At 35.8% G+C, this 144,179-nt stretch overlaps 10 protein-coding genes, 7 non-coding genes and 1 pseudogene across 23 annotated transcripts; 8 read left to right on the top strand and 10 right to left on the bottom strand.

Annotated features, from left to right (window-relative positions):
- The first annotated feature begins 3,798 nt into the window (after positions 1–3,798).
- On the top strand, positions 3,799–3,871 carry TRNAF-GAA (transfer RNA phenylalanine (anticodon GAA)). Its single transcript has one exon. It is a non-coding gene; the product is annotated as a tRNA-Phe (tRNA).
- A 904-nt stretch (positions 3,872–4,775) lies between these two features.
- Positions 4,776–4,848, top strand: TRNAF-GAA (transfer RNA phenylalanine (anticodon GAA)). Its single transcript has one exon. It is a non-coding gene; the product is annotated as a tRNA-Phe (tRNA).
- Positions 4,849–6,136: 1,288 nt separating this feature from the next.
- On the top strand, positions 6,137–6,209 carry TRNAF-GAA (transfer RNA phenylalanine (anticodon GAA)). The gene has a single exon. It is a non-coding gene; the product is annotated as a tRNA-Phe (tRNA).
- A 4,233-nt stretch (positions 6,210–10,442) lies between these two features.
- Positions 10,443–10,515, top strand: TRNAF-GAA (transfer RNA phenylalanine (anticodon GAA)). The gene has a single exon. It is a non-coding gene; the product is annotated as a tRNA-Phe (tRNA).
- Positions 10,516–11,413: 898 nt separating this feature from the next.
- On the top strand, positions 11,414–11,486 carry TRNAF-GAA (transfer RNA phenylalanine (anticodon GAA)). The gene has a single exon. It is a non-coding gene; the product is annotated as a tRNA-Phe (tRNA).
- A 23,240-nt stretch (positions 11,487–34,726) lies between these two features.
- On the top strand, positions 34,727–35,953 carry LOC103992955 (uncharacterized). Its single transcript, XM_009412885.3, has one exon. It carries the CDS (start codon positions 34,727–34,729, stop codon positions 35,951–35,953), a length of 1,227 nt encoding a protein of 408 aa, XP_009411160.2.
- A 4,620-nt stretch (positions 35,954–40,573) lies between these two features.
- On the bottom strand, positions 40,574–40,954 carry LOC103992954 (disease resistance RPP8-like protein 3). The gene has a single exon (XM_009412884.2). The coding sequence runs from the start codon at positions 40,952–40,954 to the stop codon at positions 40,574–40,576; it is 381 nt and encodes a 126-aa protein (XP_009411159.2).
- Positions 40,955–41,973: 1,019 nt separating this feature from the next.
- On the bottom strand, positions 41,974–46,173 carry LOC135617637 (disease resistance protein RPP13-like). Its single transcript, XM_065118067.1, has 2 exons — positions 45,689–46,173; positions 41,974–44,442 (listed from the first exon to the last, which is right to left on the bottom strand). Exons 1-2 carry the CDS (start codon positions 46,141–46,143, stop codon positions 42,249–42,251), a joined length of 2,649 nt encoding a protein of 882 aa, XP_064974139.1. The 5' UTR covers positions 46,144–46,173; the 3' UTR covers positions 41,974–42,248.
- Positions 46,174–49,004: 2,831 nt separating this feature from the next.
- LOC135616403 (protein RECOGNITION OF PERONOSPORA PARASITICA 7-like) lies at positions 49,005–52,755 on the bottom strand. Its single transcript, XM_065115596.1, has 2 exons — positions 52,300–52,755; positions 49,005–51,284 (listed from the first exon to the last, which is right to left on the bottom strand). The coding sequence occupies exons 1-2, from the start codon at positions 52,752–52,754 to the stop codon at positions 49,091–49,093; spliced, it is 2,649 nt and encodes an 882-aa protein (XP_064971668.1). The 5' UTR covers position 52,755; the 3' UTR covers positions 49,005–49,090.
- Positions 52,756–81,608: 28,853 nt separating this feature from the next.
- On the bottom strand, positions 81,609–85,818 carry LOC103992950 (probable disease resistance protein RF45). 2 transcript variants are annotated; one of them, XM_065118066.1, is made up of 3 exons: positions 85,294–85,818; positions 82,747–84,060; positions 81,609–82,650 (listed from the first exon to the last, which is right to left on the bottom strand). In XM_065118066.1, exons 1-3 carry the CDS (start codon positions 85,746–85,748, stop codon positions 81,855–81,857), a joined length of 2,565 nt encoding a protein of 854 aa, XP_064974138.1. In that variant the 5' UTR covers positions 85,749–85,818; the 3' UTR covers positions 81,609–81,854. The 2 variants fall into 2 exon arrangements, with proteins under 2 accessions (XP_064974138.1, XP_064974137.1); XM_065118065.1 differs by having other exon boundaries at positions 81,609–84,060.
- A 6,819-nt stretch (positions 85,819–92,637) lies between these two features.
- On the bottom strand, positions 92,638–92,710 carry TRNAF-GAA (transfer RNA phenylalanine (anticodon GAA)). Its single transcript has one exon. It is a non-coding gene; the product is annotated as a tRNA-Phe (tRNA).
- An 11,442-nt stretch (positions 92,711–104,152) lies between these two features.
- Positions 104,153–104,857, bottom strand: LOC135616402 (disease resistance RPP8-like protein 3). The gene has a single exon (XM_065115595.1). The coding sequence runs from the start codon at positions 104,855–104,857 to the stop codon at positions 104,153–104,155; it is 705 nt and encodes a 234-aa protein (XP_064971667.1).
- A 54-nt stretch (positions 104,858–104,911) lies between these two features.
- Positions 104,912–117,299, bottom strand: LOC103992949 (putative disease resistance RPP13-like protein 3). Its single transcript, XM_065115593.1, has 6 exons — positions 117,262–117,299; positions 110,687–110,977; positions 110,453–110,528; positions 110,230–110,346; positions 107,568–107,695; positions 104,912–106,343 (listed from the first exon to the last, which is right to left on the bottom strand). Exons 1-6 carry the CDS (start codon positions 117,297–117,299, stop codon positions 104,912–104,914), a joined length of 2,082 nt encoding a protein of 693 aa, XP_064971665.1.
- On the bottom strand, positions 112,441–112,513 carry TRNAF-GAA (transfer RNA phenylalanine (anticodon GAA)). The gene has a single exon. It is a non-coding gene; the product is annotated as a tRNA-Phe (tRNA).
- Positions 117,300–117,326: 27 nt separating the features above from the next.
- LOC135617635 (ADP-ribosylation factor GTPase-activating protein AGD12-like) lies at positions 117,327–124,539 on the bottom strand. Of its 2 annotated transcripts, none has more exons than XM_065118063.1 (9): positions 124,411–124,539; positions 123,634–123,758; positions 122,596–122,680; positions 120,326–120,401; positions 118,894–119,057; positions 118,686–118,815; positions 118,397–118,513; positions 118,173–118,268; positions 117,327–117,858 (listed from the first exon to the last, which is right to left on the bottom strand). In XM_065118063.1, the coding sequence occupies exons 2-9, from the start codon at positions 123,671–123,673 to the stop codon at positions 117,577–117,579; spliced, it is 990 nt and encodes a 329-aa protein (XP_064974135.1). In that variant the 5' UTR covers positions 123,674–123,758; positions 124,411–124,539; the 3' UTR covers positions 117,327–117,576. The 2 variants fall into 2 exon arrangements, with proteins under 2 accessions (XP_064974135.1, XP_064974136.1); XM_065118064.1 differs by lacking the exon at positions 124,411–124,539 and adding an exon at positions 124,223–124,335.
- A 5,311-nt stretch (positions 124,540–129,850) lies between these two features.
- Positions 129,851–134,592, top strand: LOC135617634 (KH domain-containing protein At5g56140-like). 4 transcript variants are annotated; one of them, XM_065118061.1, is made up of 7 exons: positions 129,851–130,047; positions 130,590–130,675; positions 132,252–132,403; positions 133,125–133,244; positions 133,328–133,444; positions 133,897–134,040; positions 134,117–134,592. In XM_065118061.1, exons 1-7 carry the CDS (start codon positions 130,034–130,036, stop codon positions 134,264–134,266), a joined length of 783 nt encoding a protein of 260 aa, XP_064974133.1. In that variant the 5' UTR covers positions 129,851–130,033; the 3' UTR covers positions 134,267–134,592. The 4 variants fall into 4 exon arrangements, with proteins under 4 accessions (XP_064974133.1, XP_064974131.1, XP_064974134.1 ...); XM_065118059.1 differs by having other exon boundaries at positions 129,856–130,116; XM_065118062.1 differs by having other exon boundaries at positions 129,857–130,047; positions 132,255–132,403.
- A 351-nt stretch (positions 134,593–134,943) lies between these two features.
- On the bottom strand, positions 134,944–136,895 carry LOC103992364 (BTB/POZ domain-containing protein At1g55760). Of its 2 annotated transcripts, none has more exons than XM_065118058.1 (4): positions 136,443–136,895; positions 135,980–136,164; positions 135,785–135,903; positions 134,944–135,709 (listed from the first exon to the last, which is right to left on the bottom strand). In XM_065118058.1, exons 2-4 carry the CDS (start codon positions 136,074–136,076, stop codon positions 135,104–135,106), a joined length of 822 nt encoding a protein of 273 aa, XP_064974130.1. In that variant the 5' UTR covers positions 136,077–136,164; positions 136,443–136,895; the 3' UTR covers positions 134,944–135,103. The 2 variants fall into 2 exon arrangements, with proteins under 2 accessions (XP_064974130.1, XP_009410307.2); XM_009412032.3 differs by having other exon boundaries at positions 135,980–136,128; positions 136,443–136,892.
- Positions 136,896–141,296: 4,401 nt separating this feature from the next.
- Positions 141,297–143,483, top strand: LOC103992948 (E3 ubiquitin-protein ligase RGLG2-like; annotated as a pseudogene).
- The last annotated feature ends 696 nt before the right edge of the window (positions 143,484–144,179 follow it).

The following is a 144,179-nucleotide window of genomic DNA, read 5'->3' as shown; positions in this document are numbered from 1 at the left end:
AAAATGATTGCCTTGCGGGGATAGCTCAGTTGGGAGAGCGTAAGATCTGAAGGTCGCGTGTTCGATCCATGCTCATCGCATTTTAGTTTGAAAAATATGATACCGTTCTCTCATTGATCTTCATATTAATCTGGTCGCATCATACTCGATTATCAGGTCATTAATCTTATGTATCGACTAACTTTTGACACAAATATTATTCAAGAAAATCTTTTTTTATTATATTTATCTTTATTAGTTGTATAACCTACCTCAAAAGAGAGTATTAGTAATATTGTTATGTACTTGAAATAAAATGGATAATCTAGCTTGGATAGCATAGTTGGGAAATTATCAGATTGAAAAAATCTAAAGGTCGTGTGTTTGATCTACGCTTATTGCATTATTGCTATTGATGTCACGAATACATGCCTTTTACATAAATTGTATTATAGCACAATTCTATCTTTATGTGTTGCCCCTTTTCATCAAAGGTTTTACCTCTGAATTTTTTATTTATCTTTATTAGTTATATCGGTTCATCTAATACCCACCAGCCATGGAATAATTGAGAGAGTAAGAAAGGGATCAAAAATCTTCACATTGTTTTCTCTCTTGTCACTTATTTGATCTCTGCAAAATCATTTCAAAACTTATACCGTCTTATTGAAAAAAAGAATCGAGTTAGAAAAATATGATACTGTTCTCTCTTATAGGTACTTGAAGAGTACCTTAGAGGTACATCGATCGTTCGTGATTTTCGTTTTGAAGTTTTATCTCCACATTGACATCTTCTTTCGTGTCTTACTCCTACATACATTAATCTAGTTGCATGATACTCAATTATCAAGTTATTAGTCTCTTGTATCGACTGACTTTAGACACTATCATTATTGAGTAAAAATATTTGTTTATTTTATTTATCTATATTTGTTGTATAACTTATCTTAAAAGAGTGTATTAGTTATATTGTTCTGTACTTTAATTAAAAATAATTCCCTCACATTAATCTGGTCGCATCATACTCGATTATCAGGTCATTAATCTCATGTATCGACTAACTTTTGACACAAATATTATTCAAGAAAATCTTTTTTTTATTATATTTATCTTTATTAGTTGTATAACCTACCTCAAAAGAGAGTATTAGTAATATTGTTATGTACTTGAAATAAAATGGATAATCTAGCTTGGATAGCATAGTTGGGAAATTATCAGATTGAAAATCTAAAGGTCGTGTGTTTGATCTACGCTTATTGCATTTGTGCTATTGATGTCACGAATACATGCCGTTTACATGAATTGTATTATAGCACAATTCTATCTTTATGTGTTGCCCCTTATCATCAAAGGCTTTACCTCAGAATTTTTCATTTATCTTTATTACTTATATCGGTTCATCTAATACCCACCGGCCATGGAATAATTGAGAGAGTAAGAAAGGGATCAAAAATCTTCACATTGTTTTCTCTCGTCACTTATTTGATCTTTGCAAAATCATTTCAAAACTTATACCGTCTTATGCAAAAAAAGAATCGAGTTAGAAAAATATGATACTGTTCTTTCTTATAGGTACTTCAAGAGTACCTCAGAGGTACATCGATCGCTCGTGATTTTCGTTTTGAAGTTTTATCTCCACATTGACATCTTCTTTCGTGTCTGACTCTTACATATATTAATCTAGTCACATGATACTCGATTATCAAGTTATTAATCTCTTGTATCGACTGACTTTAGACACTATCATTATTGAGTAAAAATATTTTTTTATTTTATTTATCTATATTTGTTGTGTAACTTATCTTAAAAGAGCTTATTAGTTATATTATTCTGTACTTTAATTAAAAATAATAACCTTGCTGGGATAGCTCAGTTGGGAGAGCGTCAGACTGAAGATCTGAAGGTCGCATGTTTGATCCACGCTCACCGCATTTTAGTTTGAAAAATATTATACTATTCTCTCATACATTGATCTTCACATTAATCTGGTCACATCATACTCGATTATCCGGTCATTAATCTCATGTATCGACTAACTTTTGACACAAATATTATTCAAGAAAATCTTTTTTTATTATATTTTTCTTTATTAGTTGTATAACCTACCTCAAAAGAGAGTATTAGTAATATTGTTATGTACTTGAAATAAAATGGATAATCTAGCTTGGATAGCATAGTTGGGAAATTATCAGATTGAAAATCTAAAGGTCGTGTGTTTGATCTACGCTTATTGCATTTTTGCTATTGATGTCACGAATACATGCCTTTTACATGAATTGTATTATAGCACAATTCTATCTTTATGTGTTGCCCCTTTTCATCAAAGGCTTTACCTCTGAATTTTTCATTTATCTTTATTAGTTATATCGGTTTATCTAATACCCACTGGCCATGGAATAATTGAGAGAGTAAGAAAGGGATCAAAAATCTTCACATTGTTTTCTCTCGTCACTTATTTGATCTCTGCAAAATCATTTCAAAACTTATACCGTCTTATGCAAAAAAAGAATCGATTTAGAAAAATATGATACTATTCTCTCTTATATGTACTTCAAGAGTACCTTAGAGGTACATCGATCACTCGTGATTTTCGTTTTGAAGTTTTATCTCCACATTGACATCTTCTTTCGTGTCTGACTCCTACATACATTAATCTAGTCGCATGATACTCGATTATCAAGTTATTAATCTCTTGTATCGACTGACTTTAGACACTATCATTATTGAGTAAAAATATTTTTTAATTTTATTTATCTATATTTGTTGTATAACTTATCTTAAAAGAGTGTATTATTTATATTATTTTGTACTTTAATTAAAAATAATTTCCTTGCGGGGATAGCTCAGTTGGGAGAGCGTCAGACTGAAGATTTGAAGGTCGCGTGTTCGATCCATGCTCACTGCATTTTAGTTGCATTTTAGTTTGAAAAATATGATACTGTTCTCTCATACATTGATCTTCACATTAATCTGGTCGCATCATACTCGATTATCAGGTCATTATTCTCATGTATCGACTACTTTTTGACACAAATATTATTCAAAAAAATCTTTTTTTATTATATTTATCTTTATTAGTTGTATAACCTACCTCAAAAGAGAGTATTAGTAATATTGTTATGTACTTGAAATAAAATGGATAATCTAGCTTGGATAGCATAGTTGGGAAATTATCAGATTGAAAATATAAAGGTCGTGTGTTTGATCTACGATTATTGCATTTTTGCTATTAATGTCACGAATACATGCCTTTTACATGAATTGTATTATAGCACAATTCTATCTTTATGTGTTGCCCTTTTCATCAAAGGCTTTACCTCTGAATTTTTCATTTATCTTTATTAGTTATATCGGTTCATCTAATACCCACCGGCCATGGAATAATTGAGAGAGTAAGAAAGGGATCAAAAATCTTCACATTGTTTTCTCTCTTGTCACTTATTTGATCTCTGCAAAATCATTTCAAAACTTATACCGTCTTATGCAAAAAAAGGAATCGAGTTAGAAAAATATGATACTGGTCTCTCTTATAGGTACTTCAAGAGTACCTTAGAGGTACATCGATCGCTCGTGATTTTCGTTTTGAAGTTTTATCTCCACATTGACATCTTCTTTCGTGTCTTACTCCTACATACATTAATCTAGTTGCATGATATTCAATTATCAAGTCATTAATCTCTTGTATCGACTGACTTTAGACACTATCATTATTGAGTAAAAATATTTTTTTATTTTATTTATCTATATTTGTTGTATAACTTATCTTAAAAGAGTGTATTATTTATATTATTCTATACTTTAATTAAAAATGATTACCTTGCGGGGATAGCTCAGTTGGGAGAGCGTCAGACTGAAGATCTGAAGGTCGCGTGTTCGATCCACGCTCACCGCATTTTAGTTTGAAAAATATGATACTGTTCTCTCATACATTGATCTTCACATTAATCTGGTCGCATCATACTCGATTATCAGGTCATTAATCTCATGTATCGACTAACTTTTGACACAAATATTATTCAAGAAAATCTTTTTTTTATTATATTTATCTTTATTAGTTGTATAACCTACCTCAAAAGAGAGTATTAGTAATATTGTTATGTACTTGAAATAAAATGGATAATCTAGCTTGGATAGCATAGTTGGGAAATTATCAGATTGAAAATCTAAAGGTCGTGTGTTTGATCTACGATTATTGCATTTTTGCTATTAATGTCACGAATACATGCCTTTTACATGAATTGTATTATAGCACAATTCTATCTTTATGTGTTGCCCCTTTTCATGAAAGGCTTTACCTCTGAATTTTTCATTTATCTTTATTAGTTATATCGGTTCATCTAATACCCACCGGCCATGGAATAATTGAGAGAGTAAGAAAGGGATCAAAAATCTTCACATTGTTTTCTCTCTTGTCACTTATTTGATCTCTGCAAAATCATTTCAAAACTTATACCGTCTTATGCAAAAAAAGAATCGAGTTAGAAAAATATGATACTGTTCTCTCTTATAGGTACTTCAAGAGTACCTTAGAGGTACATCGATCGCTCGTGATTTTCGTTTTGAAGTTTTATCTCCACATTGACATCTTCTTTCGTGTCTGACTCTTACATATATTAATCTAGTCGCATGATACTCGATTATCAAGTTATTAATCTCTTGTATCGACTGACTTTAGACACTATCATTATTGAGTAAAAATATTTTTTTATTTTATTTATCTATATTTGTTGTATAACTTATCTTAAAAAAGTGTATTAGTTATATTGTTCTGTACTTTAATTAAAAATGATTCCCTTGCGGGGATAGCTCAGTTGGGAGAGCGTCAGACTGAAGATCTGAAGGTCGCGTGTTCGATCCACGCTCACCGCATCTTCACATTAATCTAGTCGTATGATACTCGATTATCAAGTCATTAATCTCTTGTATAGACTAACTTTAGACTCTAATATTATTGAGTAAAAATATTTTTTTATTTTATTTATCTATATTTGTTGTATAGCTTATCTTAAAAGAGTGTATTAGTTATATTGTTCTGTATTTAAAAAAAAAATAATTCCCTTGCAGGGATAGCTCAGTTGGGAAAGCGTTAGACTGAAGATCTGAAGGTTGCGTGTTCGATCCATGTTTATCGTATTTTTGCTATCGATGTCAAAAATACATGCCCTTATATCGTCTTAAGCAACAAAAGAACCGAGTTTGAAAAATGTGATACTGTTCTCTCGTACATCGATCGCTCGTGATATTCATTTCGATGTTTTATCTCTACATTTACATCTTTCTTCTTGTTTGACTCCTTCACACATAAAACTGGTCACATCATACTCGATTATCATGTCATTAATCTCATGTATGGACTAACTTTCGACAAAAATATTATTCAGGAAAATCTTTTTTTTATTATATTTATCTTTATTAGTTGTATAACCTACCTCAAAAGAGAGTATTATTAATATTCTTATGTACTTGAAATAAAATGGATAATCTAGCTTGGATAGCATAGTTGGGAAATTATCAGACTGAATATCTAAAGGTCGTGTGTTTGATCTACGCTTATTGCATTTTTGCTATTGATGTAACGAATACATGCCTTTTACATGAATTGTATTATAGCACAATTCTATCTTTATGTGTTGCCCCTTTTCATCAAAGGCTTTACCTCTGAATTTTTCATTTATCTTTATTACTTATATCGGTTCATCTAATACCCACCAGCCATGGAATAATTGAGAGAGTAAGAAAGGGATCAAAAATCTTCACATTGTTTTCTCTCTTGTCACTTATTTGATCTCTACAAAATCATTTCAAAACTTATACCGTCTTATGCAAAAAAAGAATCGAGTTAGAAAAATCTGATACTGTTCTCTCTTATAGGTACTTCAAGAGTACCTTAAAGGTACATCGATCGCTCGTGATTTTCGTTTTGAAGTTTTATCTCCACATTGACATCTTCTTTCGTGTCTGACTCCTACATACATTAATCTAGTCGCATGATACTCGATTATCAAGTTATTAATCTCTTGTATCGACTGACTTTAGACACTATCATTATTGAGTAAAAATATTTTTTTATTTTATTTATCTATATTTGTTGTATAACTTATCTTAAAAGAGTGTATTAGCTATATTGTTCAATACTTTAATTAAAATGGAATCCTTTGCGGGGATAGCTCAGTTGGGAGAGCGTCAGACTGAAGATCTGAAGGTCGCGTGTTCGATCCACGCTCACCGCATTTTAGTTTGAAAAATATGATACTGTTCTCTCATACATTGATCTTCACATTAATCTGGTCGCATCATACTCGATTATCAGGTCATTAATCTCATGTATCGACTAACTTTTGACAAAAATATTATTCAAGAAAATCTTTTTTTATTATATTTTTCTTTATTAGTTGTATAACCTACCTCAAAAGATAGTATTACTAATATTGTTATGTACTTGAAATAAAATGGATAATCTAGCTTCGATAGCATAGTTGGGAAATTATCAGATTGAAAATCTAAAGGTCGTGTGTTTGATCTACGCTTATTGCATATTTGCTATTGATGTCACGAATACATGCCTTTTACATGAATTGTATTATAGCACAATTCTATCTTTATGTGTTGCCCCTTTTCATCAAAGGCTTTACCTCTGAATTTTTCATTTATCTTTATTAGTTATATCGGTTCATCTAATACCCACTGGCCATGGAATAATTGAGAGAGTAAGAAAAGGATCAAAAATCTTCACATTGTTTTCTCTCGTCACTTATTTGATCTCTGCAAAATCATTTCAAAACTTATACCGTCTTATGCAAAAAAAGAATCGAGTTAGAAAAATATGATACTGTTCTCTCTTATATGTACTTCAAGAGTACCTTAGAGGTACATCGATCACTCGTGATTTTCGTTTTGAAGTTTTATCTCCACATTGACATCTTCTTTCGTGTCTGACTCCTACATACATTAATCTAGTCGCAAGATACTCGATTATCAAGTTATTAATCTCTTGTATCGACTGACTTTAGACACTATCATTATTGAGTAAAAATATTTTTTAATTTTATTTATCTATATTTGTTGTATAACTTATCTTAAAAGAGTGTATTAGTTATATTGTTTTGCACTTTAATTAAAAATAATTTTCTTGCGAAGATAGCTCAGTTGGGAGAGCGTCAGACTGAAGATTTGAAGGTCGCGTGTTCGATCCATGCTCACTGCATTTTAGTTGTATTTTAGTTTGAAAAATATGATACTGTTCTCTCATACATTGATCTTCACATTAATCTGGTCGCATCATACTCGATTATCAGGTCATTAATCTCATGTATCGACTAATTTTTGACACAAATATTATTCAAGAAAATCTTTTTTTATTATATTTATCTTTATTAGTTGTATAACCTACCTCAAAAGAGAGTATTAGTAATATTGTTATGTACTTGAAATAAAATGGATAATCTAGCTTGGATATCATAGTTGGGAAATTATCAGATTGAAAATCTAAAGGTCGTGTGTTTGATCTACGATTATTGCATTTTTGCTATTAATGTCACGAATACATGCCGTTTACATGAATTGTATTATAGCACAATTCTATCTTTATGTGTTGCCCTTTTCATCAAAGGCTTTACCTCTGAATTTTTCATTTATCTTTATTAGTTATATCGGTTCATCTAATACCCACCGGCCATGGAATAATTGAGAGAGTAAGAAAGGGATCAAAAATCTTCACATTGTTTTCTCTCTTGTCACTTATTTGATCTCTGCAAAATCATTTCAAAACTTATACCGTCTTATGCAAAAAAAGAATCGAGTTAGAAAAATATGATACTGTTCTCTCTTATAGGTACTTCAAGAGTACCTTAGAGGTACATCGATCGCTCGTGATTTTCGTTTTGAAGTTTTATCTCCACATTGACATCTTCTTTCGTGTCTGACTCTTACATATATTAATCTAGTCGCATGATACTCGATTATCAAGTTATTAATCTCTTGTATCGACTGACTTTAGACACTATCATTATTGAGTAAAAATATTTTTTTATTTTATTTATCTATATTTGTTGTATAACTTATCTTAAAAAAGTGTATTAGTTATATTGTTCTGTGCTTTAATTAAAAATGATTCCCTTGCGGGGATAGCTCAGTTGGGAAAGCGTCAGACTGAAGATCTGAAGGTCGCGTGTTCGATCCATGCTCACCGCATCTTCACATTAATCTAGTCGTATGATACTCGATTATCAAGTCATTAATCTCTTGTATAGACTAACTTTAGACTCTAATATTATTGAGTAAAAATATTTTTTTATTTTATTTATCTATATTTGTTGTATAGCTTATCTTAAAAGAGTGTATTAGTTATATTGTTCTGTATTTAAAAAAAAAATAATTCCCTTGCAGGGATAGCTCAGTTGGGAAAGCGTTAGACTGAAGATCTGAAGGTTGCGTGTTCGATCCATGTTTATCGTATTTTTGCTATCGATGTCAAAAATACATGCCCTTATATCGTCTTAAGCAACAAAAGAACCGAGTTTGAAAAATGTGATACTGTTCTCTCGTACATCGATCGCTCGTGATATTCATTTCGATGTTTTATCTCCACATTGACATCTTTCTTCTTGTTTGACTCCTTCACACATAAAACTGGTCACATCATACTCGATTATCATGTCATTAATCTCATGTATGGACTAACTTTCGACAAAAATATTATTCAGGAAAATCTTTTTTTTATTATATTTATCTTTATTAGTTGTATAACCTACCTCAAAAGAGAGTATTATTAATATTCTTATGTACTTGAAATAAAATGGATAATCTAGCTTGGATAGCATAGTTGGGAAATTATCAGACTGAATATCTAAAGGTCGTGTGTTTGATCTACGCTTATTGCATTTTTGCTATTGATGTAACGAATACATGCCTTTTACATGAATTGTATTATAGCACAATTCTATCTTTATGTGTTGCCCCTTTTCATCAAAGGCTTTACCTCTGAATTTTTCATTTATCTTTATTACTTATATCGGTTCATCTAATACCCACTAGCCATGGAATAATTGAGAGAGTAAGAAAGGGATCAAAAATCTTCACATTGTTTTCTCTCTTGTCACTTATTTGATCTCTACAAAATCATTTCAAAACTTATACCGTCTTATGCAAAAAAAGAATCGAGTTAGAAAAATCTGATACTGTTCTCTCTTATAGGTACTTCAAGAGTACCTTAAAGGTACATCGATCGCTCGTGATTTTCGTTTTGAAGTTTTATCTCCACATTGACATCTTCTTTCATGTCTGACTCCTACATACATTAATCTAGTCGCATGATACTCGATTATCAAGTTATTAATCTCTTGTATCGACTGACTTTAGACACTATCATTATTGAGTAAAAATATTTTTTAATTTTATTTATCTATATTTGTTGTATAACTTATCTTAAAAGAGTGTATTAGTTATATTGTTTTGCACTTTAATTAAAAATAATTTTCTTACGGAGATAGCTCAGTTGGGAGAGCGACAGACTGAAGATTTGAAGGTCGCGTGTTCGATCCATGCTCACTGCATTTTAGTTGCATTTTAGTTTGAAAAATATGATACTGTTCTCTCATACATTGATCTTCACATTAATCTGGTCGCATCATACTCGATTATCAGGTCATTAATCTCATGTATCGACTAATTTTTGACACAAATATTATTCAAGAAAATCTTTTTTTATTATATTTATCTTTATTAGTTGTATAACCTACCTCAAAAGAGAGTATTAGTAATATTGTTATGTACTTGAAATAAAATGGATAATCTAGCTTGGATATCATAGTTGGGAAATTATCAGATTGAAAATCTAAAGGTCGTGTGTTTGATCTACGATTATTGCATTTTTGCTATTAATGTCACGAATACATGCCTTTTACATGAATTGTATTATAGCACAATTCTATCTTTATGTGTTGCCCTTTTCATCAAAGGCTTTACCTCTGAATTTTTCATTTATCTTTATTAGTTATATCGGTTCATCTAATACCCACCGGCCATGGAATAATTGAGAGAGTAAGAAAGGGATCAAAAATCTTCACATTGTTTTCTCTCTTGTCACTTATTTGATCTCTGCAAAATCATTTCAAAACTTATACCGTCTTATGCAAAAAAAGGAATCGAGTTAGAAAAATATGATACTGTTCTCTCTTATAGGTACTTCAAGAGTACCTTAGAGGTACATCGATCGCTCGTGATTTTCGTTTTGAAGTTATCTCCACATTGACATCTTCTTTCGTGTCTTACTCCTACATACATTAATCTAGTTGCATGATATTCAATTATCAAGTCATTAATCTCTTGTATCGACTGACTTTAGACACTATCATTATTGAGTAAAAATATTTTTTTATTTTATTTATCTATATTTGTTGTATAACTTATCTTAAAAAAGTGTATTAGTTATATTGTTCTATACTTTAATTAAAAATGATTACCTTGCGGGGATAGCTCAGTTGGGAGAGCGTCAGACTGAAGATCTGAAGGTCGCGTGTTCGATCCACGCTCACCGCATTTTAGTTTGAAAAATATGATACTGTTCTCTCATACATTGATCTTCACATTAATTTGGTCGCATCATACTCGATTATCAGGTCATTAATCTCATGTATCGACTAACTTTTGACACAAATATTATTCAAGAAAATCTTTTTTAATTATATTTATCTTTATTAGTTGTATAACCAACCTCAAAAGAGAATATTAGTAATATTGTTATGTACTTGAAATAAAATGGATAATCTAGCTTGGATAGCATAGTTGGGAAATTATCAGATTGAAAATCTAATGGTCTTTGATCTACGCTTATTGCATTTTTGCTATTGATGTCACGAATACATGCCGTTTACATGAATTATATTATAGCACAATTCTATCTTTATGTGTTGCCCCTTTTCATCAAAGGCTTTACCTCTGAATTTTTCATTTATCTTTATTAGTTATATCGGTTCATCTAATACCCACCGGCCATGGAATAATTGAGAGAGTAAGAAAGGGATCAAAAATCTTCACATTGTTTTCTCTCTTGTCACTTATTTGATCTCTGCAAAATCATTTCAAAACTTATACCGTCTTATGCAAAAGAAGAATCGAGTTAGAAAAATATGATACTGTTCTCTCTTATAGGTACTTCAAGAGTACCTTAGAGGTACATCGATCGCTCGTGATTTTTGTTTTGAAGTTTTATCTCCACATTGACATCTTCTTTCGTGTCTGACTCTTACATACATTAGTATAGTCGCATGATACTCGATTATCAAGTTATTAATCTCTTGTATCGACTGACTTTAGACACTATCATTATTGAGTAAAAATATTTTTTTATTTTATTTATCTATATTTGTTGTATAACTTATCTTAAAAGAGTGTATTAGTTATATTGTTCTGTAATTTAATTAAAAATTATTACCTTGCGGGGATAGCTCAGTTGGGAGAGCGTCAGACTGAAGATCTGAAGGTCGCGTGTTCGATCCACGCTCACCGCATTTTAGTTTGAAAAATATGATACTGTTCTCTCATACATTGATCTTCACATTAATCTGGTCGCATCATACTCGATTACCAGGTCATTAATCTCATGTATCGACTAACTTTTGACACAAATATTATTCAAGAAAATCTTTTTTTATTATATTTATCTTTATTAGTTGTATAACCTACCTCAAAAGAGAGTATTAGTAATATTGTTATGTACTTGAAATAAAATGGATAATCTAGCTTGGATAGCATAGTTGGGAAATTATCAGATTGAAAATCTAAAGGTCGTGTGTTTGATCTACGCTTATTGCATTTTTGCTATTGATGTCACGAATACATGCCTTTTCCATGAATTGTATTATAGCACAATTCTATGTTTATGTGTTGCCCCTTTTCATCAAAGGCTTTACCTCTGTATTTTTCATTTATCTTTATTACTTATATCGGTTCATCTAATACCCACCGGCCATGGAATAATTGAGAGAGTAAGAAAGGGATCAAAAATCTTCACATTGTTTTCTCTCTTGTCACTTATTTGATCTCTGCAAAATCATTTCAAAACTTATACCGTCTTATGCAAAAAAAGAATCGAGTTAGAAAAATCTGATACTGTTCTCTCTTATAGGTACTTCAAGAGTACCTTAGAGGTACATCGATCGCTCGTGATTTTCGTTTTGAAGTTTTATCTCAACATTGACATCTTCTTTCGTGTCTGACTCCTAAATACATTAATCTAGTCGCATGATACTCGATTATCAAGTTATTAATCTCTTGTATCGACTGACTTTAGACACTATCATTATTGAGTAAAAATATTTTTTTATTTTATTTATCTATATTTGTTGTATAACTTATCTTAAAAGAGTGTATTAGTTATATTGTTCTGTACTATAATTAAAACTGATTCCCTTGCGGGGATAGCTCAGTTGGGAGAGCGTTAGACTGAAGATCTGAAGGTCGTGTGTTCGATCCATGCTCACCGTATTTTAGTTTGAAAAATATGATACTGTTCTCTCATACATTGATCTTCACATTAATTTAGTCGTATGATACTCGATTATCAAGTCATTAATCTCTTGTATAGACTAAATTTAGACTCTAATATTATTGAGTAAAAATATTTTTTTATTTTATTTATCTATATTTGTTGTATAACTTATCTTAAAAGAGTGTATTAGTTATATTGTTCTGTACTTTAATTAAAAATAATTCTTTTGCGGGGATAGCTCAGTTGGGAGAGCGTCAGACTGAAGATTTAAAGGTCGCATGTTCGATCCACGCTCACCGCATTTTAGTTTGAAAAATATGATATTGTTCTCTCATACATTGATCTTCACATTAATCTAGTCGCATCATACTCGATTATCAGGTCATTAATCTCATGTATCGACTAACTTTTGACACAAATATTATTCAAGAAAATCTTTTTTTATTATATTTATCTTTATTAGTTGTATAACCTACCTCAAAAGAGAGTATTAGTAATATTGTTATGTACTTGAAATAAAATGGATAATCTAGCTTGGATAGCATAGTTGGGAATTTATCAGATTGAAAATCTAAAGGTCGTGTGTTTGATCTATGGTTATTGCATTTTTGCTATTGATGTCACGAATACATGCCTTTTACATGAATTGTATTATAGCACAATTCTATCTTTATGTGTTGCCCCTTTTCATCAAAGGCTTTCTCTCTCTATTTTTCATTTATCTTTATTACTTATATCGGTTCATCTAATACCCACCAGCTATGGAATAATTGAGAGAGTAAGAAAGGGATCAAAAATCTTCACATTGTTTTCTTTCTTGTCACTTATTTGATCTCTGCAAAATCATTTCAAAACTTATACCGTCTTATGCAAAAAAAGAATCGAGTTAGAAAAATCTGATACTGTTCTCTCTTATAGGTACTTCAAGAGTACCTTAGAAGTACATCGATCGCTCGTGATTTTCGTTTTGAAGTTTTATCTCCACTTTTACATCTTCTTTCGTGTCTGACTCCTTCACACATTAATCTAGTCGTATGATACTCGATTATCAAGTCATTAATCTCTTGTATCGACTAACTTTAGACACTATCATTATTGAGTAAAAATATTTTTTTATTTTATTTATCTATATTTGTTGTATAACTTATCTTAAAAGAGTGTATTAGTTATATTGTTCTGTCCTTTAACTAAAAATAATTCCCTTTAGAGGTTAGCTCAGTTGGGAGAGTGTCAGACTAAAGATCTGAAGGTCGGGTGTTCGATCCATGCTCATTGTATTTTAGTTTAAAAAATGTTATTCAGGAAAGTCTTTTTTTTTATTATATTTATCTTTATTAGTTGTATAACCTATCTCAAAATAGAGTATTAGTAATATTGTTATGTACTTTAAATAAAATGGATAATCTAGCTTGGATAGCTTAGTTAGGAAATTATCAGACTGAAAATCTAAAGGTCGTGTGTTTAATCTACGCTTTTTGCATTTTTGCTATTGATGTCACGAATACATGCCTTTTACATGAATTGTATTATAGCACAATTCTATCTTTATGTGTTGCCCCATTTCATCAAAGGTTTTCCCTCTTAATTTTTCTTTTATCTTTATTAGTTATATCGGTTCATCTAATACCCACCAGCCATGGAATAATTGAGAGAGTAAGAAAGGGATCAAAAATCTTCACATTGTTTTCTCTCTTGTCACTTATTTGATCTCTGCAAAATCATTTCAAAACTTATGCCGTCTTATGCAAAAAAAGAATCGAGTTAAAAAAATCTGATATTGTTCTCTCTTATAGGTACTTCAAGAGTACCGTAGAAGTATATCGATCGCTCGTGATTTTCATTTTGAAGTTTTATCTCCACATTGACATCTTCTTTCGTGTCTGACTCCTTCACACATTAAATTAGTCGCATGATACTCGATTATCAAGTCATTAGTCTCTTGTATCGACTAACTTTAGACACTATCATTATTGAGTAAAAATATTTTTTTATTTTATTTATCTATATTTGTTGTATAACTTATCTTAAAAGAATGTATTAGTTATATTGTTCTGTACTTTAAATAAAAAAGATTCCCTTGCGGGGATAGCTCAGTTGGGAGAGTGTCATACTAAAGATCTGAAGGTCGGGTGTTCGATCCATGTTCACCGTATTTTAGTTTAAAAAATATTATTCAAGAAAATTTTTTTTATTATATTTATCTTTATTAGTTGTATAACCTATCTCAAAAGAGAGTATTAGTAATATTATTATGTACTTTAAATAAAATGGATAATCTAGCTTCGATAGCTTAGTTGGGAAATTATCAGACTGAAAATCTAAAGGTCGTGTGTTTAATCTACGCTTTTTGCATTTTTGCTATTGATGTCACGAATACATGCCTTTTATATGAATTGTATTATAGCACAATTCTATCTTTATGTGTTGCCCCATTTCATCCAAGGTTTTCACTCTTAATTTTTCTTTTATCTTTATTAGTTATATCAGTTCATCTAATACCCACCAGCCATGGAATAATTGAGAGAGTAAGAAAGGGATCAAATATCTTCACATTGTTTTCTCTCTTGTCACTTATTTGATCTCTGCAAAGTCATTTCAAAACTTATACCGTCTTATGCAAAAAAAGAATCGAGTTAAAAAAATATGATACTGTTCTCTCTTATATGTACTTCAAGAGTATCTTAGAAGTACATCGATCGCTCGTGATTTTCGTTTTGAAGTTTTATCTCCACATTGACATCTTCTTTCGTGTCTGACTCCTTCACACATTAATCTAGTCGTATGATACTCGATTATCAAGTCATTAATCTCTTGTATCGACTAACTTTAGACACTATCATTATTGAGTAAAAATCTTTTTTTATTTTATTTATCTATATTTGTTGTATAGCTTATCTTAAAAGAGTGTATTAGTTATATTGTTCTGTACTTTAAATAAAAATGATTCCCTTGTGGGGATAGCTCAATTGGGAGAGCGTTAGACTGAAGATCTGAAGGTCGTGTTCGATCCACGCTCACCGCATTTTTGTTTGAAAAATCTGATACTGTTCTTTCGTACATCGATCCTCACATTAATCTTGTCGCATCATGCTCGATATCAGGTCATTAATATCATGTATCGAATAACTTTCGACACCAATATTATTCAAGAAAATCTTTTTTTTACTATATTTATCTTTATTAGTTGTATAACCTACCTCAAAAGAGTGTATTAGTAATATTGTTATGTACTTTAAATAAAATGGATAATCTAGCTTGGATAGCTTAGTTGGGAAATTATCAGACTGAAAATCTAAAGGTCGTGTATTTGATCTACGCTTATTACATTTTTGCTATTGATGTCACGAATACATGCCTTTTACATGAATTGTATTATAGCACAATTCTATCTTTATGTGTTTCCCCTTTTCATTAAAGGCTTTCCTTCTTAATTTTTCTTTTATCTTTATTAGTTATATCGGTTCATCTAATACCCACCAGCCATGGAATAATTGAGAGAGTAAGAAAGGGATCAAAAATCTTCACATTGTTTTCTCTCTTGTCACTTATTTGATCTCTGCAAAATCATTTCAAAACTTATACTGTCTTATGGAAAAAAAGAATCGAGTTAGAAAAATATGATACTGTTCTCTCTTATAGGTACTTCAAGAGTACCTTAGTAGTACATCGATCACCTGTGATTTTCGTTTTGAAGTTTTATCTCCACATTGACATCTTCTTTCGTGTTTGACTCCTTCACACATTAATCTAGTCGCATGATACTCGATTATCAAGTCATTAATCTCTTGTATCAACTAACTTTATACTCTAACATTATTGAGTAAAAATCTTTTTTTATTTTATTTATCTATATTCGTTGTATAACTTATCTTAAAAGAATGCATTATTTATATTGTTCTATATTTTAAATAATATTATTTACTTTGCGGGGATAGCTTAGTTGGGAGAGCGTTAGACTGAAGATCTAAAGGTTGCGTGTTGGATCTACGCTCACCGCATTTTAGCTATCGATGTCCAAATAGATGCCCTTATACCGTCTTATCCAACAAAAGAAATGAGTTTGAAAAATGTGATACTCTTCTCTTCTTGTTTGACTCCTTCACACATTAATCTGGTCGAATCATACTCGATTATCAGGTCATTAATCTCATCTATCGATTAACTTTCGACACAAATAAAATCTTCACATTGTTTTCTCTCTTGTCACTCATTTGATCTCTGCAAAATTATTTCAAAACTTATACCATCTTATGCAACAAAAGAATCGAGTTAGAAAATCTGATACTATTCTCTCTTATAGGTACTTCAAGAGTACCTTAGTAGCACATCGATCGCTCTTGATTTTCATTTCGAAGTTTTATCTCCACATTGACATCTTCTTTCGTGTTTGACTCCTTCACACATTAATCTAGTCGCATGATACTCGATTATCAAGTCATTAATCTCTTGTATCGACTTACATTAGACACTAACATTATTTGAGTAAATTTTTTTTTATTTTATTTATCTATATTCGTTGTATAACTTATCTTAAAAGAGTGTATTAGTTATATTGTTCTATACCTTAAATAAAAATAATTTTTTTGCTGGGATAGCTCAGTTGGGAGAGCGTCAGACTGAAGATTGGAAGGTCGCATGTTCGATCCAAGCTCACCGCATTTTTGCTATCGATGTCACAAATACATGCCCTTTACGTGAAATGTATTATAGAAAAAATCATTTCAAAACTGATACCGTCTTATGCAACAAAAGAACTGAGTTTGAAAAATATGATACCGTTTTCTCTTATATATAATTCAGGAGTACCTTAGTAGCAAATCGATCGCTCATAATTTTCATTTCGATGTTTTATCTCCACATTGACATCTTTTTGTTGTTTGACTCTTTCACACATTAATCAGGTCGCATCATACTCGATTATCAGGTCATTAATCTCATGTATCGACTAACTTTCGACAAAAATATTATTCAGGAAAATCTTTTATTTATTATATTTATCTTTATTAGTTGTATAACCTACCTCAAAAGAGAGTATTAGTAATATTGTTATGTACTTTAAATAAAATGGATAATCAAGCTTGCATAGCTTTGTTGGGAAATTACAAGACTGACGATCTAAAGGTCGTGTGTTTGATCTACGCTTATTGCATTTTTGCTATTGATGTCATGAATAAATGCCTTTTACATGAATTGTATTATAGCACAATTCTATCTTAATGTTTTGCCCCTTTTGATCAAAGGCTTTCCCTCTTAATTTTTCTTTTATCTTTATTAGTTATATCGGTTCATCTAATACACACCAGCCCATAGAATAATTGAGAGAGTAAGAAAGGGATAAAAAATCTTCACATTGTTTTCTCTCTTGTCACTCATTTGATCTCTGCAAAATCATTTCAAAACTTATATTGTCTTATGCAACAGAAGAATCGAGTTAGAAAAATCTGATACTGTTATCTCTTATAGGTACTTTAATAGTACCTTAGTAGTACATCGATCGCTAGTAATTTTCATTTCGAAGTTTTATCTCCACATTGACATCTTCTTTCGTGTTTGACTCCTTCACACATTAATCTAGTTGCATGATACTCGATTATCAAGTCATTAATCTCTTGTATCGACTAACTTTAGCAGTAACATTATTGAGTAAATATCTTTTTTTTATTTTATTTATCTATATTCGTTGTATAACTTATCTTAAAAGAGTGTATTAGTTATATTGTTCTAAACTTTAAATAAAAATAATTCTCTTGTGGGGATAGCTTAGTTGGGAGAGCGTCAGATTGAAGATCTGAAGGTCGCGTGTTCGATCTAAGCTCATCACATTTTTGCTATTGATGTCACAAATACATGCCCTTATACGTCTTATGCCACAAAAGAACTGAGTTTGAAAAATGTGATATTGTTCTCTCGTACATCGATCGCTCGTGATTTTCTTTTCGATGTTTTGTCTCCACATTGACATCCATGTACAGTCGCTCGTTATTTTCATTTCGAATTTTTATCTCCACATTGACATCTTTTTTCTTGTTTGACTCCTTCACACATTAATCTGGTCTCATAATACTCAATTATTAGGTCATAAATCTCATGTATCGACTAACTTTCGACACAAATATTATTCAGGAAAATCTTTTTTTATTATATTAACCTTTATTAGTTGTATTACATACCTCAAAAGAGAGTATTAGTAATATTGTTATGTACTTTAAATAAAATGGATAATCTAGCTTGGATAGCTTAGTTGGGAAATTATCAGACTGAAGATCAATCGATCGTGTGTTTGATCTATGCTTATTACATTTTTGCTATTTATGTCACGAATACATGCCTTTTACATGAATTGTATTATAGCACAATTCTATCTTTATGTTTTGCCCCTTTTCATCAAAGGCTTTCCCTCTTAATTTTTCTTTTATCTTTATTAGTTATATCGGTTCATCTAATACCCACCATGGAATAATTGAGAGAGTAAGAAAGGGATCAAAAATCTTCACATTGTTTTCTCTCTTGTCACTTATTTGATCTCTGTAAAATCATTTCAAAATTTAAACCGTCTTATGCAACAAAAGAATCGAGTTAGATAAATCTAATACTGTTCTCTCTTATAGGTACTTCAAGAGTACCTTAGTAGTACATCGATCACTCGTGATTTTCGTTTTGAAGTTTTATCTCCACATTGACATCTTCTTTCGTGTCTGACTCCTTAACACATTTATCTAGTCGCAAGATACTCGATTATTAAGTCATTAATCTCTTGTATCGACTAACTTTAAGCACTATCATTATTGAGTAAAAATATTTTTTTATTTTATTTATCTATATTCGTTGTATAATTTATCTTAAAAGAGTGTATTAGTTATATTGTTTAATATTTTAAATAAAAATGATTACCTTGCGGTGATAGCTCAGTTGAGAGAGCGTCAGATTGAAGATCTGAAGGTTGTGTGTTCAATTCATACTTATCGCATTTTTGCTATCGATGTCACAAATATATGCCCTTATACCGTCTTAAAAATGTGATACTGTTCTCTCGTACATCGATCGCTCGTGATTTTCATTTCGATCTCCACAGTGACATCTTTCTTCTTGTTTGACTCCTTCACACATTAATCCGGTCGCATCATACTCGATTATCAGGTCATTAATCTCATGTATCGACAAACTTTCGACAGAAATATTTTTCGAAAAAATCTTTTTTTTATTATATTTATTTTTATTAGTCGTATAACCAGCCTCAAAAGAGAGTATTAGTAATATTGTTATGTACTTTAAATAAAATGCATAATCTAGCTTGGATAGCTTAGTTGGGAAATTATCAGACTGAAGATCTAAAGGTCGTATATTTGATCTACGCTTATTGCATTTTTGCTATTGATGTCACGAATACATGCCTTTTACATGAAATGTATTATAGCACAATTCTATCTTTATGTTTTGCCCCTTTTCATCAAAGGCTTTCCCTCTTAATTTTTCTTTTATCTTTATTAGTTATATATGTTCATCTAATACCCACCAGCCATGGAATAATTGAGAGAGTAAGAAAGGGATCAAAAATCTTCACATTGTTTTCTCTCTTGTCACTTATTTGATCTCTGCCAAATCATTTCAAAACTTATACCGTCTTATGCAACAAAAGAATCGAGTTAGAAAAATTTGATACTGTTCTCTCTTATAGGTACTTCAAGAGTACCTTAGAAGTACATCGATCGCTCGTGATTTTCGTTTTGAAGTTTTATCTCCACATTGACATCTTCTTTCGTGTCTGACTCCTTCATACATTAATCTAGTCGCATGATACTCGATTATCAAGTCATTAATCTCTTGTATCAACTAACTTTAGACACTATCATTATTGAGTAAAAATCTTTTTTTTTTAATTTATCTATATTCGTTGTATAACTTATCTTAAAAGAGTGTATTATTTATATTGTTTTGTACTTTAAATAAAAATGATTCTCTTGCGGGGATAGCTTTGTTGGGAGCTCGTCAGACTGAAGATCTGAAGGTCGCGTGTTCGATCCACGCTCATCGCATTTTTGCTATCGATGTCACAAATACATGCCCTTATACCGACTTATGCAACAAAAGAACTGAGTTTGAAAAATGTGATACTGTTCTCTTATACATCGATCACTCATGATTTTCATTTCGATGTTTTATCTCCATAGTGACATCTTTCTTCTTGTTTGACTCTTTCACACATTAATCTGGTCGCATCATATACTCGATTACCAGGTCATTAATCTCATGTATCGACTAACTTTCGACACAAATATTATTCAGGAAAATCTTTTTTTTTATATATTTATCTTTATTTGTTGTATAACCTACCTCAAAAGAGAGTATTAGTAATATTGTTATGTACTTTAAATAAAATGGATAATCTAGCTTGGATAGCTTAGTTAGGAAATTATCAGACTGAAGATCTAAAGGTCGTGTGTTTGATCTACGCTTATTGCATTTTTGCTATTGATGTCACGAATACATGCCTTTTACATGAATTTTTTTATAGCACAATTCTATCTTTATGTTTTGCCCCTTTTGATCAAAGGCTTTCCCTCTTAATTTTTCTTTTATCTTTATTAGTTATATTGGATCATCTAATACCCACCAGCCATGGAATAATTGAGAGAGTAAGAAAGGGATAAAAAATCTTCACATTGTTTTCTCTCTTGTCACTTATTTGATCTCTGCAAAATCATTTCACAACTTGTACCGTCTTATTCAACAAAAGAATCGAGTAATATAAATCTGATACTATTCTCTCTTATAGGTACTTCAAGAGTATCTTAGTAGTACATCGATCGCTCTTGATTTTCGTTTCGAAGTTTTATCTCCACATTAACATCTTCTTTCGTGTTTGACTCCTTCACATATAAATCTAGTCGCATGATACTCGATTATCAAGTCATTAATCTCTTGTATCGACTAACTTTAGACACTAACATTATTGAGTAAAAATCATTTTTTATTTTATTTATCTATATTCTTTGTATAACTTATCTTAAAAGAGTGTATTAGTTATATTGTTTTGTACTTTAAATAAAAATGATTCCCTTGTGGGGATAGCTTAATTTGGAGAGCGTCAGATTGAAGATTTGCAAGTCGTGTACGATCCACGCTCACCGCATTTTTCCTCTGCCCTTATACCGTCTTATGAAATGTGATACTGTTCTCTCGTACATCGATGGCTCGTGATTTTCAATTTTCTTCTTATTTGACTCCTTCACACATTAATCTAGTCTCATGATACTAACATTATTGAGTAAAAATCTTTTTTTATTTTATTTATCTATATTCGTTGTATAACTTATCTTAAAAGAGTGTATTAGTTATATTGTTCTGTATTTTAAATAAATATGATTTCCTTGCCGGGACAGCTCAGTTGAGAGAGCAGTAGACTGAAGATCTGAATGTCGCGTGTTCGATTCAAACTCACCGCATTTTTGCTATCGATGTCACAAATACGTGCCCTTATATCGTCTTATGCAACAAAAGCACTGAGTTTGAAAAATGTGATACTCTTCTCTCGTACATGACATCTTTCTTCTTTTTTGACTCCTTCACACATTAATCTGGTCACATCATACTCAATTATCAGGTCATTAATCTCATGTATCGATAAACTTTCTAAAGAAATATTATTCAGGATAATCTTTTTTTATTATATTTATCTTTATTAGTTGTATAACCTACCTCAAAAGAGAGTATTAGTAATATTGTTATGTACTTTAAATAAAATGCATAATCTAGCTTGGATAGCTTAGTTGGGAAATTATTAGACTGAAGATCTAAAGGTCGTGTGTTTGATGTACGATTATTGCATTTTTGCTATTGATGTCACGAATACATGCCTTTTACATGAATTATATTATAGCACAATTCTATCTTTATGTTTTGCCCCTTTTCATCAAATGCTTTCCCTCTTAATTTTTCTTTTATCTTTATTAGTTATATCGGTTCATCTAATACCCACCAGCCATGGAATAATTGAGAGAGTAAGAAAGGGATCAAAAATCTTTACATTGTTTTCTGTCTTGTCACTTATTTGATCTCTGCAAAATCATTTCAAAACTTATACTGTCTTATGCAACAAAAGAATCGAGTTAGAAAAATCTAATACTATTCTCTCTTATAGGTACTTCAAGAGTACCTTAGTAGTACATCGATCGCTCTTGATTTTCGTTTCGAAGTTTTCTCTCCACATTGACATCTTCTTTCGTGTTTGACTCCTTCACACATTAATCTAGTCGCATGATACTCGATTATCAAGTCATTAATCTCTTGTATCGACTAACTTTAGACACTAACATTATTGAGTAAAAATCTTTTTTTATTTTATTTATCTATATTCTTTGTATAACTTATTTAAAAGACTGTATTAGTTATATTGTTCTGTATTTTAAATAAATATGATTCCCTTGCGGGGACAGCTCAGTTGAGAGAGCGGTAGATTGAAGATCTGAATGTCGCGTGTTCAATCCAAACTAATCGCATTTTTGGTATCGATGTCACAAATACATGCCCTTATATCGTCTTATGCAACAAAATTACTGAGTTTGAAAAATGTGATACTCTTCTCTCGTACATGACATCTTTCTTCTTGTTTGACTCCTTCACACATTAATCTGGTCACATCATACTCGATTATCAGGTCATTATTCTCATGTATCGACAAACTTTCTACAGAAATATTATTCAGGAAAATACTTTTTTTATTATATTTATCTTTATTAGTTGTATAACCTACCTCAAAAGAGAGTATTAGTAATATTGTTATGTACTTTAAATAAAATGCATAATCTATTTTGGATAGCTTAGTTGGGAAATTATTAGACTGAAGATCGAAAGGTCGTGTGTTTGATTTACGCTTATTGCATTTTTGCTATTGATGTCACGAATACATGCCTTTTACATGAATTGTATTATAGCACAATTCTATCTTTATGTTTTGCCCCTTTTCATCAAATGCTTTCCCTCTTAATTTTTCTTTTATCTTTATTAGTTATATCGGTTCATCTAATACCCACCAACCATGGAATAATTGAGAGAGTAAGAAAGGGATCAAAAATCTTCACATTGTTTTCTCTCTTGTCACTTATTTGATCTCTGCAAAATCCTTTCAAAACTTATACCGTCTTATGCAACAAAAGAATCGAGTTAGAAAAATCTGATACTGTTCTCTCTTATAGGTACTTCAAGAGTACTTTAGTAGTACATCGATCGCTCGTGATTTTTGTTTTGAAGTTTTATCTCCACATTGACATCTTCTTTCGTGTTTGACTCCTTCACACATTAATCTAGTCGCATGATACTCGATTATCTAGTTATTAATCTCTTGTATCGACTAACTTTAGACACTAACATTATTGAGTAAAAATCTTTTTTTTATTTTATTTATCTATATTCGTTGTATAACTTATCTTAAAAGAGTGTGTTAGTTATATTGTTCTGTACTTTAAATAAAAATGATTCCCTTGTGGGGATAGCTCAGTTGGGAGAGCGTCAGACTGAAGATCTGAATGTCGCGTGTTTGATCCACGCTCACCGCATTTTTTCTCTCGTTGTCACAAATACATGCCCTTATACCATCTTATGCAACAAAAGAACTGAGTTTGAAAAATGTGATACTGTTCTCAGGTCATTAATCTCATGTATCGACTAACTTTCGACGCAAATATTATTCAGGAAAATCTTTTTTTATTATATTTATCTTTATTAGTTGTATAACCTACCTCAAAAGAGAGTATTAGTAATATTGTTATGTACTTTAAATAAAATGCATAATCTAGCTTGGATAGCTTAGTTAGGAAATTATCAGACTGAAAATCTAAAGGTCATGTGTTTGATCTACGCTTATTGCATTTTTGCTATTGATGTCACGAATACATGCCTTTTACATGAATTGTATTATAGCACAATTCTATCTTAATGGTTTGCCCCTTTTCATCAAAGGCTTTCCCTCTTAATTTTTCTTTTATCTTTATTAGTTATATCGGATCATCTAATACCCACCAGCCATGGAATAATTGAGAGAGCAAGAAAGGGATAAAAAATCTTCACATTGTTTTCTCTCTTGTCACTTATTTGATCTCTGTAAAATCCTTTCACAACTTATACCATCTTATGCAACAAAAGAATCGAGTTAGAAAAATCTGATACTATTCTCTCTTATAGGTACTTCAAGAGTACCTTAGTTGTAAATCAATCGCTCGTTATTTTCATTTCGAATTTTTATCTCCACATTGACATCTTTTTTCTTGTTTGACTCCTTCACACATTAATTTGGTCGTATCATACTATATTATCATGTCATTAATCTTATTTATCGACTAAGTTTAAACACTAACATTATTTATATTAGTTTGGGGAGATAGTTTAGTTGGGAGAGTGTTAGACTAAAGATCTGAAGGTTACGTGTTCGATCCATGCTCATTGCATTTTTGCTATCGATGTCACAAATACATGCCTTTTACGTGAAATGTATTATAGCACAATTCTATGAATAGGTTGAATGAAGTATGTTTAGTCATCCCCTTTTCATCAAAGGCTTTCCCTCTTAATTTTTATTTTATCTTTATTAGTTATATCGGTTCATCTAATACCCACCTGCCATGTAATAATTGAGAGAGTAAGAAAATGATCGAAAATCTTCATATTGTTTTCTCTCTTCGCACTTATTTGATCTATACAAAATCATTTCAAAACTAATACCATATTATGTAATAAAAGAATTGAGTTAGAAAAATCTGATATTATTCTCTCTTATAGGTACCTCAAGAGTACCTTAATAGTATGTCGATCGCTCGTGATTTTCGTTTCGATGTTTTATCTCCACATTGACATCTTTTTTCTTGTTTGACTCATTTACACATTAATCTGGTCACATCATACTCAATCATCAAGTCATTAATCTCATGTATCGACTAACTTTAGACACTAACATTATTCAGTAAAAATATTTTTTTATTTTATTTATCTTTATTCGTTGTATAACTTATCCCAAAAGAGTGTATTAGTTATATTGTTATGTATTTTAAATAAAATGCATTCCCTTGCGGGGATAGTTCAATTAGGAGAACATTAGACTGAAGATCTAAAGGTTGTGTGTTCGATCCACACTCATTGCATTTTTGCTATTGATGTCACAAATACATGTCTTTTACGTGAAATGTATTATAGCACAATTCTATCAATAGGTTGAAGGAAGTATGTTAAGTTTTGCCCCTTTTCATCAAAGGCTTTCCCTCTTAATTTTTCTTTTATCTTTATTTGTTATATCGGTTCATCGTATAACCACCATCCATGGAATAATTGAGAGAGTAAGAAAGGGATTGAAAATCTTCACATTGTTTTCTCTCTTCTCACTTATTTGATCTTTGGAAAATTATTTCAAAAAATATACCATCTTATTCAACGAAATAATCGAGTTAGAAAAATCTGATATTATTCTCTCTTATAGGTACTTTAAGAGTACCTTAGTAGTATATCGATCGCTCGTGATTTTCGTTTTGATGTTTTATCTCCACATTGACATCTTTCTTGTTTGATTTCTTCATACATTAATTTGGTCGGATCATACTCGATTATCAAGTCATTAATCTCATGTATCGACTGACTTTAGACCTTAACATTATTCAGTAAAAAGCTTTTTTTATCTTTATTTTATCTTTATTCATTGTATGACTTATCTCAAAAGGGTGTCTTAGATATATTGTTATACTATATATATAGGGTTTCTATCTTTGTGGTGATAGGTCAATTGGGTTAGTGTCAAACTGAAGATCTGAAGGTGTTCTATCTACGTTCACTACATTATTCTATCAATGGGGTGAAGGTAAGTATATTAAGTTATTCCGCTTTCATTAAAGGCTTTCCCTCTAAATTTTTCTTTTATCTTTCTTAGTTATATTTGTACCATCCCCATTTTTTTAAAAAAATTATAGATGCTTGTTTATAAATATGAGAATTATTAAAAAAATTTATATAGCAATGGGGGATGTTACAATATCAGTTCATCTAATACCCACCAGCCATGGAAGAATTCAGAGAGTAAGAAAGGGTGCGAAAATCTTCACATTGTTTTCTCTCTTCTCACTTATTTGAACTATGCAAAATCATTTCAAAACTTATACCATATTATGCAACAAAAGAATCGAGTCAAAAAAATATGTTATTATTCTCTCTTATAGGTACTTCAAGAGTACAGTATTGCTCGTGATTTTCATTTTGATGTTTTATCTCCACATTGACATCTTTCTTCTTTTTTTACTCCAAAAGAATCTGGTCGCATTATACTCGATTATCAAGTCATTAATCTCATGTATTGGCAAACTTTAGACACTAACATTATTCAGTAAAAAAAAAATTTATTTTATTTTATTTATTCATTGTATAACTTATCTCAAAAGAGTGTCTTAGATATATTGTTATACTATATATATAAACTTTGCATTCTTGCAGGGATAGTTCAGTTGGGAGCGTCAGAATGAAGATCTAAGGTCTCGTATTCGATCCACGCTCATCGAATTTTTGCTTTTGATGTCACAAATACTTGTGTTTTATGTGAAACGTATTATAGCACAATTCTATCAATGGGTTGATGGTAAGTATATTGATTTATGCCCCTTTCATTAAAGACTTTCCCCTTTAATTTTTCTTAGTTATATCAGTTCATCTAATACCCACAGGCCATGGAGGAATTGAGAGAGTAAGTAAAGGAGCAAAAATCTTCACATTGTTTTCTCTCTTCTCACTTATTTGAACTCTGCAAAATCATTTCAAAACTTATACCGCATAATACAATAAAAGAATCAAGTCAGAAAATTTTGATATTGTTCTCTCTTATAGGTACTTCAAGAGTACCTTAGTAGTACATCGATCGCTCATGATTTTTATTTTGATGTTTTATCTTCATATTGACATCTTTCTTCTTGTTTGACTCCTTCACTCATTAATCTGGTCGTATCATACTCGATTATCAAATCATTAATCTCATGTATCAACTAACTGTAGACACTAACATTATTTAGTAAAAAGCTTTTTTTTATCTTTATTCTTTCTATAACTTATCTCAAAAGAGTGTTTTAGATATATTGTTATACTATATATATAGGCTTTATATTTTTGTGGGGATAGATCAGTTGGGAGAGCTTGAGACTGAAGATCTGAAGGACACATTTTCGATCCACGCTCACCGCATTTTTGCTTTTGATATCACAAATACATGCGATTTATGTGAAACGTATTATAGGACAATTCTATCAATAAGTTGAAGGCAAGTATATTAAGTTATACCCCTTTCATCAAAGGCTTTCCCCCTTAATTTTTCTTTTATCTTTATTAGTTATATCAGTTCATCTAATACCCATCAGCCATGGAGGAATTGAGAAAGTAAGAAAGAGAGCGAAAATCTTTATATTGTTTTCTCTCCCCACTTATTTTAACTCTGCAAAATCATTTCAAAACTTATACCGTCTTATGCAACAAAAGAATCGAGTCAGAAAAATCTGATATTATTCTCTTTTATAGGTATTTCAAGAGTACTTTAGTAGTACATCGATGGCTCATGATTTTCGTTTTGATGTTTTATCTCCATATTGACATCTTTATTATTATTTGACTCATTTGCACATTAATCTGGTCATATCATACTTGATTATCAAGTCATTAATCTCATATATCGACTAACTTTAGACACTAACATTATTCAGTAAAAAGCTTTTTTATTTTTTATTTTATCTTTATTCGTTGTATACCTTATCTCAAAAGAATATCTTAGATATATTGTTATATTATATATATAGGCTTTGCATAGCCACCGATGTGAGAGGTATAATACAGTGAAGAAATAAATTAGCAAGAATGCCTTTAAAGAAGTTATGCTCCTCTTGAACATAGAGGATGAGAGTGATTAGTTAAGGAATAAACAAATAAAATATACTTTAAATTTTATTGAAACAAAAATCTACTAAACTGAAAATGTATGATATGAGTGAAAATTAAATAGAAAATCAAAGAAAATGTGAAAGTATGCGAGCATTGTCCTAAGTGTATTTTCCGTTTGATGTAGTAATATCACTGGATAGATTCTTGTCCAAGCACAACTATAAAAAATCAGACGATATTTTGACACTAGCAACATCAAAGGATCAGGAAATCAAATAAATAAAAAACTTCTCCCTTTTCTATGTTTTCTTTTGTTCTACTCCTTCATTTTCCTCATAATTTTTTCTCTTTTTTTCTGAATTTTTAATCCATTGCATTGATTTATTGGGGGAAAAGCTTATTTATAAGTTCTCCCAACCAAATGGAAAAGAGTAAGTTCACAAATAGAAATATCAAAGACATAAGAAAAGAAAATGAGTCCAACTTGAGTTCATGACCATGCTCAATCATCCAAATCAAATACATTCTTGAGTCAAACCTCTTCCCAAATAGAAAAGACGATAAGGATGAACCGAAAGAACGAAAGGCATACGAGTGAAAGCAAATTGAGGTAAATTGAGCTCTCCTTAGTGTTCCAATAATACCCTATAAAAATCAAAATTTTTTGATCCAAACAAATAAATAATTATAAAATATATAAATAATAAATAATAAAATAAAAAGAGAAACTAAAAGATGAAATAAGAGGTGCTAAATGAAAAGTATTTTCAAAAATAAAATCATTTAATAAAATAAACATCCATATAATAAAAGAAGTGAATGAATGAACAATAATTTTTTTGACTCAAACTTCAACTAACTCATCACATGTCTTTACGAGTTGCATGTTAATTATCATGCAATGTATCTTTCATAAGAGATTTTCTAAGACTAAAATAAAAAATAATATATTAAATATATTAAATGTATTGCTAGGAGAATTAGCAAGATGGGTCACTCTTTTCTTAAAAAAAAAAGCAAAATTAGTAACTTTATCGTACCTAATGAGTTGATTAGTCACGGTCTTATTTCCTTCTCTATACACATGTAAATCACATATATATCAACATGATCCAACGTGGACTAAATATCCTTTTAATATTACAATTAGAGCATCTGAATCAAACCCTTCAAACCAGATTCGATGTGAATGCACTTAAAGCCTTCAAAGTAGTGAAGATAGATGGATCGATCACATAGAAGTTCAAGTTGGGTTGACCCAATTTGCCACACTTAGTCTAATTAGACCCAAACCCCACCCATGCAGCTAATCTTGACCTGACTTGACCCAACCATATTATAATTATATTATTCTTTGAGCTTAACTGACAACAAGGATGATATACAACTAAACATGATCGCCATTCATCAAGATCACACTCAAATCTTAAAGACAACCCCACCTTCCCCAAAAAATATACAGCTTTGAGATTCGCACGATCTTTGATCCATCACATTATTCTTTTGGATATAATTAGTTTGAATTCATCACTTTTCTAAGATATACCCTCACGCCGTGCCCCGATTTGAGAGGTATCATACAGGAAAAGATAAATAAGCAACAATGTCTTTAGAGAGGTCACACTCCTCTTGAACATAGAGGATGAGATTGATTAGTTAAGGAATAAACAAATAAATCATACTTTAAATTTTATTAAAAAAAATCTAATAAACCTTTTGGTTTATTAGATTTTTATTTCAGTAAAATCTAATAGATTTTTGTGAAGAAGCTTAATTTTCACTTATATTGTATGTTTCAATAAAAAACGTATGATATAACTGAAAATTAAATAGGAGGTTAAAAGAAAACATGAAAGCATGCGAGCGTTGTCCTAAGTGAATTCTTCAGTTTTATACAATAATCCTGAATACCACTAGATAGATTATTGTTCAAGCACAATTATAAAAAAATCAAAAGATATTCTGAATCAAAGGATCGAGAAATCAAATAAATAAAAAACTTCTCCCTTTTCTATGTTTTCTTTTGTCCTACCCTCGTATTTTTTTCTTTTTTTTTTCTGAATTTTTATTCCATTGCATCGATTAATTTGGGAAGAAGCTTATTTATAAGTTCTCCTAACCAATTGGAAAAGAGTAAGTTCACAAATAGAAATATCAAAGAAATAAGAAAAGAAAATGGGTCCAACTTGAGTTCATGCCCATGCCCAATCATCCAAATCAAATACATCCATATGAGCGGGTCAAACCTCATCCCAGAGATAAAAGACGATAAGAAGGAACTCAAACGACGAATACAAGTGAAAAAGCAAATTAAGATAAATTGAGCTCTCCCTTAGTGTTCCAACAATCCTCTATAAAAATCAAAAAATTTTATACATACAAATAATTAATTATAAAATATATAAATAATAAATAATAAAATAAAAAGAGAAACTAAAAGATGAAAGAAGAGGTACTATTTTTCAAAAATAAAATCATTTAATAAAATAAACATCCATATAATAAAACAAGTGAATGAATGAACAATAATTTTTTTGACTCAAACTTCAAAAAATTCATCACATACGTCTTTATGAGTTGCAAGTTAATTATCTTGCAATGTATCTTTCATAAGAGATTTTCTAAGACTAAAATAGAAAAATAATATAGCAAATATATTAAATGTATTACGAGGAAAATTAGCAAGACGGGTCACTCTCTTCTTAAAAAAAAGAATAAAATTAGTAACTCTATCATACCTAATGAGTTGATTAGTCATAGTCTTATTTCCTTCTCTATACACATATGTAAATCATATACACATTAGCACGACCCAATGTGGACTAAAGATCCTTCTAATATTACATTTAGAGCATCCGAATCAAACCCTTCAAATCATATTCGATGTGAATGCACTTAAAGCCTTCAAAGTAGCGAAGGTGGATAGATCGATCACATAGAAGTTCAAGTTCGGCTGACCCAATTTGCCAAACTCAGTATAATTAGACTCAAACCCCACCCATACAACTTAATATCGACCTAACATGACCCAACCACATTATAATTATATTATTCTTTGAGCTTAACTGACAACAAAGATGATATACAACTAAACATGCCCGTCGTTCATCAAGATCACACTCAAATCTCAAAGACAACCCTGCCTTCCCCAAAAAGATACAACTTTGAGATTCACACGATCTCTGATCCATCATATTATTCTTTTAGATATAAATTAGTTTTAATTCGTCACTTTTCTAACCATATCTGGTTCCTCCCCCCCCTCCTCCTTAATCAAAGACGAAAAGGGTTTGTGGAATGGTAACACTTACACGAGAGGAGAAAAAGGAAACAAATTGAGAGAGTAAGAAAGAGAGCAAAAATTTTCAGATTGTTTTATCTCTTCTCACTTATTTGAACTCTGTAAAATAGTTTTGAAACTCATACCTTTGATATTGTTTAGAAAAATTTGATACTGTTCTCTCTAATAAGTATTTCGAGAGTACCTTAGTAGTACATTGATCACTCATTATTTTCGTTTTGATATCTTATCTCTACATTAGCATCCTTCTTCTTGTTTGATTCCTTGATACATTAAGGTCGCATCATACTTAGAATCTTATTGAGTCATTTTTTTCATCTCATGCAATGACTAACTTTGGACACTAACATTATTCAGTAATTTTTTTATTTTTTAATCTTTATTCGTTGTATAACTTATCTAAAAAAAGTGTCTTAGATATCTTATTATATATATATATATATATATATATATATATATATATATATATATATATATATATATATATATATATATATATATAGGCTTTGCATAGTCATCGATTTGAGAGGTATCAGGAAAAGATAAATAAGCAAGAATATCTTTAGAGAGGTCACGCTAACATAGAGGATGAGATTGATTAGTTAAGGAATAAACAAATAAATCATACTTTAAATTTTGTTAAAAAAAATCTAATAAACCTTTTGGTTTATTAGATTTTTTTTCAATAAAATCTAATAGATTCTCGTGAAGAAGCTTAATTTTCACTTATATTGTATATTTCAAGAAAAAACATACAATATAAGTGAAAATTAAATACGAAGTTAAAAGAAAATATGAAAGTATGCAAGTGTTGTCTTAAGTGAATTCTTCAGTTTTGTACTATCATCGTGAATACCACTAGATATATTATTATTCAAGCATGATTATAAAAAATCAAAAGATATTCTAAATCAAAGGATCGAGAAATCAAATAAATAAAAAACTTCTCTCTTTTCTATATTTTCTTTTGTCCTACTCCTTCATTTTCCTCATATTTTTTCTCTTTTTTCTGAATTTTTATTTCATTACATCGATTGATTTGGGAAAATCTTATTTATAAGTTCTCCTAACCAATTGGACAAGAGTAAGTTCACAAATAGAAATATCAAAGAAATAAGAAAAGAAAATGGGTCCAACTTGAGTTCATGCCCATGCCCAATCATCCAAATCAAATACATCCATATTAGCTTGGGTCAAACAAGATAAGAAGGAACCTATTAGCTTGGGTCAAACAAGATAAGAAGGAACCCAAAACACGAAAGGCATATAAGTGAAAAAGCAAATTGAGGTAAATTGAGCTCTCCCTTAGTGTTCCAATAATCCCCTATAAAAATCAAAATTTTTTGATACAAACAAATAATTAATTATAAAATATTTAAATAATAAAATAAAAAAAAGAAACTAAAAGATGAAATAAGAGGTGCTAAATGAGACATCTTTTCAAAAATAAAATTATTTAATAAAATAAACATTCATATAATAAAAGAAGTGAATGAATGAATAATAATTTTTTTGACTCAAACTTCAACTAATTCATCACATATGTCTTTACGACTTGCAAGTTAATTATCTTGCATATCTTTCGTAAGAGATTTTTTAAGACTAAAATAAAAAAAATAATATAGTAAATATATTAAATATATTACTAAGAGAATTAGCAAGATGGGTCACTCTCTTCTAATAAAAAAAGAATAAAATTAGCAACTCTATCATACCTAATGAGTTAATTAATCACGATCTTATTTCCTTCTCTATACATATATGTAAATCACATACACATTTGCACGATCCAACGTGGACTAAATACCCTTTTAATATTATAATTAGAGCATCCGAATCAAACCCTTCAAATCAGATTTGATTTGAATGTACTTAAAGCCTTCAAAGTAGCGAAGGTAGATGGATTGATCACATAGAAGTTCAAGTTGGGCTGACCCAATTTGCCACACTCACTTTAATTAGACCCAAACCTCACCCATATAGTTTAATCTCGACCTGACTTGACCCAACCATCTTATAATTATATTATTCTTTGAGCTTAACTAAACATGATCCTCGTTCATCAAGATCACACTGCCTTCACCGAAAAGATACAGCTTTAAGATTCACACGATCTCTGATCTATCACATTATTTTTTGGATGTAAATTAGTTTGAATTCGTCTCTTTTCTAACCATATCTGGTCAGATATACCCCTATCAAAGGTTCGTGGAATGGTAATATTTCCACGAGAGGAGAAGAAGGAAAGGATAATATATTGGAGAGATTACAGTAACTAATTATCATCTTTCTTTAATGGTAAGTTAGGCCACTCCTAATCCTTCCATAATCCACCCTCCGACGACCATCCGACGGCCCCGATTCCTCCGCTAGAGTCAGTTTCACTGTCACCAGTAGAAGAACGCACGGCATGGAAACCACTCCAGCGATTGGCGCCGGAACAGATTTATTGTTGGGAGGGCAGCAGCTTTCCATCTCTTCCATCATTCCCCTCTCCCGATCCCTTCTCCTCTCCTCCTCCTCCTCCCTTGTTCTCCCACTGTCTCCAGCTCTGCTTTCCTTCTTTGCATCCTAACTCCAGCGAGCTAGGTGAAGCACCGGCAGCTGCCAGCTGTGGAAGCTTCCAAAAAGTCGGGCGTTTCCTTCCGGTTAGTCTCTGCTTCTCTTGATCCAAGAATCCCGATTTGCTCGAACGTCGTTGTTGCGTCTCTTCTTCCCCGAGCTCGCCACTTTGTTTTCTTGCCCATGGCTTCTTTGCATGCGGTTAGGATCGATAGGATCTGCGATAAAGGTTGCTTCTTTTTCCCTCTCTCTCTCTCTCTCTCTCTCTCTCTCTCTCTCTTCAGCTGGAGATTGAGCCATGGCCAGCTGGGGTTGCTGTTCTTTATGCTCCTCTCGGTGAGGAACACAAGTAGGTCTTTGTGAAGCTGGGGTTTCAGTTTCTTGATAACCGAAGTTTTGCTGTTGGTTGTTTCTTGATCTTTCGTTTCTTGTGTGACCTTTTGACAGAGAAGAGACAGATTCTTGCCGTCATCCCGACTTCTGATGCCTCTCTGATCTGTTGGTCAGGAATGGAAGCTCATCTCATGGAGGGCGGAAGCCATTACAGGACTGAGGGCTCTGCAGTGCGAGTAGAAGACCGACACGACGAGAAGCTGCCGTCGAAAGGACCGCGGTTCGGAGATGGCAGAGCTGCGGTGGATCAGGAGGTGGTGTCTCCGGATTCAGGGGATACAGAGACAGCATATGGTAGTGGTGGTGTGAGAGGTCACCAATCCGTGAGTAGTGGCGATGGGGAGCTTCCCGGCGATGAAGACTCCGACGACGAATCACATCTCCGTGACGATAAAACCTTCGACGAGGGTTCCGGCAGCTCCAATCGCAAGCATCCAAACAAGGGGCCGAAGGTTCCAACATGTCCGGAGTGCGGCAAGACCTTCCCATCAGATAAATCACTGTTTGGCCACTTGAGGTGCCACCCGGAGAGGGATTACAGAGGAGCTATTCCGCCTCCCGGCGCAAGGAAGAAGTCACGATCGAACGCGTATTCTTCGGTCGCAAGAGGGCCACCTGTGACGAAGTGGTCGACCCCGAAAAAGGGTGGAAAAGGGGCCGCCGTCGATGAAGATTCCGTTGTCGTTGTTGCTAAAGCCTTGTTGCTTCTGGCTGATGGAAAGCCATGGGGTCAAGAGACTCCCACCGTCGAGAAAGAAGCACCTGAGACGAAACAGTTTATGAACACTCGTTTTGGTGGCACTGATGTCTTAGCTGATCGGAGCTACGGGAATGAAGTGATATCAAGCTACAACAGTGGTAGTAAGAAGAGGAAGATCAAAGAGCAAGCGAACGATTCTGGCACGCCTACACGTTGTCGAAGATATCAGTGTAGTATTTGCTTCAAGACGTTCGCTTCTCACCAAGCACTCGGGGGACACATAGCCAGCCACAACAAGAACAAGAGCAATGTCCAAGAAGCTCCCATCGCCGCTGAAAACGGGTGTGTCCATATTGCGCCCAATGCAGTCAGCAAAGCGGCAACAGCGGAACACCGATGCACGATCTGCAACCTGACATTCTCGACCGGGCAGGCTCTCGGTGGCCACATGAGACGCCACTTCAATGAACTACAGAATCAAGCTTTGTCATCCTCAGCACACTCATCTGAGAGCGACAAGGGAGCAAACCACGGGATGTTACAGAACGGAGCTCCATCATCTCCGGCAAACTCATCCGAAAGATACAAGAGAGCAATCCGTGGCATGTTTGACTTCGATCTCAATGAAGTGCCTGATCTCTAAGAAGAAAACGAGTCTGCAAGTTCTTTCACTCACCGGTTTTGAAGAATAGAGAATTTGGAATTGAGATAGTTTGGATGCAAGTTCTTTAACTGCAAACAAAATTGCATTTAGACTTTAATTCTCTCTGTGGAACCTTCATCTTTTTCATTCAATGTCCTGCACTGCACCTGTTTGTGAATGTTATGTGATGTAGTATAGAGGTGGAGGGGAAACAAGGATCGTGACTACCACTCGACTCCTCTCTCTTTCATTCTTCCAAGCAAAAATCACTGTATTGCATGTAAATTGATCGAGCAGTCTACAGATGAAGGAAGCAGGATGGTTTGAAAGTCTTTGACTTAATCGAGTAGCACTCATGCTTTGAGCTTTCAGATGTAGGAAATAATGAGGTGGATATCCAATGTTTCAGATGACCTTACACCATTCAACCTAATTCTAGGATTTCAGGTCAACCTTATTAACAAACGTATAATCCATATATATAATTCTTCAGGAACCTTATTATGTTCCTGAAAATGCTGATTAGTGGAAACTTTGCATCCTCTATCATGGATAAGATATAGAATGGAACTTTAAATGGAAAAGATGAAGGATTAGTATTTATCTGTATGTCTCTGTTAAATGCACTTTATTTTTTGTTGGTTAAAGAACTTGCTGGCCAAATCATGCGTCCACCACACTGATTGCTCTTGTTCTTGTTGTGGCTGGCTATGTGTCCTACGAGAGGTTGGTGAGAAGCGAACGTCTTGAAGCACCACACTGATATCTTGGGCAACGTGTAGGCGTTGCAGAATCGTTCGCCTGCTCTCATAGTTACGAACATCAGAGCCACCAAAACGAGCGTTCATTACCTGTTTTGTCTCAGTTTCTTCTTTCTTGGCTTTGGTAGTCTCTTGACCCCTTGGCTTTCAGGCTTTAGCAACAATGACAGCGGAATCTTCGTCGATGGGCGCCCTTTTTCGACCTCGACCATTTCGTTGCAGGTCGCCCTATTGCCGCACTCCGGATATCTTGGAACCATCGCTCCCTTGTTAGGAAGCTCGCGATTGGAGCTGGCGGAACCCACATCGACGGTCTTATATATGTGATTCGTTATCAGAAGCCTCATCGCTGGGAAGCTCCCCATCGCCACTACTCACACCACCACTACCAGATGCTCTCTGCATCCCCTGAATGCGGAGACACCGCCAATCGCTTGAATGCTTTCCTACCGGTGACAGTGAAGCCGTTGATAGTGGCGCTTTGACACTGGTGACAATGAAACCGACTGTAGCCGAGAAATCAACGCACCAGTGTCAACGGTTTCACCGTCACCAGTAGACGAACCCAAGGCATGGAAAGCACTCAAGCGACTGGCGTCAGAACAGACTTATATATTGTTGGGAGGGCCGCAGCATTCCATCTCTTCCATTATTGCCCGATCCCGATCGCTGGCCGCTCTTCTCCTCTTCCTCCCTTGCTCTCACCTCACCCTCTGTAACGGAGGAATCGGAGCCGTAGGATCGTCGGAGGATGGATTATGGAAGGATTAGGAGGAGTGGCTATTAAAGAAGATGGTAATTAGTTACTGTAATCTCTCCGACACATCATCCTTGGCTTCTTCATTCCATGAATCCTTATCATCATCGATCGGGGATTGTATCTGATCAGATATGCTTATAAAAGAGATGAATTCAAACTAATTTACTTACAAAAAAAAAAAAAAAAAATCGATGGATCAGAGATCGTGGGAATCTCAAACCAGGGGCTCCGTCCATAGAAGATCATGGATTCTTTGAGATTTGCGCTTGCTCTTGATGAGCGGCGGTCTCGATGCCCCATGTTTAGTAAATCATCTTTGTAGAATGATATAACTATGATGTGGTTGGGTCAAGTCAGATTGAGATTAAGCTATACGGGTTGGGTTCGGGTCTAATTAATGTTAAGGGAGTGGCAAATTGGGTCTGCCCAATCTGAGCTTCCATGTGAATGAGCCGCCGCCATCGAGCTTCACTAGCTTGAAAACCGGGGCACTCGTTTGATTTTCTTATTTTTTGATATTTTTATTTGTGAAATTAGTTTATGTGAACTTACTAGACTACCCTCCTAACACAATCCACCGCCGTTGCCACGGTGCCATATGGATGATTGAGCATGCATTTGGTTTGGATGAATGGGGTTTGAGGGGAGGTTTGACCCAAGGCGATGTGCATGCATTTGATTTGGATGATTGAGCATGTTCATGAACTTTAAGGTGGACTCGTTTTCATTTCTTTTCTTTTTTTAATATTTTTTTTATTTGTGAACTTACTAGATTACCATCCTTGTAATCTATCAATCACATAGAAGTGGGAGACGACTCGATCAGGTTGGGTTGACGCAATTTGGGTGCACAAACGGAAGGTGGGGAAAAAATTATGGGAAAAACCTTACCTCAGTGGAAAAAGGAAAATTCAGAAAAAATGGATAAAAATATGAGAAAAATGGAGGAGGAGAAGAAGAAGATGAAAGGAGAGAAAGAAGTTATTTATTCATTTGACTTTCTAATGTTCTTGTTGTCAAAATATATTCAAATTATTTACAATCATACTCATAGAAAAAACTATTCGATGTATCTTGGGTGATTTTCTGTTAGATATTTGCACGAGTTTTAGGAATAGAATGATGTTTTCATACTTCTAGATTTTTTTTCTAATTTTTTATTTAATTTTTATTAATATTGCATATTTTCAATTTCATCCAAGTGTCAATTTTTGTATTATTGTTGCAATAAAATTTAAAGTATGATTTATGAGTTTATTCCTCCATGAATCCATCTCATCCTCCGAGGCTTACCTCCCTGAAGGCATTCTCACTTAGCTTCTTTGATTATAAATCAATGATTCTAATCGTAATTCATCTCTTTCTTGTATTATTCCTTTCACGTTTATGACTATGCAAAACCTATATATATATATATATATATATATAGTATAAAGAGAACGGCATGATACTATCTTAAGAAGCTTATATAAGATAAAAGAAAAGTTAATAGTGTTAAAATATTAAATCAAACTTTATATTAGATATAATTTTAATTTAAGAGTCTTAGTTAAGATAGGAGTTATTATCAGAGTTAAGGTCTTGAATTTCTCCTTCTATAAATAAAGAGCTTATATAATAATTTATAACATAATTTGGAGTAGAGATGACGTGGAGATAAAATAGACTAATTCAGTATAAACTTTTAACTTTGAAGTATCTCTTGTATTCATTAGTATTGTAACTCTATAATTTCTTAATATCCATCATATTTAAAATAATTCATCAAATAAAAACTTGCGATGTTATCTCCAAAATTGATCATTGCATGAGATGCTTGACTATTAGATGAGCAAATACAACTAAGAAAACAAAAAAGAGAGTGTTAGTCTTTGATGAAAGGATATCAAGTGCGGTAAAATCAAAATCAAAATCAAAAACATAATTAAAAATATATTTATACTATGAAAAAAAAAATATATAAAAATAAAAAACATGCGGTGAACGTGGATCGAACACGCGACTTCAGTCTGACGCTCTCCCAACTGAGCTATCCCCGCTTGATATTTATTTTTGATATTACAAATATATATAATAATATAGTGGTGGAAAGTTTACTAATATTTATGAAAACAATAGACATTGATATGAATGTAATCATGTCAATTGTTACTTACACACATAAATATTATACATTTATCTATTTTGTTGTGTTCATAAAGGATTATGTGATTGAAATTGATGCATTTATAGATTTCCAAAGACTTCATACAATTTAGAGATCCATACACATGGATGCATTGATCAATGTGTGTCATAGAATCATTCTTATATTGCTGTACTCTTTCATTCTCATGACTTGGAATTTATATGTTTTCTGAATGAGAGTTTCATTTTCATATGTGTCACTGTTTGCTTCTTTTTTTTTTTGGTTCAAAGCCTTTTCATTTAGGGTTACAACATTAGCTATCTCCCATACTTATTATTTTTATTTTTGATTTCTTAAAATAAAATATTAAGCTAATTTAAAGTTATTTATAATGTCAGAGAGTATTCTAAAATGTAAGCAACATTAGCAATGAAGATGAAATTTGATCTCAATATCTCACTATCAAGGTTAATATGATTAATATAAGTTGATTTGTTTATATATAAATGCATGTTACCTTCTACAACATAGTTGTAGATATGGAAGTTTCATTTTCATGCGCCCTAATTAGACACTTGCTACTGAATTTACTATATTACATATAGGAATATATTTTTGTATGTAGTGCTATCGCCACTAAAAATATAAAACCTTTGACACGTAGGGCCTCATAAAAAAAGAAATATAACGTAGTCTACAGTGAAAACTAAGAGATACAATACATAGTTCTTAACATGACTCTTAAGACACTTATATCCCAAAGTCAGATGACAAAGTTATCATAAGTGATATAATAATAAATGTAGTTTCGAAAGATTGACCTGTGCTTATTTTCAACTCTCAGAAGCATTTCGTGGCTTCTTGTACTTAGGTCTTTCCTCGTTTAAATCTGACCATGAAGTACTACTAAATAGAGGGATCTTTTCATCGAACTGGATAGAGATGAGTGCCATCTGCGTGTCCTCAACTTCTTAGACGCTATCTGTTTCAATGCAATGAACATGCTGTATCTTGTGATAATCCTCTCCAATGTCCTTCTCAATCCTTCCTTTGATCACATCCATTTCAAGTATGACAAGTCGGTCTTTGGTCAGTCCCCGCAGTCCCTCGAGGAGCGTTCTCATGTTACGACAGCCGCAGAGCCTTAGTTCCCCAAGGCAAGGCATCGTCCCCTCTTCCACCCTCCATTCTGTTGATTTACTCAGCGCATCAAATAACAGTAGTCGAAGGCGTGGGAACCCGCCCTTGGGTAACTCCAGAACGCCCACCATGAATGCATCATCCGACAAGTCAAGACGTACAAGATTAGGCAGTGTTGCGAGTGTGGAGAAGGCATCATCATTCCCCAGCATCGTCCGTGACAATGTAAGATGGGTCAGATTGGGAAGGAAGCAGCTACCGTCCATGTCCATTTGATGCATCCTTTGGTACCTCACCAGTGGTCCGTACACATGCAAGGATCGAAGGTGAGGGTGGTGAGTCGAAGTCAGTAACGTTGCTGGTAATGCTTCTCCCCATAATTTCAAGGGAACAAGTCGAGCTAATTTCTCGAGAGCACTGGCTAAGGCTTCAATATCAACTCCAAGCGTCGAAGATCTTTCATTTTCTCCAGACTACCATCCCGTACCCAATCCCCACTCGCAACTGTCTCGAGTGTATGCATGTCTTCCGAGCAGCATGCTGCTTTGGGCTCCATCATGAAGTCTCCAGGGAGTAGCACACGTCTTAGAGATTGGATACTCCAAAGTGCATTGGGTACCTTCGGTGTGAGTGTGATTTATGTCGAGTCTGTAAATGGCAGAGATCGGCGATAGACGAAGGCGATTCCCTTACATTTGAATACCTCAGGTTTATGTACCTTAATCGGATTAAGTCCCCGATCTCCTTTGGTAAGCGGTCAATGTGTATACACTGCACTTGTTGCAGGCTGCATCATATGGACATGGACGAGAGCAGGCTGCTCGGATGGCCATCGAATCTGATACCTCCCAAACTCAGAACAGCTCCATCTCATCGTCGACGCCCTGAATGCTTTCTCGCCTAGCTTCCCTACCACTATATCCACCGCCGCAGCAGCCATCTATCGATCTCTTCCTCTTTCTTGTGCAGCTTGCCAAGAAAGATAAAAACATTAGAAGCAAAATATCACAACGATATGTGATCAAATTGTCTTCCGCTTAGTCCTCAATTCAGACTACACTTCGTCAAAACGGTTATAGTAAGTGATAGGGAGAATGATGACATCAGCATTGACCTACTGACTCACCCGACAATCCGCTTCCAAAAACTAGTCAATTAAATTCGTTCATTTTGATTGTTTTAAATAACTAATCCATCATCCAATTTGATATGGTTCTAATAACTACGAGGAAACTACAACAAGACGATCCAATATAGATAGGAACATACATACATATTTATTAGGTGCAGAAACAATATAGGAAGAAATATAACAATGTGTGTATTGATACAATGCATTGTCTAATTAACAGTTAAGTGGTGGTGGCGTGAGAAATTGGGGTCGCTGCTTCGGTGGAAATGGACATAATTCCAGTGTACGACCAACGTGTCTGATGAACACAGTTGGCACTGAGGCTAATGGTATTGTTTCCTTTTCCATGAATTAAAACGTTCTTGTTTCACCAGTTAGGCCTCTATTTGAATGGAAGGTACGTGCTGGATCTTGTAATAATCATCCCCAATATCCTTCTGCATCCTTTTGTGGAATACTTGCATTCCATACAGTGTCAATATCTCCAGTTGGGTGAGTCCTCGCAGTCCCTCCGGGAGCATTCGCAATTTGTTGCAGTACCAAAGACGTAATTCTCTGAGGCAAGGCATCGCCCCCTCTTCCACCCTCCACTCCTCCAAGTCTTGTAATGTCCCAAGAGACAAATATTGCAGCCGGGGGAAGCCATCCTTGGGAAACACCAAAACGCTCCCCACGACTGCGTCACATAAGAAAGCAAGCCGTTCGAGGTTAGGCAGTGTTGCGAGTATGGAAGAAATATCATCACTCTCCAACCTTGTCCCTTGAAGATTAAGACTTGCCAAGTTGGGAAGAAATGGAGCGTCGTGGTGGATATTGTCCATATGAAGCCCCTCCAATGGTCCCCTAAATTCTAGGTGTCGAAGGTGAGGGTGATTAGATGAACACAGTATATTTGCTGGCAACGCTTCTCCCCTCATTTCCAACCAAACAAGTCGGTTCAATCTCCCGAGAGCATTGTCCAAACCTTTGGAATCAGAGCTTGATATTTGGGACAAGCCCAAGCGTCGAAGGTTTCTCATTCTCTCCAAGCTACCATCCCCTACCCATTCCCCACTTTGAACTTCCCACATTGTATGCATATCTTTCAGGCAGCATCCTGCTTTTGGCTCAATTGCTGAGCCAACTCTGAAATGTCTTAGTGTTTGGATCTTCCAAAATGAACTTGGTATCCTCAAATTATTACCCAAAAAGATAAAGGTCTGTAGATGGCAAAGATTTCCAATAGATGAAGGCAATTCCATTACATTTGAAAATGTCAGGTTTAAGTACCTCAATAGGATCAAGTCTCCGATCTCACTTGGTAAGCTTCTAATGGATACAAACTGGAGGTCCAACACCCTGAGAAACTTGAATCCATGAATCATAGATTTGCTTGGCATATCGACATCATATGTAAGGAGGAAAAGAAGCGACCGTAGTTTAGGGATAGAGAAACCGAGTGATGTATATTGATGCACGCCTTCATCATCTGTGATACTAAGACGTCGTACATCAGTTGAATCGCCTTTGTCGCTAATGGATCTGCAAAAATTGAGTTTTCTAGATTCATAACGAGCCAGGTCTAGCAGTAGATCATGGATTCGAACAGATACCACACTCCCAATCTCATTCCTTCTTTCCACCTGTATCATGCACCTGTTGATAAGCTCTATCAAATACATCTCTGCCAGGTCCTCCATTGTTTGACCCTCCTGGTCTGATCCTACGAAACCCTCGGCAATCCATAAACGCATCAACCTATCAGCGCCGATGTCGTAGTCCTCCGGGAATGCAGCAAAATAAAGAAAGCAAGACTTGAGATGATGAGGTAGATCATTGTAACTGAGAGCTAATATTTTGTGAGTTTGATCATCGGTTTTGTTAGGTGCATGAGAAATACGTTCCAAGGTTTGGCTCCACTCGTAAGCTTCATGCTTCCTCCGTAGCAGCCCGGCTAATACCACGATCGCCAGAGGTAATCCGCCACATTTTTGGATGATTTTATCCTGAAGATGCTGCAAATGAGGTGGGCAACATGCATTAGAAAATGCTTTTTTGCAGAACAAATTCCAACTTTCCTCCGACTCGAGAAGTTTGGGATGGTGCGGAGGGCTGTCCGGGTCTGCAGTTTCGGCAACATCCATTTTACGTGTGGTGAGCAGTACTCGAGATGCTGTGAATTCTTCGGGAAAGGCTGTATTGATTGTTTCCCAATCTGATACCTTCCAGATATCATCCATCACCACCAGATACCTTGTTCCTTTTAAATGCTCCCTGATCTTGTTTTTCACCTCTTGTTCAGCCATTTCCCTAATTTGATTGTTCTCTATGTTCAGAGTTTGCTTCATGATATTGGTCAAGAGTTCTCTAGCTGTATACGATTGTGACATATTTATCCATGCCCGACACCGAAAATGATCTTTGACGGCTTGGCTATTGTAGACTTTGTTGGCAAGTGTGGTTTTGCCCGAACCACCCATACCGACGATGGAAATGACGGCACGTCGTGTTACATGGAGATCACGTAGCTGATCCGTGATGACTTGAATATCGTGGTCAAAGCCAACCACATCCTCTGCTACATCGTATCTGTACTTATAGACAGTTGCTATCATAAGTGAAGAACGAAATTGAAATTATATAGAAACGTTATGAGACAGACATTTAGAAGATCGGTTTTGGGAGAAACAAAACTGAACGAGAATTCTTTTACGAATCACTAAAATCAAAGGGGTTTTCAAGTTATCAAATGGTGCCAATACAAGAAGTTGGGAGCCAATACATTGACAATAGATAGATCATCTGCTTGATTTTTAATTCTTTAAATCTGGGATTACGATGCTTTCCTACGGAGATGGCACAACAAAAATGAACTATTTCTATAAAAAAATATTAAATATTTTCTTGGTACAAAATTTCCTAAATGTTATCTTACATGTGACCTATATTAAGAAAAAGTCACCCAGACGGTTTTGGTAGATGCCGACGTTGAGAATTACATAAGTCATCTTAAGATATTTGATTTGGTCCTTGTTGTTATGAGTATAATATGAGGTTACATAATAGTTAATGGGCAAATAAAATTATTTTTACTCGTCAAACACAAGGAGATTATCAAACTTATTTTAGATCATGATGAGTAAAAGCATGAATGATAAACATTAAGGGTGAAGCATTTCCTATTGATAATGTACAGTATATATTATAGGCGTATCATTATTAATCAAGCTATAGGCATCGATTTTGAGTGTATCATTTCAAAAGGCATAGATTTAAAGATACTAATTACTTTTGAGTGTATCATTTCAAAACGTTCCGATATGTTCATCCAAAGACTTATTCTTGAACAATCATGGCTAAAGATAATTTTATATTATGTTGTATATTCAATACATTTTTTTTTAAATGAAAATAATCTTTGATAAGGATATTAATGTTACTATTATTAATACCATTATTTTCATTTAAATTTTCTATTTGTTATATCATGATATATACTGTAAACAATGTATGATTGAGGACACATATTAAAAAGTTGATAATTTATCGATAGTTTTGTTATATACTTCTTTTGCCTCCTTAATTGAATAAATCTATTTCGTCAAGTCAGATAGATCAATATTCTTTATTCATAATTTTTTTTATCACTAGATAAATTGATTAGCTTAGATGTTGATCCAAATCTTTTATTTTTTGGGGGATAATTTTTATCTTATTAATGATAATTTCATGCATAGTCATGCAGAAATATTTGTGGCTAAAGTACATAAAATAGAAAAAAAATGAACAAAAGAGATTAAGAGTATAATTTTTATGTAACGAAGAGAATGCTTACCTGAGAGTAAGATATGTATCCTCGATGGGGGATAAGGATGAGGATGGAATGCCTTGGATGCCAAGCTCGGATGCACGCTTGGATGTCTCTTGAAGATTCCTGTTGATGCGCTGCAAGCTCTTTGTAAGTTGATGGCTAGCAAGAATTCGAGTTAGGAGATTAGCAATGTATTTGAGGGTATGTTTTTGCCTTGATCGACCCACTCGCAATGTATACTTGTCCACCGTATCCTCTATGTCATAGGCCAAACCTCGAATTTGGTTTACCCACTGTTGTACCAATTCACTATGCTGATCTCTAGGTTTTTGATCCACATCCTTAAGAAAAGATAGTAACAATCTTAGTGTTCTCCTAGACACCTCTATCTCGTCATCCACATTCAAGAGGAGTATGACTTCTCTCAAGGCATACTCACTCAACTTTCCTAACACCATGTCGACTACTGCACCTGCCATCTATCTCTTCTTCCTTTTCCTTACTCTCTCCTATTTCTCCTTCGTTGGTGGCTATATAAAGCTCACATATAATGTAACAAGTCATCCAAGACACTTCTTAAATAAGCTGACATAGCGAATAAAGAGATGATGGAAGGGCATGATGTGCCTTGCGTAAAATGGTTGCCTTGTGAGCGAATCATATGCATATAGTGAGCTATTAGCCGTTCTAGCATGCTTACAGTTGGCCGTGGAGTAGGATGTGAAGCTCCTTAAGATTGAATTTGATTCTACGGATGTGGTGAAACTACTTTCTACTACAATGGAGCCGACTCAGAGACTAATTAATGTCTTGAGATATGTAAAATTCTTAGTGAATTTCTTCCAAGAAGTCAAAGTTTTTTATACTTTTCATGAAGAAAATAGATGGTTGGCTCGATATGCTCAGTTAATCAGATCTTTTTTTTTTTTTTTAATGAAGAGATCACGAATCGGATCCTCTTTTATCTTTTTCGAGTGCTGCTGGTCGTATTCATCTTATCTGGTTACTGTGAATTTTCTTTTGATAAAAACCAAAAATGGTGTAAACCTCATGGACAGAACCAAATTCCCAGTGCAGCGTGATGCCTATCGTGATATGCCCAGCATAAAATGTAATCATCGATCATGAATCGAATCATATGCCTAGATTAACATGTACACCCCATGCTTTATGCACATCATTATCTTTCAAGTTGGAACTAATATGAATTTGAGACTGAGATGACCAACTTTAACCAACTTGTACACACACACACACACACAAACCTTTACTTATCTTATAGGAATAGTTTGAAATATCTTCCTACAAATAAAATATAGAACGATTCATTCCGGTTTGTTCACTCATGTTAAACCAAGTTTGAGCCGAGAGATCCAAAACCTTTTTTTTTTTACAAAATAAAATTAAACTGAACAAAAATGAAAAATAACCATTAGCATCCGCGGAAACCAAAATATCAAGTTCAAGAGGCTACTACTATCCTATCCAAGTAGGGTGAATACTTTGAGTGTTTGGAAAATAATAGATGAAAACTATATTTCAAATATGTAATGATGTAAGCGTTGTTTGATAAAATTATATTGTATTTCAAAAGTCTAATGAATATTATGTGACACATTTTTCCTTCTAATATTTTAATTATTTTTCGAAAGTATATAAATTAATTAATTAATTAAATGAATGTATTAATCTTATAAAATATTTTGTATAATCTTCGAAAATAAATAAATAATTGTGAGAAAAGGGACAACACAAAAATAAAGAGAAGGGATGAGGAAATGAGGGTTATAATTTCTATTATATAGTGGTAATTTTATGATTTTAGATAATATAATAGGATAATTTAATTTTTTTTATTTAAATTATACTAGCATCCTGTAGATGCGAATATAATTTGAGCATTGGCAAGTAAACATTTTCAATGTAGCATTCAAACTAAATATGATTTAAAAAAAAATTATCAAACATCAATTTATATTTTAAATGTGTTCCCAAATACACCTTATTTATAGTAGCAAACCCTAATTATAATATTAACTTCCCTAAACATATGATAAATTGATAGGTAAGAAAAGAAGATATGAACACTAGCATGTTTCGAATCAAGCTCAAAATTCTCCAACTTCCCCAAGTAGATGAGAAATTTATAGTTAAGAAAAGAAGACATTAACATCTATATATTTAGAACCATCAAGCTCTCCAAGAAGGAAGAATGTCTTCCTCCTTAACACTTCCAACCCCCATCTTGGATTTAATAAGTTTAAAAATAAATATTGTTCAACAAAATATATTGCTCGTCTTTCAAGCAGCACCTCTAATTTAAAAATATATCCAAACTATCCTTTAATTTTTTTGTATATTATAGTGATTTGGCCTAATATAATACTTGTGGCTGTTTTGGCCACCATAATAAAAATATTATAGGACCTAATAAAAAATACTATCAATAATCAAAATAAACTTGTATCCTCAGTTAAACTAATTATAAGCTTAAAAATATAGTAGTGTAACGGCCCATGGGCAATGATAATTAAAGAGATACAACATGATATCACTTACAGTATTTTCTAATAACCTTTATAGTATTTTTAGTATCTCAATAGAACACTGTAAACACTATAAAAAAATACCATAAATTCTATTGAAAAATATTATGATAGTTAAAAATTGATAAAAAAATAAGCGAAAAACTTTGGTGACAATTTTTTTTAGTATGTTAGATTTTTGAAACTATTTGAAAAAAAATAAAAGAAAGAATATTATTTAGGAAATACTCAAAATATAAATATTTTATAAAAAAAGAACCATTCGATACCATTAAAGATCACATCACTCTAAGGATTCAAAGAGTGTCGACAATAACAAATGTATAAATAATAACAGTAGTAGTCGAAAATCTTTTCTCGAGTTAAAATTCATCTAACCAAATAAATTAAATTTTATACCCAAATGAGTAAAGGCATGTGTCTAAAAATTAATTGTGAGAGAACAATCGAAGAATTGCTCAACAAATTCATGTTGTACAGGGCAAAAGATACAACAATTCTGTCCAAATGTAGGGAGAATACTTAACACTCGCCTTGACAATTAAGAGATGAATATTTTCTCTATCAACTTAGTATTAAGGATAAAATTTTACCAACTAATCTAATGGGCATATGAATTTAATTAATAAGTTGACTTGTTTATATCTAAATGTATGTTACATTATACAAAACGGTTATAGTAATTTTTATTTTCATTTCAATATTGAGAGGTACATACATATGTATATATACAGAAATAGAAAGAAATATAACATGTCCGTCTTCATACAATACATGTCTAATTAACATTTAAGTGGTGGTGGCATTAGAAATTGGAGTCGCTACTGCGGTGGGAATGAACATAATTGCTGTGTAGGACCAACGTGTCTAATCAACACGGTTAGTCCTTAATTTTAATGGAAGGCACGTGCTGGATCTTGTAATAATCCTCCCCATTATCCTTCTCGATCCTTCTCTCGATTACTGGCATTCCAATCAGTTTAAATAGCTTCAGTTGGGTGAGTCGTCGCAGTCCCTCCGGAAGCATTCTCAAGTTGTCGCAGTCCCAAAGACGTAATTCTCTGAGGCAAGGCATCGCCCCCTCTTCCACCCGCCACTCCTCCAAGTCTTGCAATGTCCCAAGAGACAAATATTGCAGCCGGGGGAAGCCACCCTTGGGAAACACCAAAACGCTCCCCACGACTGCTTCATATTTTAAAGTAAGACGTTCGAGGTTAGGCAGTTTTGCGAGTATGGAAGAAACATCATCACTCTCCAACCTTGTCATCGCAAGATTAAGGCTTGCCAAGTTAGGAAGAAATGGAGCGTCGTGGTGGATGTTGTCCGTATGAAGCCTCTCCAATGGTCCCCTCAAATCTAAGTATCGAAGGTGAGGGTGATTAGATGAACACAGTATATTTGCTGGCAACGCATGTCCCCTCATTTCCAACCAAACAAGTCGGTTTAATCTCCCGAGAGCATTGTCCAAACCTTTGGAATCAGAGCTCGATATTTTGTACAAGCCCAAGCGTCGAAGGTTTCTCATTCTCTCCAAGCTACCATCCCCTACCCATTTCCCACTTTGAACTTCGCACATTGTATGCATATCTTTCAGGCAGCATCCTGCTTTTGGCTCAATCGGTGAATCAACCATGAAATGTCTTAGTGTTTGGATCTTCCAAAACGAATCTGGTATCGTAAATTCGTCACCGACTAAGATAAAGGTCTGTAGATGGCAAAGATTTCCAATAGTTGAAGGCAATTCCTTTACATGTGACAATGACAGGGCTAAGTACCTCAATAGGATCAAGTCTCCGATCTCACTTGGTAAGCTTTCAATATAAACACGCAGGAGGTCCAACACCCTGAGAAACTTGAATCCACGAATCATAGATTTGCTTGGCATATCGACATCATATGTAAGGTGGAAAAGAAGCGACCGTAGTTTAGGGATAGATAAACCGAGTGATGTATATAGAAGCACGCCTACATCATCTGTGATACTAAGACGTCGTACATCAGTTGAATCGCCTTTGTCCCAAATGGATATGCAAAAATTGAGTTTTCTAGCTTCATGACGAGCCAAGTCTAGCAGTAAATCATGGATTCGAACAGATCCCACACCCCTAATCAAATTCCTCCTTCCCACCTGTATCATGCACCGACTGATAAGCTCTATCAAATACATCTCTGCCAGGTCCTCCATTGTTCGACCCTCCAGGTCTGATCCTACGAAACCCTCGGCAATCCATAAACGCATCAACCTATCAGCGTCGATGTCGTCGTCCTCGGGGAATGCAGCAAAATAAAGAAAGCAAGACTTGAGATGATGAGGTAGATCATTGTAACTGAGAGCTAATATTTTGTGAGTTTGATCATCGGTTTTGTTAGGTGCATGAGAAATACGTTCCAAGGTTTGGCTCCACTCGTGAGCTTCATGCTTCCTCCGTAGCAGCCCGGCTAAAACCACGATCGCCAGAGGTAATCCGCCACATTTTTGGATGATTTTATCCTGAAAATGCTGCAAATGAGGTGGGCAACATGCATTAGAAAATGCATTTTTGCAGAACAAAGTCCAACTTTCCTCCGACTCGAGAAGTTTGAGATGGTGTGGAGGGCTGTCCGGGTCTGCAGTTTCGGCAACATCCATTTTACGGGTGGTGAGCAGTACTCGAGATGCTGTGTATTCTTCGGGAAAGGCTGTCTTGATTGTTTCCCAATCTGAAACCTTCCAGATATCATCCATCACCACCAGAAACCTTGTTCGTTTTAAATGCTTCTTGATCTTGTTCTTCATCTCTGCTTCATCCATTTCCCAAATTTGATTGCTCTCTATATTCGTAGTTTGCTTCATGATATTGGTCAAGATTTCTCTAGCTGTATACGATTGCGACACAACTATCCATGCCCGACACTGAAAATGATCTTTGACGGCTTGGCTATTGTAGACTTTGTTGGCAAGTGTGGTTTTGCCCGAACCACCCATGCCGACGATGGAAATGACGGCACGTCGTGCTACATGGAGATCACATAGCTGATCCGTGATGACTTGGATATCGTGGTCAAAGCCAAACACTTCATCTGCTACATCATCTCTGTACTTATAGAGAGTGTGTTGTTATCATAAGTGAAGAAAGAAGTTGAAATTATATCGACACTTTATAAGATATTTAGAAGACCGGTTTCGGGAGAAACAAAACAGAACGACGATTCTTTTATGAATCACTAAAATCAAAGGGGTTTTCAAGTTATCAAAGGGTGCCAATACAGGAAGTTTGGTAGCTAATACATTGACACATAGATCATCTTCTTACTCATAGAGATGGCACACCAAAAATTAACTATTATCTTATATGTGATCTGTATTAAGAAAAAGTCACCCACATGGTTTTAGTAGATGTCGATATTGAGAATTATATAAATCATCACAAGACAATTGTTATGAGTAATACGAAATTGCTTAATAGTTGATGGGCAAATAAAATCATTTTTACTCGTCATAAACAAGGAGATTATCAAACTTATTTTATATCATGATGAGTAAAAGCATGAATGATAAAACACTAAGGATAAAGCATTTTATTTTTATAATGAATTGGAGTCCCATATAACATATGCGTATCACTGTTAATCAAGCTTTAGGCATCGATTCAAGTTTCAAAAGGCATAGATTTAAAGATACTAATTACTTTCGAGTGTATCATTTCAAGAAGTTATGATGTGTTCATCCAAAGGCTTATTCTTGGACAATCATGGCTAAAGATCATTTAATATTGTGTTATACATTCAATACATATATTCTTTTTCTAAAACAGGGGGATGAAAAATGACCTTTGATAAGGATATTAATATTGCTATTATTAATACCATTATTTTTATTTAAAATATTTAATTATTATATCATGATATATATTGCAAACAAAGTATGATTGACGACACGTATTAAAAAGTTGATAATTTATTGATAATTTCGTTATATACTTCTTTTATCTTATTAATGATGATTTCAAATAGAGTCATGCACAAGCATTTGTTACAAAAGTATATAAAAAAAATGAATGATAAAAAAGATGAAAAGTATAATTTTTAAGTAACAAAGAGAACACTTACCTGAGAGTAAGATTTGTGTTCTTGATGGGAGACAAAGACGAGGATGGAATACTTTGGATGTCAAGCATGGATGCATACTTGGGCATCTCTTGAAGATTCCTATTGATGCGTTGTAAGCTCTTCGTAAGCTGATAACGAGCAAGAATTCGGGTTGGGAGATTACCAATGCATTTGAGGCTATATTTCCACCTTAATCGATCCACTCGCAACGTATACTCATCTACTACATCCTCTATGCCATAGGCCAGATATTGAATTAGGCTTACCCACTCTTGTACCAATTTATTATATTGAAATTTAGGGTTTTGATCCACGTCCTCCAGAAAGGATAATAACAATCTTAGTGTACTCATAGACACCTCTACCTTATCGCCTACATTCAAGATGAGTATAACTTCTTTAAAGGCATGCTCGCTCATTTTTCCTAACACCATATCAACTATCGGACCCGCCATCTTTTTTTTTTTTCCTCTTTCTTTCTCTTTCTGATTCCACCTTCATTGGTGGCTATGTGAAGCCTATATATAATGCAACAAATCAGCTACATAGCGAATAAAGTGATGATGGAAAGGCATCATGTGCTTTGGGTAAAATTGCTGCCTTGAGCCTATCATATGCGTAGCTTGAGATACTCCTTCTTGAAAGCATAATCCCATCAATAGAAGCACGTATCACATGCCTTCCGTGCCATGTTCATGTTCAACTAGTTTTTGTTACAGATTCTCCAATGTAATGATCTTATATATTAGATTAGATGTGCTTTCATTAGGTGAGAACGAACATGTGGTAATCCAAAAGAATTATACATTACGTGTAGGTAAAGCCAAAGAAAAAGAACAAAAGAGCAAAGGCAATTCATATTTTATTCTTTCATTTGTCCATTGCATTACAAAGGGATCGCTTTGAAGTGTGACAGTGCTAAGGGCAGTGTCAAATTGTTTCATGTTATCCATGGAATTAATGACAGCTATTTATTATGATGTCTCCTGTTTTTTTATAAAAAAAATCACCGAATAGATTCGAACTCTTTTCACTTATACAATAATGCACTAACCAATCGGATATTTTAATAAAAAATATGATATGTTTTAGTTAATATAAATATTTGATCAATGGGGCATTGCACCTTAACATAAAATTTAATTAAACTTAAGAATTAGCATGCGATATATTTTATTGCGCCTAATTTCTCATCACTTATATTCAAGAAGAGTGTGACTTCTCTAAAGATATACTCATTCATCTTCCCTAACACCATATCGACTGCCACACTTATCATTTATCTCTTCTTTCTCTTTTTTACTATCTCTTCGATTTTGCCTGCAAAGCCTATATATAATGTGTAACAAGTCGTCCAAGACACTCCCTTGAGATGAGCAGACATAGCAAATAAAAAATTAATCGAAGGGCATGATATGTCTTACGTAAAACGACTATCTCGTGAACGCATCATATGCGTAGCGTATGATAGTCCCTTCTAGAAAACGTAAACCTATCAATAGAAGAGCGTATCATATGCCTCGCGTGTCATGTTCATGTTCCATAAGTTTTTGTTACATATTCTCCAATGTCATGTTCATGTTCATGTTCCATGATATGCCTTATGTAAAACGACTACCTCGTGAACGCATCATATGCGTAGCGTATGATAGTCCATTCTAGAAAACGTAAACCTATCAATAGAAGAGCGTATCATATGCCTCGCATGTCATGTTCATGTTCCATAAGTTTTTGTTACATATTCTCCAATGTAATGATCTAATATATTAGATTAGATGTGCTCTCATTAAGTGAGAACGAACATATAGTAATCCAAAAGAATTATACATTACGTGCAGGTAAAGCCAAAGAAAAAAGAACAAAAGAGCAAAGGCAAATCGTATTTTATGCTTTCATTTGTCCATTGCATTACAAAGGAATCGCCTTAAAGTGTGACAGTGCTAAAGGCAGTATCAAATTGTTTCATGTTATCCATGGAATTAATGACAGTTATTTATTATCATATTTCCTTTTCATTTTAATGAAACGTTACATATTAAAAACGAAAACGAGCTTAAGGGGTTATATAAACCCATTGACAGCTATTTATTATGATGTCTCCTATTTTCTTAATAAAAAAATCACCGTTATATTAATAGATTCGAACTTTTTTCACTTATACAATAATGCACTAACCAATCGGATATTTTAATTAAAAATATGATATGTTTTAGTTAATATAAATATTTGATCAATGGCATTGCACCTAACATATATTTTAATTAAACTTAAGAATTGGCACCTAATTTCTCCGCACATAATCATAGACCCTTATTTTGATATAATGAATTATATATATATATATATATATATATATATATATAATAGCAAACAAGGTACATTTGTCACATATTTCAAAGTGATTATTTACATACTTATTTTGCCTAATGTGACCGAAATAAATGCATTATCACAAACCAAATAGATCTCATTTAGAAAAAGTTTTATATTTTGTGCGGGAATATTCGTTTAAAGAAAATATGATAGCGTGGATGGAACACGTGATCGATATTTATATTAATATTCAGTCTGACGATTTTCTAACTGAGTTATCCCCACTTGTTATTTATATTAATATTAATATAAAAGGAACAAACATCTCATTGAATTTTCATTTTGGAAATGGACATACGAGATTGCATCCAAGTGAGGACGATCATCACATGATGGTGGTGATGATGCTTCTTGCAAACAAAATCTAGCACAAGATGATTACAATTTATACTATATAGTGGTAATCTTATGATTTTAAAGAACATTATTGTTGAATCTCGGATTTTGATGATGAAACTAATCGATATATGTTTATGTTTTAATCTGCGTTTTGAGTGACGCAAGATGCTTCGATCATGATGAAACAATTAAAGCAAGAAAAATCATGTTGTGCCGGAGGATAACATGTCAAAATATTGGACATCGGGCCAGTGGATCGGTCGACGTATCGACAAAAGGCTTTGGGCCGTAGATTCGAGCATCAAGCCAAGAAGAGCGGATATTGCACCAAGGATATCGGAGTTGCGGAGTCAACTGGCCGATTGGACAATAGGCCGTAAGAGAAGACGATGCGCCGAAGAATCGAACGAAGCGTCGAGGGACCAATGACATACCGGACAACTTGATTAATGCTTAGTATTAATTGTCTAGATCGAAATATATTTTTATATGTGCAGGATTAACTACGATAGCAAGGTATAAAGCAAAATGAAGTCCCGGAGTCAAGATCGAGATCACGTTGGGAGTTCAAGAGTTCGTCGGAAGTCTGGACGTTCATTGGAAGTTCTAGAGAAACCAGCCGAGAAATCTTGGAGCTTGCTAGAGAAGCTCATCGAAACTCGCCAATAAAATCGTCGTGAAGTCCAAGAGCTTGCCGGGAGCCCGCCGGAACATTACCGAGTAATCGTCGGAAGTTCGCCGGAAGATCGTCGGAAGCTCACCAGAAGAATAGACATAGGGACTTGTTTAGCTTAGCAAATGTCTTAGGATTTCGTAGTTAGCACATAATTAAGAATAGACATTGGGTGGTGGTACCGCCTGTGCCCGAGGAACCCGAGATGAGATGTTTTTAGGCTCCAAGTTTGAATCAACTTAAAGCCTATAAATACCCCTCTCATCTCTGGTTAAAGAATAGAGATTAAAAGAGAGAAAACGTTGTTACCATCATAAGTGAATTCCCTCCTCCAAGTCTAAGTATTAGAATTCTATTTATAAAGGAGAGTGGCTGTTTGTAAGGGTTATCTCCTAAACCTGTTTAAAGGAAAAGAGGAGAGTAAAAGTGTTGAATCTCGTATTTTGATGATGAAACTACTTGATATATGTTTATGATTTAATCTGCGTTTTAAGTAATGCAGGATGCTTTGATCAGGATGAGACAATTAAAGCAGGAAAATCATGTTGTGCCAGAGGAACATGTCAGAAGATTCGACGTCGGGTCGGTGGATCGGTCGATGTATCGACAGAAGGCTTCGGGCCGTGGACTCGGGCAACGGGCCAAGAAGAGCGGGTATTGCGCCAAGGATATCAGAGTTGCGGAGTCAACTGGCTGATTGGGCAATAGACCGTAGGAGAGGACGATGCGCCGAAGAATCAGACGAAGCGTCGAGGGACCAATGACATACCGGACAACTTGGTTAATTGCTTAGGACTAATTATCTCGATCGAAGTTTTGCTTTAATTGTGCAGGATTAACTATGATAATGATGAAGACATATAGCGAAACAAAGTGTCGGAGTCAAGCGCGAAGGATTTGTTGCGAGTTCGAGAGTTCGACGGAAGTCCGAAGGTTCGTCGGGAATGCTACCGGAACTAGCCGAGAATGAGTTGGGAGCTTGCCGAAGGGTTTTTTCGGAAGCTCGCCGGAAGGTTCGTTGGAAGTTTGCGGAGCTCGCCGAGAAAGATCGGAGCTTGCCGAAGAAGCTCGTTGGAACTCGCTAAGATCAAATCGTGAAGTCTAGGAGCTTGCCGGGAGTCCGCAGAATGGTTTCCGAGAGTTCATCGGAAGACCGCCGGAAGATTACCGGAAGCTCGCCAGAAGAAGTCTTGACTTGCGGACTTTGTAATAGCTTAGAAAATGTCTTTAAAATCATAGTTAGCACGTTAATTAGGGTTAGGATTAGGTGTTAATCCTATAACCCAAGTAGGGCCCAATTAGGCCCAAGTTCGGACTGGTTTGGACCAAGTTTGGAGCCAAACCAAGTGAGCTGAAATAGTGAAAGAGGTGGCACCGCCCAAGAGAGGATCTCCCAGCGAAGCTGGGAGGTGCAACCGCCCCAGGCAGGCGGTGGCACCGCCTGGGGCTCAGTCTCCGAGCGAGACTGGGCGGTGCAACCTCCCCTGACAGAGAGGTAGCACCGCCTGAGCTCGGTCTTCGAGCTTTGGCAGGCGGTGCAACCGCCTCAGTCAGGAGGTGGCACCGCTTGGGGCTCAGTCTTTGAGCCAGACTGGGTGGTGCAACCGCCCCTGAAAGAGAGGTGCAACCACCTGGGCTCAGTCTTCGAGCTCTGCCAGGCGGTGCAACCGCTCCAGTCAGGAGGTGCAACCGCCTGATCCCGGAATTCCAGGATTTGATCGTTTTGAGCTCCAAATTTGAACTGGGTTGGGGCCTATAAATACCCCACCCATTCAGCACTGAAAAGATATAGACCTACACCGAAATCTTGATCTTTTCTGTGATTCTAAGAGCTCAAATTTGTGTAAAGTCCAAAAGTTCTCCTCTTTCTGTTCTTCAAGTCTTGAGTTGTAAAGAGAGGAGAGAAAGGTTCTATAAGGGTTGTCTCCTGAGCCCGTCAAAAGGAGTGAAACTGTAAAAGGGAAGTTGGCCTTCGCTTATTGAAGGAAGGCCTCTAGTTGATGTCGGTGACCTCGTCGGTGGAGGAAGCCAAAAGTGGAGTAGGTCAAGGCTGACCGAACCACTCTAAATCTCGGTTTGCATTTCCTTTGAGCACTTTATCATTTCTGCAAACCTCCTAAATATCTACTGCCTTCTGCGCTTTTACGAACGAGCTTCTAAGTTCATATCTTTCCGAATCAGCATTTAGACGTAAATCGGTGTTTTCATACGATCATTACTTTGCAGTTTACGTTTACGTTTTAACTCCTATTATAACTGCAAACTGGCTTCTACACATTTATAAAACGCATCTCAAAGTTCAGTATCTTCAAAATCAGCATTTAGACGTAAAACTACGTTTAGACGTAAAACTGCGTTTAGACGCAAACTGCGTTTAGACGTAAACTACGTTTAGACGTAAAACTGTGTTTAGACGCAAACTACGTTTAGACGTAAACAACGTTTAAACGTAAACTGTGCCTAATCTTAAAATCGGCTTTTACATCGAAATCGTTTTTATCGAACGAACGCAGCCTTCGGTTTTAATCGCTGAAAGATTTCCGCTGCACTAATTCACCCCCCCCCCCCTCTTAGTGCTCTCGATCCTAACAATTGGTATCAGAGCCCGGTTTTTCTCATTTCGGATTTACACCCGAGAGAAATGGTTCTTCATGGCTTTCAAGAGGGTTTATCGGTTTTTCGTCCACCGTTATTTAACGGATTGGACTACACTTATTGGAAAACTCGAATGAGAGTTTTCTTGATTTCTACGTATTTGGATTTATGGAATATCATTGAAAACAATTTTCAACTTCCCTCTAAACTGATGAACGAATGGTCGGATTTGGAGAAGAAGTATTTTTCTTTAAACGCAAAGGCTATGAATGCCTTATTTTGCGCTTTGGACAAAAATGAGTTCAATCGGATTTCTACATGCGAAACGGCTTTTGACATTTGGCAAACACTTGAAATCACGCACGAGGGAACTAGTAGAGTCAAAGACTCGAAAGTTAACTTTTTATTGCATGATTTTGAGCTTTTTCGAATGCAACTAAGCGAGACTATATGCGACATGTACACCTGTTTCACGGATGTCGTCAATAGTTTAAGAGTTCTTGGAAAATATTTTTCGGATTTTGAACTCGTAAACAAGATTTTGCGTTCTCTTTCTAAGAAGTGGGATTCAAAAGTAACTGCAATACAAGAAGCTAAAAACCTAAACAACTTACCACTTGAAGAACTAATTGGTTCATTGATGACATATGAAATGGTGCACAATGCATATGATGAACATGTTGAACACAATCACCTTCCAAAAATAGGAAGGATTTGGAACTCCGAACAAATGAATGCCACTTGAGCGATGACTCAAGTGATGAGGACAATGATGAACTTGAACTTCGAACACTAAATCTTAATAAGTTTATTAAATAAAAATCTAAAACAAACAATAAACTTGAACGAAGGAAGAGGCCAAAGAAGAAGAACACAAAGTGGGATGAATCGAGCTCCTCCGAAGATGAAGAGAAAATCAAGAAAGGCGAGGTGGCAAACTACGCCTTAACCACTTTCAATGATGAGGTAATCGAAATCCCCCTAATTTACTTTGAAATTACTTGATGCTTTCATGATGTATTTTCTTTTTTAGTTTAGAATTAATGTTAAAAAAAAAAAATTATGATCATGCTAGTAATTTCGAAAATGATAATATTACATATTTTATGATAAACAAACAAAATGATTTTTGATTGAAAATATGAAATCATGGTTAAGAAGTAATAATGTGTATCATGTTGATGTCCATTGTTATTTCTCGATTTTGAGTATATTAAATCATGTTTAAATTTGAAGTTATGAGTATATATTTTTTAAATTATGTATGATGATAATTATCGATTTTCATGATAATAACAGTGGCTTTAAAAATTGATGCATGTTTTCATTTGACATAAATGAAAAGGCATGCTAACATGAAATCGATCACTTAAGATGAAACACTTAAAAAAGGGGGAGAAATATATGAATTGATGCTATAAACACTATGCTATGATTATGCCATGCTTGCATCATCAAGAGACATATGAATTGATATGATTGCCATATTTGCAATGCTTATATGAATTGATGCTATGATTGCCAAATTTGCATTTTGCCATGTTTGCACCATACGTTAAGATATCAAGAACTTGTATCGTAATTTTACGCATTGATATCTTACCATGTGATGAAATGCTACAATTGATAAACACTTGAAATGCAATCCTCTATCTTATTGATTTTTCAATAAATCTATGCTTGTCATATATGAATTTATTGAATGTAATTTTGAGGATGATTTCAGATTTGACAAATGCTTGATTCGTATTTACGACATAAGATACACTTTAAATATGAATCATGCTTCAATCATGTTAAATGCTTCAATCATTTTCTATCTCTAGAGTTCTCAATTTTGATGAAATACAAGTGATAAATTCATTTATGATATCTTGTAAATTACTTGAATTATGAATGAGTTTTTATGATGTGTTAAAAGAATCACTTAAAAAGAAAATGCTTTTCCCATCTCATCGAGATTAATGCATGATATTGTGTGAATCTCGAAATTGATTTTGATGAAATAGTAATAACGTTATTCATGTTATGAATCTCAAAAATGATAATATGCTTCATGTGATAATATGAATACATGAAACACTTATGATATGTTTTTTATACAATTCCGTGTATTCATAAAATATTTATCTTCTCATCCATTAACTCTTCTTGATATTCCTTATGAGATGAAATGAAATAATGCATGAAATACAAATGAGGAGTTAATGATCATGCATAATAGGATGTAATGAATTCTGACATTTAGATACCATCGTTTGAATATCTATGATCATGTTGCCAAAATGATATATCATGAATGCTTGAATATCATGTTTGATATGCTCATGATGATGATTGATTTTTCGGTATTGTGCATAAAAAAAAAAAATTGAAATGTAATGTTAATGAATTTGTGCATTGAAACTATAATGATGCATAAATAAGAATGATTACTTACCTTTGTCATGATTTAGAAATTGATGTAAAGGGTTTTTCCCTTGTTGACAATAACAAAGGGGGAGATAGATTGCTAGCACAATTCAAGAAAAAGGTAAAAAAATTACACTTCTCAAAAGAGAAGAAATTGCTATCTTGAACATCACCGATAATTGCTCGCTTGAAATGTCAAGAAAATGTAAAAACTTGTTTATTTTCTTGCACATCTAAAGAGAAGATGTAAATGTAACACTTGCCAAATTGTTTGCTTGCCTCATGTAAAACATTATCTCTTGCTAGTTTGGCATTTTACTAGCTTGCACTTTGCAAAGAAAGCAAAAATGATACGTCTCAAAAGAGAAGAAAGAGCTTGCTATCTTGAACATCACCAAGAAGTGCTATCTTACAAATCTCAAGATGCACAAATGCAAACATGCAAAATTTGTAATTTTGCACATCATTAAAATTTATGATGCTTTGGTGATTATGCATGTTCTAAAATGTTATAAGATTCACTAGCTTCCATGATGTAGAACTTGCTATATTGAACATCACCAAGGAATGATATCTTGCATAAACAAAAAGTTAACTTGCACATGTAGCAAAACTTATACTTCAAGAAGCAAGAGTTGCCTTCTTGAACATTTCTAAATTACTAGTTCTAAAACGTTGTAACATTTCTAGCTTGCATGTTATAAAAGTGCTATCTTGTATGCTGCAAAACTTGCATATCTAAAACTTGATAGCTTGAATGTTCGAAGCATGATGTAACATTTGCTAAATTTTTCTGGCTTCAAAACTGCATGATGATAAAACTTGATATTATGTTTTTCATGCAATAAGTTGAACCAATATCACAAACACTTGATTGTGGTACTTCTCCTTTTTGTTGATGACAAAGGGGGAGAAGTATGATGATGACATGACATGTTATGCATAAGTTTATGCATAAGTTCATGATGAAGTGTTGCAAGTATTCATGATGAATATTGCAATGACTTGAATTCAGTTTGAATTCAAGATTCTATCAATATGGCATATTGATAGGGGGAGTTTGTTTAAACTCCGGGAGTTAAGGTTAACTCCGTCATCAAGTAGTTGTCATCATAAAAAAGGGGGAGATTGTTGAATCTCGTATTTTGATGATTAAACTACTTGATATATGTTTATGATTTAATCTGTGTTTTAAGTAACGCAGGATGCTTTGATCAGGATGAGACAATTAAAGCAGGAAAATCATATTGTGTCGGAGGAACATGTCAGAAGTTTGGACGTCGGGTCGGTGGATCGGTCGACGTATCGACAGAAGGCTTCGGGCCGTGGACTCGGGCAACGGGCCAAGAAGAGCGGGTATTGCGCCAAGGATATCGGAGTTGCGGAGTCAACTGGCCGATTGGGCAATAGGCCTCAGGAGAGGACGATGCGTCGAAGAATCAGACGAAGCGTCGAGGGACCAATGACATACCGGACAACTTGGTTAATTGCTTAGGACTAATTGTCTTGATCGAAGTTTTGCTTTAATTGTGCATGATTAACTATGATAATGATGAAGACATATAGCGAAACAAAGTGTCGGAGTCAAGCGCGAAGGATTTGTTGCGAGTTCGAGAGTTCGACGGAAGTCCGAAGGTTGGGAGCTGCTAGTCATAAGTGCCCAGCAAGCCAATCACGTGAGTGATGGCACGTGTGACTTGATACAGAATCTTTTTGCTTATTATATTTTTTGGCGTATATCACTTTATAACTATTGCATAAATGCATATGTATTGTGATGTCCTTGGATTTGTGCAATGGGAATCGGATCGTGATGAGATCACGATAATGAGATCGATTCACCTTTAAACACATATCCTAAATAATCCCGGTCATAGGTTACTCGAGAGGGACATCGTGATAACCGGATAGACTGGTGTGCTGTATACCCGTCCATATGATGGATGCAGCTGGTCTCATAGCTGCTCGTGTAGGGACACTAAGGATACAGTACAGGTGCTCATTGGAGAATGAGTTCACTGATTGATCCGCTTACGGAATGCTGGATGGTTGATGATGCCTTATTGTCAGACAACAATTCCGTAGTCCTAGTGGTGTATCTGGTTCTTAGACTTGAGACACCAAGGATGTCCTGTATGAGTGCTCCACTCTTTGATACCAGACTTATAGGTTTGGCTGTTCCCAGATCTAGTACAGCTGGTCATTGGGAGTGGTAGTCGACCTTACGAGGGCTATTGAGTGTCGATAGAGGATCATCCACTCTCGGTATCATGAGAGGAATATCCCATGTGTTCTTGCTCAGACAAATCCCTGGCCAGGGTCATTCGGGTTGAGAGAGAAAGAGTTCTCCGGGAGAATCCGATTAGAGCGAGACTCAAGTAGAAACCGTATGGGTCTGACAGCACCATGCTCGATATACGGTCTCTGGGATATTAGATGGATGAGGGACTATAGGTACATGGTAACTGAGGACAGACAGGTCCAATGGATTGGATTCCCCTGTATCGTCTGGGGACTACGGCGTAGTGGCCTAGTACTTCCGTAGTCGATGAGTCGAGTGAATTATTACAGAGATAATAATTCACTTAGTTAGAAGGAGTTCTGACAGGTATGACTCACGGCCAGCTCGATATTGGGCCTAGAGGGTCACACACATATGGTAGGCATTGCGATGAGTAGAGGTTCGGATATGAGATATCCGACGGAGCCCTTGTCTTATTGGATGCAGATCCAATACCCACTAGGGAAAGGACCCATTAGGGTTTTGACACGGGATCTCTATAAATAGGAGGGATTCACAGCCTCATAGGCTAGAGTCTTTGCTTGCCCTTCCTATTCTCCTCTCCCTCTCCACCTCAGAGTAGGCCTGGAGTTTTGAGGAGCGTCGTCGCAACCCTGCTGTGTGGATCACCGCTAGAGAGGAGGACGCTTGACCTCCTTCACCCTCTCCTGAGGATCTGCAAGGAAACAGGGATATACGATCTCCCTAGGTAACACAATCTCTATACGCAGTTTTATGTTTTGCGGATTTTGCGCACCAATCTTCGCACGACGACGAACATCTTTTTGGGAATCGGGGATTTTTGTTTTCTTGTTCTTCCGCTGCGCATATGATGTCGCCCCCCATGATTTCCCAACAGTGGTATCAGAGCCAGGTTGTTTGTGCGAATGATTGGTTTTTGAACTGCGTGTGTTGTGTTTAGGAAGAATATTGACGTCAAAATCGTTGACGCAAAAGCAAGGAAGGGCAGCAACAGTTGCTGCCCTCGATCTGCATGCCTACAGCCAGCCGCAGCCGCAGCCAGGCAGCACAGCGCCGGCGCATGCGCAAGCGCTGTGCCTGCAGTAGCCGGCCGGCGATCTGCTTGCAGCAGGCTTGCGGCCGGCGGGGCTGGGAGCCCGCTCGGTAGAAGCGCCTGCGGCCACTAAGCCCGCGGGCAGAGGCGCCGCGGGGCAGCAGCGCGGGCTGAGGCACCGCAGGGCAGCGGCGCCTGTGGCCGCTGCTCCCACGGGCAAAAACCCCGCAGGGGCGGCCGCCAGCGAGACAGCACCACCTGCGGGCGCTGACTCGCGGGCAGAACCGCCCGCGAAGGCGGCGGCGCCCGCGGGGGCGCCCACCTGCAGCGGCAGCGACCCCAGCGGGCGTGCCACCTGCAGGCGAGGGCAGTGCCCTCGCCCTCGCCGCACAGGCCGCCGCCAGCAGGGTGGCGGCGGCGGCGGCGCAGCAGCGAAAAGGGGAAAGGGTATTAGGGTTTTCTGCGTAAAAGACAGTTTTGCCCCTCGGAATTTGAGAAATTCCAGTTTCTGTCTTTTGTCCAAATTACGAAAATACCCTTAGGAATTGAGAAATTCCCTATATATCCCTGATTTCAGAAAATATTAATTAATTAAAAGGTTTAGTTGATTATTATTTTTATTATCTAGTAGTCCTACATAATGACGATTATTTATACATGTGATGTATGATGAGTGGACGGATGATCATGGACCGTGTGATGTGTGTACTTGTGATTATTATTATTGAGGTCTGCGAACCTCTATTATATTTCTCGTTTATTGTCGGGCCTGCGTGCCTATGATTAAGTTGTAATCACATCAGGAGGCGCAGCGGGAGCGTGGAAGCCATAGCGGGACCCACGAGACGGACGATCGTGATGCATGAAGATGCATCAAGATGTCGACGGAACCAACGAGGACGAGATGGACGATCACAAGGCATGGAGATGCACCGTTGCACACATAGATCTTGATGTGAGTGATTAGGCCTACTGGCTCGGGCCTAATCATATTAGATTGTGGTCCATGATCATCTGGTGTGATTGCTTATACACATACTAGATATGTATATATATATTTGCATGCGATGTAGATATATATTAAATATGTACATGTGTGACATGTCATAATAGGAGACCAAATCATAGAAACATCTCTCGATAATATTAAGTCGGTAAACGTGAGGCAATTAGATTGACCCACGTGGCCTTCCATCGTTATGAGTAGGAACCGAATCCCGGTGTAGGTTGAGTTGGTCGAGTCCCTCGAGACTCACCTATATCGCGATTCGCTATCTTGCTTACGACATAGAGATGTCACCGGTGACCTGAGGGCATGATATGCTTGGTCGAGTCCCTCGAGGGTATATCATCAAATCAGACTCATCTTGTAACGAAGGTGTTGACTTAACCGAGCATCATGGTTGGTCGAGTCCCTCGAGGCCATGGTGATTCGGAGGCCGAACAGGACGGGAATCACAAGGAGTTGTGATCGGCAAGAGTTGTCTACCTTTTAGGCTTAGTGTGATTGGTCGAGTCCCTCGAGGTTACACTAAGACGTTGATTGGATCCTGATCCCCATTAGAAGTCTGCCGGAGACTTCCGTTTCACATGCTGAGGGTGTCGCGTGACTCGTTAGTAAAATAGTGGGAGCATATTAAGATAGAAGTCCATATCTTGATAGTTTATTTCTTGCAAAATCTGCATGTTATTCATTTTTGCTACATCTTTATTTTCAGAAAATGTCGCTTTCAAATCCCTTACGTGGCATACTTGATGTCAACCGCCTCACTGGTCCAAATTATACGGATTGGCTCCGTAACTTGAGAATTGTTCTCACAGCGGAGAAAATCGTGTACGTCCTTGATACAGTGATGCCTACGCCCGAAGAAGGGGCAAGCGAGGATGAGATCGCTCGCTACGTGAAGTACATTGATGACTCCACTCTTGCTCAGTGCTATATGTTGGGCTCTATGACTCCAGAGTTACAGAGACAACATGAAAAGATGGATGCCAGATCCATTCTCCTACATGTCCGTAAATTGTTTGAGGAACAGGGAAGGACTCAACGATATGAGATATCCAAGAGCCTTTTCCGCGCTAGGATGACTGAGGGGACACCGGTTCAGAACCATGTCCTAAAGATGATTGAGTGGATAGAGAAACTCACAGGTCTAGGAATGGTCCTAGAGGATAACTTGTGTGTGGACATTGTGCTTCAGTCCCTACCAGATTCCTTTTCACAGTTCATAATGAACTTTAATATGAACAAGCTTGAGGTGACTCTCCCAGAGCTCCTCAATATGTTGAGGGAGGCAGAGAGTACTATTAAGAAAGAGAAGCCAGTTCTCTACACTGGTGAGACCAGAAAGAAAAGGAAAGCAGAAAGGTCCCTTAAGAAGGGAAAGGGCAAGGGCAAACAAGGTAAAGCAAAGGTTGCTAAGAAAGACCCAACAAAGGACAAAGGCCAGTGCTTCCACTGTGGTAAAGATGGGCACTGGAAGAGAAACTGCAAAGAGTACCTTGCAGAAAGGGTGAAACAAAAGCTTGATGAAGCTTCAGGTACATTCATGATCGGTCTCCATTTGTCAGACTCTTATGATAACACATGGGTATTAGATACCGGTAGTGCTTATCATATATGTAATTCGTTGCAGGTCCTGGCAAGGCCTAAGAGACTAGAGAGAGGCGAGATGGACCTCAAGATGGGTAATGGAGCAAAAGTTGCTGTTTTAGCTGTTGGCGAGGTCGCCCTACATCTGCCTAGTGGAGCTTTTATTGCATTAGATGCATGTTATTTTGTTCCTTCTATTATCAAAAACATTATCTCCATTTCATGTTTAACAGTTAGTGGATATAAATTTGTTTTTGAGAACAATGGTTGTTCGATATTATTAGATGATAAGATCATCACGAAAGGAACATTGCATAATGGTTTATTTATGTTAGACACCACTCCACATATCATGAATATAAATATGTCTAAAAGGAAACGAGATGAGTTGAACAGTGCATACCTGTGGCATTGTAGGCTAGGTCACATCCATGAAAGAAGGATTCAAAAGTTGCTAAATGATAGATATCTAGATCCATTCGACTATATGTCTTATGCAACTTGTGAGCCTTGCATTCGTGGAAAATTGACCAACTCTCCATTTAGTGGAACTGGAGAGAGAGCCACTGAGTTGTTGGAACTCATACATAGTGATGTATGTGGACCCATGTCAACTCATGCCATTGGAGGTTACTCCTACTTCATTACATTTACTGATGATTTCTCAAGGTATGGATATGTGTACTTAATGAAGTACAAGTCCGAGGCCTTTGAGAAATTCAGAGAGTATAAGAATGAGGTGGAGAACCAGACTGGAAAGAGTATCAAAACTCTTCGATCAGATCGAGGAGGTGAGTACTTAAGTACAGAGTTTACTCACTTCCTCAAGGACCATGGGATATTATCCCAATGGACACCTCCTTATACACCTCAGCTCAATGGTGTCTCTGAAAGGAGAAATCGTACATTATTAGATATGGTACGGTCCATGATGAGTTTCGCTGACCTACCCATCTCATTCTGGGGATATGCCCTAGAAACCGCAGCTTACCTTCTGAACAGAGTTCCAACTAAGTCGGTGGTGTCTACACCATATGAGATATGGAAAGGGAAGAAGCCTGATCTTAAAGTAGTTAAGATTTGGGGCTGCTCTGCCCATGTTAAAAGACACAACCCCGATAAGTTAGAATCAAGGACAGGGCGATGTAAATTTGTGGGATACCCCAAGGAAACTTGTGGGTATTACTTCTATCATCTCGAGGACCAAAAGGTCTTTGTAGCTAAGAGAGCAGTGTTCCTTGAGAAGGAACACATTCTTGACGGAGACAGTGGGAGAATGATAGAATTGAGCGAGGTTGGAGAACCAAGCTCAAGCACCACTCTACAGCCCGAGTCTGTTCAGGTATCTAATACACAAGTTTCAACTTTACGCAGGTCTGATAGAGTATCCCATCCTCCTGAGAGATATGTGGGACATATTAGAGCAGAGGATGTAGAGGATATTGATCCTCAGACCTACGAGGAGGCTATTATGAGTATAGACTCCGGGAAGTGGAAAGAAGCCATGAATTCTGAGATGGATTCTATGTACTCCAATAAGGTTTGGAACCTAGTTGATGCACCCGAAGGTATTGTACCCATCGGTTGCAAGTGGATCTTTAAGAAAAAGATCGGAGTAGATGGAAAGGTAGAGACCTATAAAGCAAGGCTAGTGGCTAAGGGGTATCGTCAAAGGCAAGGTGTTGACTACGACGAAACCTTCTCACCCGTAGCAATGCTAAAATCCATTAGAATTCTATTGGCTATTGCAGCACACTATGATTATGAGATCTGGCATATGGATGTGAAAACCGCATTCCACAATGGGAACCTCGAGGAGGAGGTGTATATGATGCAACCTGAGGGATTCGTGTCCAAGAACTGCCCAGATAAGGTGTGTAGGTTGCTTAAATCCATTTATGGACTAAAGCAAGCTTCCCGAAGTTGGAACATAAGATTTGATGAGTCAATCAGATCTTATGACTTCGTTAAGAATGAAGATGAGCCTTGTGTGTACAGGAAGGTAAGTGGGAGCGCTATCACCTTTTTGGTGTTATATGTGGATGACATCCTCATCATTGGGAATGATGTAGGAATGCTATCCACAGTAAAGACTTGGTTATCTAGACACTTCTCCATAAAGGACTTAGGGGAAGCATCCTATATCTTGGGGATTAGAATCTATAGAGATAGATCCAAGAGGATGCTTGGCTTGTCCCAGTCCAGGTACATAGAAATCATTGTCAAAATGTTTGGCATTGAAAATTCTAAGAAAGGGCGAACATGGATATGATACCTTATGCCTTAGCAATATGGTATATCATGTATGCCATGCTATGTACTAGGCCTGATATAGCGCATGCTCTGAGTGTCACGAGCAGGTATCAGGCGGATCCAGGCTTGGAGCACTGGAAAGCAGTAAAGTGTATCCTTAAGTACTTGAGAAGGACTAAGGATTTTTTACTAGTATATGGAGGTAATAGCCTTAAGGTTGAAGGCTTCACTGACTCAAGTTTTCAGTCTGATGTCGATGATAGCAAGTCGAATTCAGGGTATGTGTACACCTTGAATGGAGGAGCAGTGTGCTGGAAGAGTTCCAAGCAAGATACCACTGCTAACTCGACCACAGAGGCGGAGTACATTGCTGCATCGGATGCAGCAAAGGAGGGAGTCTGGGTGAAGAAGTTCATCATAGATTTGGGAGTCGATACAGATAGCGACAAGTCGACTTCCTTATATTGCGACAACTATGGGGTGATTACTCAAATAAGGGAACCCGGGTCTCATCAGAAGTGTTCTGAGGAGGTTCCACCTTATCAGAGAGATCGTGACCCGAGGAGATGTAGCAGTGGAAAGAGTTCCATCCGAAGATAACATTGCAGATCCACTAACAAAGCCATTGTCTCAGATTGTCTTTGAGCGTCACAGGGGTCTGATGGGGATCAGACACATAGGTGATTGGCTTTAGGTCAAGTGGGAGATTGCTAGTCATAAGTGCCCAGCAAGCCAATCACGTGAGTGATGGCACGTGTGACTTGATACAGAATCTTTTTGCTTATTATATTTTTTGGCGTATATCACTTTATAACTATTGCATAAATGCATATGTATTGTGATGTCCTTGGATTTGTGCAATGGGAATCGGATCGTGATGAGATCACGATAATGAGATCGATTCACCTTTAAACACATATCCTAAATAATCCCGGTCATAGGTTACTCGAGAGGGACATCGTGATAACCGGATAGACTGGTGTGCTGTATACCCGTCCATATGATGGATGCAGCTGGTCTCATAGCTGCTCGTGTAGGGACACTAGGGATACAGTACAGGTGCTCATTGGAGAATGAGTTCACTGATTGATCCGCTTACGGAATGCTGGATGGTTGATGATGCCTTATTGTCAGACAACAATTCCGTAGTCCTAGTGGTGTATCTGGTTCTTAGACTTGAGACACCAAGGATGTCCTGTATGAGTGCTCCACTCTTTGATACCAGACTTATAGGTTTGGCTGTTCCCAGATCTAGTACAGCTGGTCATTGGGAGTGGTAGTCGACCTTACGAGGGCTATTGAGTGTCGATAGAGGATCATCCACTCTCGGTATCATGAGAGGAATATCCCATGTATTCTTGCTCAGACAAATCCCTGGCCAGGGTCATTCGGGTTGAGAGAGAAAGAGTTCTCCGGGAGAATCCGATTAGAGCGAGACTCAAGTAGAAACCGTATGGGTCTGACAGCACCATGCTCGATATACGGTCTCTGGGATATTAGATGGATGAGGGACTATAGGTACATGGTAACTGAGGACAGACAGGTCCAATGGATTGGATTCCCCTGTATCGTCTGGGGACTACGGCGTAGTGGCCTAGTACTTCCGTAGTCGATGAGTCGAGTGAATTATTACAGAGATAATAATTCACTTAGTTAGAAGGAGTTCTGACAGGTATGACTCACGGCCAGCTCGATATTGGGCCTAGAGGGTCACACACATATGGTAGGCATTGCGATGAGTAGAGGTTCAGATATGAGATATCCGACGGAGCCCTTGTCTTATTGGATGCAGATCCAATACCCACTAGGGAAAGGACCCATTAGGGTTTTGACACGGGATCTCTATAAATAGGAGGGATTCACAGCCTCATAGGCTAGAGTCTTTGCTTGCCCTTCCTATTCTCCTCTCCCTCTCCACCTCAGAGTAGGCCTGGAGTTTTGAGGAGCGTCGTCGCAACCCTGCTGTGTGGATCACCGCTAGAGAGGAGGACGCTTGACCTCCTTCACCCTCTCCTGAGGATCTGCAAGGAAACAGGGATATACGATCTCCCTAGGTAACACAATCTCTATACGCAGTTTTGTGTTTTGCGGATTTTGCGCACCAATCTTCGCACGACGACGAACATCTTTTTGGGAATCGGGGATTTTTGTTTTCTTGTTCTTCCGCTGCGCATATGATGTCGCCCCCCATGATTTCCCAACAGGAGCTTGCCGAAGGGTTTTTTCGGAAGCTCGCCGGAAGGTTCGTTGGAAGTTCGCGGAGCTCGCCGAGAAAGATCGGAGCTTGCCGAAGAAGCTCGTTGGAACTCTCTAAGATCAAATCGTGAAGTCTAGGAGCTTGCCGGGAGTCCGTAGAATGGTTTCCGAGAGTTCATCGGAAGACCGCCGGAAGATTACCGGAAGCTCGCCAGAAGAAGTCTTGACTTGCGGACTTTGTAATAGCTTAGAAAATGTCTTTAAAATCATAGTTAGCATGTTAATTAGGGTTAGGATTAGGTGTTAATCCTATAACCCAAGTAGGGGCCAATTAGGCCCAAGTTCGGACTAGTTTGGACCAAGTTTGGAGCCAAACCAAGTGAGCTGAAATAGTGAAAGAGGTGGCACCGCCCAGGAGAGGATCTCCCAGCGAAGCTGGGAGGTGCAACCGCCCCAGGCAAGCGGTGGCACCGCCTGGGGCTTAGTCTTCGAGCCAGACTGGGCGGTGCAACCGCCCCTGACAGAGAGGTGCAACCGCCTGGGCTCGGTCTTCGAGCTCTGGCAAGCGGTGCATCCGCCTCAGTCAGGAGGTGGCACCGCCTGGGGCTCAGTCTTCGAGCCAGACTAGGCGGTGCAACCGCCCCTGATAGAGAGGTGCAATCGCCTGGGCTCAGTCTTCGAGCTCTGCCAGGCGGTGCAACCGCTCCAATCAGGAGGTGCAACCGCCTGATCCCGGAATTCCGGGATTTGATCATTTTGAGCTCCAAATTTGAACTGGGTTGGGGCCTATAAATACCCCACCCATTCAGCACTGAAAAGATATAGACCTACACCGAAATCTTGATCTTTTCTGTGATTCTAAGAGCTCAAATTTGTGTAAAGTCCAAAAGTTCTCCTCTTTCTGTTCTTCAAGTCTTGAGTTGTAAAGAGAGGAGAGAAAGGTTATGTAAGGGTTGTCTCCTGAGCCCGTCAAAAGGAGTGAAACTGTAAAATGGCAGTTGGCCTTCGCCTATTGAAGGAAGGCCTCTAGTTGACGTCGGTGACCTCGTCGGTGGAGGAAGCCAAAAGTGGAGTAGGTCAAGGCTGACCGAACCACTCTAAATCTCGGTTTGCATTTCCTTTGAGCACTTTATCATTTCTGCAAACCTCCTAAATATCTACTGCCTTCTGCGCTTTTACGAACGAGCTTCTAAGTTCATATCTTTCCGAATCAGCATTTAGACGTAAATCGGCATTTTCATACGATCATTACTTTGCAGTTTACATTTACGTTTTAACTCCTATTATAACTGCAAACTGGCTTCTGCGCATTTATAAAACGCATCTCAAAGTTCAGCATCTTCAAAATCAGCATTTAGACGTAAAACTACGTTTAGACGTAAAATTGCGTTTAGACGCAAACTGCGTTTAGACGTAAAACTACATTTAGATGCAAACTGCGTTTAGACGTAAACAACGTTTAAATGTAAACTGTGCCAAATCTTAAAATCGGCTTTTACATCGAAATCGTTTTTATCGAACGAACACAGCCTTCGGTTTTAATCGCTGAAAGATTTCCGCTGCACTAATTCACCCCCCCCCCTCTTAGTGCTCTCGATCCTAACAAAAAGATGATTGGCCTTCGCCTATTGAAGGAAGGCCTCTAGTGAACACCGGTGATCTCGTCCGAGGAGGAAGCCGAAAGTGGATGTAGGTCACGTTGACCGAACCACTCTAAAATCTGGTTTGCATTTCCTTTATGTACTTTACTTTAACTGCAAGCCTCCTTCTTATTACTTTCAAAGTTAAGCATTTTCGAAATTGATTTTATCGTACGAAAGATTTTTTTGAAACCGACGTTATTTTTATCCGCTGCACTAATTCACCCCCCTCTTGGTGCCGACCCCTAATCCTAACAATTATATGATAATTAAAAAAATTATATTAACTTCCTATAAATGCTAATATTATTTGAGTATTTTAAATATAGCATCCAAATCAAATATAATTTTAAAAATTATTAAATACTAATTCATATTTGAAATATGTATTGACTCTCAACAACAACGCACATTTCAAATGTGTTCTCAAACCCATTATTATTATAGCAATAACTTTTCCTTAGCAGATGGAAAATTTAGAGCAATGAAAAGAAGATATTGACATATGCATGTTTCAAATCAAGCTCAAAATTCTCCAAAAAAGAAAGTATGTCTTCCTCCATTGTTTTTTAGTTAACCTCTCTAATCTCCTTGGATTCAATTGGTTTTAAAACAAATAATGTTTGACAAAATATACTGGCAGTCTTTCAAGAAGGGGTAATTCTCTATAATACATCTATATTTTTTATATTCTTTAATTACTACCATTTATTTTAGTTTTTTCTCAAATAGTGACCCTGATTTTTTCTCAAATGTTAAGTAGGAGCACAAAAATTAGTGAATAAAGTACATTGATGCATAATTGGATCTATTTGGTTTGTCAAAATGGATTGCTTTCAATTATATCTTGCAAAATAAGTATATAACCAATCGTAACTTGAGTCGAAAATGAAGACATGATAATTCTTACAAATTATAATTTAAAATATCAGCATATAATTCGTAAGAATTAATGTGTATTCATTTGCAACTTATTAATCTTTTAATAGAAAAAAAATTACAGAAACAGAATTGATCTAAAATTTATGTTGAGGGTTCTTAACGTGAGAGATGAATAAGTGCGTCAGAGCAAAAGGCTCTTCCTATGCAATTTCTAGTGCGTGCTGGTGTGATTCGAAGGTGCTAACTGGCTCTCTTCCACCAACAATAGCGCAGTGACAAGAAAAATAATTAGAAAAAACCTAAAAATAAGATAAGTTGAGTTATTTTATGAGCAAGCATTCCACGGTGGTTAAACTTTTTTTTATGTATAGATAGAATTTGGGAATCGCCGGTCGCCTTCAACATTCCTCAAAGCTGAATGAGAGAGAGAAAAAGAATTCAAAATGTCAATTTAAGTAATATAAATTATATTACAAAATCGAATTGGTTTTATTTAACCCCATCGGTTCATGCGAGTCATCCAAAAGATAATCGATTAAATTGATTCATTTTGATTTTTTTTAAATAACTAATCCACTAAATAACTAATGTCAATTTTGATTTTGATGTGATCATAAGAAGTACGAGGAAAATCACAACAAGCTTTTTATGGGCAATCCAAGATAGAGAAGAATATATATACATATATACATATATATTTATTAGTTGCAAAAACAAGATAGGAAGAAATATATAATGCATGTATCGATACAATACATGTCCAATTAATTTAAGTGGTGATGGCATGAGAAATTGGAGTCGTTACTAATTTACTATACTGATATTTAGGTTTTTTATCTATGTCCGCGAGAAAGGATAGTAATAATTTTAGTGTACTCCTAGACATCTTGTCACCCATATTCAAGAAGAGTGTGACTTCTTTAAAGATATACTCGTTCATCTTCCCTAACACCATATCGACTACTACACTTATCATCTATCTCTTCTTCCTCTTTTTTACTATTAATTTGATTCCGTCTTCATTGGTGGCTATGCGAAGCCTATATATAATGTAACTAGTGGTCCAAGATACTCCTTTGAGATGAGCTTTGAGATGAGCTGACATAGTGAATAACAAAATAATGGAAGAGCGTATCATATGGGTAGCTTATGATAGTCCCCTCAAAAAAAATGTAAACCCATCAATAGAAGAGAGTATCATATGGCTCGCGTGTTTCATGTTCCACTAGTTTTTGTTATAGATTCTCCAATGTAATGATCTTATATATTAGAATAGATGTGCTCTCATTAGGTGAGAACGAACATGTGGTAATCCAAAAGAATTATACATTACGTGTAGGTAAAGCCAAAGAAAAAGAACAAAAGAGCAAAGGCAATTCCTATTTTATGCTTTCATTTGAATAAAGGAATCGTTTTAAAGTGTGACAGTGCTAAAGGCAGTGTCAAATTGTTTCATGTTATCCATGGTATTAATGACAGCTATTTATTATGATATTTCTTTTTCTTTTGAATGAAACTTTACTGATTAAAAATGAAAACGACCTTAAGGGTTTGTAAAAACCCATTGACAGCTATTTATTATGATGTCTCTTATTTTTTTATAAAAAAATTCATCGTTATATTAATAGATTCGAACTCTTTTCACTTGTACAATAAGTTTTAAGAAAAATTATGATATATTTTAGTTAATATAAATATTTGATCAATGGCATTGCACCTAACATATATTTTAATTAAACTTAAGAATTAGCATGCGATATATTTTATTGCGCCTAATTTCTCCGCACATAATCATAGGCCCTTATTTTGATATAATGAATTAGAAACAAACAATAAGGCATGTGTTGGAATATATGAGATTACTAACAATTAAATTGTTGCACACAGAATTAGGGGTTTTCGTCTTCTTATGCACAATGGTTAACAGCAACAACAAGACGCTGCCTTCTCACCAAGCTATATATATATCCATCCAAATGCTTCTTGATGGTGATGATGCCTCTTGCAAACAAAATCTAGCATTACAATTTCTATTATATAGTGATAATCTTATGATTATAGATAACATTATATTATAATTTTAAAAATTATATTTACATCCCGCAAATGCTAATATAATTTGAGCATTATTTTTTGAGCATTTTAAATATAGCATCTAGATCAAATATAATTTAAAAAATTATCAAATACTAATTTACATTTGAAATATGTACTCACTCTCAATGCACATTTCAAATAGCATTAACTTTCTTAAGCATATGAAAAATTTGTAGCTAAGAAAAGAAGATATTGATATATGCATGTTTCCAATCAAGCTCAAAATTCTCTAACTTACTAAAGTATATGAGAAATTTATAGTTAAAAAAAAACATTAACATCTGTATGTTTAGAATCAGTCTCAAAATTCTCCTTCCCAAGAAGGAAGCATGTCCTCCATTGTTTTTGAGTTAACCTCAATAACCTCCTTGGATTCAATTGGTTTTAAAACAAATTTACTACTGGTCTTTCAAGAAGAGGTAATTTATATAAAATATACCTATATTTTTGGTTTTTTTTTAAAATTAGTATCATCTATTTTATTTTAATTTTCTCAAATAGTGACCTTGATTTACCAAAAAAAATCCAATCTGTCCCTCGAAAATTTTCTCGTCTGTTACATTATTTTTGGCCTGTTATAATATTTTGACCATCATAATAAAAATATTGTAAGACATCATACTCATGAACATGATCAATGATTTAAAGGGATCATTTGGTCGGTCAGTCATTAGTGGGACCATTAGGCTCGTGAGGAATTATCTGCTTTGGTGGTAAGCGTATTCGTACCATTTTGTCCTTTCAGAACTTGTGAGCTCTAAAAGTACATTTGAGGGCAAGGGAGACCAACGGACTTATGAGCTCTTGGTTCCTATACTCCTCAACTAATATAGAATTAAATAATCTTATCAGTACTCTTTCTCATAGGAGAGTAGGCCTCAGGCCCTCCTTTTAACGATTGACTATTGGTGCTGCCCATAGACTCCTAAGGAATTGTCTACTTTGAATGGTGGACATACCTGTACGATTTTACTCTTTTACAGCTCATAAACTCTAAAAAATATTTCTAAAGGTAAAAAGGATCTGACAAACATATAAATCATTGGTTCTCGTACCCTTCAACTAATATAGAACTAAATGACACTCGACCATATCAAATTCATATCGTAGATGTCAAAAGACAACAACGTCCATATCAAATATAACTACTCTGGCCAACGTAGGAGGATACTTTGACACTCGACCTTGACAATACTTACTAAGATATTAAACACTATGATTAGCATAAATGATAAATTTTGGGATATGGATGCCTGCAACTGTATTATGCCCGAGCAACTCTATCAAATAGATCTTTGTTAGGTTTGGTATCAATTATATTTTTATGTTTAGACGTATAATTTAACTTAAGGGAAATATTAAAAGCTAAACTTAATCATTAGATACAATGAATTGGGAAAAGGCATCATAAAATGATGCAATAAAAGATTGCATTGAATATGATCATCATGAAATGGTGCATGAACCTTTGATTATATTCATTGAATGAGTCCTGTCAACTTTACTCTCAGTGCATATAAATAGATAGGGATTCATGTAGGAGTGTGGTGAAATGAAAATTTAAAGACTTTATACACCACCACAATTAAATACCACTCTCTCTCTTCCCACTTGTTTGTAGTGGTCGATCCTCCTCTCCTATTAGTTTCTCTTCATTACTTAAATGCTCTTCCTTCTCTTTTAATTATCTTATTTTATGTTCCTTAGCAAGACATTTGCATATGATTATGTTCGAAATCATCGAGATATTATTATATAAATATAAATATATATATATATATATATATATATATATATAATTAAATAAATATCTGTTACGATAACATCCTATAGTATGATCTAACTATCAGTATAATAGTCAACTATTTTTTCGTGGCTTATAATAATATAAATTATTATTTATTAGTATGAAAAATTGAATAAAGAATGTTAATGCATAATTGGACCTATTAGGTTTGCCAAAATGGATTACTTTCAACTACATCAGAAAAAAAAAAAAGTATATAACCAATTGTAAATTGCTTACAATAAAATGAATAAATAATTTATTGTTGTTGAGATATAGGATTGGTTAGTGCATTATCATATGGGTGATATGTCTTAGAGTCCATGTATGAATGTCATATATGTCATTTAACATAATAAAATTAAAAATATAAAAGAATGATCATTTAAATGTGATCAAGAAATTAATGGTAGAGCTACCACCATTAATGGTGTCTCCGGAGAAGTATCTACGATTATGCCTTGTGCTTCAATGTTAATTGAACCTGTGGCCACTTGTCCATTGCCTATATTAAAAATCTTGAACCTAAATTTTAGGTCAATCCTCTTCTTGCAATCTCTTTTATTAAGGAGTTCATGAGCTAAAACTGAGGACACATTACTTCTTACAAATTATATTTTGAAGTATCATCGTGTAATTCATAAGAATTAATGTGTATTGATTTTTAACTCATTAATCTTTTAATAAAAAAGATCACAGTAATAGAATTGATTTGAAATTTATGTTTAGGGTTCTTAATATGAGAAATGAACAAGTGCGCACAGGTCCACTTAGCATCAGAGCATAAGCCTTCTAGGTAACTTGTCATAGGAAAAGTTAATTGCTACAGCTAACACTATCGTTGCCTCCAGCAGATGACTACCTTTGTGACAGTCTTTAGTTGTTAAGCATCCTTATATCGTCTTGTGTGGAGTAAATGCATAAGACATGAATGAGAGAGAGAGTGTGTGTGTGTGTTTTTGTGTTGTTGTCTTAATCCTAAATTAATTGCTACAGTTAACACCATCGTTGTCAAGCATCTTTATATCATCTTGTATGGAGTAAATGTATAAGACATGAATGAGAGAGAGAGTATGTGTGTGTTTATGTTTTTGTCTTAATCCTAAATTATAATGTTCACAGTCATATTCCTAACAGTTCAAAATGATAAAAGTAATAAAAGAAAACCTTGCCTTTTGCATCAAATCTATTGAAATATTAACGTAAACTTTATGAGTAAATAGGATACACGTCTTAGTTAGGATATGAGTATTTGGAAGTCGAAGTTTTAATCTCAAACCTATTATAAATAGAGGGCATTATAATACATTAAAAAAAAAAAGAGAGAAGAAAAGATGTCTCCCTGAAATGTGAGGATATATACCTAAAAGATCTAACTTGTTGGTTTTTAGAACATCTAAATCAAATTTTAAATACTCTAAATCTGAAAACATGTCTTCCTGATATTTTAGCTTACCTTCTAGAAGGATTTTTAGTATTCTCATGACATTTTTGAAATGATTGTTGCTAAATTTTATATAATTTTAAGCCGTAATTATCTCCTGCTTACAAGTACATCTTAACAACTGGAGATCATTATAGCCATATTATAACAGCTAATTGCAATTGTGGCTTAGTTACTCGGTCTAATTTACTAAACGATGGAGCCAATAAGGTTGTTAGTTTTTGTCTAGGACTGTGCTTTGTGTTCTAGTGTTAGCTGGACCTGTGGCCACTTGTCCATTGCCTACGATAATAGAATCTTGAACGCAAATTTTTGGTCATTCATCTTCATATAATCGCTTTTATAAAGGAGTTAATGAGCTGAGAATGAATCCACATCAATTGTTATGAATCACGTTATGAATTGTTCACCGTGTAATTCGTAAGAATTAATATGGATCCGGTTTGAGCTCATTAGCTCTTTAATAAAGGAGATTGTAGGAAGAGTATCGATCCAAAATTTATATTCAAGATTCTTAGTGTACGCAATGGTCAAATGTGTAGAGGTCAACCTAGCATCTCACAGCATTAAGTGCAGTCTTAGGCAATTAACTAGGTCGTTAATAGTCTGGTCTCAGCTCACTCAGAGGCAAAGCTACTACATCTAACACCAGCGTAATATGATCCATAATCAAAATCTAGCATCGTTTATACGTTGAGGTTTAGCATAACGATGGCTCCATGCCATAATGTGTCTCCTATAATAATTCTTTTCAACTTCACTTTCGTTAGATATAATCTATGTCAACTCTATTATCATTATACACAATAGTAGTTCAGACTCATATGAGCATGTGTTTTTTCGGAGGAGCACATGTCATCTTTAGAAAAAAATGGTACAAAGTTGAAAGAATGATGGTTAAAGAAATTATATCATTCTTTTAATATACCATATGTTCTTGATATTTGGGTTAGCAAGTGCGATGTCATGTAGATTAGTAAGTATTAGAACAATTATTATGGACTTTCGAAGAATTTTTATTTTAATTCTTTCTATTTTTTTTTTTTAAATAAGTGATAAAGATGGGATTTGATTTTAGAATCTTAAGATATATTGTCAAAATCTTTATCGGTTTTAAGTTAAATGATACATTTATTTTATTTTTTTTTATAAAAAAATTCTAATAGTATATTTTCATTTATGCCTCTTACTAACAAGTTTTATTGAAGAAGTAAAGAAGCTTTAAATACATTAAAGCTTTTTAAAGTTTTTCTTATCTTCTATCATGTCTCAATAAGATGATGCTCCTATTAAGATACCATGCAAAGAATGGTTTACGAGCGAGAGTCGTGAGTAGAGCAAGAGCAGATCGCTACTACTGTTGCGATTGCTGTTGCTGTGAGGGCACAAGCATTCCTTCCTTTTGTTCCTCTTAAATCCGTCTTTCGTTCTCCTTAAGTCTGTCGATTATTGGCGGATCAACGAAAACTATCGTTGACCGAAGGCAAGGGTGATGTTTTGCTTTTCTCGGTAGTGTTAGTCGTTGGTCGAAGGCAAGAGCGAAGCTTCGCTTTTCTCACTGCTCTGATACCATGATGAAAATAATAGAAGATAAGAACAATTATTGAAGAAGCTTTATTGAAGAAGCGAAGAAGCTTTAATACATTAACATGTCCCTCATATAGTTGAATTTCTCTCAACATAATGGAAGATTTTTCTCAACAGAACATAAAGATTTCCTCATAAACAAGAATCACCAGAATTAATCCGACAGAATGTTGCCATATAAACAAGAAAGACAATATTAATTGTTACATTTACTATGACGACACTGAACACTAGATGTGAGTTTCGAATCAGCATCATATACATCATTCAATGGAATGAAATAGAAAGAAAAAGGAAAACTAATGATCATTTGAACACCATCAAGAAATTATCTAGGATTGTCAATTACCTGTCTTCAAAATCTTGAGCACAAATTTTGAATCAATTCTCTCCATGCAGTCTCATTTATTAAGGAGTCCATGATTGAAAATGAAGACATGAAAATTCTTATAAATTATATTTGAAAATATCATTATGTATGTAATTCGTAGGAATTAATGTGTATTCATTTTCAACTTATTAATCTTTTAATAGAAAAAGATTACAGAGAAAGATTCTTAGTGTGAGAAATGAACAAGTGCGCTCAGGTCCACCAACAAGGCTCCTATTTCTATCTCAAAGGTGCTAACTGGCTCTCTTCCACCAACAATAGCGCAGTGACAAGAAAACTAATTAGAAGAAACCTAAAGTAAGATAAGTTGAGTTATTTTATGCGCAAGCATTCAACGTTGGCTAAACTCTTTTTATGTATAGATAGATTTGGGGAATCGGTGGTCGCCTTCGACACTCCTCAAAGCTGATTGAGAGAGAGAGAGAGAGAGAGAGAAAGAATTCAAAATGTCGATTTAAGTAATATCAATTATATTACAAAATCGAATTGGTTTTATTTAAGCCCATCTGTTCATGTGAATCATCCAAAAAGTAGTCCATTAAATTGATTTATTTTAAATGATTAATCCAGTAAGTTATGATTTTAAATTGATTTAAAATTGATTTATTTTAAATGATTAATCCAGTAAATAACTTAGTTTTCGATTTTTTTTTATTTTTTTGGTGCGACCATCCAATCAATTTGATATGATTCTAATAACTTAACTACTAAGGAAAACCACAACAAGCTTTTTTATGGACAATCCAAGATAGAGAGGTACATTCATATGTATATATACAGAAATAGAAAGAAATATAACATGTCCGTCTTCATACAATACATGTCTAATTAACATTTAAGCGAATGGTATTGTTGTGTGAGAAATTGGAGTCGCTACTGCGGTGGGAATGAACATAATTGCTGTGTCCGACCGACCATCGTGTCTGATGAACACCGTTCGCACTGAGGCGAATGGTATTGTTTCCTTTCCATGAGTTAAAGCATTCTTGTTTCACCAGTTAGTCCTGTATTTTAATGGAAGGCACGTGCTGGATCTTGTAATAATCCTCCCCAATATCCTTCTGTATCCTTCTCTGGATAACTTGCATTCCATGCAGTTCAAATAGCTTCAGTTGGGTGAGTCCTCGCAGTCCCTCCGGAAGCATTCTCATGTTGGAGCAATACCAAAGACGTACTTCTCTGAGGCAAGGCATCGCCCCCTCTTCCACCCTCCACTCCTCCAAGTCTTGTAATGTCCCAAGAGACAAATATCGCAGCCGGGGGAAGCCACCCTTGGGAAACACCAAAACTCTCCCCACGACTGCTTCATCTTCCAAAGTAAGACGTTCGAGGTTAGGCAGTGTTACGAGTATGGAAGAAACATCATCACTCTCCAACCTTGTCCCATCAAGAATAAGAATTGCCAAGTTGGGAAGAAATGGAGCGTCGTGGTGGATATTGTCCATATGAAGCCTCTTCAATGGTCCCCTAAATTGTAAGTATCGAAGGTGAGGGTGATTAGATGAACACAGTATATTTGCTGGCAACACTTCTCCCACCACGTACAACCAAACAAGTCGGTTTAATCTCCCGATAGCATTGGCCAAACCTTCCACATCCGATCTTGATATTTCTAACAAGACCAAGCGTCGAAGATTTCTCATTCTCTCCAAGCTACCATCCCGCACCCATTCCCCACTTTGAACTTGCAACAGTGTATGCATATCTTTCAGGCAGCATCCTGCTTTTGGCTCAATTGGTGAATCAACCATGAAATATCTTAGCGTTTGGATCTTCCAAAATGAACTTGGTATCCTAAAATTATGACCAAAAGAGATAAAGGTCTGTAGATTGCAGAGATTTCCAATAGATGAAGGCAATTCCTCTACATCTGATGACAGGTTTAAGTACCTCAATAGGATCAAGTCTCCGATCTCACTTGGCAAGCTTCTAATAAATACACTCTGGAGGTCCAACACCCTGAGAAACTTGAATCGATGAATCATAAAGTTGCTTGGCATAACGACACCATATTTAAGAAGGAAAAGAAACGATCGCAGTTTAGGGACAGAGAAATTGAGTGATATATATTGATGCACACCTTCATCATCTGTGACACTAAGACGTCGTAGATCAGTTGGACCGCGTATGTCGCTAATGGATCTGCAGCTACTGGATCTGCAGAAGTTGAGTTCAGTAGCTTCATAACGAGCCACGTCTAACAGCAAATCATGGATTCGAACAGATCCCACACCCCCAGCCGAATCCCTTTCTACCAACTGTATCATGCACCTATTAATCAGCTCTGTCAAATACATCTCTGCCAGGTCCTCCATTATTTGACCCTCCAGGTCTGACCCTACGAAACCCTCGGCAATCCATAAACGCATCAACCTATCAGCGTCGATGTCGTAGTCCTCTGGGAATGCAGCAAAATAAAGAAAGCAAGACTTGAGATGATGAGGTAGATCATTGTAACTGAGAGCTAATATTTTGTGAGTTTGATCATCGGTTTTGTTAGGTACATGTGAAATACGTTCCAAAGTTTGGCTCCACTCATAAGCTCCATGCTTACTCCGTAGCAGCCCGGCTAAAACCACGATCGCCAGAGGTAATCCGCCACATTTTTTGATGATTTTATCCTGAAAATGCTGCAAATGAGGTGGGCAACATGCATTAGAAAATGCATTTTTGCAGAACAAAGTCCAACTTTCCTCCGACTCGAGAAGTTTGAGATGGTGCGGAGGCCTGTCCGGGTCTGCAGTTTCGGCAACATCCATTTTACGTGTGGTGAGCAGTACTCGCGATGCTGTGAATTCTTCGGGAAAGGCTGTCTTGATTGTTTCCCAATCTGAAACCTTCCAGATATCATCCATCACCACCAGATACCTTGTTCGTTTTAAATGCTCCCTGATCTTGTTCTTCATCTTTCGTTCATCCATTTCCCTAGTTTGACTGTTGTCTATATTCATAGTTTGCTTCATGATATTGGTCAAGAGTTCTCTAGCCGCATACGATTGTGACACAACTATCCATGCCCGACACTGAAAATGATCTTTGACGGCTTGGCTATTGTAGACTTTGTTGGCAAGTGTGGTTTTGCCCGAACCACCCATGCCGACGATGGAAATGACGGCACGTCGTGTTACATGGAGATCACATAGCTGATCCGTGATGACTTGGATATCGTGGTCAAAGCCAACCACATCCTCTGCTACATCATATCTGTACTTATAGACAGAGTTGTTATAATAAGTGAAGAACGAAATTGAAATTATATAGAAACGTTATGAGATAATTAGAAGATCGGTTTTGGGAGAAACAAAACAGAACGACGATTCTTTTATGAATCACTAAAATCAAAGGGATTTTCAAGTTATCAAAGGGTGCCAATACAGGAAGTTTGGTAGCTAATACATTGGCACATAGATAGATCATCTGCTTGATTTTTATTTCTTTAAATCTGGGATTACGATGCTTTCCTATGGTGATGGCACACCAAAAATTAACTATTTCTATCAAAACTTTCTCTTTTTTTTTTTTGGTGCAAAATTTTCTAAATGTTATCTTATATGTGACTTATATTAAGAAAATGTCACCCATTTTAGTAGATGCCGATGTTGAGAATTATATAAATCGTCACAAGACATTTGATTTGGTCTTTGTTGTTATGAGTATAATATGAAGTTGCATAATAGTTGATGGGCAAATAAAATCATTTTTACTCATCACAAACAAGGAGATTATCAAACTTATTTTAGATCATGGTGAGTAAAAGCATGAACGATAAAACACTAAGGATAAAGCATTTTATATTTATAATGTGCAGTATATATTATAAGTCTATCACTATTAATCGTTGAAGTTTCAAAAAGCATAGATTTAAAGATACTAATTACTTTTGAGTGTATCATTTCAAGAAGTTCCGATGTGTACATCCAAAGGCTTATTTTTGGACAATCATGACTAAAGATAATTTTATATTGTGTTGTGTATTCAATACATATATTTATTTTATGAAAATGACCTTTGATAAGGATATTAATGTTCCTATTATTAATACCATTATTTCCATTTAAATTTTCTATTTGTTATATCACGAAGTATACTGCAAACAAAGTATGATTGATGACACATTAAAAAGTTAATAATTTGTCGATAGTTTTGTTATATACTTCTTTTGCCTTCTTAATTGAAATAAATCTATTCAACAAGTTAGATAGATCAATTATACATCAATATTATTTATTCATAATTTTTCTTGTCACTAGTTAAATTGATCAGCTTAGATGTTGATCCAAACCGTTTATTCTTTGGGAGATAATTTTTATCTTATTAATGATGATTTCAGGCATAGTCATGCAAAAATATTTATTGTTGAAGTACATAAAATAAAAAAAAATAAATGATCAAAAGAGATGAAGAGTATAATTTTTAAGTAACGAAGAGAACGCTTACCTGAAAGTAAGATTTGTGTCTTTGATGGGGGCCAAGGATGCGGATGGAATGCCTTGGATGCCAAGTTCGGATGCGTGCTTGGATGTCTCTTGAAGATTCCTATTGATGCGCTGCAAGCTCTTTGTAAGCTGATGACGAGCAAGAATTCGGGTTAGGAGGTTAGCAATACATTTGAGGGTACGTTTTTGCCTCGATCGACTGACCCGCAATGTATACTTGTCAACAACATCCTCTATGTCATAAGCTAGACCTCGAATTTGATTTACCCACTCTTGTACCAATTCACTATGCTGATCTCTAGGTGTTTGATCCACATCCTTGAGAAAAGATAATAACAATCTTAGTTTTCTCCTAGACACCTCTATCTCGTCATCCACATTCAAGAGGAGTGTGACTTCTCTCAAGGCATACTCACTCAACTTTCCTAACACAATATCAACTACTGCACCTGCCATCTATCTCTTTTTCTTACTCTCTCCTATTCCACCTTTGTTGGTGACTATATAAATCTCACATATAATGTAACAAGTCATCCAAAACACTCTTTCAAATAAGCTGACATAGCGAATAAAGAGCTGATGGAAGGGCATGATATGCCTTGCGTAAAATGATTGCCTTGTGAGCTTATCATATGCAAACAGTGAGCTATTAGCTATTCTAGCATGCTTACAGTTGGCCGTGGAGTAGGATGTGAAGCTCCTTAAGATTGAATTTGATTCTACGGAGGTGGTGAAACTAATTAATGTCTTGAGATATATTAAATTCTTAGTGGATTTCTTCCAAGAAATCAAAGTTTCTTATATATTAAAACAGATGTGTTGATTGGTTGGCTCGATATGCTCAGTTAATCAGATCTTCTTTTTTCTTAATGAAGAGATCACGAATCGGATTCTCTTTTATCTTTTTTTGAGTGCTGCTGGTTGTATTCATCTTATCTGGTCACTGTAAATTTTCTTTTGATAAAAAAAAAAAATGGTGTAAACCTCATGGACCGAACCAAATTCCCAGCGTGATATGCCCAGCATAAAATGTAATCATCGATCATGAAGCGAATCGTATGCCTAGCTTAACATGTACACCCCATGCTTTTCGAACCATGCTTTATGTACATCAGTATCTTTCAAGTTGGAACTAATATGAAGTTGAGACTGAGATGACCAACTTTAACCAACTTGTACACACACACACACACACACAAACCTTTACTTATCTTATAGGAATGGTTTGAAATATCTTCCTACAAATAAAATATAGAACGATTCATTCCAGTTTGTTCACTCATGTTAAACCAAGTTTGAGCCGAGAGATCCAAAACCTTTTTTTTTTTCCCAAAATAAAATTAAACTGAACAAAAATGAAAAATAACCATTAGCATCCGCGGAAACCAAAATATCAAGTTCAAGAGGCTACTACTATCCTATCCGAGTAGGGTGAATACTTTGAGTGTTTGGTAAATAATAGATGAAAACTATATTTCAAATATGTAATGATGTAAGCGTTGTTTGATAAAATTATATTGTATTTCAAAAGTCTAATGAATATTATGACACATTTTTCCTTCCAATATTTTAATTATTTTTCAAAAGTATGTGAATAAATTAAATAAATAAATGAATGTATGAATCTTATAAAATATTTTGTATAATCTTTGAAAATAAATAAATAATTGTGAGAAAAGGGACAACACAAAAATAAAGAGAAGGGATGAGGAAATGAGGGTTACAATTTCTATTATATAGTGATAATTTTGTGAATTTAGATAATATAATAGGATAATTTTAATTTTTAAAAAAATTATGCTAGCATCCTGTAGATGCGAATATAATTTGAGCATTAGCAATTAAACGTTTTCAATGTAGCATCCAAACTAAATATGATTTTTTTAAAAAATTATCAAAAAACAATTTATATTTTAAATGTGTTCCCAAATACACCTTATTTATAATACCGAACCCTAATTATAATATTAAATTCCCTAAACATATGAGAAATTGATAGCTAAGAAAAGAAGATATGAACACGGGTATGTTTCGAATCAAGCTCAAAATTCTCCAACTTTAGATATTTATAGTTAAGAAAAGAAGGCATTAACATCTGTATATTTAGAACCATCAAGCTCTCTAAGAAGGAAGAATGTCTTCCTCCATAGTTTTTAAGTTAACACCTCTAACCCCCTCCTTGGATTTAATAGGTTTGAAAATAAATATTGTTCAACAAAATATATTGCCCGTCTTTCAAGGAGATGTGGCTTCCCTACAATGTATCCATATTTTGTGTATTTTCGAATTAGTACATCTCATCTTTTTTTTTCAAATAGCACTTCTAATTTAAAAATATATCCAAATTATCCTTTAATTTTTTCGTATACTATAGTGTTTTGGCCTGTTATAATACTTCTGACCTATTATAGTGTTTTAGCCATCACAATAAAAATATTATAGGACATAATAAAAAATGTGATCAAAATAAACTCATATCCTCAGTCAAACTAATTATAAGCCTAAAAATATAGTAGTGTAATGAGCCATGAGCAATGATAATAAAAAAGATACAATATGATATCGCTTATAGTATTTTTAGTATCTCGATAGAACACTGTAAACACTATAAAAAATACCATAAATTCTATTGAAAAACATTATGGCAATTAAAAATTGATTAAAAAATGATCAAAAAACTTTAGTGAAATTTTTTTGAGTATTTTAGATTTTTGAAACTATTTGAAAAAAAAAAGAATATCATTTAGGAAATACTCAAAATATACATATTTTATAGAGAAATCACCATTCGGTACCATTAAAGATCACATCACTATGAGGATTCAAAAGAGTATCGACAAAAACATATCTATATATAACAAAAATAGTAGTCGAAAATCCTTTCCTGAGCTAAAATTCATCTAACCAAATAAATTAAATTTTATGCCCAAATGAGTACATGAGTAAAGACATGTGTCTAAAAATGTTTAGTTGTGAGAGAACAATTGAAGAAGTGATCAACAAATTCATGTTGTACAGGGCAAAAGATACGACAACGTCCTTAAAATTTTACCAACTAATCTAATGGACATATGAATTTAATTAATAAGTTGACTTGTTTATATCTAAATACATGTTACATTATACAAAACATTTATAGTAAGTTTTATTTTCATTTCAATATATGATTGGTTAGTATATTAGTGAACTAAGTGGCAAGCATCAATCCATGTGTGATTGTCGTGTACGTCACTTAATATAATATTTTTTATTTTTTATTTTTATTAGTTTCATTTTCATGAGACGTATGCGATGCATGTTATCTTATTAATATCAAGTTTAAGTTAGTTTAAGAGGGAATATTACACAATTAGCTTAATCATTAGATATTTATTGAAGAAGTTTTAGCTGGAATACATTAACATGTTCCCTCTCTTTCTCACAGCTCTGACAATTATTGAAGAAGCTTTATTGAAGAAGTAAAACAGCTTAAATACATTAACATGTCCCTCTCCTATTTATACAGATTAAGAGAAAGGGGGAAATCTTATCTTCTATCATGCCCCCGCAAGATGATGCTCATGTCAAGGAGTAAAGCAAGAGCATATTGTTGCTGCTGTGATTGCTGTTGTTGTGAGGGCACAGGCATTCCTTTCGTTCCTCTTAAGGTCGTCCTTCGTTCTCCTTAAGTCTGCTGACTGTTAGTAGATCAACGAAGACTATCGCGGTGAGGAAGATGAGGATTGGCCACGGAGCCTCAAGTCCGTCGATTGTTGGTAGATCAACGAAGACTATCGTAGTAAGGAAGATGAGGATTGGCCACGAAGCCTCTTAGAAATTTGACTGTAGCGGCGTTGGTCCCAAAGACACGGGCGAAGCTTTACTTTTCTCAACGGCGTTGGTCGCTAGCCGAAGGCAAGAGCAAAGCTTCGTTTTTCTCACTGCTCTGATACCATGATGAAAATAATAGAAGATAAGAACAATTATCGAAGAAGCTTTATTGAAGAATAAGAATAATTATTGAAGATTCCTTTCGTTCCTCTTAAATCCGTCCTTCATTCTCCTTAAGTCCGCCGACTGTTAGTAGATCAACGAAGACTATCGCGGTGAGGAAGATGAGGATTGGCCACGGAGCCTCAAGTCCGCCGATTGTTGGTAGATCAACGAAGACTATCGCAGTAAGGAAGATGAGGATTGGCCACGGAGCCTCTTAGAAATTTGGCTGTAGCGACATTGGTCCCGAAGACAAAGGCAAAGCTTTACCTTTCTCAACGGCGTCGCTAGCCGAAGGCAAGAGCAAAGCTTTGCTTTTCTCACTGCTATGATACCATGATGAAAATAATATTCGCTAACCGAAGGCAAGAGTGAAGCTTCGCTTTTCTCACTGCTCTGATACCATGATGAAAATAATAGAAGATAAGAACAATTATTGAAGAAGCTTTATTGAAGAATAAGAATAATTATTGAAGATTCCTTTCGTTCCTATTAAGTCCGTCCTTCGTTCTCCTTAAGTCCGCCGATTGTTAGTGGATCAACAAAGACTATCGCGGTGAGGAAGATGAGGATTGGCCACGGAGCCTCAAGTCCGCCAACTGTTGGTAGATCAACGAAGACTATCGCAGTAAGGAAGATGAGGATTGGCCACGGAGCCTCTTAGAAATTTGGCTGTAGCGGCGTTGGTCCCGAAGACAAGGGCGGAGCTTTACTTTTCTCAATGGCGTTGGTCGCTAGCCGAAGGCAAGAGCAAAGCTTCGCTTTTCTCATTGCTCTGATACCATGATGAAAATAATATTCGCTAACCGAAGGCAAGAGCGAAGCTTCACTTTTCTCACTGCTCTGATACCATGATGAAAATAATAGAAGATAGAACAATTATTGAAGAAGCTTTATTGAAGAAGTTTTAGCTTGAATAGATTAGGAAGAAGGATTTCCTTTGACATGAGGATTTTTCTCAATAGAATAGAGAGATTTCCTATTGGGAAAATATTATCTTCTATCAAATACATTGTTTTGGGAAAAAGCATGCAATAAAAAATTGCATTGAGTATGGTGAAAACAATTTTTTTGTCTTTGTAAAAGAAGTGTTTGCTACCAAGATAGAGCTTTGTAGGTAAATGTCACCGTTCTCTTCCTCTCCCATTCCCCCTTGACGAGTCTTGGTTGAAGGTAAGTGGTCGATCTTCCTCCCCATTTAGGTTTTCTTAATTACTTTGATGAAATTTTATGTTTGTCAGCAAGCCATTTCCATATGATTATGTTCGTTATTAAGATATAATTACATTAAAAAAAAGCATAATTGAACAAATGTCTAATAGGACTACACATTCCATAGTATGATCGAACTTCCATTATAATAGTTAAACTATATTTTCATGGCTTACAAAAGAATATCAAATGTTAAGTAGGAGCACAAAAAATGGTGAATAAAGTACATTGATGCATAATTGGATCTATTTGGTTTGTCAAAATGGATTGCTTTCAATTATATCTTGCAAAATATGTATATAACCAATCGTAACTTGAGTCGAAAATGAAGACACGAAAATTCTTATAAATTATATTTGAAAATATCATTATGTAATTTCTAGGAATTAATGTGTATTCATTTTCAACTTATTAATCTTTTAATAGAAAAAGATAACAGAGAAACTCATGTTCAAGGAAGGTTCTTAGCGTGAGAGATGAACAAGTGCGCTCGGGTCCACCATGCAACAGAGCAAAAGGCTCTTCCTATGCAATTTCTAGTGCATGCTGGTGTGATTACGGTGCACGTTGAATATTCTATCTCAAAGGTGCTAACCGGCTCTCTTCCACCATCAATCTCTTCAACATTCCTCAAAGCTGAATGAGAGAGAGAAAAAGAATTCAAAATGTCAATTTAAGTAATATAAATTATATTACAAAATCTAATTGGTTTTATTTAACCCCATCGGTTCATGCGAGTCATCCAAAAGATAATCGATTAAATTGATTCATTTTGATTTTTTTAAAATAACTAATCCACTAAATAGGTTGGTTTAATTTTTTTTTTTTTTTGGTTTGATCATCTAATTTGATATTATCGTACAAACTACGAGGAAAATCACAACAAGATTTTTATAGACAATACAAGATAGAGAAGAATATATATACATATATACATATATATTTATTAGTTGCAGAAACAAGATGGGAAGAAATATAACATGTATTGATACAATACATATCCAATTAATTTAAGTGGTGGTTGCGTGAGAAATTGGAGTCATTACTAATTTACCATATTGATATTTAGGTTTTTGATCTATGTCCTCGATAGTAACAATCTTAGTGTACTCCTAGACATCTCTATCTCGTCACCCATATTCAAGAAGAGTGTGACTTCTTTAAAGATATACTCGTCCATCTTTCCTAACACCATATCAACTACCACACTTGTCATCTATCTTTTCTTTCTCTTTTCTATTATCTATTTGATTCCACCTTCCATGATAGCTATGCGAAGCCTATATATAATGTAACAATACATCCAAGACACTCCCTTCAGATAAGCCGACATAATGAATAAAAAAATAATAAAAGTACATAATATGCCTTATGTAAAATGATTGTCTTATGAGCGCATCATATGCGTAGCTTGTGATAGTCCCCTCTATAAAACTTAAACCCATCAATTGAAGAGCATATCATATGCCTCGCGTGTCATATTCATGTTACAGATTCTTCGATATAATGATCTTATATATTAGATTAGATGTGCTCTCATTAGGGGGTGAGAACGAACATGTGGTAACCCAAAATAATTATACTATCACGTGTAGGTAAAGCCAAAGAATAAGAACAAAAGAGCAAAGGCAATTCGTATTTTACGCTTTCATTTGTCCATTGCATTACAAAGGAATAGCTTTTTTCTGTTCTCTATCACTGTTTCAAAGAAATTTCCTTAATATCACTATCATAAACATCACCTATTCCATATATCAATAACAACTTTAACACTCTTTTTTATTTTTTTATTAGAGAAAATTATTAATAGTTAAATATCATGAATACAAACTCACCTATAATTTGAGAGTGAGTGTATATATGCTAAATTATTAATAATTAATAGTAAGTGATTTAACTATATATATGCTAACTTATGCTTTCAAATATGTAAATATAAAATATATTTAGTGTCAACTAATAGTGCTATATATAATCTAAGTAAGTCCAGTTAAGAGTTAGTCAAATATGGACCTGACTTAGTGTCAAATATGCATAGTAATTCTTTTTTAATAAACTAAAGTTGCACTCCATTAAAAATACTAAGATCTAATCCATTTTTTGTGACAAATATTAAGTTTTGATGGTATATATATATATATATTTCAAAGTGATGTAAAAATGCGGTGAGCGTGGATCGAACACGCGACCTTCAGATCTTCAGTCTGACGCTCTCCCAACTGAGCTATCCCGGCATGATAATTATCTTTGATATATATTACAAAAATTTATTATAAGATGAAAACATCAAATACCACACTCAATATGCATTTTGGAAATGGACGTACGAGATTGCATCCCAGAGAGGAAGATCATCACGTGATGGTGATGATGCCTCTTGCAAACAAAATATAGCATTACAATTTTTATTATATAGTGATAATATTATGATTATAGATAACATTATATTATAATTTTAAAAATTATATTAGCATCCTACAAATGCTAATATAATTTGAGCATTATTTTTTGAGCATTTTAAATATAGCATCTAGACCAAATATAATTTAAAAAATTATCAAATACTAATTTATATTCGAAATATGTATTCACTCTCAATCCACATTTCAAATAGCATTAACTTTCCTAAGCATATGAAAATTTTATAGCTAAGAAAAGAAGATATTGATATATGCATGTTTCCAATCAAGCTCAAAATTCTCTAACTTACTTAAGTATATGAGAAATTTGGATTCAATTGGTTTTAAAACAAATATACTACTAGTCTAGAGGTAATTTCTCTAAAATACACCTATATTTTAGGTATTTTTTTAATTAGTATCATCTATTTTATTTTAATTTTCTCAAATAGTGATCTTGATTTTAAAAAATATATCCAATTTGTCCCTCGAAAATTTTCACGTCTGTTACATTATTTTTTGGCCTGTTATAGTGTTTTGACCACCATAATAAAAATATTGTAAAACATCTACTCATGAACATGATAAATGATTTAAATGGATTTTCAACCTCAATCAAACAAACTGTAAACATAAAAAATATAATATCATAATATGTCACTTAAAAGTGTTTTCAATAGTATTTATTGTGTTTTTAATACCTCAATAAAATACTGCAAATTTATTGAAAAATACTATAGCAGTTGAAAACTGATAAAACAAATAGGCAAAAAAATTGATGGGATAATTTTTTAGTGGTATATTAGGTATTTTAAACTATTTGAGAAAAAAATAAAATAGGAGTATCATTTAGAAAATACATAATAGATAATTATTTTCTCAAGAAATCATCGTTCAAAAAATGCCATCAAAGATTAGCATTATTTCATTAAAGATTCGCATCATTTCATGCACACGAATGATCCAAAGAGTAAGGACAATAACAAATCTATAAATAACAAGCCAACAAATTAAATCATTCCGTCATCTAAAATTTATTCACCCGAATTAAATTTTATATGCAAAAAGAGTTTAGAAATGTGTTTTAAAACTAGTTGATAAGGGATCATTTGGTCGGTTAGCCATTGGTGTGACCTTTAGATTCGTGAAAAATTATCAGCTTTGGGCAGTAAGCGTGTCCATACCGTTTTGCCTTTTCATAATTTGTGAACTTTAAAAAGTACCTCCGAGGGCGAGGGAGCCCGATGTACTTATGAGCACTTAGTTCCTATACTCCTCAATCAATATAAGATTAAATAACCTTATCAGTACTCTTTCTTATAGGAGAGCAGGCCTTAAGCCCTCCTTTTAATGATTGACTATTGGTGCGGCTCATAAACTCGTAAGGAATTATTTGCTTCGAATGATACGTATACCCGTATAATTTTATTCTTTTAGAGCTCATAAACTCTAAAAACTGTTTCTGAGGAAAAAGAAAATAGACATATGAGTCATTGGTTCTCATACAACTTCAACTAATATAGAACTAAATGACTTTATCACTAGTGGTGCGAGAACAATTGAAGAAGTGGCCAACAAATTCATGTCGTAGATGTCAAAAGATACAACAATGTCCATATCAAATGTAACTACTCTATCCAACATAGGAGGATACTTTGAAACTTGATCTTGACAATACGTAGTAAGATATTAAATACTATGATTAGCATAAATGATAAACTTTGGGATATGGATGGCTACAACTATATTATGGCCCGAGCAACTCTAAAAAGTAGATCTTTGTCAGGTTTTTGGTATCAATTATATTTTTATGTTTAGACTTATAATTTAACTTAAGGGGAATATAAAAAGATAAGCTTAATCATTAGATGCATTGAATTGGGAAAAGACATCATAAAATGATGCAATAAAAGATTGCATTGAATATGATCATCATTAAATGGCGCATGAACCTTTGATTATATTCTGAGTCCTTTCAACTTTACTCTCAGTGCATATAAATAGACGGGGATTCATGTAGTCGTGTGGTGAGAAAAAAAGTTAAAAGAGCTTTATACGCCTCAACAATTAAATACCACTCTCTCTCTTCCACCTTGTTTGAAGTGGTCGATCCTCCTCTCCTATTGGTTTCTCTTCATTACTTGAATGCACTTCCTTCCCTTTTGATTATCTTATTTTTATGTTCCTTAGCAAGACATTTGCATCTGATTATGTTCGAAATCATCGGTACTAAGATATTATTACATAAATATATATAACTGAATAAATATCTATTACAATAACATCCTATAGTATGATCTAACTATCAGTATAATAGTTCAACTATTTTTTCGTGGCTTATAATAATATAAATTGTTATTTATTAGTATGAAAATTTGAATAAAGAATGTTGATGCATAATTGGATCTATTAGGTTTGCCAAAATGGATTACTTTCAACTACATCAGACAAAAAAAAGTATATCACCAATTGTAAATTGCTTACAATAACATGAACAAATAATTTGTTGTTGTTGAGATATATGATTGGTTAGTGCATTATTATATGGGTGATATGTCTCAGACACCACGTATGACTATCGTATATGTCATATAACTTAATAAAATTAAAAAATATAAAAGAATGATCATTTAAATATGATCAAGAAATTAATAATAGAGCTACCACCATTAATGGTGTCTCCGGAGAAGTATCTAGGATTGTGCCTTGTGCTTCAATGCTAATTGAACCTGTGGCCACTTGTTCATTGCCTATATTAAAAATCTTGAATGCAAATGTTAGGTCAATCCTCTTCAAGATATCTCTTTTATTAAGGTGTTCATGAGCTAAAAATGAGGACATAGTAATTCTTACAAATTGTATTTTGAAGTATCATCATGTAATTCATAAGAATTAATGTGTATTCATTTTTAACTCATTAATCTTTTGATGAAAAAGATCACAAGAATAGAATTAATCTGAAATTTATGTTTAGGATTCTTAATATGAGAAATGAACAAGCGCACACAGGTCCACTTAGCACCAGAGCAAGGCTCCTAGGCAACTGACATCGTTGCTTCCAATATTGGCCTTACTCGCAAATGACTACTTCTGTGATAACCTTTAGTTATCAAGTATCTTTTTATCACCCTTATGTGGTGTAAATGTATAAGACATGAATGTGAGAGAGTGAGAGAGAAAGAGAGAGAGAGAGAAAGAGAATGTGTGTGTGCGCGCGTGCGTACATGGGTGTCAAGATTTTGCGTACCAGATTCCAAGAGTAATTTCTTATTGTAAATTATAATATTCATGATGATATTCCTTATAAGATTTTGTATCAAATCTATTGAAATTTTAACGTAAACTTTATGAGTGAATAGGATACAAGTTTAAAAAATCTTAATTACGATGCGAGTCTTTACTTAATTAAAGTCGAAGTCTTAGTCTCAAGCCTATTATAAATAAAGAGTATTATAATATATTAAAAAAAAAGATGAGTTAAAGTATCAGAGGTTAAGATGGGATATAAAGAGAAATAAACTTTTGTATATGAACAAATACTAGTAGGTCATAATACGTAGCAGAATTAAATATAATCACAATCAAATGAAACATCAAAATTTATATAGAAAACCCCTCCAACGTGAAGGGTAAAAACCATGGGGCAAACTAGAGATAATCCACTATAAGAATAATGAATATACAAATCTGAATCTTTGTCCAAAACCCTAGCAACAATCTCAAGAGAATAACTTGAATACAAGGATTACATCACTATGCACAATATTCAAATTCTTCCCAAGTAATTACAGTAAGAATATATTGTAAATCTGATCTAACATTAGATGAGAATACTACCTGGATGATTGAGAACAACCTCTCTGTGTTGTCCTTGTCTTCTTCCATTTCTTTCTCTTGTTTTTTTATCTTTTTCTCTTTCTTTTTTAATCAAGTTTATACTATAAAAATCTACCTCTTTGCTATAGTTTTCCTCCCTCTTTTCGCAGCCACCACACCCTCTTAATTTGATATAGGGTTTTACTTGAAAGAGAGTGGGCTACGGGTTATTAAAGCCCACTATGGGCTTAACCTGTGAGCTGTCAGCTCAACAACCTCCCCCTTCAGCCCATAAAAGATGTCTTATGACTCCTCAATGTGAAGTAATGCTGATCAACTGTCGGTATATCTCTTTTTTTTTTGTATAAGGTCTTTATTAACATGTGTGCTGTTAGTTGGACTGTGCTTTGATCATTCATCTTCTTATAATCACTTTTACGAAGGAGTTAATTAGTTGAGAAAGAATCCACATCATTTGTTATGAATCACGTTATGAATCGTTCACCGTGTAATTCGTAAGAATTAATGTGGATCCGGTTTGAGCTTGGTAGCTCTTTAATAAAGAAGATTGTAGGAAAAGTATCGATCCAAAATTTATGTTCAAGATTCTTAGTGTCCGCAATGGACAAGTATGTAGAGGTCCACCTGGCATCATAGCATTAGGCACAGTCTTAGGAAATTAATTAGGTCGTTAATAGTATGGTCTCAGCTCACTCACACGCAAAGCTACTACAACTAACACCAACGTAATATGATCCATAATCAAAATCTAGCATCGTGTATATGACGAGGTTTAGCATAACGGTGGCTCCATGCCATAATGTGACCCCTATAATAATTCTTTCCAACTTCACTTTCCCTACATACAATCTATGTGAATTCTATTATCGTTATACACAATAGTAATTCGACTCATATGAGCATGTGTTTTTTCGGAGGAACACATGCCATCTTTTAGAAATAAATTATAAGAAGTTGAAAGAATGATGGTTAAAGAAATTATATCATTCTTTTAAGATATTAATAGAACAATTATTATGGACTTTCGAAGAATTTTTCTTTTAATTCTTTATATATTTTTAAAAAATAATTGATAAAAGATGAGATTTGATTTTAGAATCTTACGATATACTGTCAAAATCTTTATCAGTTTAAGTTAATTGATACATTTATTTATTTTTCTATATTTATAATAAAAAAATTCTAATAGTATATTTTTATTTATGCCTCTCACTAACAATTTGACCTTTTAATCCTAATCCTCCAACCTATTGACGGTTGTATCTGCCGTCTTGTGCAAACCCATCTATGGAATCACAAGTGACGCAGAATTAATCCGACAGAATGTTGCCATGGGAAGATATAGTTTACCAAACAAGCAAAATAGTAATAATTGTTACATTTACTATGACGACACTGAACACTAGACGTGAGTTTCGAATCAGCATCATATGCATCACTCAATGTAATGAAACAAAAAAAAAAAAAAGGAAAAACGAATGATCATTTGAACACTGAGACGGCATATGTTGGGCCCTAGCCACGTCACCACTGATGCCCCGTCATGCCACTGTCAGGTCAGCAGGAAAGCTCTCCCATGCACCGGTCAGGACCCGGACGCACTCCTCGGTACGTCCCGTCTCGAAAAGCTCGGGACGACGCCGTATTGTCACGACCTTAGCTGGTTTTGCCTAAGGCGTGCGGCACCCTCGCGCGTCCGTCCACAAAGGTCAGCCTCCCCGAAGTCTCCCATTGTCCCTTAGGACCAACAAAAGAGAGAACGGGTTAAAGAGAACGCCTCAATCGGGATCCACAAGCAAACATGTCCGAAAAACACTTCATAGACAATGCAAATTATAAACAGACTTTACAAGCTCTGAATAGTTGCACAACAAAGGGTAAAATGGTCCATTATAGACCGAAAAGCTCTCGCACGTGTCCACATGACACAACCTTTATTTACAAGCCTAAAGAGGCCACCAACCCAACTAACATGGGACTATTTAGCCTTCGGCCGCCCCTCTACCTGCTGTACAAGGTATAAACATCCCAAAAGACAACGGACAGACATAAGCATTACATCCAACATCTTGTTCTAGAAGTTTGTCCGTTACATTCTCCCCCACTTATCCCTTCGACGTCCTCGTCGAAGCCTTTGTGAACACTGCAACTCTTCACCTTTGTTGAGTCTTCAATCTTCCGCTCCAACTGCAATGCGCCTCCTGGCTCCCAGCTGCTCTCCGCTGCTGTTTTTGAGTAGTCGAATCTTTGATCCGCCATGCTACTTCAACTCACCAATGACTCTGACTCTGGTGTGGGGTTGGCTGAGTTGTGTTGATCCTTGTCGATTCTTGCGGATCCACCAAATGAAGGAAAAGACCATCTTTACTGCGCTAGTCTCTCAAAATTTCCACATGCTGCTTGAACTGGGTGGATGCTTGTTGGAGCTTTAACGAGCATCGCCTCGCAAACTTCTGAAGTTTTGGGTCCTTCCTCCACAAAATCTGCTCATTGACTCTTCTTTCAGTTAGTTGTCACATCCAAGTAGGTTCGCATCACTTCCGCTTTCGATTGGCATTTCGTTGGGAAATGAAGCGGACAATCTACTCTCAGTAGCACTGATCACCGTTGGTGAAGATTTGACAACTATTGTCTTCCATTATCTTCGAAGGGTCTTTGAACTTGTGCAGAGCTCCTCTACTGGATAGATAAGAGAACTGGGGTACTCGGTTTCGCCCATTCTCTTAAGAGTTGAGAAGGCAAAGGTTACTTTGACTTCGCCCGCTTCCTCGAGGTTGTACTTCATGCATCGAGCTGGTTACTGGTCTTCGCCTGCTCTTTGCTCACACTTCTGAAGCACTTGAAGTGTTTGCACTCCTTGCGTTGAGTTAGCTACTGTGATTCACCTTCTCAATGCCATCGAACTTCTGGAATGCGGGAAGTTTTCACCCCAACTTGGAGTAATTCTCCGATAGATGAGGTCGCCTCTGGGATTGTACCGTCTTCTCCATCAACCATGCCGCCTACTCCACTGAGTAGCAAAGGTACAGCACCGCGTACTGCCTACTTCGTTCCTTGGTCGTGCACTCTTGCATGACCCGAAGTCCTTCACTTACGGCTATCTTGATGAGAAACTTGTTGACACCGGTCTTACGAAGTTTCTTGGCCTCTGCCCTTCAGCCTTGTCTCGGTACTTGGAGATTGCCTCTGCATGCTCCACCTCCTCGGCCCCTTTCATGACCAAGCGCTCTCCCTCCGTGAGAGCAAGGGATCAATGACTTGTACAGAAGTCCCGCCTCTGCGGTACCATGGCGCTGCCATGCCCATGGCCCTACTATCCATCGCCTCGCATCTATATCCCTTTTCTGCATGATCAGTAGAAATATCTCTGTGGCACTCCTCTGAGTCCACCTCCATTCTGACTGATGTTTGATTTTGGGTAGCTAAGTCCCTCTGGACTCGTCGTCGCTTCCTCGCCCCTTTCGACCCCCTGCTTCAACACCACTGTGTTCTTCAAGCAGTCCGTTTGGTCGATGGAAAGACAGACTGCAACTCCCATGCATGGCCTCTGCCATCACGTTGTAGAGTTTGCACCGATTCTGTTCTCCTTAGCTTCCTTGGTAGCAACGTTCGCTTACTCGACCTTGTCCTCTGACTTGTCAGGCTCCCTTAAGCGAATATGAGCTCTGGAGCAGTCCAACTCTCCAGTTACTTCGATCATACCTCTGTATGATCAAGTCCCTCCCATGGAACTCACTGGTACTTGCATTCGAACTTTTCCCTTGGTGGAACACAGCCCCCATATGCTGATGACCAAGGCTTTCATCCGATGCAAAATTCGATGCACGCCCGGAAGACCCGCCTCTGCGGTACCATGGCCTTCACTCCTTGAATCCATAGCCCTTCTTGCCGTCGTGTTGTTCACCGAAGTGGAGCTTCCAGTAACTCCCGATCATACCTCCATATGATCTCATCCCTCATGGGACAATGTCGTGTGTGTCGCATTGCCACGAACTGTTCCACCACGATCCGCTGCACCATGTCGCCTCCTGGTGACATCTCCATTGCATTTTGATCTTTGTGGAATAAACTCGAATTGTGAACCCTCCATGTGTGGCCTCTGCCAATACATCGCAGGGTCTCCTCCACCTTCGATTTTGTTCGTTCCTTTGGCAATCGACCTTCATCCACCCACTCTTGGGTCACACCTAGATGAAGCACCGCTCTAGGACAGTCCGTCGCCTAGTAGCTCCCGAAGTCCACCGACTTCACTGTAATTTGTGCACCATTGTCTGGATCCTGGGCCTCTGCCCCTACCAGCACAATCTCCGCTGTGCACTGCTTCCTTCATAGCAACTTGAATGGCAACACTGTGGCATATTCTTCAAGAGTACCCGCCTCTGCGTCCTCTTGCCCCGTGCTAAGGCCTTCTGAACCCAACTTCGCCTCCGCAAATTGAGTTGCCTTAGTTCCTCCATCAAATGCTCCTCCGAGATAAGGTGCATGTGCCCAGAAGCTCCCTTCGTCTTTGGCACCATGCAAGATGAGTCCGCTCCGTCAGAATGAAGGACCCATGGAACAACATGATCCTACCCTTGCCTCTGCAAGAGTTCATGTCTTTGACCTCTGTCTAAGGAAAGCACTGTGCTTCTGCTCCATGTTCCAACTTCACTGCTGGCTCCCTTCATGCGGCTTGGGTACTTCGCCAAGTTACACCCAAGTTGCTCCGCTCCTCGTTCTTGCATTGAGTCGATGGTGGCCCTCGTGCCCACCATTCCACGGGTCAGCCCTCCCTTGAGTCCGATCTCCATATCGACTCTAAGTGTGCCTTCATTTAAGTTGCTTCAGGTCGCTCCCCCACTTGATCTCGTAATGCATCCACCAATGCATTCTCTCGAGCGAGATCATGCGACAACTCCTCGCTGCTTGCTCGGTCCATTGAGCTTCGTGGAGTTGTTGTTTGTGAGGTACTCCTCCTCAACATGTGAAGTCCGTCTTACATTATTCTCCCTCTGGAGTGCCGAGACTTATCCCTCCTGGATAACTGTCTAATTGGAGCAACATCTCTCTTCGTTTCGGAGACCACCATCCCCTTGGACTACTCCGATCTGCTGAACAAACTGTGCAATGTCTTACCTCCTGCAAACGCACTTGCTAGATTGCGCCTCCACGTCAATACAGCCACCGCTGTACCCCTCAAGGCCTAGCAACATGCTGAACTCGTTGCACACTTCAGCCTCTTCCGGACGTATCCTTTGCATGCCGAAGAGAAAGTTTCAATGCTCCATGGCGCCGAGTCTCGACCGCCTTGGGATGGCCACGAACATTCCATCGTCCGCATACAAGCCCATGCATGAGTACCAAATTCTTCAAGTTAGCAATTCCCCTCACCTCTGTGAGCTTTGCACAACTCTTTCGGTCGCTGAGCAACTCATTCCACTTTGCATGGTCTCATCCTTTGCCAAGCGCCTTGCTTGCATTGAGCACCATCAAGTCAAGTTGCCAACGTTGAGCCGTAGCTCAAACTCAACCATCCCAACCTTTGTGCGCTCTGCATTCTTCCAAGCTTGCCTGTTCTCGTGGTGCCTTTTGCGTGAAGGGTTGGCCATTCCTCTGAATGCCAATGTTAGATGCCCGCTCCTCTGAGCAACTCTTTTCCCTACATCTCCATGCCTGTTTTCCCTCAAACGGTCGCGCGTGCTGACTGCCCTCAACGCAGCTCCGCTAGGTCCCCCACGTTTGCATGTCAAGTGTTTCTATGAGTGCTTGTCCCGCTCTGATACCATAATGTCACGACCTTAGCTGGTTTTGCCTAAGGCGTGCGGCACCCTCGCGCGTCCGTCCGCAAAGGTCAGCCTCCCCGAAGCCTCCCATTGTCCCTTAGGACCAACAAAAGAGAGAACATGTTAAAGAGAACGCCTCAATCGGGATCCACAAGCAAACATGTCCGAAAAACACATAATGCAAATTACAAACAGACTTTACAAGCTCTGAATAGTTGCACAACAAAGGGTAAAATGGTCCATTACAGACCGAAAAGCTCTCGCACGTGTCCACATGACACAACCTTTATTTACAAGCCTAAAGAGGCCACCAACCCAACTAACATGGGACTATTTAGCCTTCGGCCGTCCCTCTACCTGCTGTACAAGGTATAAACATCCCAAAAGACAACGGACAGACATAAGCATTACATCCAACATCTTGTTCTAGAAGTTTGTCCGTTACAGTATGGCGTCGTTCCGCACTTCCGGGGCAGCGGCCGCACGAAGGTACTTCCTCTCCCCCCTAGGATCAGCTGTCCCGTGAAACCCGCGTACAATAGTATAAGAACTCTTGACCGGCATCTGGCTAGGGGGAGAGGAAAAATAGAGACCAAATGCTAACTTATTTATCAAGGGGCCACAGTCGGTAACCACCCGACGGGAGCCTTTTATGTAGGAAAGCGGTTATGCCCAAGGCGAGACCATCCCGATCGAGAGAGGCGTTTTTCCTCCTTATGCACCAACCAATATCTCGACTGAGAGCCGTCAACCAGCGTCCCGACTAAGGGCTACCAACCAGCATCCCGATGGAGAGATGTCAATCAATATTCCGACGCCAACGCCCCATCCTGAGGGTGTGACTGACCTTGATAAACAGTTCAATCGATCGAAGACTTCCGACATCGACCCACGCAGCAGGCCAATCAATAGCCACGACACACTAGTTCATCAACAGTGTGATTACGGTGAACGTTGAATTTTCTATCTCAAAGGAGCTAACCGGCTCTCTTCCACCAACAATAGCGCAGTGACAAGAAAACTAATTAGAAAAAACCTAAAGTAAGATAAGTTGAGTTATTTTATGCGCAAGCATTCAACGGTGGCTAAACTCTTTTTATGTATAGATAGATTTGGGGAATCGGTGGTCGAAGGCCTTCGACACTCCTCAAAGTTGAATGTGAGAGAGAGAGAGAGAGAGAGAGAGAATTCAAAATGTCGATTAAAGTAATATCAATTATATTACACAATCGAATTGGTTTTATTTAAGCCCATCGGTTCATGTGAATCATCCAAAAAGTAATCCATTAAATTGAATTATTTTGAATATTTTAAATGATAAATCCAGTAAATAATTTAGTTTTCGATTTTTTTTATATTCCTTGGTGCGACCATCCAATCAATTTGATATGATTCTAATAACTACTAAGGAAAACCACAACAAGCTTTTTTATGGACAATCCAAGATAGAGAGGTACATTCATATGTATATATACAGAAATATAACATGTCCGTCTTCATACAATACATGTCTAATTAACATTTAAGTGGTGGTGGAGTTAGAAATTGGAGTCGCTACTGCGGTGGGAATGAACATAATTGCTGTGTACGACCGACCTTCTTGTCTAATGAACACTGTTGGCACAGAGGCGAATGATATTGTTTCCTTTCATGAGTTAAAGCATTCTTGTTTCGCCAGTTAGTCCGGCATTTTAATGGAAGGCACGTGCTGGATCTTGTAATAATCCTCCCCAGTATCCTTCTCGATCCTTCTCTCGATTACTGGCATTCCATTAAGGTCAAATAGCTTCAGTTGGGTGAGTCCTCGCAGTCCCTCCGGAAGCATTCTCATGTTGGAGCAGTACCAAAGATGTAATTCTCTGAGGCAAGGCATCGCCCCCTCTTCCACCCTCCACTCCTCCAAGTCTTGTAATGTCCAAATAGACAAATATTGCAGCCGGGGGAAGCCACCCTTGGGAAACACCAAAACGCTCCCCACGACTGCTTCATCTACTAAATAAAGACGTTCGAGGTTAGGCAGTGTTGCGAGTGTGGAAGAAACATCATCACTCTCCAACCATGTCCCGCCAAGATTAAGAATTGCCAAGTTGGGAAGAAATGGACCGTCGTGGTGGGTATTGTCCAAATGAAGCCTCTCCAATGGTCCCCTCAAATCTAAGTATCGAAGGTGAGGGTGATTAGATGAACACAGTATATTTGCTGGCAACGCTTCTCCCTCCATTTCCAACCAAACAAGTCGGTTTAATCTCCCGAGAGCATTGTCCAAACCTTCGGAATCAGAGCTTGATATTTTGTACAAGCACAAGCGTCGAAGATTTCTCATTCTCTCCAAGCTACCATCCCGCACCCATTCCCCACTTTGAACATTCAGCATTTCATGCATATCTTTCAAGCAACATCCTGCTCTTGGCTCAATTGTTGAGCCAACTCTGAAATGTCATAGTGTTTGGATCTTCCAAAATGAACTTGGTATCCTCAAATTATAACCCAAAGCGATGAAGGTCTGTAGATGGCAAAGATTTCCAATAGATGAAGGCAATTCCTTTACTTCTGAAAATGACAGGTTTAAGTACCTCAATAGGATCAGGTCTCCGATCTCACTTGGGCTTTCAATATAAACACGCTGGAGGTCCAACACCCTGAGAAACTTGGATCCATGAATCATAGATTTGCTTGGCATATCGACATCATATTTAAGGAGGAAAAGAAGCGACCGTAGTTTAGGGATAGAGAAACCGAGTGATGTATATTGATGCACGCCTTCATCATCTGTGATACTAAGACGTCGTAGATCAGTTGAATCGCCTTTGTCGCTAATGGATCTGCAAAAATTGAGTTTTCTAGCTTCATAACGAGCCAGGTCTAGCAGTAGATCATGGACTCGAACAGATCCCACACTCCCAATCTCATTCCTTCTTCCCACCTGTATCATGCACCTGTTGATAAGCTCTATCAAATACATCTCTGCCAGGTCCTCCATTGTTTGACCCTCCAGGTCTGATCCTACGAAACCCTCGGCAATCCATAAACACATCAACCTTTCAGCGTCGACGTCGTAGTCCTCGGGGAATGCAGAAAAATAAAGAAAGCAAGACTTGAGATGATGAGGTAGATCATTGTAACTGAGAGCTAATATTTTGTGAGTTTGATCATCGGTTTTGTTAGGTGCATGAGAAATACGTTCCAAGGTTTGGCTCCACTCGTAAGCTTCATGCTTCCTCCGTAGCAGCCCGGCTAAAACCACGATCGCCAGAGGTAATCCGCCACATTTTTGAATGATTTTATCCTGAAGATGCTGCAAATGAGGTGGGCAACATGCATTAGAAAATGCTTTTTTGCAGAACAAATTCCAACTTTCCTCCGACTCGAGAAGTTTGAGATGGTGCGGAGGCCTGTCCGGGTCTGCAGTTTCGGCAACATCCATTTTACGTGTGGTGAGCAGTACTCGCGATGCTGTGAATTCTTCGGGAAAGGCTGTCTTGATTGTTTCCCAATCTGAAACCTTCCAGATATCATCCATCACCACCAGATACCTTGTTCCTTTTAAATGCTCCCTGATCTTGTTCTTCATCTCTCGTTCATCCATTTCCCTAGTTTGACCGTTGCCTATATTCATAGTTTCCTTCATGATATTGGTCAAGAGTTCTCTAGCCGTATACGATTGTGACACAACTATCCATGCCCGACACTGAAAATGATCTTTGACGGCTTGGCTATTGTAGACTTTGTTGGCAAGTGTGGTTTTGCCCGAACCACCCATGCCGACGATGGAAATGACGGCACGTCGTGTTACATGGAGATCACATAGCTGATACGTGATGACTTGGATATCGTGGTCAAAGCCTACCACATCCTCTGCTACATCATATCTGCACTTATAGACAGAGTTGTTATCATAAGTGAAGAACGAAATTGAAATTATATAGAAACGATATGAGATAATTAGAAGATCGGTTTTGGGAGAAACAAAACTGAACGGGTATTCTTTTATGAATCAATAAAATCAAATGGGTTTTCAAGTTATCAAATGGTGCCAATACAAGAAGTTGAGAGCCAAGACATTGACAATAGATCATCAGCTTGATTTTTAATTCTTTAAATCTGGGATTACGATGCTTTCCTATGGTGATGGCACACCAAAAATTAACTATTTCTATCAAAACTTTCTAAATATTTTTTTTGGTACAAGCTTTTCTAAATGTTATCTTATATGTGACTTATATTAAGAAAATGTCACCCATTTTAGTAGATGCCAATGTTGAGAATTATATAAATCGTCACAAGACATTTGATTTTGTCTTTGTTGGTATGAGTATAATATGGAGTTGCATAATAGTTAATGGGCAAATAAAATCATTTTTACTCATCACAAACAAGGAGATTATCAAACTTATTTTAGATCATGGTGAGTAAAAGCATGAATGATAAAACATTAAGGATAAAGCATTTCATATTTATAATGTGCAGTATATATTATAGGCGCATCACTATTAATCAAGCTATTGGCATCGTTGAAGTTTCAAAAGGCATAGATTTAAATATACTAATTACTTTTGAGTGTATCCTTTCATGAAGTTCCGATGTGTTCAATCAAAGGCTTATTCTTGGACCGTCATGACTAAAGATAATTTTATATTATGTTATATATTCAATACATATATTCTTTTGCTAAAATGGAGGGATGAAAAATGATCTTTGATAAGGATATTAATGTTACTATTATTAATACAATTATTTATATTTAAAATTTTTAATTTTTATATCATGATATATATTGTAAACAAAGTATGATTAACGACACATATTAAAATGTTGATAATTTATTGATAATTTTGTAATATACTACTTTTGTCTCAGAACAATTATGCATCAATATTCTTTATTCCTGATTTTTCTTACTATTAGTTAGGTTGCACAAATTACATTTTAAATCCCAATTTTTTCTTTGGGAGGGGGGGTGGGGGGTAAATTTTATATTATTAATGATGATTTCAGACATAATCATGCAGAAACATTTGTTACAAAAGTACATAAAAAATTATTGATAAAAAAAATGAAAAGTATAATTTTTAAATAACAAAGAGAACACTTACCTAAGAGAAAGATTTGTGTCCTTGATAGGAGACAAAGACGAGGATGGAATACCTTGGATGCCAAGCTCGGATGCATGCTTGGACGTCTCTTGAAGATTCCTATTGATGCGTTGCAAGCTCTTCGCAAGCTGATAACGAGCAAGAATTCGGGTTGGGAGATTAGTAATGCATTTGAGGCTACATTTCCGCCTTAATCGATCCACTCGCAATGTATACTCGTCCACCACATCCTCTATGTCATAGGCCAAACTTCGAATCTGGCTTACCTATCAATTCACTATGCTGATATCTAGGTTTTTGGTCCACATCCTTAAGAAAGGATAATAATAATCTTAGTGTACTCCTAGACACCTCTACCTCATCACTTACATTCAAGATGAGTGTAAATTCTCTAAAAGTATACTCACTCATTTTTCCTAACGCCATATCGACTACCGCACTCGCCATCTATCTCTTAGTCCTCTTCCTTTCTTTTTCATTATTAGCTATGCGAAGCCAATATATAAAATTGCTGCCTTGTGATGAGCTATATGCTGGAAAAGCATGATGTGCTTTGCGTAAAATTGCTGCCTGGTGAGCATGATAGTCCTTCTTGATAGCATAAACCCATCAATAAAAGCACGGATCACATGCCTTCCGTTTTTGTTAGAGATTCTCCAATGTAATAATTATGCATTAATTATGCACGGATCAATAATCCATATATTAGATTAGATGTACTCTCATTAAGTGGTGAGAATGAACATGTGGTAACCGAAAATAATTATGCATTACGTGTAGGTAAAGCCAAAGAAAAAGAACAAAAGAGCAAAGGCAATTCCTATTTTATGCTTTCATTTGAATAAAGGAATCGCTTTAAAGTGTGAGAGTGCTAAAGGCAGTGTCAAATTGTTTCATGTTATCCAAGGAATTAATGACAGCTATTTATTATGATGTCTCTTATTTTTTTATAAAAAAGTTCATCGTTATATTAATAAATTCGAACTCTTTTCACTTATACAATAATGCAGTAACCAATCAGATGTTTTAATAAAAAATAATACAACAAGACGCTGCCTTCTCACCAAGCTATATATATATATATATATATATATATATATATATATATATATATATATATATATATATATATATATATATATATATATATATATATATATATATCCAAATGCTCCTTGATATTGTACTTTTATCGCCTCTTCAGCCATTCCTCTAATTTGATACCTGTCTCGATTCATAACTTATTACTTTTTCTTATTTGCTTTTTCTCATCAAGTTCTTCTCTGATCTTGTCCAAGATCCTATGCAAGCTCATAGCCGGACATGTCATGATTAGCATTTCGATAGCTCTCTTATTAAGGAGTTCATGAGCTAAAAATGAGAACACATTAATTCTTACAAATTGTATTTTGAAGTATCATCATGTAACTCATAAGAATTAATGTGTATTCATTTTTATCTCATTAATCTTTTAATAAAAAAGATCACAGGAATAGAATTAATTTGAAATTTATCTTTAGGATTCTTAATATGAGAAATGAACAAGCGCGCCCAGGTCCACTTAGCACCAGAGTGCAAGGCTCCTAGGCAATTGTCATAGACAAAGTTAACTGCTACAGCTATCACCATCGTTGCGTCCTATATTGGCCTCACTCATAGATGATTACCTCTATGAGAACCTTTAGTTGTCAAGTATCCTTTTATCACATTGTGTGGAGTAAATGTATAAGAAACGAATGAGAGAGAGAGACAGAGAATGTGTGTGTGCGTGCGTGCATGGGTGTCAAGATTTTACATACGAGAGTGCATTAGTGTCCAGATTTTGCATATGAGATTCCACGAGTAATTTCTTATTGTAAATTATAGTGTTCACGATGATATTCCTAACAATTCAAAATGATAAAGTAATAAAAAAAAACTTACCTTTTGCATCAAATCTATTGAAATATTAACGTAAACTTTACGAGTAGGATACGAGTTTAAAAAATAGTAGTTATGATACAAGTCTTTGCTTAATTGAAGTCGAAGTCTTAGTCTCAAACCTATTATAAATAGAGGGTATTATAATACTTTAAAGAAAGAAAAAAAAAAAGATGAGTTAGAGGTATGAGAGGTTGAGAAGCCGAGAGATCTATAAATAATAGCTTTTAGCGCATGGTGGCTTATTCGTCTTCTTTATCTATGATGCATGATCTGAGAAATTTTCCTGCAAAATCATTTAGAAAAAAGGTTGATAAATCTTAACAACCGGAGATCATTATAGCTATATCATAACAGCTAATTGCAATTCTATCTTAGTTACTCGTTCTAATTTACTTTCATTCAAGAAAAGATGGAGCCAATGACGTTGTTAGATTTTTTGTACGACTGTGCTTTGTGTTCTAGTGTTAGCTGGACCCATGGCCACTTACTTGTCCATTACCTACAATAATAGAATCTTGAATACAAATTTTTGGTCATTCATCTTCATGTAATCACTTATATTAAGGAGTTAACGAGCTGAAAATGAATCCACATCAATTGTTAATGAATCATGTTATGAACTGTTCATCATGTAATTTGTAAGAATTAATGTGGATCCGGTTTGAGCTCGTTAACGCTTTAATAAATGAGATTATAGGAAGATTATCGATCCAAATGTCATCGATTACGATTAGATTACCTTTGTCCCTTGTAAGTGCACCTTGATTTCCTTCTTCATCTCTTGTTCATCCATATCCTGAACCTGATCGAATTCCAGACCCATGAGTTGCTTCATGATCGTAGTCAAGACTTGTCTCTGTGATCCAAAAATCCAAGCCCGACAGTGGAAATGTTTTTGGACAGCGTCACTATTGTAATCGTGATAGCACGTCGACGACGCAAATGATAGCACGTCGTAGTACGCCCAGATCACAAAGCTGTTTCGTGATGACTTCCACATCTTCTTCAAAGCCCACAACATCCGCGTCCAGCTCAAACCTGTACGTGACTCGATAGGTTCACAAAGAAGCACATCGTTTTCGTATATGGACGAATACACCGAGGAAAGACTAATTGATACCCATACGCAAAGAAGCATGAATAGCTACTTTTGACTAAAATTGGAAGGTGATAACCTGAGTTTTCTTAATAGATACCTTCGAGCAAGAGTTGCATCCATGCCTGAGGAAGACGAAGCAGAGAACGGCAGCCCCCGGATGCCGAGCTGTGACGCCCGGCGGTACATCTCCTGAAGACTCCTATTAATGTGCTGCATACGCTTTGCGAGCCGACGGCGAGAGGGGATTCGGGTGGTGAAGGCGAAAGCAACGCGTTCGAGAAGGTGCACGTATTCATCCGATAGGTCCTCCATGTCGTAGGACAAATCTCTGATCTGTCTCACCCACTCCCGCACCAGCTGGCTGTGCTCCTCTCTGGGCTTCCGAAGCCTATATATAATGTAAACATCAATTTATATTTTAAACATGTTCCCAAATACACCTTATTTATAGTATCAAACCCTAATTATAATATTAACTTCCCTAAACATATGAGAAATTGATAGCTAAGAAAAGAAGATATAAATTTCTCTAAGTAGATGAGAAATTTATAGTTAAGAAAAGAAGACATTAACTTTTGTATATTTAGAACCATCAAACTCTCCGAGAAGGAAGAATGTCTTCCTCCATAGTTTTTAAGTTAACCCCTCTAACCCCTCCTTGGATTTAATAGATTTTAATATATATATTCTTCAACAAAATATATTGCTCGCATTTCAAGGAGGGGTGGCTTCCCTACGATGTATCCATATTTTATGTATTTTTGAATTAGTACATCTCATATTTTTTTTTCTTTCAAATAGTACCTCTAATTTAAAAATATATCCAAAGTATCCTTTAAATTTTTTATGTATATATATTATAGTGTTTTGACTTGTTATAATACTTCTAGCCTATTATAGTGTTTTGACCACCACACTAAAAACATTATAAGACCTAATAAAAAAATACTATCAATGATCAGAATAAACTCGTATCCCCAATCAAACTAATTATAAGCATAAAAATATAATAGTATAATGGCCCATGAGCAATGATAATCAAAGAGATATAATATGATATTATTTATAGTATTTTTCAATAGCTTTTATAGTATTTTTAATATCTCAATAAAACACTGTAAGCACTATAAAAAAATACCATAAATTCTATTGAAAAACATTATGACAATTAAAAATTGATTAAAAAATGAGCAAAAACTTTGGTAAAAATTTTTTTAGTATTTTAGATTTTTGAAACTATATGAAAAAAATAAAAGAAAGAATATCATTTAGGAAATACTCAAAATATAAATAAATTAAAAAAATAATTTTATTTAGCCATTAACTATTATGTAACTCCATATATTAGAAGAATCTAATTACTTTCAAGTGTATCATTTCAAGAAGTTGCGATGTATTTATTCAAAGGCTTATTCTTGGACAATTATAGCTGAAGATAATTTTATATTATGTTGTATATTTAATACATATATTCTTTTGCTAAAACAGGAGGATGTAAATGTAAAATATATTTAGTGTCAACTAATAGTGCTATATATAATCTAAGTCCGGTTAAGAGTTAGTCACATGTGGACCTGACTTAGTATCAAATATGCATGGTAATTCTTTTTTAATAAACTAAAGTTTTTTATGACAAATATTAAGTTTTGATGGTATATGTATATATAGAAATATATTTCAAAGTGATGTAAAAATGCGATGAGCGTGGATCGAACACACGACCTTCGGATCTTCAGTCTGACGCTCTTCCAACTGAGCTATCCCCGCTTGGTAATTTTTTTTATGACAAATATTAAATTTATGATGTATATATATATATATGTATGTATATATTTCAAAGTGATATAAAAATGCGGTGAGCGTGGATCGAACACGCGACCTTCAGATCTTCAGTCTGACGCTCTCCCAACTGAGCTATCCCCGCTTGATATTTTTTTTATATATATTATAACATGAAAACATCTAACATTACACTCTATTTTCATTTTGGAAATGGACGTACGAGATTGCATCCCAGAGAGGAAGATCATCACGTGATGGTGATGATGCCTCTTGCAAACAAAATCGTGCATTACAATCTCTATTATATAGTGATAATCTGATGATTATAGATGACATAATATTATAATTTTAAAAATTATATTAGCATCCTGCAAATGCTAATATAATTTGAGCATTATTTTTTGAGCATTTTAAATATAGCATCTAGATCAAATATAATTTAAAAAATTATCAAATACTAATTTATATTTGAAATATGTATTCGCTCTCAATCCACATTTCAAATAGCATTAACTTTCCTAAGCATATGAAAATTTTATAACTAAGAAAAGAAGATATTGATATATGCATGTTTCCAATCAAGCTCAAAATTCTCTAACTTACTTAAGTATATGAGAAATTTGGATTCAATTGGTTTTAAAACAAATATACTACTATTCTAGAGGTAATTTCTCTAAAATACACCTATATTTTAGGTATTTTTTTAATTAGTATCATCAATTTTATTTTAATTTTCTCAAATAGTGATCTTGATTTTTTTTAAAAAATCCAATCTGTCCCTCGAAAATTTTCTCGTCTGTTATATTATTTTTGGTCTATTATAGTGTTTTGACCATCATAATAAAAATATTGTAAGACACATGATCAATGATTTAAATGGATTTTCAACCTCAATCAAACAAATTGTAAACATAAAAAATATAATATCATAATATGTCATGTTTTTCAATAGTATTTATAGTGTTTTTAATACCTCTATAAAATACTGCAAAGTTATTGAAAAATACTATAGCATTTGAGAACTGATAAAACAAATAGGCAAAAAAATTGATGGGATAATTTTTTAGTGGTATTTTAGGTATTTTAAACTATTTGAGAAAAAAAAAATAAAATAAGAGTATCATTTAGAAAATACATAATATATAATTATTTTTTCGAGAAATCATTGTTCAAAAAAGTATTAAAGATTTGTATCATTTCGGGCACTTAGAAGGATCTAAAGAGTATGGACAATAACAAATCAATAAATAACAATAGTACTAGCCAACAAGTTAAGAAAGGTTAGCAAAGATTTATCTGCCTTGGGCCGTAAGCGTATTTATACCATTTTATCCTTTCAGAACTCGTGAACTCTAAAAAGTACTATTAAGAACAAGGGAGATCCGACGGACTTATGAACCCTTGGTTCCTATACTCCTCAACTAATATATGATTAAATAATCTTATCAGTACTCTTTCTCATAGGGGAGTAGGTCTCGGGCCCTCCTTTTAACGATCGACTATTGGTGCGATCCGTAGACTCGCAAGGAATTATCCATTTTGGATGATGGATATACTCGTATAATTTCATCCTATTTAAGCATTAAAAAATATTTCTGACAGTAAAAAAAAATTCGACAGACATATGAGTCATTAGATCTCATACCCTTCAACTAATATAAAACTAAATAACTTTATCAGTAATCATGCGAGAACAATGGAAAAAGTGACCAACAAATTCATGTCGTAGATGTCAAAAGATAACGACGGCCATATCAAATGTAACTGCTTTGTCCATCATAGAAGGATACTTTGACACTCGACCATATTAAATAATATGATTAGCATAAATAATAAACTTTGGGATATGGATGGCTGATGGCCCGCAACTCTATCACATTGATCGGTTTAGTATCAATTATATTTTTATGTTTAGACTTATAATTTAACTTAAGAGAAATATTAAAAGCTAAGCTTAATCATTAGATACAATGAATTGGGAAAAGGCATCATAAAATGATGCAATAAAAGATTGCATTGAATATGATCATCATGAAATGGTGCATGAACCTTTGATTATATTCATTGAATGAGTCCAGTCAACTTTATTCTTAGTGCATATAAATAGATAGGGATTCATGTAGGAGTGTGGTGAAATAAAAAGTCAAAGACTTTATACACCTCCACAATTAAATACCACACACTCTCTCTCTCTCTTCCCCCTTGTTTGTAGTGGTCGATCCTCCTCTCCTATTAGTTTCTCTTCATTACTTCAATGCTCTTCCTTCTCTTTGAATTATCTTATTTTATGTTCCTTAGCAAGACATTTACATATGATTATGTTCGAATCATCGAGATATTATTATTATTATTATATATATATATATATAATTGAATAAATATCTATTACGATAACATCCTATAGTATGATCTAATTATCAGTATAATAGTTCAACTATCTTTTCATGGCCTATACTAATATAATTTTTTATTTATTAGTATGAAAAATTGAATAAAGAACATTGATGCATAATTGGACCAATTAGGTTTGCCAAAATGGATAAGTTTCAACTACACCATAACAAAGAAAAGTATATAATCAACTGTAAATTGCTTACAATAACATGAATAAATAATTTATTATTGTTGAGATATAGGATTGGTTAGTGCATTATCATATGGGTGGTATGTCTTAGAGTCCACGAATGTCATATATGTCATTTAACATAATAAAATTAAAAATATAAAAGAATGATCATTTAAATATGATCAAGAAATTAATGATAGAGCTACCACCATTAATGGTGTCTCCGGAGAAGTATGTAGGATTGTGCCTTGTGCTTCAATGTTAATTGAACCTGTGGCCACTTGTCCATTGCCTATATTAAAAATCTTGAACCTAAATTTTAGGTCAATCCTCTTCATGCAATCTCTTTTATTAAGGAGTTCATGAGCTAAATTTGAGGACACATTACTTCTTACAAATTGTATTTTGAATTATCATCGTGTAATTCATAAGAATTAATGTGTATTCATTTTTAACTCATTAATCTTTTAATGAAAAAGATCACAGTAATAGAATTGATTTGAAATTTATGTTTAGGGTTCTTGATATGAGAAATGAACAAGCGCGCACAGGTCCACTTAGCATCACAGCATATGCCTCATAGGCAACTTGTCATAGGAAAAGTTAATTGCTACAGCTAACACCATCGTTGCCTCCAGCAGATGACTATCTCTGTGACAGTCTTTAGTTGTCAAGCATCCTTATATCGTCTCGTGTGGAGTAAATGTATAAGACATGAATGAGAGAGAGAGAGAGAGTGAGTGAGTGTGTGTGTTTGTGTTGTTGTCTTAATCCTAAATTATAATGTTCACAGTCATATTCCTAACAGTTTAAAATGATAAAAGTAATAAAAGAAAACCTTGCCTTTTGTATCAAATCTATTAAAATATTAACGTAAACTTTGAGTAAATAGGATACGAGTTTAATAAGGGAAATGAGTCTTTGCTTAAGTTGAAGTCGAAGTCTTAATCTCAAGCCTATTATAAAATAGAGGGTATTATAATACATTAAAGAAGAAAAAAAAAGAGAAGAAAAGATGTCTCCATGAAATGTGAGGATATATATTTAAAAGATAGAAATTGTTGATTTTTAGAACATCTAAATCAAATTTTAAGTACTCTAAATCTGAAAACATGTCTCCGTGATATTTTAGCTTACCTTTTAGAAGGATTTTTAGTATTCTCGTGACGTTTTTGAAATGATTGCTGCTAAATTTTATGCAATTTTAAGCCATAATTATCTCCTGCTTACAAGTACATCTCAACAACTGGAGATCAGTATAGCCATATAATAACAGCTAATTAAAATTCTGGCTTAGTTACTCGGTCTAATTTACTTTCATGCAAGAAACGATAGAGCCAATGAGGTTGTTAGATTTTGTCTAGGACTGTGCTTTGTGTTCTAGTGTTAGCTGGACCTGTGGCCACTTGTCCATTGCCTACAGTAATAGAATCTTGAACACAAATTTTTGATCATTCATCTTCTTTTAATCGCTTTTATAAAGGAGTTAATGAGCTGAGAATGAATCCACATCAATTGTTATGAATCACGTTATGAATTGTTCAACATGTAATTCGTAAGAATTAATGTGCATCCGGTTTGAGCTCATTAGCTCTTTAATAAAGGAGATTGTAGGAAGAGTATCGATCCAAAATTTATGTTCAAGATTCTTAGTGTACGTAATGGACAAGTGTGTAGAGGTCCACCTAGCATCTCACAGCATTAAGTGTAGTCTTAGGCAATTAACTAGGTCGTTAATAGTATGTTCTCAGCTCACTCAGAGGCAAAGCTACTACAACTAACACCAGCGTAATATGATCCATGATCAAAATCTAGCATCGTGTATACGACGAGGTTTAGCATAACGGTGGCTCCATGCCATAACGTGTCCCCTATAATAATTCTTTCCAACTTCACTTTCCCTACATACGATCTATATAAGCATGTGTTTTTTCGGAGGAGTGCAAGTCATCTTTAGAAAAAAATTATAAGAAGTTGAAAGAATGATGGTTAAAGAAATTATATCATTCTTTTAAGATATCGTATGTTCTTTGACATTTGGGTTAGCAAATAGGATGTAATGTAGATTAGTAAGTATTAGAACAATTATTATGGACTTTCAAAGAATTTTTCTTTTAATTCTTTATATATTTTTTAAAAAAATAAGTGATAAAAGATGAGATTTGATTTTAGAATCTTACGATATACTGTTAAAATCTTTATCAGTTTAAGTTAATTAATTGATACATTTATTTTTTTCTATATTTATTATAAAAAAATCTAATAGTATATTTTTATTTATGTCTCTCACTAACAATTTGACCTTTTAATGCTAATCCTCCAACCTATTGACGGTTGTATCTGCCGTCTTGTGCAAACCCATCTATGACGCAGAATTAATCCGACAGAATGTTGCCATAGGAAGATATAGTTTACCAAACAAGCAAAACAGTAATAATTGTTACATTTACTATGACGACACTGAACAAATACCAGCATATTTCAGCTTCAGCTGATGACATTTATTGGAGACACTGATTCAGTAAATTATATTTACTGACACTACTGCCCATACAAACTATATATTTTTACAAAAGATTCTATTAGGAAAAGAAGAGCCTTCGGAAGAGGGTCCAATGCCAATAAAAACATAAGGAAAATTATTCATCTAGAGGTATCCATTCCAGTTCTACTTCGATTTCTCCAGACTCGACATTTTGCAACTGTAGAGAGACCTCTTGTTTTACCTTTCCATCAACAATGTTGACGATGCTGTCACTAATAAGTGCATTGTCACTTGTTTTTAACCACTTCCCGATCTGCATGTTTCCAAGAAGCTCGGGATCCCCAAAAGCCATGGCAGATGTGATCATAGGCTGGAGGTCAACCTCAGCTTCACCCATTATATCGTCGGCGGAAAATACATCTTGATCATATACTTGCTGTTTGAAGGAGAAAGGAAGAGGAAGTTAGGGATCATGATTTATGGGAGTGACTGCATGTGCTTGTAACAGAAGAAATTTAATTTTCTTTTCTTTTCTTGGCTTACTCAGATCAACAAGCATTTGATACAAACAGACAAAAACAATTACAATGAACAAAAAATGTTCCTTGCCTTGGATGAGTAATAAAAAATGTTCCTTCCGAAGAACAAAAAAGTTACATAAACTAGTCATTCAGTGAGTAAAATTAAAATATGATGTAAACGATGTGATAAAGAAAGAAATATCTATCGATCAAACATATTCAAACTAACCAGTTTCAAAGCGCCATATGTTTGAGGAACTGACAGCATAAGCTCTTCGTTCCATATTGGATTTAAGTCGCTCGGTTTTACTGTTGTCTGGGCCTTCTGAAGCAAACCCCATGTCAAATTAACATTTGGGAAAGAAACATCAAAACCAATTTAATATCGAGGCAGTTATCATAAATATATCAGATTAAATGCCCAAGGATTTCAGCTAAAAATGGATAACTCGCCTGCTCTCCAAGAGTCAAGACAACATATGGATCACTGCTAAACATATCTCTAACAGCTAAATTTGAGCCTCTTACAACCTTGACCTTCAAATCCCCAATGAATTCCCTCATCTCTACCTGTGATCATCACAAGAACCTTATGACTAGGTTATTGCCAAGGACACAGCAGCTGATGCCTGATAAAGCATACAAACAAGTAGTTTGGCAAATGCAGAATTCAGATGGTGTAGAACATGGCAGTCCTGAAATTTTGTTTACCTAAGAAGGAAGCAGATAAAGCATGACTTACAGCCTTGTTTGAATTGTTGGAATCAATCCGGTAGTTTAAGCTCTCTTTGGGTTCTACATAATTGAAAGACATCTTTGAGGACACAATACGCAAGCTTGGTTTCAAGAATTCTTGTGACTCGTACTTTGACCTACACAACAAAAGAAAATGCTTGTGCATGAGCACTTTTCTTGCTTATATACAGTATTCACTCTGGTAAAGACACCACCTGATGAATTTGCTGCGCTCCTCATAACTTGAGTTTGACTTGGGTTTTGGAAACCGCTTGGGAAGAAAAGCCTCATAGATTGAATTAGCATAAGAGTTCCCACCAACCTCAATCATGGATTCAATGTCAGCATCAGACCATTCATCTAATGTCACTGACAGAACCTGAATGTTACAGCAGTGAATGAAAAAAATAAATCATTAATCAGTCATTACAAAATTCTTTTCGTAAGTTGTTCAAATTCAAGGTAATATATCCACAACTCCTGAGAGAAGGAAATAAGCATCTCACAGGACTTAAATTGTGGATGGTTCCAGGTCATTTATAATTTGTCCCTTGGAACTAAATTTCTCTTTGAACCTGGATCCAAGCTCTAGACTATACTTCTAGGTCGTATTTCTGTTCAACTAATCAGCTATATACTAATTGAATTTAAAATTTTATTTAAAAAGACTAAAATGTGATTAGTAGAAAGCAGCACATTTTTCATCTCAAGTAATTGGAATTCAACAGTAAATAGGCATTATGTTTAACATAGGCTGCCTTAAGATAACAAGAAAACTCTCATTGTTTTTTATTTGGGGAAACCCCTGCTTTCATGTAAAGTATAATACTATTCAATTTTTAGCCTCAGATGAAAATGTGTTGCTGGTTAACTTTCATCAAAGCAAGTAAATGAAACTCGGTTTACCAGATCTAATTGGTCCAATGCTCAAAATGCCCTAGGTTAAACTGAAAAGCTCCCAATACCCCTCGAATGCCCTAGCTCCCAGTACCAGTCCACTGCCCTGAAGGCTCATCTGCCACCTAAAATTTAAACCTGCAGGACCATCATCTCATGTTTTCTCCTAGACAAAGAAGCCTCAGTCCACCACCTTGGTGGCCCACCAGCAGAGAAAACAATAATAAGAGCAACATAGATAAGGTCTTGTTAGCTCCTGATTCTAGGTGCAACATAAGAGACCACAAATGTATTAAATTTATTTTATAAAATAACATAATATACCATCTTCCAACATCACCTTCATGTCCCACAGTTGAGTAACATAGAAGCAACCTAAACAGTAAAAAAAATTGCCAGTTTTGCTAAAGGATTGAGGATCAAAACACCATCGGGAGATGGCATAAGGGAAGAGAAAGGGAAAACTGCCAGAGAGGAAGAATGTGAAGTGCAATAAGTATCTGATGTCAGTTGGAAGAAACAGAGAGTGATGGTGATGGTTACTTAAAGCGGTTCCTACACTACATACTTGGACTAGTAAAATTAAATAAAACTGTAACTTAATATAAGGTGGGGACCTTACGGTAATAAAGCGATAATGTGAATTTATAGCACAATTTTCTCTTAGTCCTTGCTTAGCACAATTTTCTCTTTTAAGTTAAGAAACACATGAACCTAACCAAGTGTCAGTCCTGACAACTTGAGTGTTACCTTTGAAATGTCTGTCCCAAGACTTCTATGAATGTCACTACACTTCAGACATATAAAAACCCCAATGTTAGCTGACCTGCAATGACAAGCGAATGATCATTCAAAAATAATCATAAATTCAAAGTAAAATTCTAGAATTTTCATAAAAAATAGTGCTTAACAAAGTAGTAGATATTTCAAACTTGACACAAACTCCTAAACATTTGTTAAATAAAAATTGAAAAATAAATATTAAATTTACAAAAAGCAGCTAGTTCAAAGTCCAATAGAAAGCGATTAGCCTGATGTGGAACAATTCATGTGAAAATAGTTAAATTAATATGGTAAATTTTCAGTTGACAAGAAACAAATATGCAGAGGCCACCGACAATAGTGGTCAGACCTATCTTATTGTTGTCTTTAATGCATCCTAGAACATGAAACTCCTAATTATTCTTAACGTATAACAAGAAAATAATATTCTAGCAAAAGTTTCTTTATCGAGTTCATACTATAAACCATTCTCCAACTACGAACAAGCAGTCAGCAACATTACATAGTAGTTAGAGTAAGAAATAAAATGACATGAACTAGTTGCTGTCTCATAATTACAAATCCTTGATGTTCTTCAATACAAAGTACCATATTTGGTTAAGTTCTTATCAGATTACGATGTAGCATGCTGTCTTATATACCTCAAAAATATCAGCACACACTGTCATCTGCGTTGGACAGAGGTTATTGTTGGATGCTTCCAGATATGGGTCATATACCTACAAAAGTATTTGGAAACATGTACTATCTATAATTGTGCTGATCTATGGTAGACAAACAAGACACTTACATATTCTGTCTGGTGCTCCTCAACATATTGAACATCGGTGAGTGGTTATTTATATGAGACTTGGTGTTTATAATATTATGATTGTGAATATCTCCCTGATGTTCACTTACTATATTGGTGGTGATGAATCTAAATGGTCATTATCCCTTCACGATGCTCCTTCTATATAATTCTTGAAGGAGTTTATCATGCATGCTCTTTCTCCATTTGCTGAAAAATCGTAGTAATCCTTCACTCCATAAAAATGTGAGATTTTTGGATGGTTAGCCCCTAATAACAAGATTTTAACTGAGCAAAATCTCAATAAGAGAGGTTCACCATTTACCAAGGCAGCTGCTTTTGTAACCCAAATGAAGGAATTTGTTCATCATCTCTTCAACTCCTGCCCTTCCATTAGGAACATAGGAAAAGACTTATACAAAATTAGAATATCTTTCCATGCCTCAATCAATGACAACTCTTTGAGTTTAAGGTTCAGATTTTAGCAAGTTACTAACTTGCCTTTAGTTGGCTATCTCACGGAATACATGGCTGACAAGAAAGAAACCCACTTTTGTAGTTAGCATAATTCAGAAGACAAACTTAAAATGAAGATATTCTACTTTCTTTATCCTTTTGAGTTTTGAGTTGATGCTTATGCTGCTAGATGTGCACGCCTGTTGATTTTGGTGTTAAACAAGTTCTGCTTTGGCAGCCACCTTCACTATCACCATTGAATTTTTATTCTTTCTTTTGCCTTTTGTTTTATATTTTATTCATCTTCAAATAGATTTTGTGTGTCTCTTTGATCCACTTTCCCCTTGAACGAAGAACATCACCTTTGTATTTTCATGTGATAGATTGTCATGCTTTTTAAACATATAACATGATGACAGATTGTCAAAATTGTACACAAATGCATCCCTATATATGCAACTCTTAACAATATATAGGAAAAAACGTGTTGTATAGTTGTCGTGTCTTCCCTTTCCCCTAAAGAACTAATAGATACCACGTCTTGCCATACTTGGTAACATTTAGCATGCCAGTATATCCAGTCTGTATCCCATGTGTGTGTCCATGCCACATAGATGATTCTCTGTTCTCTTAGTTTCATTCAGGGCTACTTAGATATTCTTGGTGGGCCAGGAACCCAGCTATCTGTAAAGAGTCTCACATGCTTATCCATAATCATAACCTCAATCAATTAATTGACAGATTATACCAATGCATTCAAACAGCAAGTACAAAAAACAGAAACAAAAAGAAGTTCCAGGCACAGTTGATCATAAATAGTGACCGCAGCTAAAGACAACTATAATTGATTATCCCATACTAAAAATTTAATTAACATAATAAACTTGTGACTTGCATATTCTAGATTTTAGATAACCAAATTTACTACTTACTGCGATACATCCATGGTGAAGCTTAAGTTTTCGCAAACATGATAAATAGCGGTACTTACGCCCATTTTGGATCTTGAGCACCACAGTCAGCACAAATGCGATTGTCACTCTTGAGCATAAGCTCCTTCAATTTCCTCATTTGACCTGTTATAATGAGGCACTTTAAATGGAAGCTAGCTTCTGGTTCAAGTATAACATATAATACATTTTAAAATTCTCGAAGTCATGACTATCATGCTTTTATATAATCATGTGCACAATATTCTACATGAATGAGACATTTTTTGCATGCACTTTAGCATTATAGAGCTACATCACTTGTTCTGCAACTATATATTTGGGATGTAAGTGGATATCCATGTCTGACAATAACTTCTAGTGAGGTATAATGTAGAGATAACTCCTAAAAGAGCATCAATCAAATTCTACATAGCTAATACTTACCAGTTACCACTATAAGCAATAAAACATAAAATAAGGATGCATAAAAAGCAAGAAAGACAGAAAACAAAACAAATAAAACATCAACACCATGTCAAATTGCCTAAGCCAACGAGTTTTAAATACTTTGACTCTTTAAAAGTATAATTTGCACTGTAAATGGTGATGCACAAAAAGAATGTAAAATGCTACAAGTTTGTTATCCTGTTTTCTCTAATCAGACTCCTCGAACAACATTCCCCATCTTTTTAGAATAATCTGATATTCAAATAAACCAAAGGTCATCAAAATTGCACTCCACATATAAGCACGTAATTCACATTTTCAAGTTCACCATCATACCTCATACCAGAAGGTACTAATGCATATTCCCACATAAATAGAGTAATACAAAATTTGCTGCCCACCTACCTGATTGTCAATTGTGACAAGCAGCAGAACAGTGAATTCCCCTTATTCCAAAAAGGCATACAATTTCCCCACTTACATAAAGTTATCCTAACGAAAACACATGTTCCTTGGTATTAAAGAAGTTAGACAAAATAGATTCAACCTTTAAGGTTCTTTTTATTCTTTGTGAAAAAAAGAAAAAAAAAATAACACCAGTTATGTGTCACTGATGAGTAACAAATGGCACGGAATATCTTTATATAAACCTGAGGCAGGCTTTTCAGGTCTGTGGTAGCCGTTGCTCATTTCCACCTTGCAAGAGATAAAGTTTAACACCAAAGCCAATCTTTATCCACAACGTCAAAGTACCAAAAGCAACAAACAGTTCGACCTGAAACAACATAAAATCATATACACAATAACTCAGCTTTCAGAAGCAAACATATTTCCTTATAAGAATCAAGAACAAATGGTGTATGGACAAAATAAAAGCGTATGATAACATAATGTACAACAGTACACAGTAGTAACATAATTTCGTATAAACCCAAAGCCATCGAATTGAATAATCTTAGTAGTTCATAGTAACAGGAAAACAACACAACAGTATGAATGAAATCTCCGAAAATTTTCATTGATAGGATAAATTCCGAAACGCATGTGGATTTAGACATATATATGATCATATGCTCTCCATCCTTCAAAATTAATTATTAATCTTTCCTTCCCTCAAAATTATTTCCTATCGGACTTAACAACTAATTATCAAACGAAACAAAAAAAATCAGACTCTTGATTGCAGGACAATTTTCCCTCCTCACGAAGAACAAAAAGGTCAAAATTTGGAGATTTTACCGTCTTTTCGCCCAAGAAAAACAAGATTGCGGAAGAAAGGCTTTAGCAAACGGAATCAGAATACACCGGATTAGGCGGTGAAAACAGATTGGATCTTCAATGTACCAAAGATTGGCTAGACAAATCAGAAACCCACACACAGAACGAACGCCAGGTCGGATCAATTCATACAAGAGAGTCAGACTTACCCCCGGATTCGAGCCCCGATCGGGCGAAATCTTCAACGAAGAATGCTTTCAAGAGACGCAATGTTTTGGGCCTCGTCGCATCGGCATTTATTGGTTCGAGAAGGTTTTCTCGGGGACGGAGGTTACAACCTTCCGTGCCTTTTTATATCGAACGGTTCTGATGCACCGACTAGATCTTGCATGGAAATCAACCCGGGCCCGGTTCGCGTCCATAACTACATAAACCAACCCGAGAGGCCAAACGAATTCGACCGCTCCCTCTCTCTCTCCCCCCTCACTGTCACTGCCTGTCTCCGAGCAACAGAAATCGGCGGAAATTAAGTTCATATTAAATTGAATTAACAGCTTTTTTTCCCCTTAATTTAATGCTACTTCTGTTTTGTTACCATCTCCTTAAAATGACGTGTAGATGATCCAGCACGAATCTCAATGACCACTAAGTCTGATGATATCGTTTGCAAGTCTAGGATTAACACAAATTGCAAGAACAAATCATGTCTTTTTGGTGCTATTTCGAAGTATGAGCTGCTGAGATTGGAAGCTTTGTCAACTATGCTATAGTTTGGATTGTTTATCCATTGGAATATTATACATATTGCAAAAGAAATATGACAGCTTACACAAGAAAAGTAGAAGGCCAACTGAGTTCACAAATTGAGTACATCAATCAATTTTACCATGCAAGAAAATTGCATTTAGTCCAAACAAAAGGAAACTTAAGAATGGAGATTTTGTTGGGAAGCAATAACAAGTCCTGTCAAATCAAAGGTCCACATTACCTGTGTGTGTGTTGCAATTAGGTATTTATTCTCCATCTGATGCCAACCATTGATAAATAGTAATGGGTTGAGCACTGCAAAAAGTTGAGCTGTAGACACCATACAAATTGGAAAACCATGGCCAAAGAAATGGACTTGATACAATCGTTCAATAATTTCTGACATTGACTGCTTTTGTGATGCTTATCCCAACCATCAAATGTCTTCTTGGATGGCATTGCACACAGTTCAAATGTGATTCAGGTGGTGGTTTTGTGATTGAGGAATGTTAAGTTTGCCAACATATGGAATGGCCATTGTTTGAAGTTTTCAAGACAATGCAATGTAATGCCTGTTCACTTTGTTCAAATTACACTGCCAAAAGGGAGAGAAAATATGGCAATATTATGCCACCCTTTCATACCAAATCATCTTTTATATTTTATCAATTATGGTTATGTAACTAACATAGGAAACAAGATGTGATAAATGATATTTTATGCTCACTCAATCAATAAATTACTCTAACACTCAGATCTCACTCAATCAATATTATGCCACCCTTTATAACTTTATAACTTCATATAAAATTGGTTAGCTGCAGAATCAAATGGTTGAACAATACACACAATCATTTCTAATATTTAGTATAATCTTAACTCTTTAGTTGCGTTCTTAGGGACTTTTTTCTCTCTTATGTTTTTTATTTTAGCTACTTGACCGAATCATGCAAATCCTTTATTAACTTAACTTAAATATTGATTTTTAGAGAATCTTTACTTAAACCCGAGACTTCCTAACACTTTGATTTAATAGTAGATTACTATGAGCTCCCAACTTAGTCATTGTATTGGACAATCATAATCATTCAATAATCTTAGAAAAAAATTTTGAATTGGATAGGCTAGAAAGAGGAGAATAGATATTCTAAACAATCAAAGATATATATATATATATATATATATATATATATATATATATATATATATAGTGATTTTTCTAAGAAATACTTATATTTTGCCTATTTCTCAAAATATACTCCCTCTTTTATTTTTTTTCAAACAATACCCCTAATTTAAAAAATATCCAACTTACCCTTCAAAGTTTTTTTGTCAAATTTTTTCGTCCATTTTTTATTAATTTTCAATTGTTATAGTGCTTTTATTTGACTCATTTACAATGTTTTTCAATAGTAATTATAGTATTTTATTGATATACTAAAAATACTATAAATATCATTAAAAATATTATAAATAACATTATATCATGCCTCTTTGATTATCATTGCTTATTAAATATTATCATACCATATTTCTAGGCTTATAATTGGTTTGATTATGGTTAGAAGTATGTTTAGATCACTTACAATATTTTTAAGTAAACTTTACAATGTTTTTATTGTGGTGGTCAAAACAGTATAATAGATAAAAACACTATATATATATATATATATATATATATATATATATCCTCACCACACCATGTGCGCTTAGGGCAGTTCTCCAAGAACCCGCCACGCCCCCCAACGGTCAAATGGGATGTTTAAATACCCAGTATTCGACCGTTGATACACGCCTGCAAAGTGTTCGACCGTTGCACCCATCTTGAGCCCTTCCACGATACCCGGAAGCCGTCGCCTCCAATTCAACCTCTCTGTTCTTTTCCGTTACTTCCTCAACTAAATCTCTGCTCTCTCGATCTCAGTCTCGTTTATTCCAATTACACGGCAACTACTCCCCTTTTCTGCTCTCTTCCCATTTCTTCGACCTATGGCAGAGCCAGCAAGCACGCTTCATGTCGTCGTCGATATCCCCATAGCAGACGCCGCCGCGATCGAACACCATCTTCTGACCTAAATCTCCCAAGCCCTAGCCACCACCACCACCTCCTCCTCTACCTCTAGCATCGGCGCTCGAGTCTCAGATGGAAGGGCTCAAGCGCGAGGCCCTCGAGCTCTGCTGCCTCTTCTTCCGCGGCCTCTTCGTCAGCCCCCTCTTCACTTCATCCGTCGCCGCCGACCAGAGCCGGCGACGCGCCTGCGGTGACTGGTGGGTCCCTCCCCCTATCTCGTCACCAATTTCCTTCTCTGCTTGACCGGAATACTCTTCCCGGCGTCCAAGTTCATTCGCTGCGACCGAGATGGTGTTCTTGAGATCAAATCGAGGGTTTGTTCTTGAAGGTACCTTCATTTAACTTCTCCTTTGATTAATCTTTTTGGCGTTTCTAATGAATGAGAATAATTACATCATATCTTTCGTTTCTTGATTGATGCCCTAAATTGACCTCTTTCCTTGAATAATACTCGAGCATCTAAAATTATATACCAACTCATGGGTTAACTTAAAACAGTGAAGAAAACACGATTAAGGTTGGTTTTCTTTTAACCCTTATCCAATCATTATTGAGGTCACAAAAGCCGATCAAAATATGAATTCTTGATCTATATTCATAATGTGCATAAATCTTTAAACCAACCCAAAAATAATCCTAAAAATCTTGGGTATGATCCTTAAGCTCAATGGATTTGTGCTGGACCTCTAACAGAGCAATTTGATTATTATTTGTTTTCTTATAGCAGAAGACATTTAACTCTTATGCAGATATCGAACCACTTCTCCCCTGTAATTATACAACTCTCCCAAAGTCAGACAATCCTGCTAATCAATTACATGGATTTTGACTAAGCCATTGACAAACAGAATTCTGCATCGCCTTGCCAAACTATTTCTTCATCTCATGTGTTCTATGACCGAGTCCACACCAGTAATTTTCAACACTAAGCCATTTGAAATAAACTGTAGGCTATAGGTCGGTATTTTCAATCGAAGGAAAGCATTGAATACTATCAGATCAATTAGTTGCCAGAGAGAGAATATGAGAAACTACTATATGTAATCTGCAGATGGGGGAGTTTGGGACTAATTTGAGTATTTAAGGAAGATAATCTTTATCCCTAGACGCTACAGAAGAAATCTTAGCTTAGAAGTGTGGTTTCATTATCAGAACCCTTGCGTTGTTTTGCTTAAACCATGCACGACCACCTAACAACCGAAACAGCATCAGTTAATTAGTATAACACTGCAGGATGTTGCTGGTTTTTTCAGCGCATATAATCAGGGACTGACTTGTCTCTCAATCACAGCCTGTCCGATAGAGACAAATAAGCCTCTTGCGACTTCTTGCAAGCAATCTGTCACTTCATGTCCTATTTTGTCAGACTCATCATCTAGATCAGGCATGCAGTCAAGGTACTGTAGCAGATTGTTTTTTTGAGTTTTCTGAGATGCTCTTATACGGCACAAAGAATTCCACTAAAAATTTCAAGGTGAGTATTTTTTTTTTAAATATGATTAACAGTCAGTAACTTTTTAGCTTTCAGAAGTCAAGAAAATGCAAGATTTTTGTGTGTGAACTAAAAATTTGCATAGAGGTAGAGAGATCTTATTTGAACAATATATTTTTGGAGCACTGAGTCATTCACTAAAGAACAAATACAATATTAAGCAGAAACTCCAATCGTGGAGAAAAGAAAACATGGCTTTGCATGTGCTGCATAGCCTCCAAACCACCATTGATGGTGCTTTAAGATCTAGAGATACAATACAATACAAAAGTGCCTTAGATTGGTAGCAGGGGGGCGCCATGTGAGGTTGTACATGGAAGTCAGGTTCGGCACCGGGATTCATGACCCATTATGAAGAGGAGGAAAATTAGGTCAGGCTATTGGTTGGCATGCTTCTTGCTTCATGAGAGCTTTGTACTAGCAACTGCACAAACCTTTCATGATCCGTACCACTGAGCATAGAAACTCATATTACAGCCGAATTGACAAGCAGTATCGTTCAGAAGTTGTGGAATATCATAGAAACTCATTTTATTTCTCTAGTATGCATCTTGTGAATTTAGCAGAGATACAAATTCATGTTTTATCTTCTATATTATGCATATTGTGAATTTAGCAGAGATACAAATTGATGTTTTGTCTTCTATATTATGCATCTGAGAAGGTTGTACATTGACCAGTAACATCCATTCAAAAGTTGTGAACAGCATAGATTGAAATTGAACCTCATGTTTTATTTTCTAGCATCTAAAAAGGCTACCTATCAAATGCTGGGTTCATTCTGGGTAGGTGAAGAATTCTCACGACAAAACATCCTTCAAATAGATTCCAAACCTACAGTAGAGAATATTGTTAAATCTGAATTTTTATATTTGAAGGTGACTTCTTTGTTAAGCTTTAAATTATCAACCAATCACATGAAATTTTAGCTGTGGAGAGATAAATGGCATCAATTTCATACAATTTCCTGAAGTTGGATCACAGTTAATTATGTAACATGACCTTTCTTTCTTTGTTTTTTAAAATCAACTGTTGGAAAAATAACAGATATACAAATTTTTACTTGATGTACTTTAAATATCTTTTTTTCTCAAAAAGTCAGGAGAAAAAATATTAAACTATTTATGTTATCTCATTATGTTAGTTAATTCATAGTGCATGTAGATAATCAAACTACGGAACGATCAAGCTTATGCAATTTAATGTGCAATCACATGAATTCCGGAGAATCAAAGTAAATTCTCTGCAAAACATTACGGAAAGATTACAAAAGCTTAATTAAAACCCCTTACTACTAGTACTACACAGTGAACTGTATTGAGTCTGTCTCCTGTCCCCTCTTCTTTACCACCTCTCATATATAGTTCGCTTTCTGTTCTTTCTTTCCGTGCTCCTTCTAGCCTCCTGGCCCCTCTCTCCACCAGCCGATCCTGGAGCGCCGTAGGCCATCGAGATCTCGCCAGGATCCGTATCGCCGAAGACCCGAACCTGGCCAGTTACTGCCGCCGATCTCGCCGGAACCATGTCTTCCGGCAGGTACATGGCCTACTCCCCTTCCCCCTCCGGCATCCGCTCATCCGCCAGCGCCTTTGCGGAGCAGGAGAAGTAAGGCGCCTATGTTTCCTCCCAAAATCTCGTTTTTTGCCAAACGTGGTTGTCACCGATCATTTTGGCTTTCGTTGTTAAGAGTTCCGATGAAGGGGTTATTATATTCCCTTTTTTTTTCAGCATGCTGTTTTAATTTGTGAGAGCTACTCTTTTATGTTCAGATTGTTGAGCATAAAGTTGTGATCTTTAAATCTTTTGGTCTCTTTGTTTGTGTTCCGGCTTCGGAATTATTCTCAAATCCGATCAGTCTTCTAGCCATTTTGTCATCATGGTGTCTATTTACAGAGTTCTACAGTTACTTGAGTTGATCTCTTTCCTGTTCAGTGACCTTTTGGATGCACTTTCTTCACAAGATCTGCTAATATATTTCTAGAATTGCTGATATTTCAGTCAAGGGATCGTTCTTTTTCTGCATTATTGGAAGTGTCGAGACACTGGATAGTGAGTGACAAGAGATGATATATTTACAGGTATCTCTCAGAATTACTGGCCGAGCGCCATAAGCTGAGTCCTTTTATGCCAGTGCTTCCACATAGTTATCGTCTACTGAACCAGGGTAAGTATCAGATTTAACTTATTTTAGTAAATTTAGATGCATTATAATGGTAGCTTGTTGAACCTTCAAAATTTCTTTAATGCCCTGTTTTTTCTATTAAGAGGATCTTATCTGAGCCCTCTTTAGTGCATTCTCTTTTTTATGGGTATTTACTATGTAGTTTTTTGTTTCGCTTATGATTGACATTGTCATCGTACAGAAGTATAACAAATTATTTGCATTTGAGGGACATGTATGTTCTAAGTACTAGAATTGCTGATCCTGAAAAGAATCAAATATTTGGAGATCACACAATTGTTGCACATGATCATCATTTCTCTTGCTGCCTTTGGGGTGCATCAGATGAGATATTCTCTCATTTGGAATTAGAAATTCTTGTAGAGCAAATATTTCTTAGTTTATGCTGGAAAACTTAGATCTTTTTCATTCTATTTAGGCTTTGGAAAATGGATGTTAATTGGCTGATTTACCTAGAAAACTCTAGCCCCTATATCTGGAATTGACCACAGAAGGCCCTTTATTCCATAATTCTTCATATTTTACCCTTAAAAAGTAATTGGTCAACCTTCTTCTTTGTTTTTGAAGTTTATGTCTAGGGTTGAAGAGGAAAAGAAATTTTGGTTTGCTTATATTATGCTCCTCTCCCTTTCCCCTTTTCTGTTGTTTCTTCATCCTACACTCATCTCTCCTATTTCCTCCCTCTCCTTGCACAGAACGATTCGTTATTTTCTTGTTCCTGCACTAAATTATCTCTCGTTTGTCTCTTTACTCCTTTGCCTCTCTATTTTTCTCCTTGTCAATTAAACATTGTTTCCCTCCCTTCTTTTTTGTTTTTTCTTCATGCACCTATAGTGCTTGTTGTGTGCTTTCAATTCTTCATTGATCTGAATCTAATTGGAGAAGGACATGCTTCACTTATAATAATGGTCATTGCCTTTATTTACCGGAGATGGCAAAACAGTTGAAATTCATTAATGTGTTGACATGTACTTTTCTAGAGATGTCCTGAGTTGGATTGCTTCACATTAGAGACTGGTGATTTTTATGTTAGAAAATAAATGTGACCTTAAACAATCATGAGATTGGTCATGTACTCAGTGCAAAACATGAAGGCTATGTTTCAATGTGAAATCAAGAATTGTAGCTGCAGACACAATGATAATGAAAAGGAGATTCTTGAACGCAAAATCCTTTCTTTCATCTGCTTCTATGTTTAAGACAGCAAACCTTCAAAAATAAGAGTTGATATCATAATGAGGTCGACAGTTTAACCATTAATCCTCTGCTCAAAATACCGAGGATGGCTTCGTCTTTGCTTGTAATTCACTATGGGCAGCATGTTGGCTTGACTTTTATGGCAGCCTTTTACAAATGTAGTTGTAGCTTATATACAACTTGTACTGGTTTAGTCAATCCAAGAAAAGATTTTAGCATATAACCTAAGATTTTTAACCAAAAGTATCAGCGGTGCTACTGATTTTAAACTAACAATCTGTCGTGTCTGTGCATTTTTAGATTACTAATTTCATAACAATGCTAACCTGTACAATTTATTCTTGAAATTGACATTTTGAAGCAGAGATATTACGTGTTACAATGCTCTTGGGAAATGCATCTCTTTTAGACCAAAGTGGGCTTGAACATGGTAGCCCAATGACTACTGGAGGATTGCTTTCAAATGGAGGGGCAACTGAGATGAATGGGTGGGCATCAGCATTTCAGTCTGAAGTATGGACACTAACCATTAACATAATTCCTCTTTGTAACTAAATTTGCTTCTCCAGAAAGATTTTTTTGAAGTCTCATGCTAACTTGAATTAGCTCCTAGTTTGACTTTTTATATCTTGGTGTTTTAACATCTTGTGCTAACCTTAATGCCTATTCTTGGTTCTCTGTGTTCTTAACCTATATTATAGTGTTTCATATGTCTCTTCCAGAGCTTTACCCTCTGGCTTCATGATTGCTAATTTAGGAGAGTTAAGCATGTTTGCCTGATGTTGCGTCGAATTATCATTCACTTATGCTGTTTGAGTTGATTTTTAGTCAAAGCTTTTCAATAATTATCCTGTTTCTGGTGATGCCTCAGTTGGTGTTCCTGATTGATGTTAACTTTATCTTTTGCAATGCTGTAGCTCCAGGATTTGCTTATGCATCTTTTAAATTTTACATATATTTTAGTTGCATACTGCAAAAAAAAAAAACAAGGAAGATTTATCTGCAAGACCTTACAAAAATAGATATTGCTGTTTGAATTTGCATTTCTTTTCCAACTTCTTTTAATATAGTTTGCTAGTTTACTATTGACTTTCATCTTTTATGTTTATAATTTTTATCCTTACATCCTTAAAATTCATGCAAAAAAAATTGTTAGAATTTCATTTATGTCCAATACTCTTGTCTCATGTTTGTTGTAGTTCCTTTCACTAAAATGATTAGATGTGACATGCAGGGGTTGGGGTTGATACAACCTTCATCTGCACATGGTTGGCTTGGCTCTCAAAGTAGTGCCTCTGGTCTCATTGTGAAGAAAACTATCAGGGTCGATATACCTATAGACAAATACCCTACTGTAAGTTACTGCTTTTTGCCTAAGTTTGAGCTTTATTACAATCCAAACCCACATCACAATTCTAGTTAGTTCTGTTTATACAGTATAACTTTGTTGGGCGGCTCCTTGGTCCTCGTGGAAACTCCCTAAAGCGAGTGGAGGCAAATACTGACTGCCGTATACTTATAAGAGGGAGGGGAAGCATCAAAGATTTAGCCAAGGTAAAATATTGATGCTGTTTTTGCAACAATCTATGTTAAATAAACATATATGCCTCAACAATATATCATTAAAATTGAACTACAATAAAGGTTGTATACGGTGTTGGTAAATGAGATCCCATAAAAAGTGTTGGTCGTGATTCTTCCTTTTGTTTATGATCATTTTCTCTTCATTCGTTAGTCATGAATTAGATGCTACACCATTTTTCACATCCAATTGATTACTAAGTTTATGTCAATTGCTGGTTTAGGTGATATCAACTTTTAAGTTTGTTTCTTCTCTTCTCTAATTTAGGTTTACCAATTAACTCGCACTTTCTTCTTGTCTGGAACAAGACTCCTTGCCACTTGGAATGGAATGCCAACAGTGAACTGTTAATTCTTTTTCCGTCTCCTAAAAATAGTCATTGATTTTTGAAATGGGATCCGACTTTTAAGTGTGTTTTTCTTAGGAGGAGATGATGAGAGGGAAGCCAGGATATGAACATTTGAGTGAGCCACTTCATATACTGGTAGAGGCTGAGCTGCCAGTAGAAATTGTTGATGCTCGTCTGTTGCAAGCTCGTGAAATACTTGAAGATTTGCTAAAGCCTGTGGTATTTTATTTCCCCTTCCCAAATTCTGGCTTACTTGATACTGAAAAGTTAAGCAGAAGAATTATTTATTTTTCAGGAGGAATCACATGACTTCTTTAAGCAGCAGCAACTGCGAGAACTTGCCATGATCAATGGCACTCTTCGTGACGAAGGAACACACATGTCGGGTTCCGTCTCCCCCTTCCACAGCAGTCTCAGTATGAAAAGAGCCAAGACTCGGGAGTAAAATGGCTGCTGTTTGGTAGGCCCTCTATAGAGGACCATATTCTGTCCGCCTGTGGGATTGCTTGCCGGCGACTGACCGCTGCATTGCCATCGGCAGCATTCACACCGAGGCTGGCCGTACTTCACTTTTGTCGGTGTGTTTTCTTCGATCGTTGAGTTTATTGGTATTGTGCAATTTCGAATGTGAGATATGTTAAGGGATTTTACATTAGGAAAAACATTGGTTTTGGAAGATCCTTAAAAATGTTACTGTGGTAGTTTCTGTATGATGACTTGTATTCTTTTATTAGATAACTTGCTGCATAATAGAAACTTCTCATTAGCACACAGATTTGGCACCTTCTAAGAAACTTCTTAACTGTATTTGATTTGTGACATAAGAAAGCAACCAACATATCTCATTGCAGAGCATACATGAAGACTAGAAAAAGATGATGTTGGGAATGAAGAAAGCTAAGTTTAGCTTTACTTTTTATCCCAACTGATGAAGACTACTAAAGCAAAAAAAAAAAGGTATGACAGTGATCACATTGTGGACTATCTCAGCATAGATGCATTGGGAGCTTCTTTCTGATATCATTTGCAGTGCAAGGCTTAAAGCTGGTCATCCTGTGGTTCTTATGAAAACACAATGAAGGATCAATCAAACATTCCCAAAAATCAAACAAAGAAGACAGATAATGAAAACCAGGTTTCTCTATTTCATGCAAGTTCTTGAATTAAAGAATGCATACACACCTTTGGTGATACAGTTCTGTACATTGTTTGATCAGCAACACATACATACATAGAGGGTTTGAGCCAAATAATTGCATTTCTTATACACAACTAAGAGATTTTAGAAGCCTCTCCAGGCAACAAGAATCTCATGAAAGATTTCAGCTATGAGTTCTCTGTCAGCAGTCTGTAGGAACGCATTGAAGTCATCCCATAGTTCATAAATCTTGCCAAAGTTCACCAGGTACCTCATGCATCCACCCTTCAGCCTGGGCAAACCGTAGAGGTAAGCAGTGTGGAGCCTCTCGAGCACGTTCACAGCGTCAATGTCCTCCAGGAGGCTCTCATGGCACGCCTCCTTGAGGTCGGCGATGTCGTACTTGTCTGCGGCACCGAGGAGCGCTACCCGGTGGCGGAGGAACTCTTCGGGCTGGAAGTTGCCGTAGATGTAGTTGAGGAAGGCTTGGCAAGCCTCGAACGACATGTCGGAGATGTCCACCGTCGAGAGCTCCTTCTCCCTGAGATCGTGGGAGAACATGCTGCGGAAGACCGGTGACCTCGCGGCCAGGACGGCGCGGTGGGCGCCGATGCTGCCATCGGCGGCGGCGTTGATGGTGATGTCGGTGTGGATGCCCTCGGCCAGCATCTGAGCAAAGGAGGCGAGGGCTGTGTTCTCTGAGTGCTTCTCGATGTGGTGGCTGGACCAGATGGAGTACGGCTCGCCACCCTGTTGTTCCACGAAGCAGTAATTGACTGTGATTAGAACCATGTATAGAGGTGAGCAAGAAGATTGTTTGCTTACAGATGGAGGCACAGTCTTCAGATCGAGGAACTCGATGTCAATAATGAATCTGCCGGTGAACGAATTGTCGATTGCCCACACGAAGTCATCGTTGTTCTTTAGCTGCTTGTCACAAACGGCTGTAGATAAGAAGAGTAAGAGCGAATGTTTCGCCAGCCGTAGGAGCCACTGATGCAAGAGACATGAAGCACTGACCTGGGTGGACGATGGTCCGGCGATTAGGGGACGAGGAGAAGACGAGCTTGATGGTGAAGGAGGCGACCGGTGGCTGCTCTCTTGTTAGGCTCGACATCTCGGGGTACAGCTTCACATACAGCTGCTTGTTCTTCTCCACTGTGAGATACCTTCTCGGCACGGAAATTAAAGGTCATCAAGCTCTCCTAAAGATGCAATCTTGAACTCAAAAGAACTTCAATGGATACTTTTGAAGGATTAGAACTCTCCAACGAAAAAGAACTCCCAACCATACCAAGTTGCAGAATAATTCTAGTAAATCAAATCAGTGATTGATTCCAAAATCAAGCCTTTCTTTAATTTATCTGCAGAAGTTGCTAACTTGCGATTGAGAGATCTTGAACTCGGACTGGTTTGGAGCCAATCGACTACAATCGAAGGATTCACAGGCAGATTGCAGAAGAAGAGGAGGTGGTGGTGGTACCAGTTCCAGAGGCCGACCTTGAAGGGGTCGGACTTGCGGTAGGTGCAGGAGGAGGAGACGTTGTCGATCCTCCATTGCGCCAGCCGCGGCGCCGTCTCCACACGATACGCCTGCTCGCTCATCTCGCCCTCCCACGATGACGCTGCTGCCGCGATCGCTGCCGTGACCTCATTGATGCAGTCGAAGATCCCCAGCAGCTCCCCCGCCTTTCCCAGCTTCACTTCTCTTTCCTCTTCCTCTCCCTCTCCCCCACCTCCCCCTCCTCATATGAGTACACACCCAACAAAACAGGGCAAAACAGAGTAGCACAAATACTACTACTCCTACCGGCACAGAGAGAGAGAGAGAGAGAGAGAGAGAGAGAGAGCAGAAACGAACAGAAGAGCAACGTAGAGGAATTCAGCACGCAAAGCCCCACGAATTGCTTCTACGCACCACTGCAGTGGAGGCTGCGACTAGGTAACGATTTATACTGTGAAAGCAGAGTCTCCCAAAGAGGCTTCTTTTATTGCCTTCCACTCCACTTATTGCCAAAAGCTTTATTCTTTCCAGTCCTCCAAATTAATCCCAAGCATAATATCATTGGCTTTTGGATTCAATATTCTTCATGCAAATGATTCGTAGGTAATCTGATGCAATTTATGTCTCATATTTCCTCCAATTTATGTATGCATTATCATTAATTCAACATCTCAATTGCAAGTTGAATTAAGGAGATGTTGAATTTTTTTATTTGGAATTCAAGAAATAAAAATCTACTACTTAAACTTGATAAGGAAGAGAACAAATTATAATTACTATGATATATCCATTTATTCATGATTATCTTGAAATGGGAGGTAGTGGTAGCTCATCCATTAACATACAAAACAGAGGAGAAATGCCATAGGTGGATTAAATCAAGATGGTGATCTTCTAACAAAAAGATGGTGACCTTGCAAAATAGTGTTCCTTGTTACTCTTCTGAAATCAATATGTAGCAGAAGATTCATTTTGGTGGAGAACAACTAATGTTGATTTGAGAAATATAAGAGTGGGATTAGGACCTCAACTTTCTTTTTCTAGGAGTAAAGATTCCAATTTGAGAGGCAATTTGATGTGTGTGGAATTTCAACATGGGCCCTTTAATAATGCCTTTATTAATTTATAAAGGAAAAAATTGATGAAACAAACTATTATAAAATTTTTCTTTCATTGTCCTTTGGAGATTCCAAGAAGACAAGAAAAGAATCTTTGATTCCTTATGGCCCATTCTCAACCACTGGAATCTTTCAAGCATTCCACCATCACAAGCAATCTACTACCCAACCACCCACCTCATATTCATTTGTCATGATGCCCATTTTTCACAAGGACAAGTTCCCCAAATAATATCTCCTGCTATATATATATATATATATATATATATATATATATATATAAGGCATGATAATGAACCATAACTATTTGTCTCCACTTTGCCATGCAAATGAAGAAGATTGATTGTTGATTTGGTGTTTTTTTTAATTGAGAATTTATTGCAATCTAACTTAATATAAATCTAACACGTTGAATGTATGGCCGAAGTTAAGTTTATTATAATGGACTTATCTATTTGTTAGGTAAAATTCTGATTATCCTAACTAAAAAGGTGATTTAGATTCAAACCGAGACTCGTTTCAAGATTATCTCACGTCTTGTTTATAGTTTTTAGATGTCGACTCTATAAGATTAAGTCAGAAGCATTTTCGATAAATGTCCTCCGATGATCAAATCAATTTTTAAGGTTAGACCAATCGAACTAGTTGAAATAACTAGTGAAATCGAAAGAGAAAAAGTATGTGTATCGGTTGAGTGCGTACCTCGAGATCTCTTTTATAAGATCGTAAACGAGGGGATCATGGGATGTTTTGAGCGAGGGTATGATATGATATTTGTATCTCTTGAAGCTCATGTCATTTGTGTATATTTATCATGAGGTTGGACGATCAAACATTCAAGCGCACACAACACGTGGCGATTATGTGTCCTCAGATTTGATCAACTCTTATCGATATGTTTGATTGATAAGTTTCTTGAATGATTGATATGTCGATCACTTGTTAAAATGTTTTAACTTTTGATGTAAAACTAAACTGGAGTAGCAAACTAAATCTTTGATTCGGCCTTGCCATACCAAAAATATAGATGATGTTGTCTATGATATCATACATTTCACGTCAACTCATTTGCTAAGCTGTACGCAACTAATCACAGCCAAAAATTGGATAAGATGGACATCATTTTATTTCTCGAGTGTGGTGCAATAAATGGACGCTCCAAATTGGCTGGAAATCGTTTGATAAATCAAATGATGATGAACTTGGTAAATGTCCTATTATTTATCGATTTCAATCTTGGTGGGGTTGGTGTGTGTTGCATGATTTGACAATTGCTGGATTTTTCTAAAGACTGTGATAAATGGCCCAATTAACCTTTTGGATCTTTCCAAAAGGACAGTGATATATATATATATATATATATATATATATATATATAGTTATTATTTTTAAGAACTTATATATCAAATTATACTTTTAAGAATTTTATGTTAGTGACTATTAAGAACTTATATATCAAATTATTGGATGATTATTAAGAACTTATATCTCAGATTCCATCATCCATCATGCTGCAGTTCCTGTGGTCAAACACCTATCCAATAGCCTTTTCTTCAAAGTAGTCTGATGTGATGTATTAGCCACTTGATAAATCTGAAATCACATTATCTAATTCACATACGGGAATGCCATCAGGAAGATTATGATGGAAGTGCAACAAGAAGAGGTAAAGAACCTTCACAAGACATTATAATGACATGAAGAATGTTTGCATCCATCCAAAGATAATGGAAGATTTATTCCTTCATCACTAAGTTATTGGCTTGACCTCCTTCCCTTCTCTGCTTCCATCCATTTACTTCATGTAGGTCTTCTATCAAGTCAACGACATAGATCATGATTGAGAAGGGGAAGAGGCAACACTGAGCGACGAATTAAAGAACATACATATATAGGAAACTTCATGCTTTCTTCCGGTTAAATCCTTTCCAAAGACAAAAGAAGAAAAAACTATGATCAGAACCCCATAATGATCTCTATATGAGAAAACATTAGAACAAAGTGCAAGCAATATCACTGAGCTCTCTTTGATTTCTTGGGGGGTGACTTGATATAAGATTACATGACCAAATTTAATTTTTGCCTGCATGATAATATTAACTTTAGTAAACATAGAACTGCTTCCACCTGCAGAAGCCTACAATTTTTGGAACTGGTGATTGGAAAATTCCATGGAGCTTCACTAGCAATTTATGGATCGATCAAAAGAAGATTCCTATGCGCATGCAGCATGTGTTCTGCAACTTTTCCTTGCATCTGCTCTCCATCCCATGTCAATGCTGCTTCTTGCATCCTTGGTTTCATGGCTTATGCAGCAAACCTATATAAGTCCAGCCATCATGTTGAGGCTTTGATTTCTCCCTAATCTATACTTCTTGATAGACAAGTTTCAGCTGATCTTCCTCATGATCATTTATGCTCGTGTAAATCCCATATAATTCTTATGATTCAGCTTCAACATCACTTTTTTCAGCCCATAATGTTGTCTTATAGTTTTCAACTCAACCCACGATAGCTTATAAGTACATTCCTTAGATAAAGTTATAGTTATTTCAAGATACTTTTTTTTATGACCAAAGAATACATTAAAGAAATTGATTACTAGCGATAAAATATTTAATTTCAAAATTTTCTAAGGATAGTTTCATGCACTAGTATTTATTTTGGTATTTAGGAGTTAGAAAATAATTTTAAAAACTGATGATATTGGTAAAAGCTCTCTTGCAATTCTTTCTTAAATTTTGTATCTCTTATATGCTTCCTTGAGTGATGAGTTTTTTATTTTTTAGTTCTGTATTTTTGTTTAATTTCCTTAGGATGGTGAACTTTCTATATCTCTTTATAATTTTAAACTTAATGATAAGTTATTTTTTGATTTTATTAAAGCATTATCGTGAGCTGGTTCTTTTTTTTTATCTAAAAAACTTATTCCAGTACTATTGGTTTTTCTATCAAAATTTATTCTAAAGTTTACTATAAAAAAACTTTATCCCCCATTTTGCATCACCCCCCCGAATCACTTTCTTGGGACTTGGGAAGCATCAGTCAATCAAGTTTACAGCACTTTCCAACCTGATTTTATTTTATTTATTTTTAGTTCCTAGTGATCTTCCAAAGAAAGTACTGTTCATAAAGTCTTGGGAGCATGTCAGACAGTTTCAGAAACTAGTTGAAGCTTTCCTGATAATTTTCTGTATTTGATTTATTATATTTTTTTGTATATTACTGCCATTATTAATGATAAGAAAGATATTGTTCAGCTGATGTTTTTTTTTGTCCTAAATAACTTTTTAATTGGAAAAATGTTTAATTCACCTCCACAAACACTTCACTAGATTTCTTCAGTGCAAACTTGAAACTATAATAATGTACTAACCCTCATTTTTCTAATAGCTTTTTCTTGAAAATATATATTTTTTATAGCAATTCACTACTGCAACATAATTTAAACAAATCTTACCTTCTTTTATGTTTGGCACATAACATGATCTAATGATATTATGAATCTATAGCGGGGGAAAATTGGTAACTTTTTCAGGAGAGTGTGGCTTTTTAAGCTTTCTCATCTCATATTAATCCATGATTTATATGTATTATCCTAAATCATTCTTTTTGTTGCTTGAAAACAGAGTTTAGAATGGGAGGAAGCTAATCAACAAGGTCATGGAGGCATCAAAGCCATGATAGAGCATGTGGAATAAAAGCAGTAAATGCAATGGATGTTGAATGCAACTCACTGGAACAGGTACCATAATAATCAAAGTATATTTACATAATTGAGTTACTTAACTGGAGCAATATTGATTTAAATGAAGTGCATTCCTGAGAAACAAGAACTTGAGATGGAATAAAAGAAAACTATTCACCAATATCTGATAAATGGATTGACTAAATTTCAGATTCAGATAACAATCTCTGAAAACTTACACAAAGCTGAAGCACTTCTTCTGTAGATGTGTGATGTATTTGTACACTGTCAACAACTGGCATAGCTTACTGAGACTTTATCCTTTGGCATTTAGGTGACAAAAGCTTTAAGATCAGCTGGCCTTGAATCTTCAGATCTCATAGTTGGCATTAACTTCACAAAGAGCAATGAGTGGACAGGTTATTGTTACATGCTTTGTTGTTTATGAGTCTCAATTGAGTACTAAACCCAGTTTAAAGTTAAAGATATTAGCACAAACATAACTTGTTTGAGCCTAATTCATGAAAGGTTGTCTCCTCTGCAAATACAGCCCATAAAGTTAGGTAGAACAACAAAATAGGTTATTTGTCACAAAATGATATCAGATGCAAAATAGGTGAAGTATCTATGTTTTGGTCAATATATAGATTGAAAAAGGAGGTTATGTGGGAAAAAATTTTGTGGCACAAAGCCATGATGTTTGTAGAATGGAAGGTCAAGCTTCCACACTGTTTCCATTTAGTAAAGAGTAAGACCAGTACAAATCAAGAATGATGAACTCTTTTGAAGGTGTAAGAAGTGCAATATGTTTGTGAAGAAATTACAATATCTGAGTTCATTTAACAAATAAAATTTTCTTAATCCTGAAGGTATGCTAACACTTCTAAGTCTCTCATTCTTTTCTTTGAGCAAGCTATGCTGATACCTTTTATTCCAGGTAAATCATCTTCTGGCAGGAGAAGCTTGCATGACATAGGAAGTGTGCCAAACCCCTATGAGCAGGCAATATCTATTATAGGCAGAACTCCTTCAGATTTTGATGATTGCAGTCTTATACCATGTTTTGACTTTGGTGATGGTCAGTATGTTCATAGAAGATACTCCTCAATCTAAAGCTACGCTGGTCATGTAGTTATGTAATCCTCTCATGTAATGGATTACAACTCTTGACAAAGAGGTGTTCGGTTTCTATCATGGCAACAGGCCATGTAATGGATTCAGGGAAGCACAGCAGCGCTACAGAGAATTAGTTCCTGGAATCAAACTTGCAGGTTGGCATGAAATGTCCTCTCATCTGCAACTTGGTAAACTTATGATCATTGCGATTTGAGTGTACGCCATCTCCTGTGGTTGGAGCAGGGCCAACATCATCTGCTCCTATAATTGAGACTGTTATGAGCATTGTTGATGAGAGTGGTGGTCAGTACCATGTACTTCTCATCATAGCAGATTGACAGGTTTGTCTTGCTACCAATCCAACTATATGGATGTGAACTCTCTGATGAAAAATCTCACAGCTTGTACGTTTAGGTGATCGAAGTATCGATGTCGAGATCGGTCACTGTAGTCCACGAGAGGAAGATACCATTGCAGCCATGGTTGAAGCTTGGTGAGCATTTCTCAAAGACCACGATCAAGATCGTCTCTCTGCTACTTTGCAGATCACTGCTGATCGAATTCATCAATAAAGCAAGTATCCATTATCGATCATTTTGGCTGGAGTTGGGGATAAACCATGGGAACTAATGAAAGAATTCGATGATCATATACCCTCAAGAACATTCCAGGTTGTATACATGACAGTGAATTGCTTCGAGCAGAACCTCCTTGATGAACTCCACTCTTTGTTTCCTCTGCTTGCAGAGTTTGTAGACTTCACAGAGATGATGTCGAACAACATCACGATGAGCAAGGAGGAGGCGAGCTTTGCATTGGAAGCACCGATGGAAATACCAGCTCAGTGTCAAGCTTCTTTAAGGCATCGACTGTAAGGGTAAACTTCTACTGTCTTCTCCTTGAAATCTGTATCTTATCGTTCGTGTATTGATCCATATTTATCGTCGTCGTCATCTCCAGTTGCAGACGAGGATTACCCTGAAAGAATCCTCTTCCTCCCCCAGCTAGGAGATCTATTCCTGCATGCTTTGATCCGATTCAATATCAATCAATAGTTGACTTGCAATGAACATGAAACTATGTAATTTGCAGTCACAAATGCATCGTAAAGCATGTATTATTCCCCGAGCATAAATCTTATTCCCAAGAATCCAAAGCATCTAACTTTGTGGGTTCGGTCACCCATCAAAAGTTGCGTGAATCTCCGCGAAGCTGGTTCACAACCACACGTGCCGTCCAATCGTTGGCCACCGCGCTTGTCCGATTGGTCCGCACCATAGCAGCTACTGTCCTGCTGACACGTGTCCAGTAAAGCGCACTTTTCGATGCTTTACGGATAACACTGCCAGCTCATGCTTCCAATCGCGCGGGTCCCACCGTCTTCCCCGTCACGTGTCGGCAGCGGTTCGTGCGATACCTACGACAGGACGGCGCGGCGAAAGTACTGTCTCGCCCCTTTCGCACGCCGGTCTTTTCCTCGGAGCCGTCGGATCTTTATCTGACCGCCGTGATCGGCTCTCGGCGCCCGGTGTGTGCAAGCTTATGAAAGCTCGAAGCATCCCCCGTGCTCCGTCCCTCCTTCCAGATAGGGCAACGCGGCACGCGTTTCCGATGTCGAAATCACCGCCGTAGGCAGATCATCCGACGGTTGACATCGCTCGGCGCGTGTTCCACGCGTTGACGATTCCGTCGCGGCTCCCGAGTAGATCGATCCCGGCCGGCCATGTTTGGCTTCGACAATCTCAAGGAATGAGCGACCAAAGTCACAGGCATCGCCCTACAGAGAGCGGTACC

This window comes from Musa acuminata, chromosome BXJ2-7, assembly GCF_036884655.1.
Source record: "Musa acuminata AAA Group cultivar baxijiao chromosome BXJ2-7, Cavendish_Baxijiao_AAA, whole genome shotgun sequence".
NCBI classification, from domain to species: domain Eukaryota; kingdom Viridiplantae; phylum Streptophyta; class Magnoliopsida; order Zingiberales; family Musaceae; genus Musa; species Musa acuminata.
This window is presented reverse-complemented; position numbering and strand designations above follow the sequence as displayed.

Coding starts and splice junctions, on each gene's coding strand:
- LOC103992954 (XM_009412884.2), bottom strand. CDS start 40,954: ATGCTGGGGAATGATGATGCCTTCTCCACACTCGCAACACTGCCTAAT.
- LOC103992949 (XM_065115593.1), bottom strand. CDS start 117,299: ATGGGTTTGCACAAGACGGCAGATACAACCGTCAATAG. Junction 110,978..117,261: donor GCAGATACAACCGTCAATAG/GTTGGAGGATTA, acceptor CATTATATATAG/GCTTCGGAAGCCCAGAGAGG. Junction 110,529..110,686: donor GATGCAACTCTTGCTCGAAG/GTATCTATTAAG, acceptor AGTCACGTACAG/GTTTGAGCTGGACGCGGATG.
- LOC103992955 (XM_009412885.3), top strand. CDS start 34,727: ATGGAAGCTCATCTCATGGAGGGCGGAAGCCATTACAGGACTGAGGGC.
- LOC135616402 (XM_065115595.1), bottom strand. CDS start 104,857: ATGCATGAAATGCTGAATGTTCAAAGTGGGGAATGGGTGCGGGATGGT.
- LOC135617637 (XM_065118067.1), bottom strand. CDS start 46,143: ATGGCAGGTGCAGTAGTCGACATGGTGTTAGGAAAGTTGAGTGAGTAT. Junction 44,443..45,688: donor GATACATATCTTACTCTCAG/GTAAGCATTCTC, acceptor CTATAAGTACAG/ATACGATGTAGCAGAGGATG.
- LOC103992950 (XM_065118065.1), bottom strand. CDS start 85,748: ATGGCAGGTGCAGTAGTTGATATTGTGTTAGGAAAGTTGAGTGAGTAT. Junction 84,061..85,293: donor GACACAAATCTTACTTTCAG/GTAAGCGTTCTC, acceptor CTATAAGTACAG/ATATGATGTAGCAGAGGATG.
- LOC135617634 (XM_065118059.1), top strand. CDS start 130,034: ATGTCTTCCGGCAGGTACATGGCCTACTCCCCTTCCCCCTCCGGCATC. Junction 133,445..133,896: donor GCATCAAAGATTTAGCCAAG/GTAAAATATTGA, acceptor TGTTTTTCTTAG/GAGGAGATGATGAGAGGGAA. Junction 134,041..134,116: donor AAGATTTGCTAAAGCCTGTG/GTATTTTATTTC, acceptor TTTATTTTTCAG/GAGGAATCACATGACTTCTT.
- LOC103992364 (XM_009412032.3), bottom strand. CDS start 136,564: ATGAGCGAGCAGGCGTATCGTGTGGAGACGGCGCCGCGGCTGGCGCAA. Junction 136,129..136,442: donor AAGGTCGGCCTCTGGAACTG/GTACCACCACCA, acceptor CGTGCCGAGAAG/GTATCTCACAGTGGAGAAGA. Junction 135,710..135,784: donor TGAAGACTGTGCCTCCATCT/GTAAGCAAACAA, acceptor GTGGAACAACAG/GGTGGCGAGCCGTACTCCAT.
- LOC135616403 (XM_065115596.1), bottom strand. CDS start 52,754: ATGGCGGGTCCGATAGTTGATATGGTGTTAGGAAAAATGAGCGAGCAT. Junction 51,285..52,299: donor AACACAAATCTTACTCTCAG/GTAAGTGTTCTC, acceptor CTATAAGTACAG/AGATGATGTAGCAGATGAAG.
- LOC135617635 (XM_065118063.1), bottom strand. CDS start 123,673: ATGAGCAACGGCTACCACAGACCTGAAAAGCCTGCCTCAG. Junction 118,514..118,685: donor CCAACAATTCAAACAAGGCT/GTAAGTCATGCT, acceptor TGATGATCACAG/GTAGAGATGAGGGAATTCAT. Junction 118,269..118,396: donor TCTTGACTCTTGGAGAGCAG/GCGAGTTATCCA, acceptor GGTTTGCTTCAG/AAGGCCCAGACAACAGTAAA.